This window comes from Anas acuta, chromosome 2, assembly GCF_963932015.1.
Source record: "Anas acuta chromosome 2, bAnaAcu1.1, whole genome shotgun sequence".
NCBI classification, from domain to species: domain Eukaryota; kingdom Metazoa; phylum Chordata; class Aves; order Anseriformes; family Anatidae; genus Anas; species Anas acuta.
In genome coordinates, this window is record NC_088980.1 from 19261937 (window position 1) to 19398969 (window position 137033).

Here is a 137033-nt window from a genome sequence, read left to right on the forward strand (position 1 = left end):
GCTCCAGACTTCAGATTGCTTTTGTAGCTTCGTGTCCTTCCTTTAGGTGTGCAGTGATGTAGCTCTGCCTGTCTGCACACAGGAGGAATCCAGCTGAGAGCCCATTTTATTATAACTCCAGATGATGTCCAAGAGGATGAAAAACTTGTTTTTCTCAGGTGGTCGGAGAAAAGTCCCAGTAAAGTGGCATTCCTTCCTCTCCCATCTGAATTATGCAGAGGAACTCAAATCGTTTATAAAGCAGTTTCAAAGATGCTTTTAAAAATAAACACGTGAAATGCAAAGAGAGGGAGAGAGAGAAGACAGTCCTGGACTTTTTCACCTTTTCAATTAGTTTTTAATCTCTTAAGAACAGTCATTTAAGTCAGAGTAGTTCAACTGTTATAAAGCAGCTGCTCGAGCATTGTAAATTAAACGGCGAGTTTACCAAACATTCCCATTGCATGACTGCACCAGCATAAACACAAAGTCGGGATTTTAAAAACACTTGGGGGGGAAAGGTTAGACCTAAAATAATGATTCATGACCTCATGATAAATGGAGCCGATGGCAAAATTTGAACAGATTTTGTTCACAGTAAATCATGCCTGATATAAAAAGATGTATAAATACGGGGAGATGGTCCAACTGCAGCTCACATCTCAGGGTGAAAGGCAGGTTTCACACCCTTGCTGTCAGACAGGACGAGGTACGGCAGGCATAGCTGTATCTTCTGTGATGACAGCTTCTTAAAATACATTTTCATTTTCTCCACTTTAACCAAGGGAATTACCACAAGAAAATGAATTAAGGTCAGCTACGCATTAATCACATCAGTAAACAGTAATAACACTTAGCACTCATACCAGTTTTCAACCTCAGAGCACTGCTGAAGCCTCCCGCAACACCCTGGGACACACTGAGGAGGACGAAATGGAGAGGGAGGAGGAAAAAGAGGAGGAGATAGAAGAGAGGGATCCATACTTCCCCTCATCCCCATGGGTACATGCTGTCAGAACAGACTGATGTATCCTTCAGCTCCATCGCCCTGCCTGTGATGGTACTCAAGGAGCACAGGACGATGCCTTGAACCCTGAGAAGACCCCCACTGCCAAATGTCACTGCCTCTGGGGTGCTCCAAGCCCTCGGGGGGCCTGCCAGTGAATTCTCCCCCAGCCACTGCAGATGCTTTACAGGGGTGAGTCTTGAGAAAGCAAAAACAAAAATTGCAACAATCACGTCTATTAACTACGCTTGCAAACGTGCATGTGTGTGTATATGGGGAGGGGTTACATAAACATCAGAGCAGCCTACAAATGGGAGCTGTTCCTTCCAAATTATATACATTGCTTGAGTCATACAAAATCAACTTCTTTCAACTCTGTAAACTCCCTTCTCTCTTTGCTCTTATTCACTCCAGTATATCCATCATTTTTGATCCTCTACTGATTTCCATTGTTGGGGCTCATTTTCTGTGACTTGAGAACCTGAAATTACACTATATATCTTTGTAGCTCATTGAACTAGCCAGCATTTATTTTAATTTAGCAAGGAAACATTTGGCTGGGTGTGACCAAATAAATATTGTGTCTAAAGCAACACAAATATACTTTGCACAAGGCTATAAACCTGTCTCGGAGCTCTAATGATATTGCAAGTCAATGAAGCTTCAGTGCTCTCATTAACATGATTCCATCAGGCCTCTATGCTGCATATTATTAATTTTTAACAATAGACTGTAATATAACTATAGCACCGTGGGAGTAACAAGAGCCAAATCTTGGTACTAATCTGACCTTTTAGATTGATAATAGCCTTAACACTGACCTAATATTGAAAGGTGAACGTGCACAGCGGACATCAGACCTAATTATAGGACAACAGTGGTAAAACACACCATTAGGCTGTAGCAACAAAGACAAAACTTTCCTCGGGGAGCAAAGGGCACGGATCTTGTCACAAGGTCATGAGGAGTCCTATCACCTATCTTGACACCAAAATAATCAAGAGCTTTGATTTAGAGGAAGACATTAGCATACTTTTCCCCACCCTAAAATGTTGGGTTTGTGTTAGAAGGAACAAAACGTAGAAGAACCCAGGCTGAAGCAGGTGTCTGTCCTTTAACTCAGCTTGGAGACAGGAATTAGCAGGAACAAGTGTATTTTTATGGAGAAAAAGCAAGCTATCAAAATCTCTTGGAAATCCGTTAGGATGATGGCATTAATACCGCCGCACTGTTCCTCTCCCCAGCCTGCTGATGCATCACAGTGAACACAACTGGTTCCTACTCCAGCCAACAGGCTAGATGGCCCTCAGCGCTGTGCTGAGCACGCAGCCAGCCTCACCATCGGACCTCTGCGGGACAGGGGACACGAACAACTTAGAAACCTTTAACCTGAGTAAGTGTAACTTCTTGTGAAAGGTAACACGTCAAAATAACTTGGTTTAAAAGGCATTATACTCACCAAATCATGCTTTAGCATTGCTTGTATGTATTTTCTAATCCAGTCTTTTTTGCAGGATCTAGAAGTACAGTACAGCGGTAATAACGTAATTAGTATTTTCACTAGCTAAATTATAGAGCTGACTGCAGAATGCAGCACAGTAATATCAATATTAACAGTTAAGTATTATACAAAAATGACATCAACAGCTTTAGTACAGCCATGAGAGACATTGTAATTTCCTCTTTCTCTAAGATTCCTTCAAATTGTGTCAGATGAGGAAACTCACAGAATCCACTGGTTTTTAGTGCAACTCAAATTCTAAAAAATTACCATCTCAAAGATATCTTAGGCAAATTTCTGAAGGTTCTTAAACAATACAACTAATACGTTTGGTAAGGAATAAGGAATTTAAGTCCTGCTGCATTGACCTCTTCCATGAATGTGATATTTCCAGTACTCAGGTAAGTTAACAATGAAATAAAACAGATTCTCCACAGAGAAGATGGTAATACACAGGGAGATGTAATGCTTATCCAAGACCATAAAAGCAGTCCAATGCCAGCACAAGAAGCAGAATCATTGGATTTGCAATCTAGTGCTGCTCCTTATTTTTTTTCCTACCCTGGTCCTAAAACTCTAGCAATCAAGATACACCAAGCAGCCATTAAGGAAGACACATCAAGGAAGCATACTTCCAGAGATCCCTCACTTGAACGGATTATATTCAACCACCTCTTCGTGCCCAGAAATCAGTAAACTCCAGTTTACACCACAAGCTGTGGACTGCTCCATGGCATCCTCCATGCCTGTAACTCCCTTCTGGTCAAGCTAATTCACAGCCCCCAGCTGAGGATCTACCCACACACCATCAGCTTCCTAATTACAGTAACTTTATGCTTTACTTCACAAAATGGGATTCGTTTGTTCTTTCACCGATTCCATTCAGCTCCTTCAACACTTTGTTCATTTGTTTGTTAAGATGCAGATCTCCAGCAGATTGATCACTTCAGATGAGACAAAGCAATGCCTTGGTAAACCCCTCTGGAAATGCAGAACATATTATATGCACAAGAGTAGAACTCCTTGAATTTCCCCCTTTCAGATCCTCTTGGTTTCCAGTCATTCATATAAAGAATGAAGCTTTTGTAGGCCGGTTAATCCATCCACTGAATGAAATATGGTGAAGTTTTACACATCCACATGTTCTTTCAAGGCTGTAGTTTACATCTGTAGATATAATAATAGATGTAGTAATGTAGACAAAAATCATAGCTTGGGCCCCCAGAGAAAGCCTTTAAAGACTTGGGTTCAAAAGTCTCCATACTGCAGTCAAAGCAACTGGCAAAATGATTTAAGGGCTGTCTCTGCTTACATTCACTTCTGCCAAAGCACTGGCTTAATTTTCTTTGTGTGTCTTAATAAGCCACCTCTGTGAGAAGGATTCTTACTTGAAATCATTGTATGTCTCTAAGCTCAGAAGGAGAAAGTCAGGCACTGTTGAGTGGTATGCCGAGACAAACATTCAGAGGTGGTGTCGGGCTCAGCTGCAAAATGAGCCTACTCTTCATCTTCTCTAGCATCACAGTCACGAACTAGCATGAAAACAGCATTTACACAATGAATTAAAATGCAAATCTACATTTTATTCTATGAAATTGAGACAAATGGTACACACTTGAAGCTTGCCAGAGTAGCAATTACAAACATTAATATAGTTTTAGATGACGAGTTAAGTCAAACAAGAGGGCAGAACGGAAACACCATACATTGGAGCCTGTGAAATAGTACAGGGGAAAAAAAAAAAAAAAAAAAAAAAAAAAAAAAAAGGCAACTCTTGCCCTAGTAAAGTAAAGTAAACCTAAAATACAAATTAGTGATAATTCTGTTGCAAAGGCCTAGATCTGCCTTGTGCAGATGTGCACCACTAGATAAGTTTCCAGCCACAGGGTGTACAATGCAGGGCAGCAGCCTGCCAGCAGAGGAGAGCTGAGGGCTTCTCCAAGTATGCGGGAGAGGACTTTGCACTGCCACAGCCTAATGAGATGTGGCATCATCCAGGAGGGAGACCCGCAACAAGAGGCCAAACAGCTCTACCAGCCTAGGACAGAACTGCGCAACTGGTGTAAAGATGTACTTACGCTAGATCTGATTGAGATTGCACCCTGCAAAATCAAATCACTTTGAAGGTTTGCCTTGTGCAATCATTTCCTTTGTCAGCAATCAGTAAAAGGCTGCAAAAAAAACTGTGGACAAATGGTTTAGGCATTGAAATTTAACCCTGTGGAATCACTACAGTGTAGCACCTTTGTCAGGAGACTGAAGCCTCTTGGCTCTCTCCACACAGAACACATACATTAGCACTGTGTGTTGTGGCTGTGCTCCCAAAAATAAAACACAGCTACAGCACACAGCTAAATGCCTATCCTGCCTCCCATCTGCCCTGCAACTACAGGATTTCTGTTCTATTAGGGAAAATAAGGGCTTCAGATCCTTCAAGACTCTCTGGGAGCCCTTGCAGTACATTTTCTCTCAGAGATTGTACAACATTTCATTTTTAAATATCCATAATGCATTTTGCAAATAATGCAAAATCTATTGAGTATTACAATGATTTTCTTAATAGACCTGATGTTTTTCCACCGGTGTTGTAACATCAATAACGTCAAAATATAAAAACCAAAAAGGAAAAGGCACATGGTTAGTCAATTCTAAGACTTCTCCTTCTGGTGTAGGCTAAGGCAAGAACCCAGGTGGTGTGGTTTTATACATCAGCAGTCATGAGACCAACGTTTTCCATCTCAGCTGTGTGCCATACAGCCAGCAACTGGGCATCCCCTGCCTCTCAGACGAGTCTGAGAGCACCAAGTGCCTCAGACCAGTGGTATAGCCCTCTGTAGAACTAAACCTTAGCACAAGATAGCCCATCAATGGTTTTGTGAACTGTTGAAAAATATGCTGACAAGAAGAAAATAGTCATTTGGAATTTGGCAGGGAAAACCCACTCTAAATCATTTCCAACTGCAGTAAGCCTCTGCTCTCTTTTTTACAAGTAATAGAAGAGACTATCCCTGTTTTATAAACTCATTCAGTTAATATGTTTAAGAAAGTAGACAAGTTTCTCCTGCAGGGGTTTTCAAGTATTGTATTCCCTTGCAGCTGCCAGCATTTCAACATCCCATTCCAGAAACGCTGCATATTGCTCTTTGGGAAAAAAGAAAAAAAAATAGAAACTGCTGCAAACTAAGAAGCGAAAAATGGTTAGCAGAACAAAAAATAGTAAGTGACAATTACCTATTACTTGATGAATACTAAAGCGTTGTACGATGCTCCCTGCTGCTACAGTACACCAAAAGAGCATGAAAAATATAATAGTTTTTTCACTCTACAAAAGAGGGCACAAATATTTCCTGGATGTTCTAACATCTAACAGTTCATACCTCCAATAACGTCCTCGTCTACGTGATCTGTAAGCTTCAGTTCCAAGTGTGTTTCTACTCAATTCTGCAGCAGTTTCATCACTTGAAGAATAAGTACTGAGCAGTCTTAGTGCACCAAATCAGTGGGACTCCAGTATCCTCAGGTTTTCTCTGAATGAGCTCAAAGCTTTGCTAACAGTATTCCCACAGCCAAGCAATTCTCCTCTCTTCCTGAGTTGCCCAAGCACTGCTGACCCAAATGGGGCAGAACCTCATAGGGTCCTTCTCTCCCTTTGTACCCAGGGAAGCTCCGAGTTCACTCTGTCCCTTCCAAGACGAACAATGACACAAACACCAAACAATGTATTGTGCCACCCCTCCAAGTAATCCTGCCTTAATTATGAGGACTTCTGCAGTAGGTGTACTATCTAGCATGGCCGGACCACCACACTCTTGTAGCATGCAGAACAGAGCCCTTTTATCATCATCAGATTTGATTACCTCTTTATTTAGCAGCTATTAGCATGTTTGGAGATGCAAAATCATATCACTTCACTTTCTGAAAGGTAATGGTAGGAAATATCTCAGTGCAGAATGGATTCCATAATTAGAAAAGACACAAGGGACAACTTTTTTCTCCTGCTCTCAGGCTTGGGAAGCTCTAAACAATATGCAAAGGCAGAAGGGGAAAAAAAATCGATAAAGTACTGAGAAGGATAAAATTTGAATGAGATAATAACAAACCTTTCTTGTGGAAGGAAGAGGAAATGACTGACTCTAAAAAAGCTTTGTGATAAATCATCACCCCTGCATGAAATTCCACTGATATATGCTGCAGTATGTGGTAGTAAAGTTAGATAAAAAAAACAAATAGGAACAAAAACTTAGCAATGATTTTATAAGAAACAAAATACAGCTTGCTGGAAGTGCTGAGCTCTTTCAGTGGTTCAAACAGTAGAAGGAGATTTCAGAATCTAACAAGAGTTTCAACAGCTGTATTTGTATTACAGTCATAAAAGCATAAATGTGAAATACAGCGCTAATAAAAAATTGAAGTTTATAAAACTGGCTGGTAATTTTCCACCCGTTCCAGAAGTATCTCAGAATATCCAGGGGAATAATACCTGAAAGAGAAACATATTGTTTGTGCATTAGACTACAAAGCATGTTCTGTGCTAAGTAATGGAACTATTCATATTTCTATCGATCGGGAAAAAATCCTAGCATTAAACATTGGTCAACAAACTCTACAGTTATTCTCCTAGAGTGATGTAAGTCTGCTTTTCAACTTACATTATCATTTATAACTGGAAGTCAGTTTTTCAAAAAAAGATGTTGGCTTCGTTTGGGGCAGTGGCAAATTTTTAAGAGAGGTTCAGCAGCCACAAGCATCATCTTTATTGGGAAACGTAGATATTAACGTCTATTGAAATTAGGTTCTTTAATAAAAAGGCATGAGTTTATACTGATTCATAGGCTGCCAGAGAAAAATAGCCTACTGCTGTTTGTGAAACATAAGCACACACCCCAAAGCTAATGTGAAGGCTACATCACTGCAAGAGACATTGATTCTGGAACAACAAAAAAATGATCACAGTGACCTTCCGTCTCTGGTGTCAGCTCAATGATGGAGATTATCCAATAGGTTTTCACTAGAGTAGAACTCTATGGTGCCATTATTGTCCTGCTGTCATTCAGTTGGTTTTCCACAATGGACCAACTACATGCTTCCAATATGCAAGCATCATCAAAGCTGCATTTAGTCCTTGTTTTCCATGTTAAGAGTATCTGAAAATTATTATCATGCTATTCTAAAAACATACATCACAGTACATTCTTGGTTTTGCAGGCATATTAAGATGTCACCTCTGAACCCTGGAAGCCTTAACTATAAGGAGAAAGGAACACACTTCTACGTAGTACATGCCTAAAATGTATTCAAGTAAAAATCCCCAATGCTTTCCCATTAAAGAAGGATCCATTTATGTTGAAGATTTTCATTTTCTGAATTATTTCTGCATAATACAACCTTTTAAAGCCTTTTTAAAACTCAATAGTTCTCCAATAGTAAAACTAACTTTTCAATACACTGTTATCATATTCAGTCTGTAAACGGCTTGGAATAACAGTCTCCAAAACAAACCCAGACCTGGAGCCTAGTATAGCAGCTGTGCCTTGGACAGCAGAAACACCACCAGGCAGTAGCACAAAGAGGCAACCAGGAGATGCTCGAAGGGGCCCTCCTTTGTTACATCTCCGCCTCCATAAGTAGGCTTGCTTCATTTACAGAAAAATAAAATAGATGGAACAGGAAAACATTAATTATATCCAGAGAAGTGTAAGCAGAAGTCTTCTTTCCCTTTTAAGTATTGGTACTTGTAGCTGCAGAATGAAGTTTCTTTATGATTTTGCTTTTACCCATTTGACAGCCAGTGGCTTTTCCTTGTGGAGACACACTGGGCTTCATTTTGCATGACTGTCTGTAGCAGCTATTAGCTAAAGAACTCTGTTGCCGTAATTAAAATTGATGATGCAGATTTTCAGAGCCTGTAGAGGGAGTGCATGAGTACAACATCCTTTTGATGTGTTGATGGAGTGAAGGACTGGTAAATGGATCTAGAATCTAGGAGGGCATTTACCTCCTTATTACAATTTAGGATGGTGACATTTTGACTGTAAGCTATTTAATAGTGTTTCTGTATTCATTAAGGGCAAAGTTCAACTTGGTGCAGACAGCTGGTGCATGGTCCTTTTATATAACACTTAAGCCTCATGATGAGGCTGGGGGAGGAAGGGCAGCTGTGGGCAGAGCAACTGCACCCTCTGTATATCAGAGGAAGTTTCAAAGGAGCCTCTGAATACACTAGTTCAGACAGGCGCTTAAGGAAGTCAAGGATGTAACCAAAGATTCACCAATACCTGAGAAATCCACAGATAAGTTACCAAGATAAACTAAACTTGCTCTAGACATTCATAACTATGAGTGGCTGTGCTGAAGCCTCAGGGTTCATCTGGGTAGCGTAGGACTAGCTTTTCATCTCCGTTTCCTGCAACAGCCTGATTATTTGGGCTTTATTTACAAACAAAGAAATTTATTCCCCAAAACAATCAGAAAATAGGAAGCGTTCAAAAGTATGTATCTAAAATCTGTGGTTACCACTGGGGCATTTAACCAAACGTTACATTGTTTGATTAAAAACAAAAGTCATGTAGAAGTTCAGTTTTTTAAATCCTCACTTTGTATTGCTACTGTGAAAAACATCTAAAAGTATGGATTTTTTTTTAGATTTCATTTTCCCTACCTTACTATTTCCTCTGGAAAGCAATTGTTAATAGTGTTGATATACTCCTGAAGAAGTGACCCGGGTTCTGCTTTTATTTCTTGAACCTTTTTAAGTCCACCAGTTGTTACAAAGAGACGACGTGCTTTACTGTCATGTGGTAACACCTACACACAGAAAAGTACATAAAAAGAATATATTATTTTAAAGGAATCTCTGTGCTACTGGGCTCAAATATTGCTTATCTGTTTTTAATTCAGAGAACAGTTAAAGTGGAACACATCAGAGATATATCTGTAATGACTACTGTATTTTAACACACAGGTATACAGCAAAAATAATAAACCAACCTTTTATTGTTATAATGTAATTTAACATGTACTTTAATACGTAACATATATACAAATTCTGATTTGAACATTTATTGCTCCATAAGTAATATTTCTTGAATTATCCCTACAGAGACAATATGATTGTGGAGATTAAACAGATAATAAAAACAGAATACTAACATGGAATAACAACAGCATCTGTTCCACTTAAACCAAGTTATTCAGGTCTTTTATGTCAATTCCCACAGTTTAATTGTAGAGCAGAATTTTATATCATCATAATGATCTAGTATAGATTATTGCGTGAAAACAATACTGAGAATTGTTGCAAGTGAACAATGCAGCCTTGAAGCATTACACGCTACTATTAAATTCCTGGATATTAAAATCCTACAACACACTGTGTAGCCATGGAAGCCTTTTACACACATACACACACAAAGCAAAAATGTTAAGTTTCTGCAGCCAAAGGGGATGAGAAGCAGAAATGATCAGACAATACATTCTGCACTCCCTGAGTGATGCCAATATGCAGTTTTTTTCCAGAGGACGAAAGGGAGAGAGGTGGGGGCTGGGCCAGGCAATGGAGAATGACAGCATGTAGTCCATAGGCCCACAGGGCTGCAATAATATTAAAAAAAAAAAAAAAAAAAAAGATAATGCAAGATGTCAGCTGCATCTACAACAAAAACAGATGGGTTTAAAGCCAACCCTGAGAGCTACATACTATGGGGCTATGGGGGCAAAAGCATTTTGTAAGCCTTCACCCTGGTTGGACAAATCGAGCCATAAATTTGACTGTGTGTCAGTGTAAAACAAGAGCCTTGAAGGAGGAAGGGATTACCTAAAAGGATGGAGGAAAAGAAGGATGAAATTTCTGTCACGCATATGGGCAAACAGCCTTCATTTCTCTGGTCCCTCTAGGCTGCACAAAATCAACAGACAGGTGAGGAAAAACAAGGAGAGCATAGAGACTTCTCTCTACTGTGTTCCAGAGAAGTGTCGGGAACAACTGTGGTCGTTTCATTCTGGGAACTAAACAGACAGCTGTTTCCACATACCTCCCTCAAGAACTGCCAAGGAGGAACTAGCAAGGAGACAGGATATGGCCCTTTCCCTGCCTTCTTCCTCCACACCGTGACTCCCAGGCAGGATAGACAGCAGAAAAGTTTCTTGGAAGAGGCTCTAAAGACAGACAACACCTCTGAGACAGGCTCTCCCCACCCCAAGTCCAAACTGAGACAGCACAGAATTGTAAAGACCCTGGAAAGGGCAACGCTAAAATGAAACAGTCCAGCAGTGAAAACACATAGCATCCCACCCTGAAGCACAGCTCAGAAATAAGGCTTTTACTGAGCTATAAATAAGCCAACAAAACTAATACATCTCAGGTTTAAAAATAGGAAATTCCTAAATTATGCTACAGGACTGAAGAAAAAAAAAAAAAGGCAGAAAAGCTTTTAGTGCAAAGAACTTAATTTTAAATGTATACTTTAGAATAACAAATGCTTGACAAGTACATTTTAATACAATATATAAGAAGAAAAAATAAACAAAACATCAGCTGATATAAAGGATACAAAATCACCTCGACAGCAAACAACACTCAAATGTATATAGACTGCGTAACCAATTACTACACACCCAACTCTTTGATAGTTCTAGTTAGCACACAAAAGCCAAAGACACCGCATTCTGAGCAAATCTCCAATCTGCACTACAAACAGCAGTACTTCCAGATCTGTGATGAGAAGAATTGATTACCAATCAAGAGTTTTACTCGGCCATTTCCAGAAAGCACACCTCACCAAGAGAATCTGGTACCCCTGCAAATAGATCGCACTGCATATACTGCATTATACTCCAAGCAGATTAAACTGCACAGACGAAAAGTCTATAGTTAAGCAGGATCCCCAATTGCTAGTAAGCATAACTAGAAGTCTCCTGTTTATTTAGGAATTACTTAAATAATTTGAAATGTTTTGATTAAACAGTATTGCTCTTTACATGCTGTGCTCAAATCAATGATGTAATGAACAATAAACAGTTACAATTTTGACAGGCGAGAAAAGATGTAGAACTTTCTTAATTGAGACTGAAAATTAACGAGGACGGAAACGATGAAGTCTTTGCACTCTAGGTTACTGTAAAACATCCAACTTAAGCAACTCCTGTCCTGTACAGAGAGCTTGTACTTTGTCTAAAACAGATATAACTGGGATTTATGTGATGCATTGGCTCAGTGAAAGTATTTGTACATGAGTTAGTATTTCACTTAATCTCAAGAGGCAAAGAAGAAAAGAACCACCTTGCTTATAAGCAATAGTTTCCTCACTGTCTTAGGATGAATTATAGCAGGTTCCAGATAAAACAGCATCCAGTTTTATCAGACAACAAAGCACGACACTTCAAACTGCTTCTGCGAGGGATGCTTAAGGATCCTAGAAAACTAAGACTTTTACAGATGCCCCACCTTTGGAATGATAGGTTTCTTGCTAAATGGAAACGAATGCATTAGTCATCAAGCAGAGCCTTTTCTTACCTTGCTAAACTGCCCAACAATGTGTTTCATAATATTGGGAGGGGCATCCTGCAGCAATGGTTCAAGTGCTGGAAGATATGTGCATTTCTGAAGTATGTTCTTTAATGCTCTTTTAGTCTATTGAAATGCAAAATAAAATTACTATAGTAAGACATCAATGAAAACAACAAGAATTCATGTTACATATCCCTGAAGTCTGACCAAATTGATTCTTTGTTAGAGTGACCTGATGGACATCATACTTTTTATTCTGAAAATACTCTTACAGAATTCTGATCAATTTTCTACTTAGATTTATTAAACCTCAAACCTACAGTGCATCATATTTTTATTATGCTATCTACAGTCAAAGTAATGGCAATTTTACTTTGGCTACAACAGAACCAGGAGTAGATCCTTTAAGTAAATTGAAGTACTGTAATATAATAATAAAGCTAAATCAAAACACAGTTTAAAAGATTGTATTTTAGAAGTCACTTATTAGGAGAATCTGCTGGTGTGGGATAGCAAGGCGCACGACTATCCAGGCGGAAAGGGAAAGAGAGACAGTGGAACAGTTGTATGTCAGTGCCTAGTTTCTGAAAACAGACTCAATGCTGGCTACGAGAAGCAGTAATGACCTCATTGCGTAGGACTGTACGTACAGCTAATTTGGCCTTGATATTTTTGTAAGCACTGAAAATTACAATGCAAAATTGTCTTCTTCTTTTATAGATCTGGAATTCATTATACTTTGGTGGACTGTAAAGAGGCACAGTACAACCTGGGAGACCATATCCTGTCATATAATACTTAAAACTACATTTTACCCAAGTTCAGCCCTATTAGCTGCCACAGAGGGAAGGCCCTACATTACAACTTTTATGGGTATACACAGTTCTGATCTAAAGTAGGAAAAAAATGAGGGACTATACTGCTCTGGTTGTACCAAATGATTTGGCAGGCACCGCAAGAACACCCATTAAGACCAACCAGTCCTAAAAAATGCCACACAGCCTTCAGACACCCTCCACACAAATCCACAACTCATTGAATACCAATAAAAGCATTTACCATTTAACAGTTTTTAAGCAGTTATACTTGTTGGTTACAATAAATATGTCATACTGCAGATACTGTGAATATACTTGCTTTCAGTTGAAGATCTTCTGAACTGTGTGTGTCCATATACATAGAAAGCAGTGTGGGTAGGACATTTGCTACTGCAACAGCACGTGCATGTTCAGGAGTATGTCTTCCAACCTGTCCCAAGGCCCAAGCAGCAGCTGCCTTAAGATGATCTTCTTGTTCTTCTACCAAGCAGGTACACAGTGGTGGTATTCCCTGTAGCATTAACCAAAAGCACAACCTTTACAAATCTACACCAAGAAAGGACAACTAAACTGGTAGATTGATTGTAAAAAGAAACATGTTCTCTCTTCTTCTAAAATAAGCTATAAAGAGAACACTTGCTAGTGTTGTCATATTTTGCCATCAGCATGACTAGCAAGAATTTTGAAGAAATCTTTACAAATCTGGTTAAACAAAAGGAAACAGATTCAATATTCTAAGTCAGATGGAGCTAACACACAAACTTTAAGGGATGAAAGGAATACATCACATAATTCAGGCTGTACTAACAGTAAAGGTTTCATTCTGTTAGACTGAAAATAAAAGAGTTGTAGTGCTTATGAATCTATGACAGCAGTTTAAGAGCAGAACGGCTCAATCATTCAGTCATTTAACTTTCTTTTAGTCACAGCACTACATTTCACCTCATAAACCTCTTCTTGAGTTCAGTAGTTCATGCTTGATGTATCTGATAACTTCCAGAAAGGCTTCAGCTCTTGACATGAAGACATCAAGAGATGGAGAATAGCTCACTCGCATCCAGCTGTTACTGAAGTTCTTCTGGTTCAGGGTCACGATCTTTTTCCTTTCTCCACAGGATTATGGAGATACTCAGTAGCCACTATTTTATGTCCAGGATAGTTCAACAGGTATCATTTCACGCTATTTTAGGTGAGGCAAGGCTACTAAATCCTTAACTAGATCTTTTTTTCCCATTCCCTTGATCATTTTTATTCTTTCCTGTACTCCCTTCATATTTTTTTCCAAGATCCTTCTCAAATACAGACAACAGGACTATATGCACTAGAACTAGTGGAAAAAAAAATGTTAATCTGCAATGTTTTATCTTCCACTTTTTATTACTGCAAAGGACTGAAGTGCTTTTTTTTTTTTTTTTTTGACACAGCACTGCAGAAGACCACGATGAAGTGTTTGTCCAGTAACACACAGTCACTTTTAAAAATTCATCCTTTCCAGGAGACAATAGAGCAGTATGGAACTATAACTTTATGTCACAACATCTTAGATGTGTTATTTTCAAATGGTCCCAGTTTACCAAGCCCTGTCTTCAGCACTATGCACCACTCAATAAAACTCAGTTTCCCCGAAGCAATATTTATTTATTTTTTGGCTTTGGGTTTATTCAGGTTTCTTTTGGGGATCATTCATTAAAACATTTCATGAGATTTTGAAGATCCCTACAAAACCTCTCAGTGCATTCCCATTCCGTTATGGTAGCAATCAAATCATTACTACGCTTCAAAAATTTATCACTTAGGTGCTTCCTCATGAACTTAAACCTGCATTTGTCATGCTTAACTTCAAGCACTTAACAGCAGAAGAATATTTGCTCTAGGTATGACTGACAAGGGTGAGACATGGGCACATCCACAGAAGATGGACCTCCAGAGAGAGCAAGCCAGAAACATCTGCCTCTTCAGTTTTCAAATGCAAAAGAGAATTGTTTGATCATTCATTACCTCCTCTGTGCACTTACTGATGTTATGTTGTAGCAAGTTCCATTTTCTAACATACATTCCTACCAGAAGACAGTTCTGATCCTGTTTTTATTGCTTAGCTGTTTCCTTTTAAATCACAGAATCATAGAATGATTTGGGTTGGAAGGAGCCTTAAAGACCAGACCAGGTTGCCCAAAGCCCCATCCAGCCTGGCCTTGAACACTTCCAGGGATGGGGCATCCACAGCTTCTCTGGGCAATCTGTTCCAGTGCCTCACCATCTTCTCAGTAAAGAATTTCTTCCTAATGTCTGATCTAAATCTACTCTCTTTTAGTTTAAAATTGCTATCCCTCATGCTATCACTGCTTCCCCATCTTTTCTGTAGGTCCCCTCTAAGTACTGGAAGGCTGCTATATCGGAGCCTTTTCTTCTTCAGGCTGAACAGCCCCAGCTCTCTCAGCCTGTCTTCATAGGAGAGGTGCTCCAGCCCTCTGATTGTCCTCATGGCTCTCCTTTGGACCTGCTCTAACAGGTCCGTGCCTTCCTCATGCTGGGGTCTCCAGAGCTGAACACAGTACTCAAGGTGGGGTCTCACAAGAGTAGAGCAGAGAGGGAGAATCACCTCCCTCAGCCTGCTGGTGTGAAAATGGGCCAACAACACTCAGTGAAATTAATCCCTTCCTCCTAATGTCATTAGTTAACATTATTACTTCAGACACTAATTTCAGCTATTGCAGATATTGCAAATGACCCTTCTGCATCTCCCTTCTATCTCATTGCCTCGCAAAACTTATTTAAATCTGAAAACGAATAGCTTATCTCATTTGAAATACCACTTGCACAGCTGAATCAAACCATACTACATTTCAGAAACTGAGGTCTCTGCAAATCCGCAGACTTCTGTTGCAAGACTACTCTAGCAGTACTAGCACAGTCATGCTAGTGCAATAAAGAATGTGCCATAAAACATTCTTGTTTCAAAAAGGGTTTTGATGTAGCCACAAATATTCATTTTAAGAGGAAACAGACCATAGAAATTCACTGACTTATTTTTTTTGTACTCGTTCAATTGCAACACAGAAAAATCCTGTAGTGGAATACACTGTATGTTAATCCAAGACATTTCATAAAAGGTTCAACTTCGTAAGGACCACCTTTGATCAGGTTACCACTATTTCAGACATTGCAAGCCACAATATTACAAGAAAGTACATTAATCAACAGCAAGTGTATAATTGTCACAACACGTGTGCTCTGCCTATGTTAATTTGTATCTCTTACTCAGAATACCACTGAAGAATTATAGAAAGAAGGCAAAGTGATAGCTAACCTTGGAGACAATCACTGCCATTGACAGGTTCTCGGAATGAGCTGCTACATAACCAAGCATCATGATGCCAGGCAGTCTGACAGTCCCTCTGCAGCTGCCAATACAATCAATCACAGCAGCAACTCCACCTGCATTTACTATAAACTGTGAAAGCTGCAAAGATAAACGGAACAGATTAGATACCGTGAAGTATCAACAGGCATAAAGCACCACATTATAAAAGTCTTTACATGTATTGCTCCTGACTTACAAAATAAAGCTGGAATAAGACTGACATATCATGCTGATTGTCGAGCACTGAGTGAAGCATAAAGTTCTCAAGAATTAAACTGTTTTACTACCCTGATTTTGATTGATTTTACTGTAAGGAAATCAAGATTCTGAATTCTTGATGCTGTATAGGGTGGGATGACATATTCTCAGCTCCACTATTATACACCAAAGATTCATCCAAGTGACAACCTAATACCCAAATGACCTTAAGACACACCTACTCCAAGCCAACAAATTTCTGTGCAAGAACAGAGGGGAAATCCCACTCCTCCTCTCACTTGCACTTTATAGATAACCTCTGCAGCATAAGAGCCCTTGTGGATTCCCCGACTTGGGCACAAAGCCAAAGACAACTGTCACAGCTGCACAAAACCAACTTGGACTACACCATTCTGCCATGTTATGGTACTATAAAGGATGTGTCCAGGGAGCACCCTTAACGGGCAATGGTGTTTGCCCCTGAATGCCAAATGATATAGCCTTGCTTATAAATGAAAATCATGTGCATAATCTGTGATGCTTGCTGTGGATATTAAGCTATGCAGCATATTTCTTTCCAAGTGGTATCACTTCTCACATCACTTGAGGGACAGCAGTAGAGTATATATGGTATCAACAATGCACAGAAATTAACATAATTTCATATTACGGTTATTTCCTTCTACATTGTTGTGTCTATCACATTTTTTCCAAAGACTCCAAAGCAAAAGAAACACCTTCTCAGAAGTTGCATTTAAATGAACAAAAATTGAAGGTATGTGGATTTCCAATCCGATTGATTTCTGTTAACATGAAATCCACTGTTGCCTCTGAGCCTTTAAAGGGGATTGTTTATTCATGAAGCAACTACATGAAATTTAAACTTATTATTTAGGAAAAACTGTTCACATGACTGCCAACCGCAGCCAGCAATAACCAAGCCCTGTGTCTGGGCAGAGCCACGTGCACTTAAATGCACAGAGCTGCTGCACAGATGCAATCCCTGGTGCTGTGAGCCCCAGGCCCTACTTCAACACCCCCAGATCCTGGCCTTCACATGAATTTTACAGCATATAGAGATAGAAAGCAGAGATCCAAAAGCCACAATGTTTGCCTGACAGACACAGCTGACACCTCTAGAAATAACGTTTGTCAGTCTATCTCTGCTGCAATGTGTTTTGCTTCAAGAGAGTTGCTCAGGGATACACAGAGCTTTCTAAAGTTAAACATCAGTTGTGACTTTCCACTGGGAGTCACTAAGATACCTCCCATGGCTCTTTCCGAGTGCAGCTAGAACGGCCAATTCCCTTGCATGAAGGATCCTGTGCTAGCAGCTCCTCTGCCTTAGCCTGGAGTCCTGTGAGTATGGCCTCTAACTCCCAACTCCAGTGCCTGCCTTTGATTATTTCTTCAATTCTCTGAGAAAGTGAAGTTTCATCAATCATGAGGTGCAGAGAGAAAGTAGGAAATGTAGAAAAACAAGACTGCAACCTTTAATAAACAACAGCTACAACACAAGCAGGCTGAAGAAACAGCAGCACAATATTCTTGATAAAACAATTCTCAATTGTTAAGTTAGTATCACGACGGCTGTGTTCACCACTAGCGTGCTCCACAAATCTACTCTTTATATTTCATTCCACAGTCATATTTGGAGCCTTTTAACTGATTCTATGATCTGACAAATTAATATAATTGTTTGTTTTTCCTATTCATTCTGCATTTGCTTTGCTAAACCTCCCCATCCTCCTATATCTATTATTGGCAAAAAGAATGTAAATGGTGACACTCAGATCACAAACACAAGCTAGTATAAGCAATCATTATCAGTTTAATAATAAATAAGGGAATTTTTGAACTTCATTGTTATTGGAAAAAATAATTAAAATGTGATACCAGCAACCCCAAAAGATTTTTTTAGAAGGACACACACCATCTATTATTGTTACAGCATGTTCTTGTCATTCGTAAGCTGCTATCATGACTTCTCTGAGGCTTTACTCATGATATTTTTAATATCTGACAGTACTGTCAGCCTAAAACTGCCTCTTTGTGCTGCTATCTTATGGAATGAAATAGTCAGGTATACTCCATGTGATTCCCAATTTTCTTAAGCCAATTCATATTCAATACACATCTCATAATATCAGCAAGCATTTCCATATTTTTCCAATGAATATGCCAAACAGCCATTTGCCCTCTCTTTCGAAAAGCAAATGACAGAATAATCCTGTATTTTATTTAAAGTGTAAAATCTAATGATATGACCTTGCATTTGCATTTTCAAGGTTTTACCTCAGGCGTATGCTTTGCTATCTCTCTAATTAAAGTTGCACCATTTTTCTTGACATATTCATCTGAGTCCTTCAGGCATGTGAGCACAACTGGGAAAATCTCTGCTTCAACCACCAACTCTGCAAGATCCACTGAATGCTTTGCTATTTGGCTTAGCGCTGACAGCACCTGACGCTAGTAAATAAAAATTGTTATAAAATCAATAGTATACAAACAGCCTGCAACACACACTCCTCCTGCACACAAAAATCTATTGCATCAAGGAAAACAAAGCAAGATAGAGAAAACAATTACAGCTATTTTACAATTCACTGAATCAATTCATGCACGAATATAATGGCAGAGAACATTTGCTGGTTCCTGAATAAAAGTTTCTTCTTTGTTTCATGTCATTCAAACTGCTACACAACAAAAAAGAAAAAATATATACACCATTTAAAACTATAATTTAAAAATTAGTGACATCTACAGAAAGTATTTTTATTTGTATAAGTTTGGTCTGTCAGACTTCAAATAATTTTTATCTATGCTTGAAGTACTGTTTTTAATGTTGTTTCTGTTAGAGTAAAACAAGAAAGATATATTAAGGAAATCTTTTGTCAGTTGAACTTGCGATGAAGTCTTCAACAAGAGCTATTCGGATAGCACATTATAAAATACAATAATACATTCAATATTAACTGCTTTATGGTATAATCTTAAGCATGCAAAACCTTTTTTGTAACTGAACTGTGCATTAAAAGTATCTGCTAGACGATGTTAAACTAAAAGGACAGGGTGTCATACATCAGACTGCATTCTTCACATGATACTATATAATTTCCCCTCCCCCCCAAAAAATACCATTCACTTTAAAGATTTGTTTAGCTGATCCTCACTGAGCAGCAGTTTTCTTATCCAGTAGCTAGATCAGTGAACACGTTCAGAACTCCGTCACTATGTAGTTACATCTTGTTAACACCCAAAACAAGAGCTTTCTAAATAAATATGCACATCAGTGTCATTGATTCAATATCAAGTAATGACTGGTGAAATGGAGATTAAAAAAATAATTTTTAAATGTACCTTCAGTTTAGCATCAGGGTTCAGGATCATCTGAGCTAAGTGAGCGATAGCTCCTGCATCCACTACTGTCTGTGCTAACTCTGGAGAATGCTTTGAAATATCACTGAGAGTTGAAGCAGCAATCCTTTTCAAAGCAATTTCTGGCTCCTGGATACAGAGCACTAAAAGAGGAACAGCTCCTGCATCCACCACAGCTTGTGACAGTTCTGTAGGTCCAAGGAAAGTAATTAAGTGAGTATGGGTGACTGACCCTTGTGCAAGCCATTTTTCACCCTGACAGATACAGCAAAGGAAAAAGGGGAGGGTGTAGCTCACTGTCTCGACATCTGCATTTCAAATCAGCCCTCCTGGTTTCATAAACCGTGTGGACCAATCCAAAACTGAAAAGAATGCAGGTCAATAGATGGACCCCCATTTACATGCACACATTTGAGGTAGATTAGGCTGAAATGGTTTGTTATTCTGTTTTCTTTTTCTTTTTTTTTTTTTCCTTTTTTTTTTTTTTAAAGTAAGCAGATGTCAGCTGTTTAAACCCTGGCTATTCTACACTGATCAATAGGAAAGCATTTTATGCATGGCTAACAACAACACAGAAAGCCAAAGTACCAAAATTTTACCAACCACCTAATTAGAGAGCATTTTACCCTCTTTAAATGATAAGCAGATATTAGCATAGATCAAATGCCAAAACCAGAAATACAAAAAAACATACACAAAAGATTTATCTTACATAAAAGACCGGAAAAACTGAACTCACCTATCAAAATTAGGTTTTGCTACCATACACAGGAAAATACGGAATTTATATTTCAATGACATGAAAATTTTATCACACCCAATTAGATAAATTAGAAATATCATCAGTGAGATATTGTGTGTCTGAGATTAGTACAATATCCTTAACTAACTGCACCTTAAATAAAAAGACAAAAAAAAAAAAATCTGAGCATATGATTAGCTGACATGAGCAAAAATTACACTATTAGAAATTCATTAGCTCTGTCCATATATGCGGCATTAATCACAGTCCTAAAATAAGAATTATTGGATACCACAAGCAAAATTTATAGTATAACAAAGCTGCGCTTTTTTAAAATAGTGTTGAAAAAGTAGTAAAAATCATGGGGAATTCAATAATCTATTAGGTCTTAGTTCAGTTTTGCTACACCTTATTATGCATATCCATTATTATCTTTAACATTTATCTTGACTTACAGTACCATGGCAACATATAGCTGTCGTATTTCAAGACTCTAACTTAGCTTTTGATTTATAGTCCATCCATAAAGAGATTTTCATACTAAGAAAAATATAGCATACTTCATTAAATATACATAGACTAATACAGTTTTTCATGAAATCTGTAAGTCGCGTTATCATTAGGTTGTTAGCATCCAAATAATTTTTCTGACCAAATTTGTTTTCAATTAACGAATTATAGTCACGCACTGCAATACGTTTGATCTTTCATATATTTACACTGTATGCTATTTGACATGATACAGAATTTCAAGCAAAGTATAAAAATATTACTTCAAAAATATATGTAGTCAATAAACTAATAAATAAACTAATACAAAAATTAACCATTCAAATAACTATTTGGCTAAAAGTGTAAAGTACGCACCCTCCAAATACACATCACACGATTTAAACAAAATCTTGCCAAATGGTCAATCTGCAATTTTACAGAATTAAAATGAAATGTACCTGAAGCATGTATGAAAACAAATCAGAAAATGAGCTAAACAATATAAGTGGTATAAACTACATTCAGCTTCCCATTAAAAAAAAAAAAAAAAGATTTCTTCAAATTCTTCTTTCTTCAATTTCTTCTGTACACTGACCAAGAGAAATACGTCATGAACTACTGACCAAAGGTCTTGATTAATCTGGTCGTGCCTCAGTTACTGACCCAATGTCTCAGAAGCAACTTCAGAGCAACAATCTCAATTGCCTACACTCTGCTGAGAAGATGCTAATATCATGATGAAAATAATGCCAAGAGGTACAGGATGGTACTAGAAGAAGGTGTTTCTGTGATGCCTTATGAGCTGAAATTATGAAGTCCAAGTAGGGAGGGAAAGAGCAATACTTTAAGGTCACAACAATGCCCAGCCATAGAAATAAAAGTTCTTTTAGAAGAGCAAACTAAATCTGATTCAATTTAGATCAGCTCTTGCTGTTAGAAGCCTGATATCATTTAAATACTGATGGTTACTGTTGGTCATGGTTAATTAAACGGTTGTTCTTCCACTGGTGTTTATAAGGTTCCTGGCTAATAACTTACCACATGTAGGGCTGCACCATGTGTCAGAAGACAGTCAAGTAGTAAACAGACTGTTAGAAAACCGGGAAAGCCGATGCAGGGACAAAAGAAATTATGCATCTTCCCATCACTTCTCCCCCACAGTCTCTGCCCAAAACTACGATTTTAAGTAGTAATTATTGTATGATAACTGCAATTATTTTTCTCAAAACAAATCTTAATTAACTTTCCCACCTGGTAGAACAACTTTAATTCAGACTATGTATCTATTGTTATTTACAAAATTTTGCTTCGTAATTAAAGAACACGGAGAGATGTGAAAAGAATTCTGAAGAAGAGCTAAAGGAGAAAAACAGACATTTTTAAAAACAAATATTCAGCCAAAGAAATTCAATGAGATGGAACAGAATCACCAAACAAAATACAAAAAGACTTTTCTTAACAATGTTCCAAGACAGCATTACCAGAGTAAAGACAAGACCAAGAGTTGATAAGAAGGAAAAAGCAGCAAAAAAATAAACAAAATAATTTACAAACACCGTCTAAAACCACAGCAAGTGGGCTCAAACCCATGGCTTGAAACTGCAGTTATGGGCATGGACCAAAAGACCCATCTAACTACATGGTGATAAAGTTGGACATCTCCCTATATGAGGGAAAGTAGGAAGTGTGATTCCACATACACTCAGAGACAAGAGAATTTGGTCTCAAAACCCACCATAGATAAGTTGCTTCTGTCCAGAACTATGAGGAGAATTTTAGCAGAGGAAGATATGGCAGACAGGAAGACATGCTGACATGGAGGTACTAAGGAAGACCTATAAAGAAAGACATTGGAGTTTAAGATGTCACCATTTCACCTAAAAGTTTCACTAGGGTTGTACTGATTCGTCTCAATATAAAAGTGGTCAGCAGGGACTGAGAAATTAATTCAAAGTAAGTTGAGGCCTAGTCATGAGCTTATGTGATCAGGAAGAGCTGCAAGTGAATGAAGAGGAGTCAATAAGCCCCTGACTACATACCCTCTGAAATCAATGGAAAGTCTTATAGGATTGATCTGGGGGTAAAAAAAAAAAAAAAAAAATCCATACTCACATTAACAAGTTAGCAATAATAGTACAGATTAAAAAAAGATGAGGCAGAAAAATGAATATGAGGAAGTGAATATGCATGGTAGTCCCCAGGGCAGGCAAACCAGCCAGGAACAAATGCCATATCCACAGCGGAAAACAGCAGCAAAACCTTCTTTGCTTGGAAACAAAGGCATGTTTCAATGTGGAGCAGTGTTCTCAAACAGACCGTGTTGTGGTGGAAGGTGTAGCCACGGGAAATGACAAGTTTTGAGTAAAACAACCACTAATACTGCATTTTTCTGAAGACCCTGTGATTGTGTGATGGCCACACAGGAAGAGTAAGTCCACAAGCAGCCAAAAGGCTGCACTTCAGGGTCACTGATTTATACAGACCATTACAACCACAGTACTGATGATTGCACTGAAAATGGTGGAAGAAGTTCAAATCAGATGGATGGTGGTCATAAATTACAGGGTAAACCTAGATCCTGGAATAAAACAGAATTACTACCAAAGGCACGTCACTGAAGATGTGAACAACTTAGTAGCTGACCCTGCTTTAAGCAGCAAGCTTGACTAGAGCGTTACCAAAGGTCTGTTCCAAGCTGAACTACCCTACGATCCTGTGGGCAGCACAGCACTTCAAAAATGCATTTAACTCCTCTCTCAGCAATATGCTCGAGCATAAATAGCGTTGTTTGGTTTTGTTTTCCTATCAGTTTACCAAATGCTGAAGCAGGTAAGAGAACATTAATAAATTCTATGTCTTACGCTTTTATGTCGGCAAAGCAAGTAGAAAGCTAAGTGATACACATTTCTCTCAAACAGGAGAATCTTGCATTTTCAATCTAACTGCATATGGTATAAGTAAAAATTTATAGCATGCTTTTCATGGACTTGATAGTATTTTGATGGTATTTGGAACACTTCTCTTCTTTCCAAACACAAGTATACAGTAGAAATGTCAACTGGCAAGATTAGAGCACAGCAAAAATAGAGTACGCTGATCCATATACCTTGGAGTAAAATCAGCATCTGAAATTCAGCTCAAGGGGATCTTCAAGAAAGAGCAGAACTGCAAGAGCCGTTGCTAAGTTTTGGAAACTGATCCAGCAGGATTTCTGGTGTCTTGGAATCTCATGAGATATCTGTCTTGACCTAAAATCTAACACGCCTTCTGGAGACATCTGTTTACAGAAGAACTGTGTTTTAAGTGATAGATAGTGATAAATGGTAAGATAGAAAGGAACTTGACAACCAGGGAAAAAATCATCACAGACGAAGAGTCCTGATTTCTCAAAATCTTTTTACAGGAGCATGCACTGCAGTTCCTAGAGAGCAGCATTACCAGGTCACGGACAGGATTTCTGATAAAAAAATGAGAATCCCTCCCACAGCAGAGCAGTTACCACCTAATGCTGGGAGCATTTGCTTGCACTCTGGGAGACAGAGGTTCACATCCTGCCTAAGACAGATCAGGACTTTAATCCATCTCCCACATCCCAGACATATGCCCTAATCATGGAACTATTCTTTCTGAGGGGCAAATAAGCCTCCCTCCTCCACGGTCTTTTCAGGAAGTTAAACAAAAAACAAATCTTGTCTTAATGTTATCCCCACGGGAATAGAAACAATTTCTGAAACTGAAAAACTACCTGTGGGTGGGGAAAACCATTTATCAGTCTGCTCTATTTTTAGAGTTTAAGCTATAATATGTGTTCACAGTTAATGACAGAAAATCATAACTGCCAAACTTTATCAACATAGGCATCTGAGTCTAATCCAGAGTTTCTTAACAGTAAACACCAGATGTTGATAAGACCAGGACCACCTATTGTTGTATCCCATCTCCAACAATATTATTTTGCAAAGCCATGCTCATAGCAGAAGAACCATACCATGCACAGAATGATCTTAGAATCAAATCATTTAAGTTAAAAAAGACCTCTAAGATCATCTAGTTCAACCTTTCACCTAGCACTGACAAGTCAATAACTCCTCTACTTTCAGTAATCATTATTTTAAAGACTTCTTGCAACTGTGTTATAGAAGGTAAATCCCCCAGTTGGCTGCGACTGGGGAACAAGAACTTTTTTTTTCTTTTTTTTTTTTTTTTTTTTTAAAACTGATTACATCAAACAATCTGTCCTTGTCCTTATTCTTGAGCTTGGTAGCACTTGCAATTTCAACCTAATTTCTGAAAACGCTGTTCTTATTGGTGGCATAAATTGACATGGGACATACATTAATTCATTGTCAGTGAATAAATAATTCATAACTATGGAATAAAAAATTGTATAAGAAGTTTGCTCTATTCAACACCTCCACACCATCTCCATCTTTGCAGACAATGCCATCACAGAGTGAACTGGATCACCCTGAAGATCAGCCAGCATTCATGCAATGAATAGCACAAAGGGCAATTGAGGTGAGTCAATATTGATTTACTGACATAACAAAACTACAGAAATGTTTACGTTAAGAGTAACACAGACACACACTCTGACTACATACATTTATACAAAGGAACACTTTCAAATGACACTTAAGAAAATATGTTTCAGATGAAAGCAACATTTATTTTCAGGGATTCAGACCCAATAACCAAAAGATAAAAGCTCCTTAGCAGACAGAGGTGCACCAAAAATGAATGTGTTCCCTGGTGAAAAGCAGCCCATTCCCAAAATGCTGATAACTTTGGAGTCTGTCCCAGAAAGTTAACCATCTCTCTAAATGGGAAGAGGAAATCCCCCATACCTTCTGCAGTCCAGCACTCCACACTGATTAAAAATAAAATAAAAAAATAAAAGAAAGAAATAAAAGAATAATTTCCAAATTCAGTGTATGTGCATTTTAGAACCAAAACAACACAAATTAATGTTGTGATCCTAGAATTATTTTAACTTTCAGCAATACGAACGCAAGCCGTTTCTTCCATCCTTTCCATGCACCAGTTTCTTCTCTCAGTTCTTTGATTCATAGTTCAAAACTTTTACTCGAACTATATAAATAGCCGGTAAAAGAATTATTGACCACGTGGATCAGTGTTTAAATAGGAACATGACACTGCCAGTGAGTTATATAACTGCTTGCAAGACAGCAGCGAACTGCTCAATATCAGATTCCTAGGATCTATTCCTGACTCTCAAAGAAGAGTGCGGTCTACTGGCTAATGATAATATATGTAGTCACTGTGATGAATTTAGCACGTTTATCCTGCGGGCAGTGCTGTCCGATGGATGAAACTTGGTTTGTCCTAGGCTTCTGCTTTTTACTATGTATATAAAATAAGAACTAATGGTGAGCAAAATAAACTTTGTTCCATAGTAACAGTTATATAATACATATAAGTTCTGAAATTTCTTCACAAAGGAGAATAAAGCAGAATGCTATTTCCTGGTCACAAATCCAATCCATCTCTTCTTAGAGCACCTCCCACGGATCAGGGCACTGTGGATGTCAGATATGCCAGCTTCCCACATAAGGTAGCGTTGACGGATTTGTAATGTTAGAGCAGGTGTTTATTCCAAATTTAAAATTTTATAACAGTACAGAAGAAGCATCTTGCTGTAATTTATGAACATCACAATAATACAAAGTACTACAACTCTCACGTGAGATTAAAGACAACACACGTGTAACCTGTTACCTGAATTGTGTCGGGCAATATACCCGAGTGCCCAAGCTGCAGCTTCTTTGACTCCAGGGTCAAAATCTTCCAGGCAAATCGCAAGTGATTCCAGTGCTCCACACTGAACTACTGCCTGAGCTAGCTGTGGAGAATGTTTACCAACTGCTCTTAGCACAAATGCAGCTGCTTTCTTGTAAAAACGCTATACAAATAAGAAAAAGAAAAAAAAATGTTTTTAATAAAATTAAGTAGTTTATAGCATAACAGAGCACCTATGTGCATAAATTAGACTTTTTAATAGCAGCAATATCTCATACAGATCCAAATCAGGACCACCAGACATCACGCAAACAATGAACATACAGTCCTTTGAGTCAGCTTATGATCTAAAATTTGCAGTAAGTGTATAAACAAACAGAAAAAATGAGAGGGCTAAGAGGATATGGAGAAAAGATAATAGCCTAGATAAGTCTGTTTATTTAAGTGAGCAGTGAGTGATAAGAGCTGCAAAAACAATAGCTCTTAACATATTTAGCCAGCTTATATAGGTTATGTAGGGCAAGCTTCTAAAATAATTCTACCCGTCTGCAACATCCACAAGGCTTCACAACTTGTAATGTATATCGTACCCTCATAACGTCTCTATGAAAAAACATTGTTTACATTCACAAATGGGAAACAGACACAGAGAATAAGATCCAGCATAAAGTTTCAGGATCCAAACCCCAAATTGCCTAAGTACTGCCTAGGATCCTGAAAAGTCAGCCAAGCAAACACCTAGCCCTGGATGATTCTCAGTTTTGACCAGCAAGCTGCAGCTCTACTGCACGTGTCTGGAACTGAGGCACTTTCAACAGGACTAAGCAGCTTGGTGACTCTGTAACGAGTTCAAGCAAAATCCAAGCTATTGTCTCAGATCTTCTACCCATCCGCCTCAGTGCTGGAGCAGGTACATGTTTTGAGCATCTTTACAGTGTATGATGCGGCACACATCGTGGGGTTCCATGTAAACTGCATCTTCCCTCGTAAGTCACATTTCGCAGTCTCCTTCCACAGTTTGATAGCTATCATCGGGATGTGGAAGTTGAAGGTTACATTTCTTCCCCTCCTTTCAGTTTCAAAATTCAGAGGCCAGTTAAATCACTTCTGCCAGAAACAACTGACCACTGAGGTTCCTAATGCCTTCTTTACATCTGTTTACATCTGGAGACTTGCTAATGTGACACCCATCTACAAGAAGCATCATAAGGAGGACCCAGGGAACTACAGGCCTGTCAGCCTGACCTCGGTGCCAGGAAAGGCAATAGAACAGGTCATTTTGAACGCAATCATGAAATGCAGGACCAGGGAGGTGGTCATCCTCCTGTACTCTGCTCTGGTGAGGCTGCACCTCATTTGCTGTGTTCAGCTTTGAGCCCCTCACTAGAAGGACATCAAGGCCCTGGAGCGTGTCCAGAGAAGGGCTACAAAGCTGGTGAAGGGCCTAGAGCACAAGTCCTGTGAGGAGCAGCTGAGGGAACTGGGGGTGTTTAGTCTGGAGAAGAGGAGGCTCAGGGGAGACCTCATTGCTCTCTACAGCTACCTGAAAGGAAGCTGTGGGGAGCTGGGGGTCAGCCTCTTCTTGCAGATAACCAGTGGTAGGACTAGAGAGAATGGTCTCAAGCTGTGCCAGGAAAGGTTCAGGTTGGAAATCAGGAGACATTTCTTCTCCGAAAGAGCAGTCAGGCATTGGAACAGGTTGCCCAAGGAAGTGGTGGAGTCACCGGACCTGGGGGTGTATTCAAGGAAAGGTTGGATGTGGTGCTTAGGGACATGGTTTAGTGGTGATAGGAGTGGGAGGGTGATAGCTGGGCCATATGATCTTGGAGGTCTTTTCCTATGATTCTATGATCTGCACCAGGAAAAAGCTCACCTCCCTCTTGAAGTTATTGTGCAGCAACGAGCACAAGACTCACTGGGACACAAATAACCTACTGCCATGTCTGCATGCCCAGTGTGCTCTGTGGCTTGACAGTTGGTATATTGGCACTATGACTAGCACCGAAGGGCTCCTTCTCCATCCATCAGCTTGGTTTTAATCTCATTCCAAGCTGCTTGACTCCCCTGCTCTGTACAAGGAGCCTGTGCAGGTAACTGGAACATAAAACAGTGCAAACCCCATATCCCTTCTGAATGAAATTCATAGAAACAAAGAGCCAGGTGATTTTTTTTTTTTTTTTTTTTTTTTGCATCTTGCAAGGTGTCCAAGCACCTTTGAAAAATCTCACCCTGAAGCACTATGGTATGGCAGTAGGGGACCATCTGCACAGCTCTGCATGTAAGGAAAATGGACCCTGGCCCATTCCTTGGCACTGAAGGAAAGCAATATCACACACCAGGTACATGCACCTCAGGTTCTCTTCCCTCAAAGCACAAGGGCCCCATCCATACAACTGAGAGCTGTCTCTGTCCTGCACTACTCCCTAAACCATATCCATGCCCTGTTGAGCAGTTTGATGGTTAGCATTGGCCAAAACTCATTGTGTTAGCATTTAAAGAGCGCCGTCATCTTCCAGTGTTTAAGTGCACGCCCTTGTCCTGCTCAGTTTACCAGTGCCAATAAAATACTTTAATGCCAAAAATCCAGACTTCTAAGTTAAGACCTACAAGTAGATACCAATGAACATAATTTAGGAGCAAGACTTTAAACATCATTTAGGGGAACAGAGGTTTAGGGAAACTGTACAGACACAAGTGGACAATTCCCTAGCTCGTTTGTTACCGTAAGTTTTGCTGAACTCAATGGAACTATAATAATTTACGCCAGTCTATGTCTGTGCAAATATGGGTATGTTATTTCTGTTAAGTAATTATGCTTCTGGCAAAGGAAAACACTTATTTGTTTCTATTGTTATTCAAAACACATTTATTTACAAACAGACCGTATTCACAAGCCCAGTTAGAACACACTGTAAAACTATTTTGCTCGGTTTAATTGACAAAACATTGAGCTGGGATGTAACCCTGTAACTGTTCTCCATAAATCAGTAGAATTAGTATTTATTGTGTGCTCAAAGAATCTGCTCCTTAAATATAGATGTTGATACACAAAGAGTGAGGGGAATGGAAATGTATCTTTTTCCTTTTTTTTTTTTTTTTGCCTATGGGAAGTACAAACTGCATGCATTGCTAAACTCTGCATGAACTGGATAATGAGTTTCCTTCACTTGCCCTCAGTCACCAAGGCATAGTAGGCTTTCCATGACCTCACACTAATCTTGCTGCTGCCCCAAGTGATTCTGAATTACAGCCATCTCACAGATGTAGGGACAGCACTGGCAGTAACATGGAAGAGATAAATCAGGGTACTCAAGCTAATTTAGTGAGTGCTTTGAATTGTAACAGGGGGGTGGTTTCCAAATTAAAAAAAAAAAAAAAAAAAAAGAGGATAAGGAGTTCTGTTCCCCTCCTTCCCTTAAAAAAATACAAATAATTAACCGAAGTGGTTATAAATTTGTCTACCTAAAACCTTAGTTTTCTTTCCATACGATACCAGTATCTTGACATCAAGGTTTCTCTTTTTAATTTTTTTTTGATTAATTTTATAGGCATAAAATGAGATGAGATATGCAAAAAAAAAAAAAAATACGAGTATTTACATTTACAGTTTCCTCAAAAGACTGAAAAAAATATATATATATATAGTTTTCCCAACTACATTTTAATTGAAATCCTAATTCTCCTAAGTCTAATAAAACAATATTGCAACTTAAGTGTGGCTGTGGTATCAATACACTTCACTCTCAGCTGTCTCTTCCTTTTTCCAGTCATTAGGAATAAAAAATGGAATATATGCAAGAATTGAAGAAAAATGGCAAGAACAGAGGAAGAGAGACCGTGAGATCTGTAATTGTTGCTACACTTTTTTGTTGTTTTTAATAACCATAAAGACCAAAACCTTTAGCGTGTTCTCCTGTATCAGTGGTTTGATATTTCTCACACTACAGATTTCCAAATGGCTGTGTTTGGAGATAAAAAATGAACTTCTGTAATGAAATATTTAGTATGTATTTTACAAGTGTTTAGTATTATTGACAAATCCTAGTCAATTATCACTATAGCTTTCAAATTGTCTCCATTTTGAAGAGGGACCTTTAATAAAATATCACTCAACATTTTAAAGCCATACCAATGCCATGAGTGTATATCTTATAAAGCACTAGGAGGTAAGATGATATTTTAAAGTCAAACTTATTTAAAGTCAAATTTATGTATACAATACACATGAATCTCTTAGGAGTTCAAACATGCATGCTGTCTCTGACTTCCATTCATTTATTGCTATATTAGGAATAACAGCAGATAGCTGATACAGAAAGATTTCTCTTTCCCTGTGCAACAGTTAAAAAAAATGATTACTTAAGAAAACAATGATGCCTTACATTCTGCTCAGACAATGAACACACGAGCTGTGGAAGAATGTCTCCCTTCACGACTGCCTCTGCCAGGTCATCGTTATAATTGGCAAGTCTCCCGAGAGCCAAAGCAGCAGTCTGTTGAATAGTTGGGACCACGTCCAGCAAAAGAGGTCTCAGCAAAGACATTACACCTGAGTTACAACAGGAAGAGAAAAGCCCATTCGGTGAGCAGATTTTTTTTTCTAAACATTTATTCTAAACTTTAACTAAACTTCACTCATAAAAACCTATTAAATTACTCTGCCAGGTAATAAGAACTTGCAGGAAATTCAGGTGTTCCACTGAAATGAAGTTGGCACTCGGATAGCACTGTGGACGCATAGCAATGTTTCTGCCCGTTTTTCATCGGTACAAAACTCCTCTGAAATATAAAAAGATTTACGTGTAGAAATAAGGTATACTCAAACATAAATAAAATACGTGTTAAAATATACACAGGAAAATAAGGTATACTCAAATATATATAAAATACAAGTGCTAATGAAGCCTGCACAGGAAAGTCCACCTGGAGGTGAGCTACCACCGGTGTGTCACTCGTTCAGCCCGCCAGCAGAACCCCCACGTTGACTTACACCAAATTACATTCCATCTATACAAGCCACGGCTGAGCTGGGGACCAATAGCTGTAATATAGTAGACTCCAGATAGTAGAGTTAAATGGTTGTTGGTTTGGTGTTTGTTTTTGTTTTTTAAATCACGTTACTATTTATGATGTGTTTTTACTGCAGTCCGCAGTGCATCAGCTAAATATGAAGGAATCTGGAAGTCCATTCTCCGAGGGCATATTCCAGTATCTACACATGCTGTTGAAATTATAGATGAGGTAAGCAGCAACGTGTTAGCAGTCGTAGCCCAAGAAAGTGCTTACACGAATAAACATTTCACTAAAAATAGGAAATGGCAGCAGTAAACTTTGCATTCTTGCAATAGGAGGGAGGAGATCACGGGGCAGGACCTCCAGGAGTCAGTGCGGGGACACGTGCCTTTCGGTACTCCTCTGTGATCTGGGAGAGGGCACGAACAGTGAGGTGAGACTGTACGCTGGTAATCCAAAGTGATTCAAGGTGGTATCAGTGAGGGAAACTATGAAACTAGGGACTGAATGACTGGACAATAAAACGTCAAGTTAAATTAAACTTATATGGGAAAGCCAACCCTAATGTCCCATACACAGCGATGGACCCCAAACAGGAAAAAAAAAAAAAAAACAAAAAAAAACACTATACATACAGAAGTATATAGGGTATTCAGTATTATGTAGGAATGAAGAGATGCCAAAACAGAGCCCATCACTAAGCTATTGTATAAATCCATTCTGCATTTAATTCCCTTCCCTAGAGGAGAGCTGGAAAAGGTTCAATAAAAAGCAACAAGGATGACCAAAGATGAGCACTCTGTACATGGAAGCTACTCCTACAGTTAAACTCTGCTGTAGGGATATAAGCAAGATACGTGTGGTTACGTAAAGATCATCATTTGTAAGGTGACAAATGCTAAAGGGAACATTGCTTGTGTCGCAGTGCTGTGAAAGCAGGGTCCCTCTAACAGCCAGATGCAGGAATTAATACTTCTGAGCTTCATAGCTCAACCAGAAAGCAATGCTCTCTGGGGCTGCAGAAGTGCTATACCAGGACACCAACACCAGAGCTGCAGTTAAAACTTTCCGTATGAGCTGCCTCCGTTCTTTGCTCTTTCCACTACATTTGTTTGAGTCAGATAAAAATTACCTAGCTTAGCATGGAAGAGGGCCAAACAAAGGTCTCTTGGTGCAACAGTCCCACAACAGTAGGATCGCTGCCTAATGGCAGATGGCACTAAGATGTTGAACTGAGAAGGAAAAGCTTAGAGCAAGGAAGATAGTTGAAAGGGATGGAAGTTATTCATGCCCAGAGCATACTTCTGTATAGAAGGGCACCCTTAAAAAAAGACCCCAAAAAAGTAATTGAGCAGCAGGGCAATTCTCACGGGGAACATTCATGTTAAGTTATAACCAAATTACTCCCAGCAAGAAGAAAACCTAATAATCCACTGCTGGCTTTAAGAAAGAGATAGGGAGAGCAGGAGAGACAAGGAACCATGGAGGCCACGCTGATCGATGAGTTTGTTTTGGGAAGGTCAGCACCACAACCAGAAGCTGCCCAGCCATGGTGGGTGCAGCCGTCAGGATGTTAACAAGACAAAACACCACAGGTCTTATGGGGACACACAAGAAAAGGGAAATGAAATTGTGATGTCTTAATAACGCTACAGGAACACCAAAAATGGCCCTGCAGCAATTAATTCAACACGTACATGTAGAGACTATGGAAATAGGTCTGTGGTTTCACTGGTACCTGCTCACTCCTTCCTGTCAACACCAGTGGTACCTGAAAGAGGCCTCCTGGGCAGCAGCAGACAAAGGTGGCTCCTCCAGTGTTGTAAGACCAATGTGACTACATTCAGCACTTTGCAGGAAGCACTGTTTAGGATTGTGACCTTTGTGTTGATACCTTCTCACAAACTCTTCCAAATGGCAGGTATGGCCTCAATAGTAAGTTACACTTCATATTAAAATGGACTAAGAACATCATAGGACAAATTAAAAGTTAAAAAAAAAAAGACAGAAAAGTGTGCAATATTTGCCATCACCATATATCATCTACAGTGAGGTAACCTTCTAAAAGTCACCTGCATCCCGTACAGGAAAGTATTTTCTTGTCCTTCCCTCTAACATAAGCTCCTTGGTCAAACACCTGCTGAAATTCCAACAGGAGCTCATGCTGCTCCAGCTCTTTGCACTGTTCCTGCTTTACTGAAAAGCCTCCAGTCCGGAGGCTTGGACTGACATTTGCATTTGTCGTACATTTGAGCCCTTAAGGTGAGATGATACAAAACCAAGATTTTCTTTTTGATATCAATAAAGCTTGATTAAAAAAAAAAAAAAAAAGAGACTGAAGAGCCTATTAGAAGTGGTTGGGAAAGAAGGGACACCTCAGCATGTAGTGAGTGTTCTGCCCCTAAAAAAAAGCCAAGGTGGCACACCAAGGCGGGCTCAAAATTCAGTGAAATTTAAACAGACCAGAATGAATGTACAGCAGGGGAACCCACGAGCTAGCTCCAGACAACATGATGTGTTTCTAGCCTGCACAGCATGCCTAAACACTGCAAAACGTAAAACCCCATGCAAGAAAGTTCACACGTACATGAGCTTTGAGTTTTTTCTAAATAGGAGATTTCTCTGATTTGTATTTTCAAGATGAGCTAATTCAGACTTCACTTTTAGAACATGCTAAAAAGCCTTCAGCCTGAAAATGCTTCCAAGCAGCATCGCCTCGCCATGCCCAGCACCAATCATTTCATTGTGGTACAAAGCACGTAAAGCTTGATGATGACATTTCAGATGACAAACTATTTCAGCTGATGCAACTGAAGGTGAGGGAAGAGTTGAAAAGTGAAAGATGAAAGTGGAAGTTACTGCTGGAAGAAAATACACAAAATGCTAAAGCAAGGCTGATAGAGCAGTGAACGGATGAAAAAGATTTAGAAAGGAAGAGAAACTGTACTGATTCTCAAGGACAATGTATTTTCCCCAAAGTGATGTCTGAATGAAAGAAAGGACAGTGAACAAGTAATCATTATGACAGGAGCTTTGGTGGAACAAGAAAAAGAAAAATCAATTCTTGTTGCTGTACAAGCCATACATTGACATCAAATTAACTGAGAATTGAGAGAATCATATAGACCTAGATTATGCCTGGGCACTGAGCATAATTAAAAGCTTCTACCTCCACTTCTCACATTCTCTGCAACCAATTCCTTTCTCTGCATCACGATGATATCCATCAGCTCAATCTGACTCCTCAGCAAGACAGACTGCTTGAGCAGTTTTCATTTCATTCATGATTTTCATTTATTTCATTTTCATATTTACATCCTCAGTAAACAGAGTATTTCTCCCTACAGCGCTTAGAAGAAGAGTTAATTCCAAGAGATGGGGTCTCCATTTAAACACCTACAGAAAGCAAAGATGACCTTTCCTTCTACAGCTTTTGAAGACAGCGCTGGAAAGGATCAACCCGCCCAAAAGAAGGAAGCTTTCCTGCCCTACGCCCAACCAGCTGCTCTCACCTGAGACAGCTGCTGCATTCGGTGAGCTCATTTTGACTGCCCTGTGAAGAGCAAAGTCTAACTTTCTTCTCCAAAGAAGTCCAAGCCAGCATTCCTGTCAGCATTTTCAGGTAAAATAGGTAAGAAACATCCAACAGCTTCCTCTGATGTAGAGCCATACAGAGCAGCGACAGCAGCATAATGCTGCACAAAATTTTAGGAGAACTCTTTGGTTATCGTAAACGAGCCTCTCGTGACAGAAGTAGGAAATCCATTAAGTCTAATTCAAAGGCAGCAACACAAAGTAAACTACAAAATAAGACGTTTAGACCATTAGACAAGATTTGTTTTGGAAGAGTTCCCACGAGCAACTCAGAAACAGGGTAACAAAGAATTCCTGCCAAATATTCTCTCTTGCATCACGCAACCTTGACTGACCTCAGGCAAGGACGATTCCCCTTTCCATCCTCAGTTTCCCACTCAGAATTGTTTCAAAGAATGACACACTTAGCAGCTGAATCACCCTTAGCACACTTCTCAAGTGGAGCTGTTGTGCCCAGGCCTGATGCACTTTCTTTTAGCAAGCAAGCGCTGGCTGCTGCCTCTCTGGGGGGAGAAAAAAAAGAAAAAAGCATGCTCAAGGCAGCAGCAGATCCCAAGTTTTTTCATTCCAAGTTTCTGTAGCCAAACAGTCATCACTCTGGAAACAGTAGACTTTGGTTATTTTGGCTTTTTTTTTTTTTTTTTTGGGGGGGGGGGAGGGGTAAGGGAAGGGGGGTGGAAATACCTGAAAGTCAGGCAGAAGCCATGAAGCCACCTACTCTCCTTCCCTACTTCCTGCAGAGCCTGCATGAAACCTGAAGTCAGGGACTTCAGAAACTTGAAACAAGTCAGAGTAACATCACTCTGAGTCCCAAATTCTCTCTTTTTTTTGCACCTGAAGATGGCCACCTCTACCCCGTTCTCCTTCCTCAAAAACAGTATTTATTTCCATTTTAAAATGCAAATGTACAAAAAAAAAAAATCTACATTGCTATTATCTCCTGACATACTCTTATCTTGAAGATGCTGACCTTCAAGTTGTACATTCTCTGAGCTAACACTAATGCTCCAACACTCATTGTACCACCTTGTTTTCAGGACTCCTGACGTTGATTCAGATGATTCGACAAGGAAATGAAGCGCAAGCTTATTTCTGTCTCACCCCAGCACCAATCCCTTCCTAGAAATAGCAAAGTTTAAGCTGGGGACTTGAAAGAAAGCTTCCCAGAACGGTGAGAAAGAGCTTTCGTACTCACTCATCTTGGCACAGTCCCTTCCATGGCCCATGCATGATGCACATCTCAAGCACCGACTCCTCCAGCATGACTCGCCCTGAGAAAGGACCTGTCTTTGCACAACAAAACTGCAGTCCTTCAGATATCAAAGGGGACACGAATACAGTTGGGTAACAGAGACTCTGGGTAACCGAGTAATTCGTCAAGCAGTTGCCAGATGGTGGAGCATGACGCAGGTTGGGTGCAGCAGCCGGGCTGGAGAACTCTGAAGGAACAAGCAGCAGTAAGTCTCTCCTCCTTAAAAGCTAATTTGGCTGTTCCGGCATTGATGGACCAGAACTAATCCTGTTTCAAGAGGGCTGTTGCTGAAAATACTGCTCAAAGAGCTAGCAAGTGGTCACCACACAGTTCTTCACAGCCACACCGAAGCCAAGGTGGTCGCAAGGAGCTGCTGCTTCTTGATTGCCATCCGTGAAGAAGTTGCCAACAAATTCTCTCACTGAATTTCCTACCTGCAAGTCTCCTTTGAACAGGCCGGAAGCATAGGATGGGGGGAATCCCGCAGCAGTTGAGCTTTTAGTTGACTGACTTACAGCAAAAGGCAGTCCCCCGGCCTCAGAAACATTTACTTTCTCCTCCTTTGTCATCTCTCTGGTACTTTCCCTCACCAGGCACAACCGCACTGCCAGGCTTTGGGGAACGCCACTCTCCTCACTTGGCCCGTTACAACTCCAAAGTCCGCCTTCTGCCTTCTTCCCCACGCTGCATGCTTCTACTTCCCCACCCACTATGCTTCTATTTCTCCTCTCACTAAAGCTCAAGAAAGCTTTTACCCCCCCCCAAAAAAAAAAACAACAAGGAGGATAAGTGCATCCTTCACAACACAGGGTGCTTGAGCCCAAGCATTGGAACTGGCTATATGGGGGCAGTGGAGCCCACCCATGCATATCCACTTATAAAAATAAAAGCTTCTAAAACAACTCCAAGGCTTGGGAACACAGCATTTAAAACCTGGGACCAGTGGAGGAGCTCTGGGGCTGGGCGAGAACTAACCTGCACGGCATGGCCCTTCAGCTGCAAAGGGACGAGACCACGAAGAAGGAGGAAGCCTGCCATGCCACAAGGGTTTGAGGTGGCGTCCATCATCACACTGACACTCTGGAACTTGTCTCGCTGAGCTCTGGAGACTGACCAGCAAGTAAGTAAGGCCAAGGAACAGAGAACTGGAAGAAATCTGCTCGAGGTGTTAAAACGAAACCCTGGCAGAAATGAGAAGCACTCCCAGGTGTGCAGGGTGCCAGCACACGCAGTCCCAGGACAACACCACGCAGGCTGCTAGACCACACAGCTTCCAGTTTCTTCGTCCATATCCCAAACTTGTTTTTCTCTTCCTTCCCCAGCTGTTACTCTGAAGAGTGTGATCAGCCCCAAGAAAGGCTGACTTTGAGCTACTTTAAGAGTCAAACTCAAAGTGGCTGAACTAAAACTGTTTCTTAATCCCAATCACATCCTCAAACACAAACATTAAAAGCAATGACCCCAGCACCACCAGCTGTAACACAAAAATTAATAAATAAATATTTAATTTTTACTACAGGAGAACATAAAAATGAATATCCAGAAGTCATGCAAGTCTTATTTCGATGCATTTATTAATACTGAATCATGCTGCACTTCCCAAGTCAGATGAAGGAAGCAGACAGAGACTCTCGGTGACTACCAGTCGCAGAAACATCCTGGAACCAGCTCAGATTTTCTCCTAAGCTTTCTACAAAACCGAAAGCTGCCTGAATCTCAGTGCAAGAAAGAGGGCTCAAGCTCACCTGCCGCTCTAAGTAAAAACAGTTGGTTTCTAGTAGAGGATACGGGGCTTGATGACGCATTACAGTACCAAACACCATGGGCTGTAGCTGCCAGAGGGATAGATTTGCTTCTAAAGAACATGTTTACAGCTGCTACTGTCACAGCAGCTTCTCCCATCAGTCAGGTGTCCTCCAGAAATGAGACTTGATAAATGAAGCATCTGTCATTGTTCGGAGCTTACATTTACTAAACAGAAGAGGTTTAGGAGTTTGGGATTTTTTTTTCCACACATCCGTTAATTAAGGATTCAAAACAAAAATCTTGCAGTCATTATTCATAGAGGTATTTAATCAGAAGGAACAACCTTAACAAAAACATAGCAGCACGAAGCGAGAGCTGTTTGAAAACAAACAGGAACGAAAAAGGAATTTCTCTGATCATTCCTTGCATTTCCCCGTCACAAGCAAGCTGCTGAGCTCCCAGGAACAAAACCTCCTGGACATTCTTGTACAGGCAGAGCCAGTGCTTTGGAAGCGTGCCAGGGAGCCCAGGGCCAGCCTGTGGTTCCCTGGTTACAGCCACCTCTGGGGTGTGAGTGCAAAGGCAGCTCCAGAGCTTGGTTAGACAGAGCAGCCTCAGAAGAGAGGCACTGGAAGGAGGTGGTTTTCCACTTGGCTCCCTCCCCACTAGCATCCCCCGCAGATTATATGGAGGGCACACCACAGGAATGGTGCCACAACATTTCTCAACAGCCAAACCAGTAGGAGAAACTTTCACCCCCACCCTGGCCACTTGCTCCCTCTGATGCTGCCTCCTCATCTGCAACAGCAGCACCGTGCCTGCTTTCATGCCATGGAAGCAGGGCTTGCAGCGTAGTGACGAATCATTTTTTAAACATACTTCCATCTTGCACAGTGTCAGCTTCATGTCCAAAGAAACCTCCGAGCAGAACGGGATGATCTCAAACTACTACTTAAAAGATATGAAGTATTTACCAAAATTACTTCTCAAATAGAAGCAAATGCTTTATTCCTTGAGCACTGATATTTCACAGTCTCCAGCCTGAAGTTTGGCTACCCAGGAATATAAACCAAGGCCAGTAACACAAGAATACACTTCAACACATTTTGAGGGCTTAATTTGGTTCGAATTCAAGTCGCTGAAATCTTGCCTTCTGCTTCAGCTGGGAAAAGGCTGAACCCCAACAGCCTCTGAGATCCAACAGGAGAACCCCACCAAGCGCTCCCGACTCCTGAAGCTAATGGAAAATGACAGCAGGCAAAGACTTTCTGCATCTTCTTAAAACAGCCGTCTCCCTAAGGAATAATTAACTTTCTTTGCCAGAATATGAAATCAGCCCCCCAGTCCTATTACGTATGGATTTATACGGAGATGCATGTGTAGACAGACATCTTTCCTTCTCAAACCACTGCTACAGAGCTCGCTGGACCAAGACCACAAAAGGCATGCCAGTTATCCTGCTAGACATAGCAATGCCTCTAAATATTTGCATTAGTCATTTTTAAAGCACTTAATTGCGTTTCGTTTAGAGGGAGGTTTTGAAACCTGTTTCTAGCACATCCCAAAAAGGTCAAAACCAACAGTTATGATTTTAATTATATCATCATAACTAAGTTTAAAAGCTTAGGTTGGGGGAACAAGGTAAAATATTTGTGGGCCTCAGCCACTCAAATTAATTGCTATAGGAAACCCTACATTTGCAGACTTTCCCCTCTTTTCTACCATCTGAAAATCTAGTCAAAACCCATAGGGAAGCAGCTCAGCACCGGACTGCTGCTCACCATCCTTCTTGGCTCACAAAGGCACATTTCCACATCATGACCCCAGAGCCTGATCCTTGCAAAGTGAACTCCCAGACCAGCACTGGCTGTGCACGGAATAGTTTCAGGCCTCAGAACGATTATTTCCTCTGCACAAGCAACACATCGGTTCTAAAGCAAAGCTACCCACCAGACTGCATCAGACAATTATTTTAAGATCATGAAATACAACGGAAGTAAAATTAGCTTGACACTTTGATTGCTCTCTTAAAATAGAAGTTTTCTGCCGTTTTTAAAACACCAAACTGTACGAACTGTGCCTGAATGGGACCTCTGTCTGCGAACAGACAAAACCCACAACTGTAAATGGCCACAGAGGGACCTCTTCTTACAAATACGATGCAATCTGTTCCTACAGCCAAGATGTCGCTTTGGTAAATGAGGATGATTTGTATAAATTAAAGCAGTGGCATTATCTCACTGAAAGATTCAAACAAAACCGAGAAGCAGCACCAGGCAATCCAAAAGGCCTGGCGGCAGCGTGTCACTCCCATAACCCACGCAAATGTTTCCTTACCAAAGTACGCAAGCGATCGATTTTCAGCAGAACTATTTTAACAGAGAGCTGCAATCACAACACCCGAAACCCGAAAGTATTTACACGACTGCTTTTCTTTTTCTGGTTGTTTGTTTGTCTCTCGGGCTAGACCGAGAGCTTCGCAAGCGCTGGGAGGCAGGCACTGAAAACAAAATCGGGACGAAGCAAAACACCATCAGTTCGTGGACACCATATGGCAAAGCGACTACGGATTTACAGCGCTCTGTCTCGGTGCCTGGCAGGTGATTAACTTCGGAGCACCTCTTTGTCCTCGGTTAAGCTCAGGGACCTGGGGGAAGCGGAGCGGGGCTGCCAGCAGCACGGCACAGCCGCTGTCCCGCAGCATCCCCGGCTCGGCAGAAGCGAGCCCGTGCCGAGCCGAGCCGAGCAGCCCGGCCGGCGAGGAGCACGCAGGAATCTCTGAACAACTCCCAGGGGCAGCACTATCACGCACGGAACACCACGGAAACCCCTCGGAGGGGCTGGGATAGAGGGAACCGGAGGGGAAGCCGGAGGAGAAGCGGGGCTGCGGGCACGCCCGGGGGGGGACCCGGGGTCAGCCCCTCACGGCCCGCGGGGGTCGGGCCCCCACAGCCCCCCACAGCCCCTCACGGCCCCCCACAGCCCCCCACAGCCCCCCAGGGACCCCCACAGCCCCCCAGGGACCCCCACAGCCTCCCACAGCCCCTCACGGCCCCCCAGGTACCTGCGCTCCTCAGGCTCTCGGCGTTGTGGGGCCTGGCGGACAGCTCGGCCACCGCCTGCACGAACTGCGTCCGGGCGCGCTGGTACTGCTCGAACACTGCGGGGGGCAGCGCCGGGTGAGCGGCTGAGCCCCGTGTCCCCATCCCGGTGTCCCCGCGTCCCCGCGTCCCCGGCCCGGCCCTACCTTGCAGCACCTGCCGCTGGCTCATGGCGGAGGCCCCGCGGGCGCGCAGGGCCGCGCTGTGTACCCGTCTCCATGGCAACCGGGCGGAAGCCGCGCGGCTGAGGGGTGGGCGTGGCTTCAGCGCCGCCGCCCGTGACGTCAGCGCGCCCGCCCCGCCCCGCTCCGAGCCGGTCCTGGGCGGGGGGGGGAGAGAGAGGGGGGAGCCCCATAGGGGGAGGGGGTTGGGGTAATGGGGGGTGGGATGGGATGGGGGTGGGATGGGGATGGGATAGGGTTTGGGATGGGGATGGGGATGGGAATGGGAATGGGATGGGGATGGGATGAGATGGGGGTGGTACAGGGTTTGGGATAGGGGAAATTGGGATATTGAGAAAAGGATGGGGATGGGATGGGGATGGGATAAGGTTTGGGATGGGGATGGGATGGGATGAGAACAGGATGGGGGTGGGATAATGAAGGGGATGGGATTGGGATGGGAATGGGATAAGGTTTGGGATGGGGATGGGGGTGGGATAGGGTTTGGGATAGGGATAGGATTGGGATGGGGAAGGGATGGGGATGGGATGGGGATGGGATAGGATGGGGGTGGGAGTGGGAATGGGATGAGGATAGGATTAGGGTGGGGATATTGATGGAATGGGGATGGGGATAGGATGGGGATAGGATGGGATGAGGATGGGATGAGGATGGGGGTGGGTATAGGATGGGGAATGGGATTAGGATGGGAATGGGATTGGGATTGAAATTAGGAGGGGAATGGGAACGGGGATAGGATGGTGATGGGATGGGGATAGGATGAGATGGGGACAGGGATAGGACGGGAATGGAATGGGACGGGATGGGGATGGGATGGGGATGGGATGCGGACAGGGTTAGTGTGGGGTCAGATGGGATGGGATGAGCAAGGGGAAGGGCAGCACCCGCGGGACCCCATCGCCCTCCCGCCGGGGGACAAAACGTAAGAAAAGTGTAAAAGGGGAGGCACCACCGCGCTGCGGAGCCTTTTTTATTTCCCCCCCCCCCCCCCCACGCCGTCGCTGCGGTTCCCCGGGGGATCCCCGCAGCCGCTGCGGCCCACGCGGGACTCGGGGCCCGGCGTGGGGCCGCGCAGCCCCCGCACCCCCCCGTGGGCTGCAGTGGGGGGGCTGCGGGACGGGAAGGGCTCGACCCCGCGCCCCCCCACGCCGAGGAGCCCGCGGGACCCCGGGGAGGGACGTTGGGGACACGCGTGGGCACCGCCCGACCCCGCGGGGGGAGCCCCCGGCCGGGCACAGCCGCTGCTTGCGGGAAAACCCACCACGGCAGCACTTAGATTTTGATTTTTATTTTCTTTTTTTCTATATATATATTTTTTTTTTGGCTCAGAGGCGGCTCATTCCGCCGCAGCGCCCAGGCGCAGGCTTCCAATTCCCGCACGCCGCTGCGGGTTCGCCACCGGGTATCAGCCCCGCGGCCAGAGCACGGGGACAGCTCCGGGCGGATTTAACCCTGCAGCCCCTCCGAGCAACCGATGAGGACGGCGAGGCGGAAAAAATGAGACGCCGGCTCTGGGGAGGAGGATGGGGACGGGCTCCGCACCCCGCTCCGCTCTCTTTTGCGGGCGATCCCAGGGCGCTGGGTGCTGGTAAAGCAAGAGCCCGGGGAGCCCCGCTCCCCAGCCGGCTGCTCCGAGGGGAACCGAGAGGCAGGACTCAAAGCAAAATGTCCCTTTTTGTACCCACCCCCTGCCTCGCAGCGTCCTCCTGATTTCACGGGCTGGAATTTTGTTGTGCAGAGCTGCGAATCGCCCGAACCTGCCGCCTCGCCCTGCGCGGAGACATTATTTGACAGGCAGGGCAAAGTTTGGGCTTAAAGCCGAAAGGGAGTCATGACTTCAGCCGCGTCGTAAAACTTTGCAGAAGTCTGAGAAATCGGTCCGCTTTGCGTAAATAATCCCCATTTTTGCTCAGCTGAAAAAAAAAAAAAAAAAAAAAAAAGAGTGAAGAAGGTTGTACACCGAAATGAGCCACGTGTTTCCAGGAGGATTTAATGCGAAAAAAAAATCACCCTTTGAGCAAACAAACAAAAAAGGCGATGCGGTGCTCTTCTCAAATAAATGAGACAAATTAAATCAGATCGGGGAGAAGGTCGTTTGTCACAGAAAATATTTTGGGAAATTATCACCATGTGTACTTGAGAGGGGAACAGCTGTTAAACACATTTCTTTATACTTATTTCTGTTCTTAAGTTAAATAAAAAAAAATAAAATAAAATAAATAAACAAACGGTGATGAATTGCTTCCAGAGTTTAGGAAAAAAAAAAAAAAAAAAAAAAAACAGATGTGTCGATTTCAGATAAATTGATTTATCTGCCTAATTAAGTCCGATGCTCGGGTAAGCGGAGCAAGCACACGCACCCGGAGCACCTCCAAAACTCGCTGCGACATTTCGTTGCTTGATACCGGGAGGCTGCTCGCGTGGTTAATAATAATAATGAGGGATAAACACCATGCAAATGCGGTCTACGGAAATGTCACCTCTTCTCGAAAAAAAAAAAAAAAAAAAAAAAAAAAAAAAGTACCGAGGACGGAAAATCATTGATGGAAATGACGTAGTGGGGAGAGCGCACTGCACGCTGCTGGGGTGCTCAGCAGCAGCAGAGCCGCATCCTTCGGCCGGTCGTGTTCCTCCACACGTCGGCTTAAAAAACAAACAGGAGGGCAGGGGATCGGGGAACAGTTATCCAAATAAACGTGGGCTCGCTCGCTGCTGGGCGCGCTTTAATCCCAGCCTTTGGTTCGCTGGGAAATGCGGCCAATATTACCCATGCGGGGAAAAATATTTCTCCCAACGCCGGGGAAGGGCAGAGCTATTCACGGGGGTTCTGGGGGCTTAGGGTCTCCCCAAAGGCTTGCTGAGCCGCGAAGCAACAAGTGTCTGGGCCCCACTCGTGGGAGAGGCCGGCCCCCACGCGAGTCTGCCGAGGCGCTGCGGGGCACGTCGGGGGCTGGAGCAGCGCCCGCAGCCCCCCGACGGCCTCTTTATTTCCCGAAAAGAGGGATTTCACCGCTTTTCCACCGCGAGAGCATGAAGGGGTAGGCTTGACACTGAGGGGCGAGGGGTCCCCGACCCTCCCCTGGCTCACCCCCCGTCTTGGCGGCTGTGGGACCCCCCCCGCGCCCGCTATGCCCCGACGGGACGTCCGCCGGGTGCCGCTGGGGAAACGCCGGGCGAAGCGTTTGGGCGTGCTGCTGCTGCTGCTGGAGGCTCTCAGCACGGGGCCGGGGGTGGTAAAAGTGAGGGTTTCAGCCCCCGCTCGCCCGCCTGTGTGTGCTCGGTGGGAAGGCAGCGCGCCCGCCCCTCGGGTTTCCCCCGGGGCTCCGAGGTCGGAGCGCTGGGCTTTCGGAAAGCGGGGGGGCGAGGGGTTACGCGTGGAAAGGTTCTCGAGTGGAGGGGATGTACGATGATCAAGTGCTCCCACGAAGGCGTGCTGAGCTCGGGGTGTCGTCCTGAGCACCTACGGATAAGAGGGGTAGACCCCAGTCTGAGATATAAAGGTAAAATATTCGAATCGCTGGGCTGGATGGCTTCATTTGCCGGTTCAGGGTTGGCTTTGCCACCGCTGGGCTTTAGCGTGGCCGCGGGGTCCCCTCCCTGCTCCCCGCACGGTGCCTTCGGGTCCCGCTGTGCTGCGGGGACCCCGCTCCGGGCTTCGGGCAGCGGCGTTCATTTGCGGGACCTTCCTAGCGAGCAAACTAGTTCTGGGGGGGCAAGGCAGAGACGTCGGGGCTCTTCAGACCCGCTAGAGAAGGGAATTCTCCTTTTTATTCACCGAAGAGGACGATGCTGGCACTGGAGCTGGCATTTGCCCCGGCGCGGGTTTGGCTGGTGGGGATCAGCGCGTCGCCACCGCGCTGGGCAAAGGCAGGAGAAAAAATCGTAAAGGGAGAAAGAAACTGGGAAAGGACAAAAATATTTCGGGTTGGCTTGCAGGATGGGACCAGGAAATATCAGCTGGTTGGGGCTGAGCCTTTTTTTACCACACGCAGATGGTTGCACCTCTGGTTTCCTGCGGAACCGCCGGCGCTTGTGCAGTACCATTAAAGAAAAAAAAAAAAAAAAAAGAGAGAGAGAGAGAAAAAAAAATAACAAATATTTTTGGGACGGTCCAAAACTGAAAGCCGGAGCTTAATTTATTCTGGGCAGCTGAAAGGAACGAGGTCTTCCTTTGTGTCTGTTGCTCCGGGGGAGGGTGCGCTCTGGCTCGGCGCTGGGCGCTGCCCGCATCTCCATAGGCAGCAAGGCGAGCGCTGCACCCACCCGTGCCGCTGGCAGCTCCCAACAATGCGCCCAGACAATGCGAGCCGAGCCGAGCCGAGCCGAGCCGAGCTGAAGGAGGGGAGGGGAGGTTGGATTTGGCAAACCCCAGTTCGCCCGCCCCGTCCTCCTTGCCCCGTCCTCGCCCGGGAGGGAGCGCGGAGCCTCCCGGCTGCATCCCGAGCCGCGGCCGGAGGTGTAAGGAGAGGCACCGGCAGCAGGAAAGGCTGCGAATCGCTGTCGTGTGGTTGCTATTAGCAACAAATCAGCTGAACAGCCTGCAAACCCCGAGCACCTAGCGCCGAGGTGGCGACGGGAGCCTGCGGCCGGGGAGGCCGCCGGGGCTGGGGAGGCCGCCGGGGCCGGGAGCCTCCCCGCGGGGAGCGGCGGGGCCGAGGGGGGGCTCCGCAGAGCCCCGGTTCTCCGGCGGAGGGGAAAGGCAACCCGCTAAAAAGAGACAAAATGGCAGCCTCGTAGCCATCCATCCCTCTCGGCGCCAGCCTCGCCTCTGCCGGCCCTCGCCGCTGCCAGCGAGGCCTCGGGGCGCGGCGGTCCCCGGGGCTCCGGCCGCGGCCGCTCTCCCTCCGCCCCGGTGCGGCCAGCCGGGGTGCCCCGCAGCCGTCCCGCAGCGGGGGAGGCGGCCCCGCCGCTTTGCGGGTCCCCGCTCCGCGCCCCGCGCAGCCCGGCTGCGGCCCGACGGCTGCCGGCAGCGCAGGACGCGCGCAGGTTCCGTGGCCCCGCACCCTGCCCGTGCCAAGGCAGCGCCTCGCAGCACCCTTCTGCCTTAATTTGTACTGTGTTTTGTTTTTTTTTGCCCCGCATTTCCTAGACGAGTTTTTGGGGTTGAGTATGAGGGGCTGTCCGCGGTGTTTTCTTCTCTTGCTGTGTCCTTTATTTTCTTTCCCGATTTTTCCTTTTGATATTATCATTTTTTATTTTTTCCATTTTTATTTTTTCCATTCTTATTTTTCCATTCTTATTTTTTTCCATTCTTGTTTTCTCCATTCTTATTTTTTTCCATTCTTATTTTTTCCATCCTTTTTTTTTTTTTTTTTTTTTCCCCTACGTCCACCCCTTTCCGGCAGCCTCGGGACGGCACGACGCCGTCTCCTCCGCCCCCCCCCCCCCCCCCCCCCACACACACACTCCCAGCTCCTCGTCGAGGCGGCACCGCTGGAGCATCCCCGGCACATGCCGAGGGAGGAGCGAGAAACGCCCGTGCGGGCAGAGCCGCCCGGGAGCTCCGCGTTCAGCCCCGGCTCCCGGGGCGGCGTCTCCCGGCCTCGACCTCCCTCACCGAGGGGGCGGCCGTCGGGGGTCCCGGTTAGCCGGGAAGCGGCCCCCCGCCGCCGGAGAGGCCCGACCCGGCCGCTCCCGGTGCGCATCCCCCGCCGCCCCGGCGCTGGGCTGAAGCACGCAGCCCTTTGTCTCCGCGACACCGAGCTGCGTGCCGCGAGGATGCCAGCGCCAAATGACCGCCGAGCCCCCCCCCGGGAAGCCCCCGGAGCCCCGCGGCTCCCGGAGGAGGGCTGGCACCGGCCGGCCTCGGGGCGACGCGGGGCAGGACGGCGGCACGGGACCCGCAAAGCCCGGCCGGGGCGCTCCGCCTGGCGGCACGGCCCCGGCTCCGGGAGCCGCGGGGGTCCCGGGGGGGGTCCCGGGGGGGTCCCGGCGCCGCTCCCGTCCGAACCGGGCGGCGGGCGGGGAAGTTCCGCGGGCTCCAGGCGGGAGCTGCGCAGGCGCAAGATGGCCTCTGCCCGGGCGGCGGCGCGGGGGGCGGCCGGGGGGGCCCGGGGGGCCCGATCCGCGGCGGGGCGGAGCGGCGGGGGGGGGTCCCCGGCGAGCTCCCCCCGCTCCGGGCAGCCTCGTCCCGGCGGGGCGGAGCGGGGCGCTGCGCGGTGGCTCGGCGGCTTTGCGCGCAAGTTGCGCGGCCGCGGGGCTCGGAGGCAGCGCGCAGCCCCCGGGAGGTGCCCGCAGCCTCCTCCTGCCCTGGGGCTGCGGGGCCGGGCTGGGGCTCCCCGGGGGCCGCGCGTCCTTCCCGTGCGGCTGCTCCTTCTGTAATTAGCGCGGGGTAATTAGCGCCGATATCCCGTCCCCGAAAGCGCAGGGGCCGAGGGTTTGTCCCGCTCCGCCAGGGTTCTGCTTTTGTCCCGGCGGGGAGCGGGGCGCGGGGCTCGGGGAGCTCCCCGCAGGCACAAAGCCGGCCCCGGAGCAGGGCAGCAGCTCGGGGCCGGGCAGCCCGAAGGCTTTCCCATCCTAGGAGGTAGGCAGAAAAGATGAAAAAAAATAAAATAAAAAAGAAACTGTTTAGAGTAAAATAAAGGAAATCCGTTTCGAGGACCCAGAGGAGAAGCGAGAACGTTAAAAATTAACAGCGGAAACAGGAAACACTTCGCTGGGTAAACACGGGCTCCCAATTTCGCCGTATGAAAGCCGGGAGGGCGCAAGGTGCTCGCCGGCACCGCGGCCACCCGCGCCCCGGCGCGGTACCTGCCTGCGGCCTCCCGAGCGGGGCCGGGCCGGGAAGCGGGGCCGAGGCGGGGAGAGCCCCGGTCCTCGCGAACCGCTGTGGTGGCAAAGATCGGAACTGCAGGAGCTGCCGAGCGCCGGGAGCCGAGCCGTCCGCCAGAGATGCGGAGAGGGGAATAGCAGGGCTCCCCGCCGCCGGGGAGACGGGACGGGAGAGCCGGGGGCGAGGTGAAGGAGAAAAGGATGCTCGGGGAGGGTCGGGGGGAAGGACGGGGTCCTCGCCCCGGTGTCAGCCCCCCATCCCCGGCAGGACGCGTTTCGGCAGCGCTTTGGCCGTCCCATGCGGAGCGGGCGATGTCCTGGGCGGAGGAGGGCGGCCAGCGGCACGGCCTCGACGGCTGCGGGGGAAAGGGGAGGAAAACGGTTTTCCGCCTGGAAGGACGCCTGCCGCTTTCTTTGTCCCTTCCCTCGGGCTTCCGAGCCCCCATTCATTAGCAAAGAAGAAAAAAAAAATAAAAAAGAAAGAAAGAACAAAAAAAAAAGAAAGAAACGGGGGAGGACTTCTCAAGCCGAGGTTGCCCGCAGCTCCCCCGGGGCCGGCCGGGCCCCCCGGCAGCAGGGCAGGAGCAGCCCCCTCCCCGCCCGCATTTTCGGGCACATCGGCCCGGTACCGGCCTGCTCCGTACAGGTCTCTCCGAGCCACAACTTGGTGCTCCGGGACTAACGGCTCGGCGGAGCGAGCTCCTCATGCTCCTCCTCTTTCTCTCTTGCAGAATTTTGTGTGCCTCCCTCCCGTTCCTGCCCGTCTTCTGCTAAAGCCTGGGAGCTCCTTGCGCTCCTTCTCCCTCTCCTTCCCGGGGCAGCACCGCCGGGAGCGCTGCCCCCGATCCGGCCGGGGCTGCAGGCAGCCGGAGCCGGCAGGAAATTTTGGATGGGCGACCACGGAAAAACCTCGCTTTGCAGCGGGCACGCACCGCGCCTGCCCCTGCGTTTGTCCAGCCGGACTGTGGAACAGGCTCCTAAAAACGCAGCACACTTCGGCTTCCATCCCAAATCCCAGCAAACGCAATGTCGGGTGGCGAAAAGATCCCTCTTGCAAGTGGATAGCCGGGATTTCTTTGCAAACAGCGGGGACTGACAGGCATTTCTTAAAAATCCCGTTCTCTGTATAGCTGCGATGGGAAAGGCGGTGGAAGCGGGGAGGCTGGTGCCGCAGCTCCGCCAGCACAGCATCCTCAGCCCGCCGGGCATCGCCTCCCGGACCTGCCCGGCACCGCAGTGCCAGCTGCCCAGGGCCGGCAGCACACCCAAAATTACTTTCACAGGGTGCCACGAGCATCCTCGGCGGCTTCTGCAGCCCGGCAGGGAGATAGCGGAGACGTTTGTTGTTTTTCCAGGCGGACCGGGAGAAGACGAAAGAGCTGCAAGAGCTTAATAAACCTCGGAGGGGATCAGCCACCTCCTGCTTCAGCGCCTTGTGCTGCGCGGACACCTCGCAAAGAGCAGAAGAAGTTGCGTTTAAAGGCTCCAAGGGATGGTTTTCAGCCCTTCAGAGCAGTGTGCGAGCGCACAGCCCTTCGGCTTGGGCTCGGTGTCGGGCTCGGTGCGAATTAAGTCAAAGAGCACCGAGAAATTAACTCCTGGGGTTGAGGATTCACGCCAAGACACACACCCGGGCGCACGGAGAGGAAGCTTTGCATTGAAACGTCTTTGGTCGCAGGGTGCTTTGAGGAGGAAGGCAGAGCACTACGGGCAGAGCACGGGGTTTGCCAGCACAGAAATGATGGGAAAAATGCCCTCTGAGCTTCGCCAGGGGCTAAACTCGGGCACAAAGGACGCGAAACGTGGGGCTGGCTGGAAAGCGAGGACACCCCCTTCACTCGGAGTAATCCGAGGTCAAATAAAGAACAGCAAACGTTTCCTAGGTCGGCACCCAAAACAAATCGAGGCGATTTCTAGGCAATTTTGTTGCTGTTATTTTCGTACGGTGCTGTTCTGTCCATTAAAAATCTTTTTATGCCCCCAGAAAGAGTGGCACTGAGAACGTTTCCCCTGTAACATCACATTATCAACACAGCTCGTTTGCTATTTTTCAATGAATTATCCCTTTTATTTGTTTATTTCTTTGATCAACTATAAATGAAAGTTATTCGTGTATATAAAACTGAAGTTTTTACTGTTGAAATTGAACTGTACATGTTTACTACAGGAAAAAATATCAACTCTTGTTTAACAAGACATTATACATCAATAAGCAATAACCTTGTGGAGGATTTGCAATCACCTGGTCTATAAAAACAAGCAGGACAAATAACAGCAATTTATATGCAAAAGTAATGATTTAATGACTATAAGCAAGACAAAGCAATAGAATTGTGCTTCTTTTGCAGACTGGAGACAATGAAATGTTTAACTACAATTTTCCCGTACAAACATGAAACAATATCCATATAGAATAAACACCCTCACAAATGTATAACTGATGGGTGATGAACACACACGAAGTTCGACCAAAGCAAAGCACAAACTGAAAAGTGTTCTGGGCTGTTCATATTTTATGTCGGAAAAGTTCCTTCTGCTGAAAAAAAATAATACCCTTAGAAGCCTCTAATAAAATGCACCTATTTGCAGGCCATTAAAGAGGAGGCATTCTCCACAATTTATTGGAAATATTAAAGTACCTGTTAAATTTTAATGAAGTTAGTACTGTACCATATACATATATATTAAAACAAATTTAGACAAAATGCCTTCACCCAGCAATTTGCTGGTTCCTTAAAATTTATACCAAATAGTTTATGGCTTCTATAATGATTCCATGTGCTTTTAAAAACACAATCCCACCACTCCAAATAATAAAAAGGTAATCAAACAGGTCAATTACTTTCATCTCCCTTAACTTTTTTTTTTTTCTTCACTGCATCACTTCAACAACATTTGGTAAAGTTAAAATATACCACTTGAAAAAAAAAAAAAAAAAAGACAAAGGCAGTAAAATGCTTTTAAGATTGCCAATTGCCCCCAGGTTATCAGAGACTCGAATGTGCTTCCCCAATACTGTAGCTTTCACACGCAAAGTGTTTCTCGCAGTATGAGCAAAGCTCAAACAGGCGGCATCTGCAAGGGTCGAACCAGTTTCGAAATTTAACAACCATATCATGAGTGCATGAAACACAATATTTTCTTTATAGTATTTATAAATATATCATACAATACTGTTTCCTGTTATGTCATATACCAATATGGCATTGTACAATAAGCATAATGCCATCTGATTCTTACAAAAGCGAATCATTTAAACAAGTCAGTAAATAAAACGGTAATACCCGCTTTTAGGCATACAGATTGTAAAACTGAAGTTTACTTTTCTTTTGATCGGTTCTGCGCAGCAACAGAGAATTAAAGATGCAACATAAGAATCAAAATGGCTAATACGCAAAAATTGTTATTCACAGTGACATGGCTACATATATGCATTATTCTATGCATATTCTTTCCGTTTCGTTGGATTTCAAGATGAAAAAGCACTTGCTTTCTACAGGTTCACAAAACAGCATAATAACAATAACAATTGAAGAGAACGCGATGGAGGAGTTAGTCTGGATTAACAAACTACTTCCCAGGGGTTTTATATCAACTTCGGGAGACTCCCGGGTCCAGATGACGGGGACGGAAACAACTCCACATCATTCAGAACACATGAAGGTGTCGCTCCTGTTTGCTTCCCAGTCCTTCGAAAACAATTTACATTTCAATCTTGCGTCGCAATTAACGTCCACAGCGAATGTCACCTAGTCCGCCTTTTATAGCCAAGTTCAGTGTCACTACAAAAGAAAGCAGTTTGGACGATAGTCACATGGATTAGCATCTATAAAGCTGTAATGGCATGGAGAGATCTATAGAAAGGAGGGGCGGGGGCGGTAGTCTCGTGGGCCCGTCAACCGGACGAAGTGGCCGAGGAGCCGTTTATCGAGGTTTTCCGCGCTCTGTTGGTGAAGGAGGACTGGTGGTTACTGCTGGGGCTGCTGCTGGTGCCGTTCATGGTGCTGGAGATGTGCGGGAACTGGGGATGGGGAGACTGGACCGGCGTGCTGGGGCTGGGCAAACAGGAGGAGGTGGAGGGGATGCCTCCTGCTGGGCTGCTCGCCTTATCGCTCCCAGAGTCACTTTCTAGCTCCCCGCTGTTATTCAAGCCTTCCCTCTGGTGACCGATCTTCATTCTCTTGCAAGTGGGTCGCACTCTGTACTTGAGGGGCAGAGGGCCGTTCTGCAAGGCAAAGAGAAGCCCCCGTCAGCGCCCTGCCCTGCCCGGCCACCACTGGGCACCCGCCAGCCAAGGTTGGGCTGCTAATTACCCGTCTCCAGGTGTAGATGTAGGCGATGTCCATTAGGGTGTAGTAGTCCTTCAAAGGCTCCTCTTCGTACATCACATCGATCTGCTCGAGACATTTAACCTTGCGTTAGCGAGCCGCTACGCTGCCCCCGAGGTGACCGTAGCCCCCAAACCCTTTTAAAAAACGCCTCGCCAGAAATGGAGCTGGGGATTTTTGCATACATTAAATGCGTTTGCAATGAGCTATGGAGCAATCTCTCGATACCTCGATATTTACATAAAAATTCAGGGTGTCACCAAACTCTGCCCTGAGATACTGTAAAATAATGCTCTTAATCCCACCAACGTGTTGCAAACGCCCCGTTGTTAGCATTTGCTGGAAGTGACCAGAAATCTAAACCAAGAGGAGCGTTAACCAGCGTTAGCGGGGTTCCAACAGCAAGACTGATTAAACAAAAAGAAAACCCACTGGGTACCTGGAAAGTGTTAGGAATATCCATTTTACTCCGCAGGAACTTTCTTAGATGCATCACTGTCATTGCTGCTGGGCAGCGTAAGTATCTTTTGTCATTCACCTAATGACATAATAAAGGAAATCAGTCAACTGAGAACAAGCAATTACATCCCCCAAAGCTGCATTCTAACATCTTATGCGATATTTAAAAAAATGCGTGTTATTGAATTCTGAACCTTACGGTAACGGCTTCTACTGTTCTAAGGAACAATAGAAATAAGTGGTACCTTGCGGTTCCAGGGAAAGTAATTAAAAATGCAACTAATTTTATACATGAAGATTTGCATCTCATCCTGAATCCCTGTTAAGCATGCGTATGCGTTACACACTGATTTTTTTTAAATAACCAATAAATAATTTATTGCAGAATGACAAAAAAAAATAGGTTCAACTTTAAATGCAACGCTCCAGGTATTTTTTATTTTTAAGAGCTGGTTGCATACATGGTTGTATGGAGCTGTTCTACCTCTTCTCTCCCTACTACCGCAGCAGGAGGTGTGCTCCTCTCAGTCCGGACACAAATCTCTATCTATTTTTCTCAGCTACAAACCCGCTCAAAAGATACTGGTGTGCGTGTCACGTTTCCTCTGGAGCAAAGGAAAGTTATTTACCTCTTCCTTTGATTTTTCTTTCTCCTTGTTTCCTTTTCGTTCCAGTCTGGGAGAAGAAATGAAACAATTACAACAAATAGTAAATATAGCTGCTATCAGTCAGGTAAACATAAAATATTGCCATTCAGGAACTTGCCTATTCTGGTCAAAGAATTCAATGGATAAGCTTATTATCTCGTCGTCTGTTATAATTCTTTTGTCTTCGTCAGCCACTTCTCCCCTGTCTTCATTAGAGCCATTGGCAGCTGCGCAGAAATTTCCACAATAATTTACATTTTGAAATTCAAATCAGGAAGAATGGCAATTCTCAGCAACAAGAAAAAAAAAAAACTCCACAGCAAGATTATGAATTAAATCTACCAAAGTGCTAAAACAATGAACGCCCATTACTCTGAATTTACATCTTAAAATTCTATCGAGGCACCACTTAATTTGTAAGGTAAAAAGGAAACAGGGAGGCATCTAGGTCAATGCTACAGCGATTTAAGTTGTGAACGAGAAGCGTTTACCATCAGCCGACGGATGAGCAGCATAAAAATCCCTTCTTCTTTTCATTTCATCTAGGTGGAAAAGCACACATTTTTGTCTTTTAGTACGTGCCCTGTAACTGCTGGCAGTGAGACAGGGCAGCAGTTCTGGTTTGGGGTTTTCTACTCTTGAGAAAAAAAAAAACACACTCGTTTAACTACTTACTTTTGAAAAGGCCTGGCACTAGCTTGTATACAATATCTTGGAGAGTTTTATCTGACCTGAAAAAAAAAAACAACCACCATAAAATTAAGCAGATGAAGCAATATTTTAATCCGAGTGGCAGCTCCTCATTTATAATCTTTCACAACAATGAGGCATCTCCTGCAAAGCGGGAGGCTAGTCATAAAAAGTTAACTTACAAGACCTTATAATCAAGCTAACACTCTTCTAAAGGCTGCTATAAACCAACACCCGAGTGATCTGCGGCACAACAATTGAAAAATAATTCTCTCAGGCTGGAGGAAGGCCCTGAAAACTACCAGTCCTCCAAATGAAGGGGGAGAACGGGAAAAAAAAAGCAACAGCGAGAAGAAAATATTCCTGAACCGAGAAGCCTGCTCTCGAGGCTTTCGACTTTCAGCCTGAAAAGCTGGAGCAGCATTTTATTTTATTTTTTACATGGCTTTGCTGGATGGCCAGACTGAAGCACGTCCGTGAGAAATGGAAAGTGGGGATAAAAACTGTCGGATCGGTATCCATGAGAATGGGGGGAGAGGGAGAAGGCATTGTGGCAGCGGTTCGCCTATGCAAAAAAAAAAAAAAAAAAAAAGACCCAACAGCAACTTTCTGCCTCGCATCCAGCGAAATCTTCAATTTCCATCAATGACAAAACTCCAAAGAGAGAGCCTACGCGCAAGTTAGCTCGGAAATTGACAGCTCCTTTCAGATTGAAATGGCACACCGAGAGATAACATCAGCACAATCGCCGCTGGCCTCCCCAGCCGGGGGAAAACCAGAGGAGCGCGGCACACCTCGCCCCCCGCTCCTACCTTATGTTCAAAAGCGGCCGGGTTTTGTGAACTTGGACATCGCAAATGGGGCAGTACTTGCTCGTCTCCAAGTAACGCACGATACACGTCTTGCAGACTGCAAGGCAAACACGGGGAGCCTTTTAGCCAGAGGTGGAGGTGCCGGCGGAGCATGCATAGAGCGAGGTGCGATCTTCTCAGCTATGCAAGCCCCGCAGATCGTCCATCGGCAGGAGCGCGCTGCTTAAGCTCGACAAATACCCAAATAAGCCGCGATTAACATGAAAAGGGGACGCTCGGAGTCCATATACTCGGACTTTAACAAAGAGAGCAGCAGGGCCGGCGGCGGGAGGAAGCCGCTCGCGGCGGGGCCGGCCGGGGGGCGGCTGTCCCGGGGCTGTCCCGGGGCTGTCCCGGGGCTGTCCCCGTCCCCGAGCCGTCCCGGGGCCGTCCCGGGGCAGGGGCTCGCCGGGCGCCCGGTGCTACTCACACGAGTGGAGGCACTCGATGATGGTCGTCGCGTCGATGAAGTACCCGCCGCACAGCACGCACATCAGATGGGGGTTCAGCTCCGTGATTTTGATCCTGGTGGTCCGGTGCATTTTGCCGGCGGAGCGGGCGGCTCTGCAAGACACGCGAGCGGCCGGCGGGCCGGGTGAGCGGGGCCGAGCGCCGCGTCCCGGCGCCGGGGCCCCGAGCCCGGCATCCCCCGGTGGCGGCGGCGGAGGAGGCGGCGGCGAGCCCGGGTCCCGGGGCGGCTCCGTGCGGCTCGGGGCCGGGCTGGGCGCAGCCCCGCGGAGGCGCGGCCGCGGCGGCCCCCGCGCCGCTCGCTCCCCGCCGGGCACCGGGCTCTCGGCGGGGCCGGGCGGCGGCTCTCGGCGCGGCGGGGAGCCCGGGGGGGGCCGGCCGGGCACCGGGCTGCCGGCGAGCAGCACAAAGGGGAACCGGCGCCTCCCGGTGCGGCTGCCCTGGCATTTCCGGAGAGCGGGGAGGGGCGGCGGGAGGGGGGGGGTGGGGGGAAGGAGGGACCGAGATTGGTGAGGGGGGGGTAGGGGGGGGGCACACAGACGGGGGGGACACGCACCTCGGAGCGGGGTCCGGGCGGCGGGGCCGGCCCGACAGGGGGGTCCGGGCGGCTGCCGCTGCCGCTCGGTGCCGATCCGGATCTGCTCCGCTCTCCGAGGGGGTTGCTATAGCAACTTACACTTACACTTGGCATCCTGCCACCGCTGGGAACACACGAGAGCCGGGCGGGGGGGCGGCTCGAAGGGGGGGGGGGGTGGGGAGGGAAGGGGGGCCGGGCCGGGCCGGGCCGGGCCCGGGGGGGGTGGGACACGGGGCCCCGGGGGGCTGCCCGGGGGGGCGGGGGAGCCCCGAGGGTTTGGGAGCCCGGTGGCGAGGGGATGGTGGTGTGGGGGGGTGAGGAGGGCATGCAGGGGGAGGTGAGGATTTGGGGACGCGGGGGGGGGGGGGGGCGTGCCGGGGGGTGCCGGGTTGCGGGGTCTGAGCCCGGCGGAGGCGAGAGCGGGAGGCTCCTCCCGAGCCTCGGCCATTTCGGCTCCTCGCAGGGGCCTCTCTCCACGTCGACTCGGGGCGAGGAGCTGGGCTCGGATCGCTCCGCTCCCCCCCGCCGCTCCCTCCTCCCCCCGCGCCGCCCCGCCGCGCTCCCGGGCCCCCCGCACCGCCCGCGGGGTGCTGAGCCCGCTCCGCGCCGCGCCGCCGGGGTCCCGCCGCCCCCCGGTCCCCTTCCCTTCGGTCTCCCCTTCCTCCCCCTCCGCCCCAGCTCTCGCTCTCTCTTTCTTTCCTTCCTTTCCTCCCCCCCCTTCTTTTGAGGCTCATTTGAAAAGCCTCCCGCGGACGAAGCGAGAGCGGTGCAAAGTTTTGCAAGAGGTGGAAAGTGATTTGCAGCACCCGGGGCAAGGTGCTCGGGTGGGAGGCAACGCACGGCTCCGGATCCTTAAAATTAAAATAAAATAAAAATTAAAAAAATAAAAATTAAATAAAATAAATAAATAAAATAAAACCGCCTCCTTTTCAGTCATAAAGCACACCAAGGGAAGGGAGAAAAAAAAAAAAAAAAAAGCTCAAACCGACTTTAAACGGTACATTAGTGACAACATGCAAAGGACCATGTGACCAAATCATTCCTAAAGCTAAATCAACACCTTGTCAACACAATGCAGCGACAAGAGTGAAAAACAAATGTCATTTTCACAGTCTGAGCGCCATAAACCCCCATCGGATGCAGTGGCACCAGCGTTACATGCACACGTACTATTCAAAAATGAGAGGGAATAAGAGCTAGAGGGGAAAGTACACAGCGGGAAAATACCCTATCAGCCACGTCAGTTGCAGAGCGAATTATTTTCTGTCAGCCAGATCCTGAAAAATGCGAGGTACCCGTGTTAGCGAGCTGCATGCTGCTCGTTTTCCCGTGCCGGCTCTCCCAGCACAGCGGCTCGGCTGCCTGTCCCCCCTGTCGCCGAGCCGCAGCCCCCAGCCGCCTCTTGCGAGCTGGGGCAGCCTCCAGCCGCGAGGCTCTCCCCAGCTGCTCGCAAACTTCGATGCTGGGCAGCGCAGGCAGCCCCACAGCCCCAGCTCTGCAAACGCTTTGAATTTCGGCCAGCCCGCCCAGGACAGGGGTAGGGTATTTCCCGAGGAGTGCACACACAGCGCCAACGAGCGACCTTAGCAAGGAAACTTCTGCTGCTGCTGCTCCAGGAGAAGCTCGGGACGAGCCGCAGAGCAGGCTCCCCCAAACCCAAAGCGGAGCGAGCGGGCGAAGAGAAAAACCGAGTGCGAAAAGCCCCGAGCGACGGCAGGTCCCCAAAGCTGCTGCTGGCACCGGGCAGGAGAGCGAGCCCCCCGCTTTTTGGGGCTGTGCTGCCGCTGCCACGGTCCCTGGCCCCCCCTGCACCCCCGGCCGGCGGCTCGCCCCCCTCCAGCACGGGCAGAGCCGGGGCTCCGGCCCCCGGCCCCCCGAGGGAGCCGAGGCAGCGGCTGCGGGGTGCCCCCGGGTCCCCGCCTGCCCCGGGCTGTTCGTCCGAGCCAACACCTCGGAGCTGACAAATCCCCGAAGTCCAAAACCCGTCGGTGAGCGGGGTCAGGCGAGCCGGCTGCTAGAAATCCTTCCCCGCCAGCCCTGCCTTTCTGGGACAAACCTTGCAGGACACCGACGCGTTTATTTCACGCGAGCCTAGCCCCTGCCCAAGCGGAGGAGGATTAAATCCAACCGTGAAACCCGTTTTTGTCCAAGCGACCCCCTAAACGCGGGTTCTTTATCGCCGGGAGTTGGAGTTATCTTTGCCATCAGAGACTTTCCCCGGCCAGCAGCAGCGGGCAGGGATCCCCTCGCCGCCAGCCGCCCCAGCAGGCACACGGACACGCGTGTAAATCCCTGCGTGGGGGCCACAGCAACCCGCCGCGTTTCTCTCCAGCAGCCCGAGCTCAAGATTTGGGGAGGAGGGAGACCCTTTCAGTATTTTTTTTTTTTTTTTCCCCCTGCTCGTGGTGATAAGACGACGAGTACCGACACTTCACACAGTCAATACAAACAGCCTCTTAGCCAGGACAATACTTATTTACACATTGACACATGGGACAACCAGACGTAAAATATCGGAAGATAATGCTTGCTGGAAGTAAACACTGCCAGCCGACTGGTTATTTAGAGGCCTTAAACGGGCTGTGTCAAAATGAGGAAAAACAGAAGTGCATTCTCCTGCTGAGGATCAGCTACATTATTAAAAATCCATAAACGCAATAAACTATCAAAGCTCGCCTGACAGGTCTCTGACAGAAAATACACCCGCAAAAAAATAAAAATAAAAAATAAATAGAAACATCACTGGGACAGGTCTGTGCACTTGGTACCTATCTCCACTCGGGAAAGTCTCTCCTCATCAGGGAAGAAGCTGTCATGCCACATCCTCACCTACTATCAGCCAGAGCCACTTCTACTGAGAAGTCTGTTACTGCTCTCTCACGTAAGAATGCCCCCATGTGTTTTTTAAGGAGGGACGGTGCTCCTTTCAAAGGAGGCATAGGTAGCTCAAATATCCTCGCCCAGCACGCTGCGGCCAGGAAAAGACCTGAATATTGGCAACAGAGTGCACAAGGACCTCAGCCCCTTCAATAACCTCCCTGCAACTACGTGAACTCCACAGTCGGTCCCCTTAAAAAATGCACGAAAATGTTAATTTGGCATTCATTAAGGGATCAGGTAGGTCATCGCTTCGTATCTCTGGCAAACTGCACCAAAAGTGCGTCTCGGTTTCCAGGACGTGCTGCAAATGGGCAGTCTCGGTAGTTTGCCCGGACTGCACTTCCAGAACCTGCTCGGTCTTTGGGACGGTCCCATCAAACAGGCTGCCCTGAGCACTACAGACCACGCAAAAAAAATTAAATAAATAAATTCCAAAAAATCCATTTAATGCCCAGCTTGCAAACAGGCACACGCGCCCAGGTTTTCCTGAACTTTTTGGAGAGTGGAGGAGCGAATCAAAGTTTCTAGCTGCTGAAAAGTGACTCTCTCCCTTTTCCAGAAACGCGTGTTTTTGGCTTATTTTTACCTGTTTACTCGCAAATATTTACAGCAAACAGGCGGAAACACCCCGCGTTATACACTGCCAAGGCCAGACAATCGCAAACACATCCGCAAGCAACTTTCCAGCGCTGCCCACAGCCTGCACGAGGATCCCACTCGTGACACCTTTCAGACCTGACAAAGGATTCCACGTTCACGTACCCTTCCCGGGCTCAGGAGGAAAAAGGAAAAAAAATAAAAATCCCCAAGGCAGGAAAGAAATCCGAAAACCCCTCTCCGTCCCACGGGCACATCACCTTTGCTCCAAAGGCTCTAGCAAAGCGCACACCCCAGTCCCCACAGCTCGCAGCCAAACTGCTCCCTTTGGCAAATTCAAAATTCAAAAAAAAATACAAATAAAAGTTGTTCCCCGGTCCTGGTCGCCCCCTCCCCGCCTCTCCCAGCGGGGACACCCCCCCAAACTTTCGCATTTGAAGCACAAATGTAAGAGGAGACACTGGGAACAACTGGGAACCGCCATCTTACGAGCCATCCAATTTCCCCCAAGTACTTGTCCAAGTTAAGTTAATAACATTTTCTGCTGGGCGCCCCGGAGCCTACCAACCCCTCCAGGAGGATCGCTACCCCCCGGCGGCTCCGTCTCTATAAAATGGGGGCGTTATCTGACATTTTGGGCTCCCCCGGACGCCTTTCTTTCGGGGAGGACTGAAATCACTTGACCCAGGCAGCTCCAGATTTCACGACCGTCCCTGTTTAATCAAAATCTGCCTTTAAACAAAGGGCGCTCAGGCCGGGCTGGCAGCAGGGTCTGCAAATATAAATATTCTCCTCGGGGGCCATGTGCCCAGAAACGTTTTCGGGGGCACCTGGGGGAAGAAAGGAACTAAAATTTGCCAATGTGGGTGCGCAGCGAAAGCGAGTGCACGGGCTGCTGCTGCTGCTGCGTGTCTAGATGTGTGCGTGTGTGGCTGGAGCAGCCTGTCAGCGCTTTTCCCAGCCGGAGAGCCGGGGGGACACCTAGGCTCCCCTTTGCAGCCCCCAAACCGGCCGAAAACCGCCGCCGAGCCCCCGCCGCCCCCCGCCGTCGGTGAGGAGACACCTCGCTGCATACATACCCGGAGGAAGGAGCCGGCGGGGGACGATCGGAGCGGCCAAAAAAGACAATGAAAGTTAAAAGTCGTTCAGCAGAAAATGAATGTGAGCCAAGCGGCCATCTTGAAATGAACTGCAGACGCTGTCAATTGCAATAAGCTTATTGCTGCTGCCGCCGCCGCTGCGCTCCGCTCATGTTAGTTACAAAACGCCCGGGTTTTTTCCTCCAAGCTTCCACCGACCCTTCGGGCTCCCTCTCGCTCCCTCCGAGCCTGCCTTTTCGGCTGGCTCAGGCGCCGGGAGCGCAAAGTCTCGCTAATCCGGATGGGTCCTCTCTCCACCAGCCCATTGTCTCTCCCTCTTCCCCCCGCTCTGCCTCTCGCTTTCGCTCTCTCTCTCTCTCTCCTCTCCCTCTCTTTTTTTTTTTTTTTTTGTCCTCCTTTTTTTTTTTTTTTTTTATTATTATTATTTCATAGTTGGTGGCGAGGGGAGGGAGGAGGAGGAGGAGGAGGAGGAGGAGGAGGAGGAGGAGAAGGGAGGGGGGGGGGGGAGAGAACGGGGGAGGGCGGGAGGGTGGAGGAGGGAAAAATGCAAGGCTGAAGGCACACACTGCAAACTGACACCGGCCCCAAAATGGCTCGGAGTTCGCCCGCCCCGCCAGCGTCACGTGGGGCTCCTCATTCCTTAAGGGTGGCCTGGGAATTAGCGGCCGTGCCGCCGGAGCCCGGCAGCCTCCCCGTGACCCAATCCCGCAACCTCCTCCTCCTCCTCCTCCTCCTCCTCTTCTCCCTCCTCCTCCTCCTCGCCCTCCCCCTCCTCCTCCTCCTCCTCCCCCCCTCCCTCCCGCCGCCCCCTCCCCTCCCCCCCGGCCCTACACGCGCGCCGCCGCCGCCTCCTTTTCGCCGCCGCCTCCCCGCCCCGCCACGGCACGGCTCGGCACGGCACGGCACGGACCGAACCCCGCCCCGGACCCGCACCCCCCGCCCCCCCGGGCCCCCCCCCGGCTCCCCACGCAACGCCCCCGATTCCTCCTTTTTTCTCCCCCCCCCCCCCCCCCCGGCTCCTCTCCCTTTCATCCCCTCCGCTCCCCCACGCTCACGCGTGACCCCACGCCCCCCCCCCACATCCACGCCCGGAGCCCCCCCCCCCGCCCCCCCACGCACTTGTTGCTCCCGCCCCGTCCCGCCCCGCGTGGGGACGCGTGGCCGCCGCCCGCCCCGTCGGGGCCCGCAGCCCCCTCGGAGGGGCCGGGGAGCGGCGGGGGGGGGGTCGGAGCCGCCGCCTCCCGCAGCCCGGAGCTGGGGACACGTCGGGGACACGCGGAGGAGCGGGGCCGGCCCGGTGCCGTCGGGCGGGGAGCGCCCCGTGGGGGCGGCCGGGGCCCCCCGACGTGCTTCCCCCGCCGGCAGGTGCTCGGGCCCGGCCACCTCGGGGCGGCGGAGAGCAGGGGACGAAAGGACGAGCCCCCCCCCTCTCCCCCCCCCCGCCCCTCCCCGAGCCGTTCGAGCCGGCGCCGTCGAGCGGGAGCCGCCGCCGGGGCTCCTCCGCTGCGGCGGGCGGGCTGCGGGGCGAGCCGGCCCCCAAAAAATTGAACCAGGGCCCCCTCCGCCTCCCGAGCCGCAGCCCGACCTTTAATCCCGGCCGGGATGCGAGATCGGCCCCGGTTAAAGCACGCAGCGAGTCCCCAGCGCCCCGTGGGGCCGGGGCCGTGCACAGCCCCGCTGCTGGGGACGCCCGATCCCCCCCCCCCCCGAAAAAAAAGGAATAGGAGCGAATAAACTTTATTAGAAACCAAAGAAATAGAGGCACAGGGAAAGGGGAGGAATGCTTGGAAGACGGCAGTTGAGTGGACGTTTAACTCCAGGCGTGATCTTCCAAAAAAACAAGCGAGGAATAGCAACTGCGGTCGTAAGAACAGTTATTTCCCTTAATTCTCGTCCAGGAGATCATTAAAAAAGCTTCAGAGCACGAGATGTAAATGGAGATGAAAGACATTTGTCCTTCAGAAGACGCTTTTAGGAATCAGTACGTGAGCTCAGCAGGCTGGCTCCTTCCTTCAGTCACATCTGAGTCGCTCTTTCTAGACTCTTTGCAGCATCTTTTAGTTTTCCCACTAAATCCTGAGAGACGGAATACCAGCTTAGAATAAACATTTTTAAAAGGTCAGCTAGCAGGAGAACAGAATATTCTTTTTGCACACAGAGGGAAGGGAGACCAGCATCCTATACCACAAAGAATTGTTGCAGTTGACGAACAATGCCAGCAAGTAATTAAATAAATTCCTTTTTTTTTATATATATATATATATATACTGTTGTAAAAAAGTAAGAAAAGTTGGAACTGAAGGAAAATGCCTTTTATCATATATGATCTCCTAAAATATATCACTACTTTTTAACGTGCAGATTTTATTGGTATGGTTACAATGGCTGGTGCTAAGAGGCGCTAGGAGCTTTTGAGCACTATATACATTTCTAAAATCCTGAAAATATTTTGAGTGTAATTTTGTGCTGGGACCATTCTCCAGTCAACGTACGCCAGGCTTAAGTCAGTCAGTGAACCAATTTAAAATACTCTCTAGCATGTCAAAGACAACTTTGGAGGCACACGTGAACCAAACGGCAGCATAAACCTGAAGTTTTAATATCTTGCCTTCTCTGCCCCAGCCCCTCTTCCCACTCTCCCCCAGTTTGCTCACTTTCAAGCACTACAATACCTCCATTGTTCAGTTACACATTTAAATCGCTAAACAAAGATCAACGTTTGTTTCACTAGGTTTCTGACGTGCCATTAACGCCACTGAAGAGGCTCCAGCTCGTTCTCTATTTTCATTCGTGACATATTTCAGCCAGTGAACCGCTTTCCTTAATCATTTCCCCAACCCGCTGGAAATCAGTTTGAGAAAAATGATGCATCCCCTCCCAAATATACGCATTGGTTATGAAAACAGACCAAATATTTACGCACACATGGAAACAACACATGCAACCAAAATCAGCTACTGTACAGCTTCAATTGAGAAGACAGCAAGACCACATCCAGGTAATTTTGTCAGAAGTTTCCCCCCACCCTCCCAGTTCAGGATTTTTATTTTATTTTTTATTATTTTTATTTTTTGAGCATAGTTTCTATCACTTAATTATGATTGACAAGGTGTTAAAAACATTTACATCCACAACCGGAGCCAAGCATAAAAACAATGAGGAGGGAAAAAAGTACCTGCAATTGCTCCATCGTGCAACTAAAACTAACATCTGGGTGCGATCCTGAATCACTCTGAGGGAAAGAAAAGAAAAAAAAAAGACACACACCAACAAAAGACAATTTTATTAAAAAATGACAAGGAATTGCATTTTTTCCTCTGAGGGTGAGAGCAGTACCGTACCTCCACGTTTAAGGTCACCAAATAGGAAGGCTGGTAAGTTTTATGAAGTTGGTTGGTCTAAATTAAAAACAAAGAGCATTGAAAAAAGTCAGGTCTCAGCACTGGAACAGGCTAAAGAAACACGTTGATGCTTTGCGATTACCTTGATCTGATATTCCAAGCGCCAAGACACATCAGTTATATGGAGGGGAGATCTGCCTATGCTGAAAGACACAACAGTAACAAGTTCCCTAAGCTAAAAGGAAAAGTGAATTTTCTAAAGCTGCCCATCAATAAAGCCAACAAGTTTCTCAAGATACTTTTAATGCTCCTTCAAAAGTTCAAAAAGTTACTTAAAAGTAGAATACTGAAAGGAGGAAGGAAAGTTTCAACAGCTGTTTTCTAAGGGCTGTTAAAAATGTAAAAAAAATTAAAATAAATAATATATTTTTTAAAATCAATATTTTTTACTTAATCAGGTGAAATATGCATGGATGTTTTCCAGGAGAGTTTCAAAGTAGCTTTAATGGGCACTGATTCACCTACCTTCCCAACAGGATTTCCAAGGCATCCTTGTTTTTCTGAAGGAAAAAAAAAAAAAGAGAAAGAGAGGGGGAGAGAAAGGAAAATATATTTGGAAGCTTCAAACAAATTGCTGCAGGAGAAGGAGAAGACCAATACGTTCAAATCGGATTCAAAACCTGATATTCGGTGCAAAACTGCTCGATTCTCTCTTTCTCCAATTTACAGTCTTCCAGGCACGTGCTGCGGGGAAGCAGAACTTCTCATCAGCCCTCTGCTAGCCCCGGCTCGGCCGTGAGCCAGGGCAGCAATGGGGTGGCCGCAGGGCGCTGCTGGTACCTGATGGCAGCCACGTCGGCTCTCTGCTTTGCTGCCTCCAGAATGCACATCGCAGCTGCGGCGTGGCAGTGCTTTAACACCGCCGGGTCGATATCTTGCAGGTCTGGATCGTCTACAACAAACGCCCCGCTGAGGAGGGCAACGCCGAGCCCGCAAACTTCGCCCGGGGTCGGGGACCGGCTTGGGGATGAGGTCGGGACGAAGGGGAAGGGAAGAAGGGGAAGGGACGGGGGATGCTACGGACCCCGCGGTGCGTCCCGGCGCTGCTCCTAACTCTCCACCCCATTAAAAATGATAGGAAAACAAAAATAATAAAGCGAGGAGAAGCTGGGTTTCCTCTGCACGCCCCGCTCGCGGTTCCCCGGGGCGGCTGCGGGTTAAAGGCAGGCTCGCAGCCGGGGCACCGCCGCCCCCCTCCGGCCCGGCGGGGAGCAGGGTGCGGGGAGCAGGGTGCGGGGAGCAGGGTGCGGGGTGCCGGCGGGGCTCCGCCGCTTTGCATCCTGCCGGCGGGGCGGCCCCGTGCAGCGGCACCCGCGGGCGAGGGTCCGGCGGCGGTGCCGCTGTGCTCGCACCTCTGTGCACGCACCCGCGGCGCTGCACGCGTGCACACCCCCGCCTGCATGCACACGCGGCTATATGCATGCAGGCGGTCCTATATAGACGCACGCCCCTATATGTGCATGCACCCGGTCCTATATGCACACAGTTCTACGTGCCCGCAAGCAAACCTATATATGTGCATAACCCTATGCTCGTGCATACCCCTATATACATGCACACCCCTATGTGCATGCACGCAGTCCTATATGTCCGCACACAAACCTATATGCATGCATAATCTTATATTTATGCACAACCCTATACCCATGCACATGTATGTGCATACAGACCCCTATATGGATGTACACAGTCCTATATGCACACTGTTATATGCGCTCATGTGAGCCTATATGCATGCATACCCCTATATTCATGTATACCCCTATGTGCATGCACACCTCTATGTGCACACACACCTATATGTGAGCATACCCCTATATTCATACATACCCCTATATTCATGCATACCCCTATAAGTATGCACACAGACCCCTGTATGCACACAGACAAGCCTATATGCGTGCAATACCCCTATATTCATGCATGCCCTGTAAGCATGCGCACAGCCCCATATACACACAGACCTATATGCACATGCAAGCCTATATCCTTGCACACCCCTCTATGCATTCACACCCCTATATGCACGCACCCCTATATGCACGCACCCCCCTATACCCCTACATGCACACCCCCCCCTATATTTACACACCCCCCCGTACACGCACACCCTTAACACCGAGCACCGCAGCCCCACGCAGGACCCCCCCCCACCCTCCCCAACCCCCTTTGCACACCGCATCCCCCCCACCTCCCGCAGGTGGCCCCCTTAACACCCCCCCCCCCCAAATCCCCTATTACAACCCGATCTCTCTCCCCTCCTCCCCGCGCTCACCCAGGCCGCCGGGGGGCTGCAGGAGGCCGCGGAAGGCGGCGCGCAGCAGCGCGGTGTAGGCGGCCCGGGGGAGGCGGCGGGGGTCGCCCAGCAGCCGCCACCCGCCCTGCGCGGCCGCCGACAGCTCCATTGTGCCGCCGTGACCTTCGACACGCGCCACGTGACGCGCGGCAGCTGATCACCGGCGGCGGCGGGGGCGGCGGGGCGGAGCCGGCCGGGACCGGGGACCGGGAGCGGGGGGCGCGGGCGGGCGGGCGGAGGCGCCGCCGGGGCGAGGGCTCCGCGGTACCGCGGAGCCCTCGCCCCGGCGGCGCCTCCGCCCGCCCGCCCGCGCCCTTCCCGGCCTCGTCACCCCGAGGAAGGCGCCCCCCGGGCCTTCCCTCGGCTGCTTCCGAAGCCTGTGAATATTCAGGATTTTCCCCCCTCAGTCGCCTCTTTCTTGATGTTCTGAGGAGAAAATCCTAACCGGGGCCGGCGAAACGGCCCGCGGCACCCAGCTCTGAACGGGCTGAGCCGCCAACGCGTAACCCCAGCCTGCCCTCGACAAATTTACTGTGGTGTTTCTGAAGCGAAAAATCCCAAATCTCAGTCTGAAAGCAATGCAAGCACTGACAGGGACGCTAACGCACAACCGAGCCTTCCCTCCACAAACCTTTATTGTAATATTTCCGAAGTGGAAATTCAGCACCAAAATCTCCTCATATGTTTATATTTTTAAGAGTAGAAGCTAAAGGCCCCCGCCTGCTTGGTGATTTTAACATAACATCTACATACTGACAGCAAGCTAGTCCTTTCCACATTACAGATACATTTCAGACAACGCAGCCTTTCCACGCTGCACACACATTTCAGACAACACAAAGTGTAAAAATGACCAGCTGCCAATTATCACCAAATACATAACATAAATTCATGTAAAAAAAGCAGTTTTTCCTCTACATTTGCAATGCTTCTTGTCTGAGATAGGATTTGGTGAGGAGAGTAAGTCAGATGCACTAGCACATGTGTAAATGTAGTGTAAATGTAGTGCAACATGTAAAGCATATCCCGTGCATACCCCTATATATTGTCATACCCTCATGTTTTATCATAACCTAATTTAAAATTGGTGAGCATCCCCTGCTCTTTGGGTCAGCTTCTGACCTGTGCCGCGATCCCTTTGTATTTTGACACCCCTGCCAGAGGAGTGGACCTCGTGCTAGGAGAGAGCTTTGAATACCCAAATTTCATTTCTCCTGACCTATTCCAGGCGATTGACTGGATTTAATTGAAGAGCTGTTAGGAATTTTGTATCCACATCTGTACCTGTCACTAATTGTAGACCGTCATCTAAGAGCTCAGCCAAGGTTTTGAAGCCAGTTAAAGTTTTGTTCCAGTGAGAACAGTAAAATTGTATTTTATCACATCTAGCCACATCACATTTTACATGCATTTAAATGTGTTTTCTCTTTGTGATATTAATCCACTTCTTTTCTCTAAATCAGCTGTCTGCCTGTCACATACGTTTCGTCCTCAGTACTGATGCAGGACACGAGCAATCAGGTTGCTGGCACTTCTCCGCTCACTAGGTAAAATCATGCATTGCTAAACTTAGGTCTCAACTATGCACAAACTGAGGTAAAAATAATAAAAGTCTACTGCCTGCAGGATCCGGCCCTTAATTTTGACACACCGTGTAAGCTCAGTGTCAGGTCTCCCGGCAGCACGAAGAACGACTGCGTACATTTTTGGTGTATGATCTGATGTGATAGCACTGGTCCGATGCTTTGGCATACAAATGAACACCACTGAATTGATGAACGCTGAGCTTCAGAGCTCTGCCTGACAGAATTCCTGCTGATTTGCATTTTGCCAGAAACTAAAAGGCATGACAACAGCAAGGTGGGCTGGCAAAATCAGGCTTTCTCTGTCTTGTGGTATGGTTGTCAAATATAGACACGATACATAAGAAAAGGCATAAAATGGAGGAGAAGAAAAACCATAAAATGGAGGAGAGGACAAAGCTCTGAGCTGTAGATTTACAAAGGTGCAGAGACCACAGCTATGGAAAAGGATTGTCATAAAAAAACTGTTAGCAATGTACACATATGGCATGGTTACATGCTACAGAAATCTATTCTTCAACATCCTCTTATCATTTATAGCATATTGAAATATATAAATCAAAATCTATCTTTTACAGGCAAAACAACTGTTAAGGATTCATCACAAGATTATACAGCCGTGTCAGTCCTTTAATTAATTTTAATCACTAAATTTGTGTTCTCAATTCCCCTGCCCAGCCTCTCAGCCTGACCTTTATTTTTCCTCTCTCTCTCTTTTTTTTTTTTTTTCTTTCACCCCAAAAAGGACAGAAGATGGATTCACAGGCTGTCAAACTGGTATCAGATTTTACTGCCTGTGCATAGTGTTTACATGTTTTAAAACCCCGCTCATCATAATTTCCAAGAGGAGGAAGCCAACATGTATATCAAATAAGGAAACTACAAAGGAAATGCATTAATATTTGATTATTAATTAATCAGTGAAACTACCTCAGTCCATGTGAGCTAGTCTTTTTTACAGCTTGTTCTTTGTTACTTAAAACAAAATAATGCAACTGATCAAAATGAGGGGAAATCATTTTGCATGTCATGTGCACTAATTCATAAAATTTAAGAGTTGGTGTAAGTATTGCTGAAAACTCTCAGAGTAGCATTTTTTTCTGTTTATTCTTTTTCACGGAGTGAGAAAACAGTAACTTAAGGTGATATTTCTACTGTCAATTTTAGTCAAATTATTACTGACTTTAGAGTTTCATCCGCAGAGTAATGGGCTGCCTCTAGAATCTCTCTTTTAAGTTAGTAGTGAGCCTACTAATTATAACTTAAATATTTTGCTGGGGAAAAAAAGTGTTTGAAGCAGATAAGAACATTAAATAATTTGTGACTATTTACTACTAAGTGTGATTTTGCATGGATTAATTTCTGAAAGAAAAAAATGACATTCATGTTTCATTCGCTGATATTATCATAGCATGAAAGAAAGGGAGCATGCATACTCAAAAAGGCCCAGAAAAATGTCCCCTGTGCAAATGGTAGAGAAGTGCAATATAGCAAATAAAATACTGCCTTGAACAAAGCTGTAACGTGGGTTATTTAGTTGGTACAATTCTTGTAGACAGTCCTCATAGCTGGTGAAAGCACAGTGCTTCACATCTATTTGCAAAAATATTTGATACCCTCAAGTTTTTCTTGTATGTATTAATTCCAATAAATGCCTTGTTTGGGTAAGGACAAGGACTATTCAATAAAACCTACTTTGTTTGCTCACAAATAGTTCTGATTAGCAGATCAGGAAATTAACTTTTGAATTATATATGTGAAAGCACTTGATTTATTTTAGTAAGGTAAAACCTGTAGTAGCTGAATATAGTTTTGATCAGGAGTTTAATATTTCTTATTCTAAGTTTAATCTGAAAAAAATGTTTTCACTCTTAGGTACTGGTTTTGAATTTAACTGACGTTAATTTAGGTAAAAAATAAAACAAAACAACCAGGACTTATCTGTTTACCTTTTGATTTGCTTCATTCTGACTTGTTTCTGTCTTCTGTTTGTCAAAACTTAAAATCTTCCTGCATTCCCCTTGTATGTGAAAAGAGCCATATAGTCTTAGTCTGTAAAAAAAAAATGTTAAGAAAAACTTAACAGACAGCTTTCACATTTAAATTTTATTCCCTTTTAAATTATACACGTTTAAGCTATTTATGTTACAATCCCTATTTAAGTACTCAGGAACAGAGACAAAACAGAGAAGTTTTATTTGTTTAAAACATCATAGCTGCTCAGATTTCGAAAGACAGAGAAAAAATCTTGCGTATTATAAAAGTCCCCTTATTTTACTAAAATATTTATCAAAACAAACTCTTAGAAATGCATTTCTTTTTATATTTTATATGTTAAAAAAAGCACAGGGAGAATTTGCGCATGTCCATGTGTAAGATCACACCGAAAATGAATAATAAAATGATGTAATGATTTGGACATGTAAGCAGGCATTATTGTGATGTACTGGACAACACATCCTCCAGGATAGCAGCTTTATTCTTTTATGGATAGTTCACAGTAGTATGCACAGTTCAGAGTCGTACTAATTAAGGGGAATTACTGCATTTACTGAGTTTTCAGTCATGCTCTTTCTCTCACAGAGAAATAAAGCTCTGTAGTTCAGATTGTTTGCTCTTTCTTAAGACAAAACTCTAGTGTCTTGGACTAAATTCAGGGAGATTTATAAACGAGGCCTACACGAAGGTGCTCACCTTTAATGTTAAATGAAGAAATACAAAAAGATTCCCGTTGCTTTAGGGAACTGTTAGCATGATTCCACGTCTATTCCTGTGTCGCAGATGAAAGTAGTTTTGTCATACTCACAAAAACGCTAGGAAATGTTTTTTAATGTTTGTATTGGTACTCTGTCTCAGTAAACAACAGTTATTAGCAGTAGATTTTAAACTGACATTTTTGCTTCCTTTCAAATCATCTGACATAATCTGCAGACGCTTCAAAGTTGTGCCTACTGTTCCTGCTGCTCAAGCAGCACTCAGATGTCACACACTGCACTGCAAGTACTTTACTTTTAGCCTCATTTTTTAGATTTATCGAGGAACATATAGCCTGCGTGTGCTTTTCAACAGCAAACTAAATGCATTTGGAATTTGTCAATGTTTTAAGTAAGACTTTTTTACGTGTTTATGCACTTGGTGGTGAGATTGCAGCCTCGCTATTGGAAGCCTGTAAGGAGGATATTATGCTCTATTGTCAAGAAGCATTCACAGTCTGTCACATTAGTGCTAGAGATGTGTATAGAAGAGTAATTATTATAAGCTGACATCCAGCAAATGTAAGTAAAAATAGATAAACCTCAAAGGAAAATGAAGCTGTACAGTTTAGGTACTATTTGTCTCCAGATGTTCAATGTCAGGGCACTAAAATGTTGTTTACCATAGTTGGGGAAATAATTTCGTGTTTATATAACAAACAAATGTGTTTTTCTTGTAGCTCTGCATTTAGTTAGCTTCTTATCAAGGTAGGTAATATAAAAATACAAACAATGAGTTATCAGTAATCAACTCTTTAAAGAGATGCATAGCATAACACTTCTAATTCTATTTTTATGGTTCAGCAGTATCAAGTCGCAAAAGATTTTAAAACAACTAATATGATGGGCCATTTTCATTAAAAAAAAAAAAAAAAAAGAGAGAAAAAAAAAAGGAACATATTACAGTGAGAGCAAGCACTAGGCAGTATTATTTTTCTAGAATTAATCTTGCTGTTTCTTGAAAATGTTTGATTCTGATCATAAAGCATGGCTCGCATGCCAGGATGATAGATGCCTTGAAAGAAGCTTTGATAAATAAAATCCTGCAGACCTTGGCATTCACAGTTCCCTTTTGGCAATAGTGAGGAATGGCTGAGTAATATTTAGGAAATGGAGTTATTTAAGATGGTTTATTGCATCTAAAGATGTTAGGGCTAGATCTGCAGCTAGTGTAAATCAGCATATCTCCATTCGTGTTACGTACATTGCTTTGTGTCAGCAGAGAATCTGGCCCATATCCATTATCTAGAGGGAATATCAACTACTACAAAGCATACTTATCTAACCGAAAGCAAACGTAGTCTGCGTAGCTCATTGATGTTGCTTGTAACACTTGTGTTAACCTTTATAACGTGATAAAAATCTGGCACGGTTACGTAGGGTTACAAATTATTTTGGTTTGATAATATCAACAATTATAAATGAGCATTTATCACTTTTAATACTGCTTCAAATTACATTGATAAAGGCTTTGCTCAATATTGATGAGAGGAGTAGTAATCCAGGACCTTTCTGTTGCTCTAATTAACATTACTGGCAGCAGAATTAGGCCTCTCCTCTGAAGCAGATTTGTCTGTCAAAGTAGTATGTAGGTTTTTGTTTTTTTGTTTTTAATGCAGTACATTTTTTGTGATATCTTTCGGTGAACATATTTCATATCTAGTGATGAACACATTTTACAGAGCCACGAATTTTAGTTGGGCATTTGCATTCATACAAGTGTGTCATTCAACCCAGTAAAATCACTGAGAGTTCAGTTCAGATACAGGCACCTGCAGAGTCCAAGATCCAAGTTTTAGTTTAAAATATTGCCCTGTGAAAAGCAGAACAACACAACAAACACTGCTTTGTTCTTCATTTGTTTGATTCAGTTAATGAAAGAGGAATTTTAGTAATTATTTGAACTTTGAGTGGTAAACAGTGGATCCAAGTTACTGCCTATAACGTTGTACCCATCAAATCTTTCCAGCAACTGTTCCAACAGTAACTTAATGGCAGATCTGAGCACTGAAATAAATGGCATTTTACACATGCTGAATAGCCTGAACAGACCACATTTATTTCAGATTGTAGGAATAGTTTTGATATACAAATACAATCGCAGATTCTGCCCAATTTTAAATGGTAAATGATGTTTTGGTCGATATGAGAAAACAAAGAGGAATGCTTTGGTGACCCTAAATGTATTATATTGTTAACACCGCTGAAAACTACTAGTGTCCATGTACTGTCTGTTTCATGCAAGATTTATTTGTTGTGAGAGAAAGCCCTGATGGTTGGTTAGTGAATTAGGTCAATAAGCAGTAGGATAGTGATAGGGGAGATTCTATTGCTCTTGGGGATTTAGGCTTCCTAGCACGACATTTAAATCAATAGGAATCATCAGCTACCCTAATCTGCCCATACCAAATAGTGCTGGGCCTGAGGTGGTGGAGAAAAATTGGAAGAGACCCTGGGAAATGGCTTTTTTTTTTTTTCCCTGAGATAATTAATGGCATGCGCTGTGTAGATAATTATGAAAATATTTTATCCATGTTTGCTGTATGCAGAATTTTATTGAAAATACTATGTATTTCTACAGGTAACACTAATTATGATCACCGTCACTTATTATTCATGCACTCGTAGAACTATTCAACTGCTTTTGCAAACGCATCAGTAAACTGTCAAAATGTATGCTAGAAAGTGGCACAAGGTAAGAAATTCCCATTACAGCATGAACAAAAGTGTTAAGATCCTGGCTTGCAATTGCTGGTATTAGCTAAGGTAATACAATGTTGATGTAGTTAAAATAATAACAGAAAGACAGAGTTAAATTTACAAAGCCATGTAGAACTAGTGTCAAGAAATGAGAGAAGCCTACAGACTTTTTCCTCAGTAATCGTTCAAATCACAAACCCAGAATTAAATAAGCGCATCAATGAAATGCAAAGATACATTGCTTTCACATCCTAGATTTTCACTGAGAACACAGAAATTTGAAGTGAATGTGTACTGCCACAGCAGCACTTAGAAAGCTGAGAAACAACGTTCTTACAGACAACAACAATTTCTTTGATTTACTAATAGCAGTCAAATACCATTTAACTTTTCTCAATTTGTATTTGTCAATTTACTATGTTAAATCATGAATAATAATTTTTATATCTATGCTAACCATTTCAAATTACATTTAAATAGGGCATTGTGGATACCTCCATACCTCCTCTTGCCTTATGCTTATTATAAAACACAGGTGAACCCGTTCTTTGTTTAAAAGGCTGTATAAATTAAAAGGAACTTTAAAAAAATAAAAATAAAAAAGAAGACTTTATCTTGGACCACCACGCAAAATAACACTCCCCTTCAACTGCACTGGAAGCTCACACAGGAGCTTGTTAGCCTCAGAGAGCTACGTAAGCTTGTTAACAGGCATGCACTGACGGTGTTGTTCTGATTTTGTCAGCCTGCCTGCAGCACTGAGATGTGAGGTGTATCTGTTCAGTCCAGTGTTGCTGCCATTGCACCACTTCTGCAGAGATAAAGTTCCACCAAGGCTGATTCGGAACTACTACGGTGGGGAGCAAGCAACAAATTTCAAAATTTGATCCATCAGTTCTTGGCTGTCAAAGCCCATGCCCATCTGTTCGCATGGCAAGCAGCCCACTCGCAAGTTATCCGGACCTTTCCCCTAAGACATAAGTGGCAAGAGCAGTTTAGTTAATCTGTGCAACAATGCGAACAATCTTTCATTTTTTTTTAATTTTTATTTCTTTTTTTTTTTTTTTTTTTTTTTTCCTGCAGGAAGTGTGGTCCAGCATCTCGGAGAACTGGGCAGAATTCCCCTCCTTTCACTTCATTGTATTTTTGCCATATATATCGGTAGAAATAGTTGAGTGAAGGAGGAAAGAAAATCAGGGGCTTACTGGTGCGGGCTGCTGCCAAAAAGACAGGTTGTATTGGAACAGGTGCTTTGAAAATCTGTGAAAGCCAGCTGAAAGGTGTCAAAATGCGTATAACATGAACCAACAGTTCATAGATATTTTGTGTGAATGGAGGCTTGTAGCAGAAGAGTTCAGAAGGGACACTCCGTGGAAAAAAATCTGCCTTAGGAACAGACGACTGGTTTAATAGACATACCCTCGGTTGCTCACTCACAACGTGTGTGATGCTCTTGTGCAGGATGAAAGACAAAGGGAAAAAAAAAAAAAAAAGAAAAAGGTTTCCTCTTGTTACATTTATATCCTTCATTGTCTTGGAATTGTCAAACCAGGAAAGAAAGAGATGATAATCTGTTCCTCAAATATGTTCAGCTGATCATCCAGCCTAAAAATAAAAGCCGATCAATTGAAGCTCCATAAGCTGCATTTTGGTGAGTGATTAACTGCAAAGTGCACACAGGTAAAAGAAAGAAGAATGCGTGATCCTTTTTATAGTACCGGTCAAACTAATGCCTGTGAGCCACACTTGTCCCTTGACCTTGTTAAATGTGGCCCACGTGTTGGAGGGAGTACAAGCAACTTTTCCGACACATTCCCTTCCCACATGTTTTTCCTGCAGTGAGCTACTGTAGATAGCTCTAAAACACATGGGAGTACAAGTGGCTTCCCCATGTGTATTTTAAACCTAACAGAGCTACAGCAGTCAAAACCACATGGGGATAGAAAAGGAGCATCGGCAAAAAAAAAAAGCTTTTCCACTATTTGTGCTCGTGTTCTTCATGTGCTCAGGGAACACATGGGAGAGCAAGGAACAAAAAAAAGGCAAGGGAGAGCAAGAGAAGAAAGGAAGAGGAAGAAAGAAGCAGGCAGAAGCAAAGAAAAAGGAACAAAGCAAGATGGCATAGGAAAAAAAAAAAAAAAAAGGAGAAAAGGCAAGGGAGAAAGAAGGCATTGCAAGGGAAGGACAGGACTTGACAGGAAAAAAAATCATACAGAAAATAATGTAATTTCTTGAAAAGGTAAAATCAAATGTGCCCATGTTTTTCATTTCATTTCAGCTTTTGAGATAGTTTGTGTGCGTGTTTAGTTTTAACAAATGTAGGAAGAGGCATGTTTTGCACATTCCTCGATGTCATCCCTCCTTTCGTTTTGTCTCCCGATCCTGCATCTTTGTTCCTGCTTCTGCTTTCTGTCTCCTTCTGTCTCCCGCTTACCCCTCCCCTTTTTCTCTTCTCTGTCTCTCGCAGGCAGTGACTGAGATGTAGCATATTATTGCATTAACAGGGCCATTTTTTTTCCCCGAACTTGCCTTAAAAATGGAGTGCCAGTGAGTACGCTGTTATTCTTTCAGCCTTTTTTTCCAAGAAGCTTTAGTTGAGACAGCCTGAAGTCATCAACATAAACCTAAGTGAGCATATGGGTGAAATGTGACTTTTGCTCCATGCTAGTCATGGGATATGGTCATAGCCTTGATTTCAAGGAGCTTTAGAAGAAATCGGTGCTGAGAAAGTTTTCACTGTCATTGGCGAAGCCGAGGAGGAACAAATAAACCACCTCCCATCTTCCTCTCTCACACTCGCAGACACCTGTGTGTGCCCACAGCTTCTCCTCTGGATCCCCCTGGAAGCACCGGTTACCCACCCTGTGAACTGTCACTGGCAAAGAGACTTTGTTTTTCCATGTTGCACAGCAAATCCGAATACATTCACAGGAATACACAAGTATCGTGTTACCTAAAATTACACATGGGCTGTAATTTGGATTGGAATAAAAATTGCATAGCTTTGAAACACATTTTTCTTCTATTATTGTTTGATAGATTTTTGTTCATCTCAGATTTTTTTCTTTGATTTTGGGATGAAGATAATACTCTGTTTTGGCATTGGGTTTAGATTTTTATCTTTAAGAGCAAAGGAAGACTCTAAAGCCTGTTGGTACTCTGTTTTCTTTTTCCCCAATCTTTCCTTTGGTTCCAAGTCTTATGCTTTTTTTTTTTTTTTTTTTTTTTTTTTTGTTGTTGTTGTTGTTGTTGTTGTTGTTGTTTTTGACCCTTTTTAGTTTTGTGTCAGGGTCTCAAGGTTTCCAAACTAAAGCCAGGAGCTCAGGAGGATGAACAGCTTTCAGGAAACGGTCAACAGCTCTCAGGGTGCAATTCTAAAGGTCATTTGTTATCACATCTGTTCCTGTCAAGGCATCCTCTCTGAGGCAAAGCCCATCTGAGAGCTTGGAAGCCCTGGGAGGTTCTCCGGTAGGATTTTTCTCTCATGCTGTATGATGAAGACTAAAAAGAGTGCACTCATCTGTGGATTCTTCCAGTGTCAGGGAAAACTGTCAGAAACCTTTTTCCTGTGCCCTGTTTCACTGTGACCTTCATTTCCCAGCCACCTTCTTGATTCTAAGTGCAAAAAACATCTCAAAAGCATAGGAAGATAGGTTTGATTTTCCCCACATCTCTTGGAGCAGGGTAAAACCGAAGACCATCATTGGGCACAAAGTCCAAGCCACTTCTTGAATGTGGCTACGAAGAACAGGAGTCAGAGGAGAAAGGAACAGCTCTGGGGCTGAGTATCCTGCTTGTTTCGCTATGCTGGAAGTCCCCAGTGCTATCAGCTGTTCATGCCATGGAAGTTACGGAGCTGATTAGGCTGGGCAGGTCGTGGTGGTCAGGAGCAGAGGTAGGGCCCTTCGTCGTGCTTCCCACCATCTGCTCACATCGTGAGAGTCACAGCGACGTATCCTCCTGGAGAAATGCCAGGAGAGTCTTGCCTATAGAAATGAAGTCAAACATGCATTTTATGTTGGCGATCTAATTTAATTACATATAATTACCGTAGTATAAATTATTGTTGCATTGTGGTCCTTCAGAAGAAAAAAAGACAAACAACAAAAATTAGGCAGAATTTAGCATACTCTGTCCTGGACCCAGAAGAGTGTTACCTAGTATGTTTTTTATATTGTCTGTGAGCATGGTAAAAAACACGATTAACATAAAGTGATTTGTCATATCAAGTAAATAATATGTCTTTTAAAATGTAAGTACGTACCCGAGTACTTGTTTATCTAATCTATTATTTACAAGACAATGTATTAGACTAATGTTATGGGCCAAAATATCACAAGCTATAACAAGCTGGTAGAGCCCTGTTGGGATCTATGTAGCTGTGCCAATTGTAGCAGCGAATAACTTCGTTTTGCATTGCTATATATTTAATGAATAGACTGTTTTAATTAACCAAGCTCTAACACGCCTCTGTTCATATCTTGGAAAATAAATTTTATGTAATTTAAAGAAAGTGAACATAGTGCAGCTGAAAGCAGAAAGCATTTTACAGCATAAATAAATCCAGACAAATTTTTTATACTTGTTAAGATTTCAGTTCATCATTAATGTCCGTAGTGCTCTATAAAGGCAAAAAGATTTAGGTGGAGGTAGTGTTTTGTGGAAGATGCTTTTGCCCTTTTCTGCAAAGAAGAGGTGTTGCAGAACCGTTCCATACTGTATTTTACATGGCAGACAGAGGATAAAAAATGATGAATTCTGCATCTGTCACAATTCTGTGTCTGTCACTCAAAGAAAATTCCCCTTTGCCTTTTTAGGAAAGTTGCTGAAGAATGATGGGATGTGGCTGATAACAATAACCCGTACTTAGGCAACCAGAAGATTGTGACAACATTAGATAGAGTAAGGGAATGCAGACTTAAAATCAAAACATCTGTTATGGTAACTTTAACTTACCCTATTATTCCTGGAGGTTGCAGTGTCATAACTCACATTCCTGTATCGTCTTGCCATAAGAATATGCATATAGCCTTGAAATTCCATGCTAACTTTAAATTAATTTGCTTTAGACCTCATATCATAAAATTATTATTACCAAAGCATGACAGTTCATTTTTAGATACTAATAGCACAAGTAAGTGATCTTTTACTTGATAGATTGCAAAATGTGTTGTATTTTATCCCTGATTATAAGAATAATTTGATTTGCCTCAGCATAGCTATTAAATAGTTACAGAGAGATTGATTGTAGTGGTATGAAGGATTTCACCATTAATGGTTTTATGGGAGAGATGCAGAATATAAACAGATTTCATGGCTCTTCCTAGCCAGAATATCTGAGTTTATACCCTTCCTTCCCTGCAGCCCTTACATACTAGTTTGCCCTGAAAATTTCTGTCAAAATAGAGATTTATTTGATTTTCCAGTGCTTCATATCACAACATGTTGTTGTATCACCCGCACTACACCAATGAGGACTTTGGTCATGGTTGCATGAATTACAGGGGACAAGTGCCCAGAATAAAATACCATAATGAATGAAAAGGAGTGCAGTAAGTGATAAGCCTGATCCTGCCATGTGAGGGATTTCAGTCAAAAGATTTCACCCTGTTAATTTCAGAGAGGATCAGTCCCATCATATGTACTAGTAAATGCCAATATTATTTCCGATTCCACCTCTCTCCTACCAGTCACTCTTCTAATTATGAGCAGGACCCAGTTCTGATAACTTATAGCTGCTGCATAGCTCGAATTCAGGAGTGTATGCAGTATCTGTGCTTGGGCTGCCAAATCACATTGCATGTCCTCTGTTCACTCTGACTGCTAGAATAACTTATTATGATACTGGACTTCCAAAGAATATATTAACTTCCTGACTCTCTATAGTAATACCATACAGCTGGTTCAAATAAACATTCCAAGCCAGTGCATTTTTCATCTTGAAAAAAAAAAAACACGGTAATCCCAAAGAACTTTTGTATTTATTCAGTGCTTACTGTCATTGCCTTTGACATTGAGCACAAAATTAATAGTTTAAAAAATGGGAGTTACTCTCTAGGCCTTTGCACTGATTCTCTCTTGTTGTTCTTCATTTATTTTGTTGACCATTGCAGTTAAAAAGAGAGGAGAAACTGCTCATGGTATTAATTTTCTTGAGTTATTGCACTATTCTGTCTCACTAAAACTTTAATGTTCTTTTTTATACTTTGAATAAAATGTGACCTTTTATCTAAGGCAGAATCCATATAAAGAATTCAAGTTCCTCTTGACTTTACCTTACTCATCTAAAATGGTATTGACATTGATACAAAAACATAACCAGGTAACTATGTTATATGCATTAAACTTTTGCATACAATAAAAAATGTTACATTTTTTTATCATTTTCCTTGTCGGTTAATTTATTCATATTGCTTATACAAAAAGGGTTGCTGAAACATTAAGAGTGAGACCCTTAGGCAAAATAATCATGTAAATCATGGGTATTTTGGCTGTGTAATGGCTGAAGGCTTGATTATATTTGATCACACTTTTTGTGGCTATACTACCGTACATATGCTGAGTTTTGGCTTAAAAGACAGTACACATGATTTAACAAAGAAAGATTTTGCTTCAAACACTGCTCATCAGTAACATACTAATTTCCACCAGAGAAAATGAGATACCACACCGTAAAGGTTTTCTATTTTTATTTAATACTGCCATTTATAAAGTAATTTACTAATGAAAATTATTAAATGCTCCAGGTTGGATTATTTTAGTCTATGCCATAATTATGGAAAATCTTGTAGAATTATGGAAATCATGGAAAACGCTGTGCATGTTCATACATTTGTGAGTTTCATTTTAATCTCCTGAGCTAATTCTGAAAAAAAAAAATAATCCAACAAGCTGTGGAACACCCAGAGTTAGTGAAATATGCATGATACCCATTTATAAGAGGGTTTCTAAAGTTTCTAAAATGTGAGAGATGTAAATTGTGTCCCTGATTTCAGTGCAAACAGGAGTAGATGATACTTTTTTCATGATTATATCATGCGTAAAGAAGGCAAATGTGTATGCAAGAGTTAGAATAATGTATACATGCATTTTGTATGTTTTGTTAGAGCCAGTGAATAAGTGGACTGTATGGATATAGATCTGTTTTTGATTAAGACAGATTATTCTGGTGACCTGTTACAAGATTATTTTACATAAACAGAGTTATCATTGACAAGTGTAGAATCATTCTGTTTAAAGTGCTTTCTGAAAAGTATACGCATCCGTGAAAAATGCTAACTTATCACTGGAATTAGAGGTTAGATGACTTTTTTTTTTTTCTTTCTTTATTCTGCCTTTGCATCAGGGAAAACTATTTTGAGTGTTACTTGTTCAAATAGTCATAGAAATTTGCTTTTAATAGAGATCTGTTCTTTACAATTTACAGAATTGTAAAGAAGGTAAATCAATCTATAGCTTTATGACTGGAAGTGAGGGAGTATTGTGAAATTGCAGTATTAGGCAAAGTACATAGGAACATTCTGAACCCCCAAATGCTATATTAAGGTCACACACGTTTTAAATTAGGAGTCTCTGTTCTCACTCATAAATGTCTCAAACTTTCAGCTTCTGATCTGAAACTTTTGGAGGTTGAATATTGTAACAGTAGCCACTGGAATTAGTAGATACTGACCCTTGTGACACATGACAGGGTATATATAACTGTATCCCTGACCAGGTTCATGTAACTGGAGCAAAGAAATTAAGGCTAGTTTCTCACTAGCTGCATGCTAGAACTTTACTATAAAGATAACAATGACTGGTTTTGAGTTAGTCTATCGATATAAAATACATTAATAAAAATAACATTAAATTTAAATATTTTTCTCCCCATTCACATGACACCTGTCATATTGTATTAAAAAGCATGAGGAAAGCAAAACATAGCTCAGCCTCGCTGCCTTCAAATTTGTGGTTCTTACCATTGAATGCCTGAACAGATAACTTTTATGTTTTCAGTTTAGATTGTAAAAAATTTTTGTGTTCTTTCTTTGTTGTTCTTCTTTTGTTCTTTCTAACAGCAAGACAAGTAACATGACAAGCACTGAGCATTTATTTATGTGGAGCATTCAAGTAAATGGAGAGTTATAAATATGTATGTTTGATGATAATACATAGCCATGACAAAGATATTGCTGTATATATATATTTTGAAATGACCACACAGAATAGAAATATAGAAATAGAAAAGTCTGTATTTTAAAGAAATGATGGTTAAAATATCACTCTTTAAAAAAAAAAAAAAAGTGCTACTATTTACATAAATATTCAAGAATATAAACATGGATTTTAGTCTCAGGTAGAAAAGCTCATCTTGAAATTTTGGAGACAGATGTCCTTGTCTCTCCCTGTCCCCCAATATCCATTTTCTGCAAAGCTCTTTTAAATGTGAGAGAGGATAGAGTTTCGCAACAGTTTATTGCTAGATTTACAATGCTGGCAACAAAGTAATTTTCAAAAAGTGGGATAGACTTCTCCCAGGAATTGATCTCTCGTTGGGTTAATGGATTATATGGGTCAAACTGTGACAAGCCCATGCACAGTAATGCTGCTGCAAATGTACATGAGATGCAGTCTCTTAGGAGACTGCCTCTGGGAGCCTAGTACCCCTACCCTCTGGGTAACATCTCCAACCGAGCAAGAATAACACAGAGTCGTGCTCATGCCTCCACGTTTGTACAAAAGTAGGAAGAACAGTCAATGTCTCCCTGATGGCAATGTAAGTCAGCTATGTCCCTATTCGGGCTTGATTAGGGAAATCTGTAATTCTCCAACCTTGTTTGAAACAATGACCATCAAGGATACTATTCAGCATGTAGAAGGTTAACTGTTTAGCTGGGCATTAATATTAGTGATTGGACTTTATGATACTTTCTTCTTTACATAGAACTTCAACTGAAACCAGCAGGATGTAAAACTGACATTTTGTGTTTCAGATGGACATATTATTTTAAATAATTTCTGGAAGACCTGTGTGATAGTGAAATATGAAAATAGCAGCTAAAATGGTTTGGTGCATCAAACTGTGTTTGTTTGTTTGTTTGTTTGTTTGTTTTTCTCTGCTGACTGCAGTCAGATCAGCGTATCCCACAACTTGTACCATACCACCTACCTGGTTTGCAAAACCTTGCTGCCCCGGGCAGCTTGATCCTGCTGCCAGTGACACCAGTGGCAAAACCCTTTTTGTCTTTGGCAGGAGGAAGGATCAGGCTGTCTGCTGTCTGCAGCACAGAGGTTCAGCAGCTCCTTCTTGTCATTTCTGTTGTACAGCCATTTGTTTCCTCTTCTTTGCCTCAAAAGCACCGTTGTGCAGTATTGAAATGAAAGCAGAATATGAAAAGAACATAAGAAAAAAAATTAAAAATAACATTAAAAAAAAATTAAATACTTTAACAGTTGAAGGATTACAGCTGCTAATTTTGGCATGTCCTTTTGGTTAATCATTGCTTTTGAAGTTGCCCTGGTCTTAGGTCAAGATAATTTTGAGCTACTTGGCGACAACCAGGTTTTGCTGTACACACAAATCAATGTCTTTCAGTAAGAAAGATACACAGAAATGGTATATCACACCTGTGGGGTATATATAAGCACATATATGCATGCATTTCACGTCACTAATCGGTGGTTTTGGTGCAGCAGCAGCAGTACGAACTGGACGGCTCTGCATCCCTCAGAGGCTCCCGATAGCTGCCACCATTTCCTCTTGGTGGCCTCTTGAGGCCTGCCTGCTTGCTCAGGACCATGATGGCAGCAGGGCTGCCACACGAGGCTGCTGGTCACCCCAAGGGGCCAGTGCAGAGAAGGTACAGGAGAAGAGGCCGCCTGCCATCGCCTCTCCTGGAGGGCCAAGGGCCAGGAGGTCATCGAAGTGCAGCCGCACGCAACGTGGCGGCTGTGAGGTGCCAGGGTGAAGGCTGAGTGGGAAGTGGGAGAAAATGAGTAGAGGGGGGGAAAAGAAGCTGATCCTGAGGAAGGAGGTGGGTATGAGGTGGACGGAAGGTGATGTTGGGACAGAAGGCACCGCACAGTGCCTGGGGAGGAAGGAGAGGGACCCGGTCAGCGCGGCGCTGCCACCGTGTAGGGGCCAGCAGCTCTCTTGTGAGCCCCAGCCTTCATCTGTAGCTTTGTGTTGCTGGAGCCAAAGTCTGTGAAATTCAAGCCTTTCGCCATTCCTCCTGCTTAAGCAGTTTTGCGGGTAATTATTTTAAGAACGATTACGCAAGATGTTACCTCAGGCAAATCATATAAAAATACGAGTACAGTGCTTTATCATCAAATTTCAAGTTGGTAGGAAGTTTTAAAGTCTGTAGCTGCCTGGAATTCGTGGGGTTCACTGTTTGTGCATGATACACACTGGTGGAAAATGTAAGGTAATCCCATACAGAAAGAAATGTGATTGGATCCTGTTTGCTTTCAAATAATTACATTTACTTACATCAGTTTAACCTCCATGTAAAATGTCATGTATATGTCAGCTAGACTAATGCATTAAAAAGTAAGTCTCTATGGGAAGTGTTTCAAATAAGCAATTTGTTTTGCTTGCAATTAATGCATTTTTACATAAAGTACAAGTTATAAATAAAAACAAACTAACAGTGAGTGGTAGTTTGCTGCTGTCATTCCAGTAATGGACAGTTGGGTAATTACAGCCCATCAAAGAATGGCTGCACCGCTGATTATTATCTTTTAAGAATTTACCAGCCTTTCATCATTCAAAAGAAACTTGCACTGAAGACTTTAAATATATACTACTAATAAAATAAACCTATTACATGGTATGATGGCTACTATTTACAGCTCACACAGGAGAAGAAGTCATCTTTCCTTTGTTGCTTTGTGTGGTACAGAATGCCACATTGTGAAATCAGTAACCAGATCTCATTTAGCTCTGTGTATCTGTGTCTGTACTCAGGGCTTCTCTCTACAGCTACCTAAGCAGCTTTACTAAGATGGGAAGCTTTGGGGCTGATTTGGACTGTATATAGCTCTGGGGAAAGTTACTCGAGTGTTCGTAGGGCCACATCCTTAAAAAGTCAGGAAATTCCTGTGTCCAAACCCTGCATGCAAACCTTTATGCATTTGAACTGGAAATGAAATATACCAGTGTGGAAGATGTTGGCAGTAGTTGTATCTGCTCTGAGAGATGTATACATGCAATTTCAAACATGTTTTTATATAACACTTCATATTTATTTCACATGTTGTTAAGCTTTGTTATTTAAAAATCTTTATTAATAGTATTTTGATACATATGTCCAGAATTTAATTTTCAAAACTAAACAAGTTGCTAGACAGGAAAGTATTTTTCACAGCTGTAATTCTCCACTTATTTAATATCAAAATCAACAAAGCATGTTTTATAAAGAAAAGTGTCTAGGCAGTACATTACCATGATAATTTTATTTAAAAAACTGGGCTTAGGATAGACATGTATGCCCCTTCTGATAGAGCTAAACCCAAATTTAATACTTTCTAGTCTGTGATCTGAGTATTAGTTAGAATTAACAATTGCATCATAATATTGCAGAATGTGTTTATGCACGTAGTGGTGCTGGAGACGAACATTTTTGTCTTTGGGCAGGAATTGGAACATTCAGTGTAATGCTAATTGTAATATGCTTCCGTCAGAAGCACTGCAGAGCTCTCGGATCTTGTCAGGACGTTGGATTCAGCATTATGGTGCTCATCTGCGTATGAAGCCTCTACAGATAGCAGACACGCTGTCTCCAGTAAGGATGCATCCAATACCTAAACTGATCTATATGGTTTGTCCACCCCTTTATCTTGTGTTTAGAAAGAGCCAGTCCTGTGGCTCTCATTCAGAATACTTACATAAGATTGAATTATTCATCTGAGTAGGATTTCCAGGCTGGGATCATAAACCTCTGTAAACAGAACACTGAAATTGTAAATAATACAAAACAAATGCTAAATATTGTACTCTGCAGTTGTTTTCATTGAGACAAATGCTAATAATTATTAAGGCATGTCAAAACTATAGGGATATATTGGCTTATAGGAAAGGTCAGTTGCAGTCCGTGGTTATTTTTAATTCATTGGATTGTTTTCAGCAGGCAAATCTTTATGTAGGATAATCTCTTGCCCATTTTCTGCAAAACATCCCTAAATTCATCATACATGAAAACAGAGCTGGAGGAAGAGGAAATGAACAATTTTCCAATTTATGCAATTTAAGAGAAATATTGGGGGAGGTGTCTTTAATGACTACTGGCTGTATGAAATACAAATGATCTCTACCTACCAAGCTGCAAAAGCCAATAGGCAGATGATAGAAGATGGCAGAAACGCTGCTTTTAAAGGGTTCTGTAGTCTTGTGAGACTAGTTTTATTATAAATCTGCATGTGTGTTATTGAACTGGACTCTGTGATCTGTAAAAGACCATAGGCATAATTTTTGTTGTTAATTTAATCATTAATTTTCATATTCTTTAGCTCAATATTTTTGGCATAATGTTTTAACAAGCTTAAAAATTGTATGTTAAAAACACAACAGATTTTCAGAAAATGAGCTATTTCAAAGTTGCTTGACAATTTAATCAAGAAGCAACCGATTTTAACAGTACAGTTCTGTTGATTATTCCAATTAAAAAAAAAAAAAAAAAGAAAAAGAAAATTTCCAGGTGCTGTGATAGACTCATGTGCACCTGTTTATTTTCTAGTGTTCTATGGATAAATTGCAAGGAAGGAAAAGATTAAATCCCTGAGAATCTGCAAATGTCAATTGCATGAATGGATAAGGAAAGCAATTGTTAGAAAGCTCTGAGTGTTAGCAGAGTACTGAAAAGCCTAGTTGATGTTGTAACAGCAAGAGTAGGAAGGTCTGTAAGAATTAAAAAAAAAGCTGTGTGTGATCACGTGTTTTCCGTATTTTGTATTTACACGTAGGTAGTTCCTTGTGGAAACTGAGCAGATGTACAGTGTATTAACATGTAGCATGAGGGGGGGCGGGCTGGGGGGGGGGAGAGAGAAAAAGTTAATGATACCGCAATTACTGCCAGGCTGTATGAAAAACTGAAAATGCTGGATCATGTTCCTTTGAAAATACATAGTTGGAACATGTTGTAATGCAGGATGATCAGGAGTCTGCAGGAGCATTCGGGATATGGTGCTGTTTCTATTAATATACTTTTTTTTTTTCTTAAAGTAGAATTTCATATATATATAACAATTACTTGGAAGTAGTAAATAATTATGACACAAACCTCAGGAAATCTAGAGAGGCTTTTATGTAATGAAAGACAAGTGAGAAAAGAGAAGGGGTGAGGACTAATTTTAGTCCTTTCAGGCCCAGAGGGTTCCTGGGCAGGTGAAGCGATGAGTTTTTACATGTTGTGTGACTGCTTAGGGCCCTACATAACAGCCTCGAGGAGGAAGACTTCAGTATTGTCAGAGTATGCTGTTGTGCATAGCGTTTTTTTGTTTGTTTTTTTTTTTTTTTTTCCCTGGGAGTATTGTTCTGCATGAGAGCTGCAGTGTCCCGTGCAGCAGCAGAGATGTCTGAAGGGATGAGCCCTTCCCACAGGGATGGCACTTCCAGGTAAATGTTCTGGGTGCTAGAGCCAGGTGCTGAGGGCTGGATTTTGACCAAAATGTATTAAATTTCAGAGGTGTGACCTCTTCCATTTCTGCTTATTAACTACTGTATATGATTATTTAGGGGCAAATTGTTCTCATTTTTTTCAAACAAATGGTTCTCATGGAGTTAGTGAATTGCATGTGTGTGGAAAGGGAGACAGATTTAGCTTGTGTGTGTCTCTGAAATACTTTATAATATAGTCTTATAATAACTATTAATAAATTCCCTCTCTAATTCTCTGAAGTCCCTTTTGGGAAGAACAACCACAAGACAAGATTGTGGCTCCTCATAACACCCTTGGGGCTGTCCTACTTTTTAAGGACTGGCTTAGCTTTGTTAAATGTCTGAGCGACTGGTTTTGTACATTATATTTGTACTTTTAGGTGCATATCATTTTTTTGTTTTATGTGTGATTTCCTTGGCACATGATGCTATAGGGAATTATGATAAAGTGCAATCATCCGTCCGGTTTTCTTCCTGTAGCCATATTATGTATTAAACTCTCAGGCCCCATCGTGTTCTGCAGGAGATTATCCAAGAAATGATAAATCCTCGGTAGGAGCCATCAAAGCATCATTGCCAGTTTGCAGCCGCTAAGAAGACCCTCACATCTCTTTCACTGTCACTGCATTATTGATTAGCCTGCAAAATACTGAAGCTGTATTGATTGCAAATATTTAGGGATGAAAAAAGAAACATTGTCCTCGAAGGTATTCGCAGCCCTCTCTTCTCTGTTAAAGAGAGCTTTTTTTCCTCTTGTATTTCTCTGGCTGTCTCGTAGCTATTGTATGCTGCAAGCTGATGTGTTCATCTGAGGGTACTGGCGAGATGGGCAAATGGCTGCCTCACCCTGCTGGGGCCAGCAGTCGCCAAAAAAATGAGAGACAAGGAAAGGAAGGAGAGTGTTTAGGTAACGATTGACTGGTTTGCACACACACAGACTTGGACAGCAAATAAAATCAGTTTCCTATTTATGTTTGAATAAATTTGTATTTAAAATTTATCTCAGTGGCCCTGGTAATCGAGGCCATAAGCGCTGAAACAGTCCTACATAACCTGCTAAAACCTCAGCACATTCTGCCTCAATATTCACGGATTCTCCTAGTTCAGTTATAGAAAAACTCTGTGCAAAAGAGCTAGGACACAGACCTGATAAAAATCTTAGTTTATTGATCCATTTGGGTGAAATCTGAAAAGGGACTTTACAAGTAAATACCGGTGAAGTACTCAGCAAAGTAATTCACTGTAAATTCAGCAAGTCTCTTCTTGCTGTCCCTTCTCCAAGAAGTCCCTGTCTAGTGACACTGGCACACGCAGGTGGTTTCTCCTGGTTAGTGTACAGTTAGTTCGCTGCCTGGTACTCAAGCTGAAATCATTAACATGTGTCTTGGGTGTTACCTGAATGAAAGGCGAGTTCACGGGTTATTATTGCCCATTTTTTCTCTTTGCTCCTGCACTTCCCTGTTTCGATTACAAATCCCCCTCCAGGCACAAAGCAAGCTGGACACCTACAGTGCAGCTAAAGAGTTATTTGTTCCCTAGGTGGACACTAATGAATGACTGCAGTGCTGCCCTGAGTGAGGGGGTCCCCACTATTAAAAGTTTAATAGAAAGATCTGAGAAGCTGGGAGCCAAGAGGAGGAGGAGGGGACAAGGAGCTGTGAGTAACTCGGTAAGTGCCTTCTCTGTTCCTTTGCTGCAGCGGAGATTATACCATCTATTAGGACAGGAGCAACTGGAGAGAGGTCAGTTCCCTCTGCTTTCTCCTTTTGCCTTCAATCTCACCACAAGCTGTTGAAACTGCAAAAATACGTCAGTTCCTTTCCACTGTAAAATCTTGGAAAGCAGCAGGAATATGGCCCATCTGAAAAAGGAGCTAATTCAGATTTCCTTTCACTTTTCTGATTTCTTACCCTTTTGTTTCCCTCCTCTCCTCTTTGTTCTCTTATTTCTTCTCTAATCCCCCTCTCTCTCCTTTTTCATCTTTTATTCTCCATACTGTTATCTTTCTCTACCTTGTATTTTTCAAGACTTAGTGTTAGTGTAGGTGCATGTAATTTGAGGGCTTAAAGGTTCTTTTACATTTCTTAATGGTTCTCTCTATAAATATCCCAATGTCCACACAGATTCCTGTCCATGCTAAGTGATGATAAAGTTTCATAGAACAGTGGAGATGCTCATTGTCCCTTACTTTAACTGGGGCAAATATAACTATCCTCAATTTTTCTCGCTCCCACTGAATTGCAGGGGAGTGAGACCTAGTTTTAGTTTTACTTTTAGTTTTTGATCTAGTCCCCATTACTGTAGTGCCTGTCCATGCCCAAGACCATATGAAGAAGAAGGATTGATTGTAATCAGAGGGGGAAAAAGATGCATCCTTTAGTTTTTCTCTGTTGTATATTACCAAGAACATTATGAATGTCTCTTACATAATCCTTATAAGAAACAAAATAAGTCTCTTGTATGCCATTCCTATTATAATTCCAAGAAAGAGGGTTTTTTTTTTGTTTGTTTTTGTTTTTTTTTTTTTTTTTATTGCAGGTTCAGGCCACCAAAATGTTTGGGATCCTGGGGTACTGAAGGGTGCTACTTGCGTTGCAAGGGGCAGCCAGAGAGCGATGACAGGAGCAGCTGCCTTGTGCTCGAGGTGTGTGAGAGGGTTAGAGTTGTGCTGCAGTGCACCAGAACCATGGGGGTTGAAGTTTGTTTTCATGGTGGGATATCATCACCTCCCACCTCCTCTAATTTGGCTATGGAGTTCTAGGATCAGAAACCTCTGCTAACCTTTTGATAGCTGGTAATAAATGTAATCGGAGGAACTGAAATACAGTGTGTGAAGCTGTGGACCCCAAGTGTCATCTTTCATACAGGTCTTATAAGGCAACGCAAGAACGTTTTGAGCCTGTAAAAGCATCCGGAAAAGAGCACTGATACCTGAACTTGATGCTTGATCTCTCTGAAACAGTCCAATGAAGAAAAGGCCTCCAGAAACGGTGTTTCCTATCCAGCCTGTCAGAACAGGTTTCTTGAGATTGCTGTCTGGCAGAACATGCCGGATTCTTGTTTGGAAATATCTGGAGTGGATCCACAAAGCTCACTTGGGTTTTCCTTTCTCACTGCCTTTTCTTCCCTCCTTCCGAACATCGGTCTTCTGATTGAATTACAGCATTGGGACAGATGTAAAGCTGGTCAGCTTTACTCGTAGAGTAACTTCTGGAGCTGAGTTAGATATCTTCTGGTGAGAATATTTCAGAGGATGCATTTTCCTAAGCATTGCGAGGATACAATATCTGTGCTCTTCTGATTTTTTTAAACAAACTGCAGTTTTAAGTCTGCTCTAAAATTTGTCCCTTTTTTTTTTTTTCTTAAATTTAACCCATTTAAGAATATATGTGATAACATGATAGCAATCAGATTGCATTTGAAGTCAAGATATTCTTTAATGTTACTCTGAATACAATTGCTCTTCTGAACTGAGGCCTGTGTTTGGAACTTAAATCTGAGTCCTGGACTTGAGAAAATACAAAAATAAATTGTTCCTGAGAACACAGACTGGCAAATCCTGAGCTTCCCTCTGTCTTCCATAGACACAACAATAAAGGTCAATTGCATGAGACTCGTTCATATTTTCTTGATATTCATTATTATTTTAAGAACACTTCAGTGTTCTTACAAGGCACAAGGACTGGAAGTTTCTCCTTTTCTTACCATGATAAAAAGAAGTGCTTGAGAGAAATAAGTGCTGCGGGAGAAGCATCATTATTACACTCCTTGGTGTTGTGCTCACTTCTTATGTAAAGTAAAGCAAAAATTTCTTTTCACTTTTCTTAAAGTGCTACCTTAATATTAAGGGTTTTATACTTGTTGGTGGAAGCTGTTAAACTGACTGCCGTAATGATCGTGTTCTTTTCAGTAGTCACTCAGAGCAGAGAGATTGGAGGGAATTGCAATGCAAAACTCCCCTTAGAGCATGTCAGGTGAAATCTGAAGATCACTTCTGATTGTATCCCTCTCTATTTGGTTTTGGGCTTTTTTGCCACAGCTGCAGACTATATTCCAAATTACTGATAATAATGACAAGCTGCTCTGCAGTCTCGTCACAAGCTGTACTGAAACAACCTTCAGTCTCTCCTAAACATGACTGCAACTCTACTTTTCATGATCTGGAACCTGGTGGTCTGTGCTGATCCCTTTTGGTAAACATGGCAATGGTTGGGAGGGCAGCTGACTTTTAGGTTAACTAACTCTGCAGTTAGCTACAGCCCAAGATTTCTGGATTTTCTCATCTAGTCACAGCCTTCTCTTGTGTGGCTTGTATAGTAAGAGAAGCCAGAGCTAAGTGAACTGGAGAGGTCAGTAAAATACTATTGTTCAGTCCTGTTCTTTGCTTATAAGTTAATTTGTTCTTATTTGCATAGATGTCCTTTCAGTTGTTACACTTCTGCTTTTACTAACAGGCCAAAGAATAGAAGTGTTTAGGAATAAGAAGTTAATAAAATCTTATAAAATGAGACAAATCTGAAACAGAAACAAAAAAAAAACAGTGAATCTGTAAACAAATGACCGATGAAAAACACCTCTAATTGCATTTTATTTGAAGAATAAAAGAACACAAGACTTAGAGCTGGTTAAGAGAAGCTATCTGTACCCGCTTCTTTTGAATCCTTTTTCAGGAATAATATTTTTCATGGCTTGATGCTTACAGCCACACAAGAAAATAAACTTTCATCATGCAAATCTAATTCTTTGCTTTTAATAATTTTAATAGCAAAATTGAGTTATGTTCATTATCTGTTTAATGTGCTAGTTCTAGTGAGGACTAAAATTATAGGTTTCAGAGGAAGACGTAGAAAACCTTTTGGTGGCAAGCAGTACATTCACAGACCGCAGTTACAAAATAAGCAATCAGAAATACATTTGGGCAGAAACGGAGTACTGCTCTGAAACTCCTAGTGACTAGGAATTTTTGTAGTTTCAGGCGAGTTTTAAAGAGCTGACAAATACTTTACAAAAATGACGCGTAGAGCCATAAATAATGTAGGCACGTGGGTTTGTTGGGGGTAAACTGTGCTTTCCTGTGAGAAATTGTAGAAACAGTAGTTACGAGCTATTCTGTGATGTAAGTGGGAAAATTCTTTTATTTCTGATATATCATACTGAATTGATTTTTTAGGAACTGTTCTGGGTGAATAATAGGCTTGTTTTTCTGGATAGAGGGTGAGTATACTGTATATATTAAGTGTTTATAACACTTAAAGAGAGCCTACTTTCTCTCTTTATATCCTGTATTAGCTTTCTCAGACACTCAGGAACCAAAGCCTGGATCTGAAGAAGGTCATGGATGTCGTAGCAATGAACTTGTTAGTTCATGGATCCCAAAATAACCATAAAATGTTATAAAATATATAAATCTGTAGTTTTATTGTTATTATATTTAATAACATTGTATAATATTTTCATATGTTTATATGTAATATGTTTATGTTCATATGTAGTACATCTATGTTTTTACAGAACTATGTAATAAAATATAATCCATAATCAGTGAATCCAACAATGATATTTAAATTCTCTATATTACATATTGGAAAAAAAAAAAAAGCAACTGCAAATATGATCCATATGAAACAGCTTACCAAGAAAGAGATCTGTCTAGAAATGAACCATAAAACACTGATAGCGAGGAAGGTTCATCTGACATAGCGTCCCTTTCTGGTTTTTGACCAACTTAAACAGTACTTGGCATCTTCCCTGCTTCTGAAGATACAGTCAGAAACCTTCTCTGAAGTGTAGACATCTAATTATTTCCATTTACAGAGATGAGTAACGTTGCTCTCTGACACAATGCCTCACTGGTTAGAGCTTTAGCAGTCATTGAAAGTCATCCATGCCCAGATCTTTTGCTGATCTGCAGCTTTCAACCAAACAGATAACGCTGGTTATTTTAATTTTTACCTTGTAAAATTTAAAATGAAAGCCTCCACGAATGCAGACAAGAAAGGTGCCAAATGGCCCTGTAGCCTGACCTGCTGCACTCATCCTGTCCCTGTGGGCTGAATGGACAGCCTCAGATGTCTAATGCCTGTGCCTATGTTCCTCTCAAACACCTGAAAGCTGGAGCCTGTGCTCAGTATCAGCACATCTAACTGCCTTTTTAGCTCTACCCTCTAGACAGATTTTGCAAATAGCCAAGCTGACATGTGTTATGACTATGGGGCTACTCATATGTATAGAGTAAAATGTTCTGGGCCCCAAACCCAGATGAAATGTTCATCAGCACTGTCTGTGGGTCAGGCCTTTGTTCAGCATGTTATGTTGCTGTTTCCAGTAAATATCCCTCTGTTTCTGCATAAAAGCAGCTTGGTGTATTTCATAGGACCGTCCTTTTGTCTTCGTGCACAGACAAAATAGAATATATTATATTTTATACCTTGTCTTTGTCCACTGGGTTTCAAAAGTTGGTAAGGTACCACCAATATACAGTAGAGCAGTTCTGTGCTAATTCCTTGCTGTAGCTCTTTCTGAAGTATCAAACGAACTGAAAAGGCTGAGGTGCGGGCAGTAAGTGCTCAGCTGGAAGTTCCTCAGTGGGCTGAGAAGTGATGTCTAAACGGTGCCAAAGACCAAGGTGGTGTACAAAATAGGAAAGCTGTGGTAACATGCTCTTGCTCCTGCTGGTGAAGGCTCTTCAGTCTGGGGACTAAGCTGGGACTTCTTGGACTTGAGTGGGCAGAAGCCATATCTGCAGTGGGTGTCAGCTGGGAACCAGTTAGCACCCATCCTTGCCTGGTGTGCACCGTGCACCTGCCTGACTCCAGAGGGTTTCAGAGGACAGAAATGCCATCGTGTAGATCTTCACAGAGCCACAAGGAGAAAATGAAGCAATGGGTATTGAAGGACTTCAAAGGGCTTCAGGCGGTCTGTGAAAGAATAAGGGGAAAACATTTGCTCAGGTTTGAACGTGAAAGCTTTTTGTATGTGATAAAGCCACAGGTGTGGAGTTATTATAAGGTAATGTGGGAAGTGGATTTTGATAAAATAGTAATGGGAATGTTGTCTGCACTGTTTTCAGTCGCCTGGAGAGGTAAATATAACTTACCCGTGTAGGTGCAGGAAGATGCTGCCTTTTTAAACAACGGTTCCCTGCAATCCCTTAACACTACCTTTACATATATTACTGGGGCAATTTGCAGCGATGTTTGGGAGCTACATTTTGACTTGCCCGTGCAGCAGATGAGTTAGTGAGAGCCACGGAGAGACTGTTCCCACTCGGCTTCGGGATTTCCCAGGCAGAGGGATCCTGCGAGCAGCGCGGCCGGGCGCTGCCCATCACCCCCTCCGCCAAACCGCCTTAGCGCGGGAGTCTCTGTGGCGCAATCGGTTAGCGCGTTCGGCTGTTAACCGAAAGGTTGGTGGTTCGAGCCCACCCAGGGACGGAGGCCGCTCATTTTGGCGAGCCCCCCTGCCCCGGCCGCCCCCCGTCGTTTTGTGTGTGTGTGTGTGCGGCCGTGCGCCGGGCGGGGAGAGGAGGCGAGATCAGCGCCGGGGGCCGCCGAGCAGGGGGGGCCCCCGCCGGGGAGAGGGGGAGCGCAGCGCCAGCCCCAGCTGCGGCAGGCGGCGGAGCGGGGCGGCTGTGCCCGCAGGCTGCCCCCGAGCACCCCCCGGCAGGCTCCAGCCCCGGGCACGGCTGCCCGGGCGCTGCGGGGATGGGGTGCTGGGGGCTTTGCGCATCACGCCCCGGGTACCCGAGCAGCGGTGGTTTTGTTCTCCGCGTCCTGCCGGGCGGAGGTAAAACGGTGGGGAGAAACCTGCCGTGCTGAGCCGTGCTGAGCCGTGCCGAGCCGTGCCGAGCCGTGACGGCGATGCTGGCAGGCCCTGCCACTGCTGGCACAACGCCGCTGCCCCTCCGTGCTCGCCCTGCCCTGCCCGAAGCCTTCCTCCGCTGCGCTTTGCATCAATGAGCGCTGAGAGCAATCAGGCGCCCAAACGGATCAATGAGAGGCTGGCACCTCCGCCGGCGCCCAGCCCGTGAGCGGATTCAAGCGAGCATCTCAGCCGGGTGAAATCCGGCCGCCCTCCAGCCCTGCCTGCTATTTACAGTGCGCGGGAAACCCGAATTCGTATGAAAAATCCCTCCTGCCCCAGCGAAGTTGTATTTCACCGCTCTTTCCTTTTCAGCTCGCCTGTTTTAAATAAAGGATGCAGCCCTCTAAAAGGTCAGCCCGTGCCATTGATTTACCATCGATGACAAGATACGGCCCTCGCCAGCCAAGCTACCGCGGGAAAGACATTTATTTAGAAACAGCGGAGAATCTTTTTAAAGCAAGAAACCCCAAATCGTCGGTGCGCTGTGTGTGCAGCGGACTTTTTGCCGTCGCCCGGCTCCTTCCCGTTCCCTGCGGCACCGAGCAGCGGGTTGGGGTCGCCGGCTGCGGGACCCCCTGCTCCCGGGCGGCATCACAGCCCCGCAGCATCTCCTGCAGCTCGGGGGGATTTTATTTTCACCAGAGCCGTTCGGGCAGTCTCATTTCTCGACATCCCCGCGTTGTCTGCAGCAAGATTGGAGGGGCAGCGTTGGCTGAAGGGCTCAAGCCGGGTGAGGGGGACAGGGGATGGAAATTTTAAGCCCCGCGCCCGCCTGCCTGGAGTGCGGGCATTACAAGCGTCCTGCGACCGGCGGCACAGAAATTGCCGGTGCCGGTGGGAAGCGGCTCCAGGAGCCCAAAGTCACCGAAGCCGGGCTCGGGGGCACTTAGGGCAGCAGCGCCTCGTCCCATCTGCCCGCGGTCAGGGCTGCGGGGAACGGGCAAGTCGGTGCTTTTGAGGAAGAAGGCAGGGAATCGGAGCGTTGCGCGAAGTCAAAAAAAAATAATAATAAAATAAAAAAAACGAGAGGTCGCCGGAGCTTTCGGTTATCAGCCACAAGTCAGCTTGCACCGGCTGTGTAAGGCGCACGACCCCCTGCTCCTGGCCGATCCTCCTGGGTACCCGCAGGAAAAACTCCAGGGCACCGACACCCGCGCCGTGCTGAGCCGAGCCGAGCCGAGCCGTGCTGCCCCCGGTCCCCCCCGCCCCGCCCCGCAGCTGCTCAGTGGCGGCCCCGCAGGGAGCCGCGGGGCCTGCTCCGGAGCTCAGGTGGTCCTGGGGGGGCTCCGCTGGGGCTGTCCCGTGCGGGGCCGCCGTGCCGAGCCGCGCCGAGCCGTGCCGAGCCGTGCCGAGCCGCGCCGAGCCGTGCTATGCGCTGCCGAGAAGCGCTGAGCCGTGCTACGCCGTGCCGAGCCGAGCCGTGCTGCTCCGAGCCGTGTCAAGCCGTGCCGAGCCCTGCCGAGCCGAGCCGTGCTGTGCCGAGCCGAGCCGAGCCGTGCCGCCGGGGAGAGCCCCCCAAAAGCCACCGAGCCGCGTCCCCAGGGTGGCGTCGACGTCCCGACTGGGAAGCGGGCAGCTTTGGGGGAAAGCCCTTTGAACTCCTGCCAGCCTTTAATGCCTCGAAGGGCGGGCGAGGTGTGGAGTAAAATATTGCCGGCGTCGAGAAAAAGACGGGGCTCTGGAATATCTGCGAGCAGGAAAAGCGTGGAGCTCCCCGAAAGGGTGCACAAACCAGCCATCTTGAATATTTTAATCTCTGGCAAGTGTTTCTTTGGAACAAAATGGATGTTGGAGGGAAGCAGCACAGTGAATATCGCTGTAGCCTTCCATTTCTCACACCATCCCTCTCGCAGCATTCAGCTGGCACGAAGCGATGAAGCTGGAGGGAACGCCACAGCCTCTCCTCGGCGTGCAATGCTCATAAATAATCGCGGTATGAGCACCGCGGGCTGGAAATTTAGTACCTCTCTAAGCGATGGTGCTTTTTTTACCCGCGATTTATATTGATTTGTGGGCATCAATATAAGTCACATGTAAAGCTGTAAAATCACTTTCAGAGCTCATTCGACATAAACAAACAATTGGTCTGCATTCACCAAGAATACATTTGCAAAGACTTTTTTATCCTGATTTTTTTGTATCCTTTTTTTTTTTTTTTTATCATACACTACATCTCTACTGTCACTGAAGTCAAAGGAGGTGTTCCCTCTGATCGCCCTGGAAATTGCATCAGGCCCTGGGCTGAGAGTTTGTTGCATATTCGTGATATGAACAAATTATTCTAAGGATTCATTGTTTGGCCATAAAAATCACTCTAGGCTGAAATTAGGCTTAGAAAGTCCCCAGGATTTTTTTCCACTTTAACTAAAATGGATTAACAGCTGTCCCCCCCTTTTTTTTTTCTTTTTTTTTTCCTTCCAAAACTGATGGTGAAAACAAATACGACATGCTGATTCAGATGCTTTTTGTTTCCATAAAACTACAAAATTGCTTTATTATTATTATTACTATTATTATTTTTCTTTCCTAAGAATTTTAAGTCCCTGAATGCTGCTTAGGCCTTTCCAAATTAAAAATAAAAATAAAAAATTAAAGGCTAAAAGTGTAGCAGCCGACTGACAGAGGGGTGTGGTGAAAGCAGAGACAATAAGGCAGCGGTTCAGATGCAAGGCTCTGAAAGGCTCCTTCTGAGGGCTTATTTATTTATTTATGCTCTTTTTGCTGTTTGCTTACTTTGGATCTACTCTTTCTGCAGATAAGCTCAGCAGAAACAGCTCGGTTAAAAAGCCAAAGACAGCTAATAAAAATAACGCAGAGGTGGCTGGAGAGCATTGTCTAAAGATTAAAGAATAGGACTGCAGGGCAAAACTACTTGATTTTATTGACTTGCTGATTTGCTTAATGTCAATTTAGGCAAAATTTCCTACCCTGGGTGTTAAGGGTAAGGTTACTGTTAAGACCTGTATTGCTCTTGTTAAAGTTTCTCAATTTTTAAGGCAGTTTTGAAGTTCTGTTACACAGTTCCTGATAATTTCAGTACCTTAATACAGATTTAACTTCTGTATCTGAACATTTTTGCTCTAATTTCTCTGTGCCATATTTTCCCCTGTGGATTGATGCCTTAAAATATATCTAGCATCTGTTTCATAGGCATCCTGATGTTTATACAGCATTTCTTGAGACTATTTGGATCAAAAGGCACCACGAAGTCACACAGCTTACCAGTCTTTTTTTTTTTTTTTTTTTTTTTACAACTGGAGCACATAGGAACCTCAGAAGAACGGTGGTTTTGAAAAGCAGTAAGCAAAATTACTAAAATTTAAATGACATGCTCCATCAGAAGCAAAAATTGCAAACTTGTATTTGTACAAAAATATTGCAGAGACTAGGAACAATAGGCTACAAAAGCAGCTGCTGGCTTCTTAAAGGACATCCTATCCTACAAATGAAAACAGTATTCTGTTAGCTCAAATTGTTAGTGTTATCTACAGAACAGGAACATCTCAACTAGACTGAGTAATACTGGCAATTTAGGGACTGCTATATGGCCCAGGGAGAAAAGTTATATCAAATTAGTTGGAAGCTTAAGGAACTGCATTTAAATGTCACGAACCCCTAGTTTATGTGGAAAAGGTGTGTAGGATGTCAGAGAGGAAACAGGGTGCAAAGAAAGGACTGCAGAGGTAGACCTCTTTGTTCTGTTCATCAGATGTGAAGGACAAAGAAATGTGATTAAAGCAGGTAAAGTTAAAAATGTTTTTTTTTTTTTTTTTTAATGATGACTCAAATGATACATTTTGAAGAGAAACAACAGTATAGTATTATCTCCTGTAAATAATAAACTTCATTTATTATAATAATAATTATAAATTATCTTATTCAAAAAGTTCATTTCCCCTCATACACCTGAAATATTGTTACATGAGACAAACTCAGATACTTTCCTCTGTTCAGTATTATTTTCCCTTATCTTCAACATAACCTTTGGTGACAAAACCTGAGAGCTAGATTGCCCCTTTTCAGGCATGGGTGGACAGGCAGAGAAAGCTGCAGGACTACTTCTATCCACACGTTCCCGAAGGGCAAGGGAAATCTGGCAACTTCCAAATAACTGAGGCCAAAGGGGTTGGTGAGTTTGTATTTTATTCTGAAGGACCAGGGCATTCTCATCATTCTGTTTTCTTGTTCCGCACCAGGCTCTGCAAACAACTGTTAAATGCTTATTAGAGTAGTGCATGTGTCAGTAAGGAATAATTGATTTAACAAGCTGAGCACCATTTGTAAAATAAATAAATAAATAAAAATTAGCATAGTTAAATCGGTTGTATTTTTTAGAAAGTGATTGTAAAGTGATGCAGTGAAATGGCAGAAAAACTGCAGAAATCAGTTTTGGTCTCCTTTTCACAGATTACTTGCAAACATTTCTGGGTTTCTCTGATGTGTGTGTCCTTCAGATTACTTCTCTAAATATTTCTTGTTCTACCTCTTGACTGAGAATAGGCAGTTACAGGTAGCTGCTAGTCAAAACTCAGAGCTTTGGTTTTATTTGGGTGTGTGCTTTATCTGGCTTTGCTTTTTCTTGAATGAAAAAAAAAAAAAAGTATCCTGAAACTCATGAATTATCTTTGCAGATACTCCCCGTAATTTGCTCACTGTCAGCGGAGTGAAAGTGATACGAAAAAGGTCTGTGCCATTAAACACACCGTGCTTGGTACTGTTGGGCCTCCCAGGGCTGGCGGCCTTAGGTACTTCGAATATAAATGAGAGATAAAACTGGTAATTAATGACGTGCAAAGCCCCGAGTTCAGACAAATATTTGCAAAGATGTTTTATTCATTTGGCTTCAGCCTGTAGGAACGAGACCTGCTTTTGACCAGGTCCGAGGGAAGATGAAGAAAACTCGAAGTGCTTTTCCTCTTTCGTTTTCTTTGGGGCAGCGTGAGGCTCCAGGAGCAGAAGGTGGAGCCTCCCCACGCAGCCAGCCTGGCGGGCGTGCAAGCAGCAGTGACTGTCCTTGACTTCTCTATTATGAACGCTTCACTCCCGGTTTGTAACTTGTTCCGTTCTATAATTTCGGTCGTAGCTTCAGAAACAAGGCTCTTCTGTATGCCTAGCCTAAATATTTCCTTCTTTTTCAGTCATAAGATCCAGCAGTTTCTTTTTACCACTGTCACACACTTTAAAATCGCAGATATGCCGGCTGGAAAGGTAATAATTAGGAGTTTATTGTGGAAAGAAGATAAGATTAGCTGCAGTAGAGATTTATTATTAGAAAATGAATAGCCCCATTTTCAAGATTTAAGAGACTTGTACAAATCACCCGCTGGACAGTTTTTTAGTTTCCAGTTCACATTAGTGCTGAAAGAACCATTTGGGGCCTATTAGCCAGCTTTTGGAAAGTTTTCTTGTAGTGGAAAAAACTGTAAGGGATCTGGAAATGAAGACTCATCTGGCCAGTGGATGTTCATAAAATTCGTAATGACTTCAGCAGCCTTCGATGGAGCTGTTGGGGCTGGGCTGGGAGCGGGTGGAAGCCCCTGGGCTGGCCTAGCGGGGACCCAGGACACGCAAGGTGCTGGGCAGCAGGGAGGTGAGGCCTGGGACAGGATCGGAGGTCTCCAAGTCTGGCTGTGGCTGGGCCAACACTGTTTCTTTTAAACATGATGCTGTGTGAGAAATTGCAAGGGAAAATAAAAGAGTATTTCTAACGCAAAGGCATTTTTAGGAGGTTGAATTATGCTTAGGGCACATTGGGTTCTCCTACAAAGGCACTTTACAACTTCATCCAGGCACTTCCATGGAAAGGATATATTCCTCTGAACTAAGTGTTTTCAGTTTAGTTTGGGCTGCTTTGGAGGTTTTCTGTAGCTAAAATCACGGTGCATTTGAAGCTGTGACATTGTTATATATGGAAAAGCTGCTTCAGGGCATTTCTAGAGGCTTTTGCCTCAGTGATGTTACTGTTACATCTGTGTGCCTCTAACTCAGAGTCAGTTCTGTTCACCTCAGGTAACTTGACTTTGGTGGTAATATGTGAGGGACAAATGCACCTCATGGTTGCTTTAACTGCTTGAAAATTGGAGTGATACAAAACCAATACTAATTCATTTTTAAAAGCCCTTTGCAATCACTTGTAGCTTTGTTTATGTGGCGTACCAAGCACGTGATGTTGCAGCCAGGCTAGTGGCTGCTATTGGCAGTGGGGGATTGTGTTGCCCTGTCAAATCCATGCAGCTTCTCCCTGACCATATTTATATCTGTTTTGCTTTAAGGAAATCAGGGGAGGTTATCTTAGTCTCAGGGGCTGAATGGACTGGTCCTGCAGGTGAGCACTGCTGTGATATTTCCTCCAGGAAAAAAGGCGTACTATAGAAAAACTCAGCACATCAGCGTCCTCCCGAGGAAAAATTATTTTGTCACTCAGCCATTAGGCTACCGTGTGCAGGAGCAGTGTGCTGCTCTGCCAGCCCTTTGGGGCATTTCTCTCAGTGCTAGCAGGAGAGCTGCAGACGTGCTGAGACCACAAGATCGATTATAAAGCCGTGTGTGTCCTGGGAACATCTGGAAGGTGAGCTGCTGCAGCATCGATGAGACCAGCGGAGCAGGACATTCTTCGTTATCCTTACCTTTTGGGGAGCTGCAGGACTGATGAACATGCCAGTGAATATGTTTTATTTCTTTACATATTATTGGTAGTATGTTGAATCCTATTCCTTCTCTCCCTCTGACTTTGTTAGGAAAGATGAGCAGGTTTGGGCTGTGCCATTTACTCATCCACAGAGGAACAACGGCTCATGAAATGATAACAGATGATTTCTGGGCTTTGGTGCTCTGGATACTCTGCTGATTTAGACAGTAACTCGAAGTACTCTCCTCAGCCTTTTTGCAGCGTGGACCTAGGTGTCATATTCGTTTGGGATGGTCTTTCTAGGAGTGTGCAGGTGGAGGTGAGCACACAGCAGCTGGGGAAGCAGCGGCTGGGTGGCTTCCCAGGGATGCAGAGTGGTTGCTGAAGACAAGACCTCCAGCCCCTTCAGCCCCAGGGACCCACAGCTCTCAGAGGCAAAACCTGCCAAGACCCAAGCCCTCCATGCAGTGGGCTGCTGAGTCCAAAGAAGAATGAAGCTTTTGTGGCGGTCGCTCCATCAGTGCCACGTCCCTGCTGCGCAGCCAGGTGCTATCCTGTCGGGATCTCAAAACGAAACCACCTCTCCTCTCTGTGGTCCCGTCTCCTTTCTTCGCTGCCTTTCAGGGCGTTTTGAACAGTTTTTGAGCCTGGTCAGGTGATGCAGGCATCCCTGCTGCTCCTGCCCGCTCGCAGCGCCTGTGAATGAGCTCTCCTGGAGCAGCGTTTCCTGCCTGGCAGTGACACGAGAGCTGCCTCGCAAGATGGATTTTCTCACTCTTTCTCTCTCCTGCTCTCTTCATTTCTCCTTAGCCTCTCCGCTGGCTTTTGCTTCCGAGATCCCTGACTCCCTTTGTGCCCCTCTCCCCTTTTTCCTTTCTTTCTTCCATTTTTCCCGTTTCTTGTATTCTCTCTTCACTTATTTTTCTCTCTATTATCTTTCCTGTCCTCCTCTGCATTCTTTCAATCCCAGCAGGGCTGGCGCATACAAATTGACCCCCTCCCAGCCAGTAATGTGATCGAAGCTCTTTGTGGCTCCTGCTATCTCTATGGTAACTATCAGGGGGGTCTCGAGAGTGGTGGTAGACCCAATGCACCGGCCCACATACTGTTGTTCTTGCTGACATTACATACTGACCACATGGGCCCGACTGCTCATTTAAAACTACTTATTATTAAAAAAAATAAATGCTGGTGTCTCAGAGTGCTTAAGTGGGAAAACTGACCACATGCCTGAGCGCAAATAGTTGTTGGGTTCTCAGGGTTTTGAAAATGGTTTCTGCGTTCAGAGCTGCTTTCCTTGGCAGGTCTGTTGTTGTTTTCTAACCATTACAGGGCAGTGCGAGGGCTGTTTTATGGGCTCTGAAAATAAGGGTTACACGGCAAAACTGAGTATCCTCGTTGTGGTTGTAGGCATTGGCAGTGCAGTTGCTGCGTGGTTGTAACCAGCAGCAGGGGCTGCGAGCTTAACAAAGTACAGAACATAGGGCTGTGCATTTTAAATGCTGGGGACACCTCCTTTCCCTGTGCTAGCCCATGTACAGCACACCTCTCAGGTGGCTGCTGTAGTGCAGGTATTAAGAACAACACTGTAGGCAAGCATTATGCTGATAATATGTGTGCTTGTCCACGATTTGGGATTTGTGCAAGCATGAAATGACTGTAGGATCTGACTGAAGGAACCACGGAAGAGCCAGTGGTGTGGACAGAAGAAATGGACCCAGTCTCTTTTGGCTGCCAGGGTTTTCTCAGTCAGCCCTTGAAACCAGTAGGAATGTGAGGAACCAGAGAGACTTCATGAAACCAAAGACTGTGTATATTTTGCCAGATCCACTTGCCCAAGGGAGAAGCCCTAGAACTTTTCAAGAGGTTAAATTCATAGTACAAAATTAATTTCCTCCAAATACTTGTGGAAATTACTCTTTGAGTAGAACATATGATATTAAAACTGTATTTCTTGTCAGGACTGCACTCTTTAAAATCACTGATTTTTATTCTTTGTTTTTGCCCAAAGCAAATTTCTTCTACAATATTTATGTCCAGAAAAAAAGTGATTCTGTTTCTAACTGAATTTGTTAATTCCATTAATAGCATCTGCTTGAAGGCAGGTATAATTAAAATCTATGGTAATTTCTTCTGCAAGATTATCTGACTTTTTTAAAATAAATTTTGTTTCATTCGTCATACAGCTTTGTAGGAATTTCAGTGTAGGAAAATGTTGACTACTATGTAATATCCTAACGTGTATCACTGCCTCACTTAGATTGGGCAGTGTTGGCCAGTCATTTGCACATTTTACTGGCCTTTCTGCTCTTTGAAAAGGTACCACAAAATCCAAGCTGGCCTATTCAAGTCTCTAGATCTCTCAAGCAATAACACGGTGTTGTTGACACGGAATCATCAGTTTGCTCAGATCCTCAAAAAGAATAAACTTCAGAAGATGATCATTAGGCTTTTCAGCTGGCTGTGTTATCCATATTCACAACTTTATTAATTGTTTGGTCCATGTAGATGCATGCAGACTGTGGGTTTTATGTCTACCTACCTTTAATTAAGCAACATATATACATAAACGGCACTTTTTGGTGAAATCCAGTCAGCGGTGAAATGGTTAACACTGTGGGCATTTAAGTGGTCATAATTAACAGTCCATTAAGATGAATGGAGAAAGTTCTCACTTAGCCATGCTATTGTTTAATTCTGTCTGTTTACAGACTCAACGAGACAACAGTGTGTGGCTTGACATGCCCGAGTTTTTGCACCAGGGAAGCTAGGAATCACATTTTAAAATAAATAAAAACCTAAAATAATAATAATAAAGTCTTTGGAAACACATTTGCTACTTAGGGGGATTTCTAGTGTCCCAATTAGTGGAGAAAACCTGCAATTTCATTCTTGTGAAGAAGTGGGTTTGATACTAACTGCTGTGTTGTTTCCCATTGCACAAGTCCACCGAACCAAGGCCTTGCAATACTTCAGCTGCTACCATTTGTACTCCCACAATCATGCAGTGGCAGGACAAGCTCAGCTCTCCTAACCTGTAAAATGCCCCTGATTTGGATGGATGACTGCTTTTGTTTACAGTTTAATATTTTATACAAAATCCTTCCATTAATATAATCAGTATCGATCATTAAAATATGACATAGGCCACAAAATCAACATATCACTCCAAAAAATCACTACCGTAAAAAAACCCTGTGTTTTTTTTTTTTTTTTTTTTTTTAACCTTTCCTTTACCCACCCCAAAGCAGCCAGCACCACAGATGCCCCAGGACCTGCAGCAATGCTCTGGAGCTGCCAACCTTACGCTGCAGAAGAAGCTGGCTTTCTCAGCAAGTTTGAAATCAGGCATCTCGAGAGAGCTGGGACAGGCCCAGCTGGGGATTTCTCTGTTTGAACAAGAAATTTTTTAGTAAAAGTGAGCTAGGGAAACTGTTCGGAGAAGCATATCGTTTTGAAGTAATGCACTGTTCCTTTTTAAAAGGTCTGTATTTTATAGGTACAATTTTTTCCTTGTAAAAGATTGTGAGTGTAATTAATTATAGGCAATAAATTATAAGTGCATTTCTTAGCTCCTGGATGTCTAGCTATATGACAGCGCCAGAAATGAGGTAGTTAAACATACTGATGAGGAATAACACAAGCAGTCATTTTAGCTAGATTTTACCCTTTATATTGGTATCAGAATGCCTAAAAGTAATATAGCAAATATCAGTGTTTCTCTGAAAATGTATTAATTAATAAGTTGAACATAATCTAATGACTCTTTTTTTTTTTCCAGATGTTGTTTTGATCTAAATACAGTAATGTTTGCTAAAAGATAATGTCAACATTAAATTACAGAATCATGTTTCCCTTTATGTTACCCTCTTTCTTATTAGAAATAGCACATTCACAAATAAATATTGTTGTGTGTGCCTTCTAGAGTTTGGATTTCTTGTGCTTTCAATTTAACTCTTAAATTTAAAAAGTGTATTTTTTTTTAATTAATGTTGATGCTCTGAATAAAAAGTCTTGGTGTTAATTTTTCACGCACATGCTAGGTTCAATTTGAATTAGGTCATTTAGTATTAAAAAAAGCACCTGAAAGAACTAGAACAATTCCTAAGGACGTTTTGCAGAAAAAATTACCTTTTGTCATGTTTTCCTGGCAAATCAGATTTACATAAAGGTAAATTGCATAATTTTAAAATAGAGTATTTAAGATTATTTCAGTAAGTTGACTCCTACATATATCTGCTTAGTAGAAATTGTTAATATTTTTAAAACAATGCAACTGAAAGATAGTCCAAATTAACAGGAAGGAGTACTTTATACTGTATGCTCCCAGGAGAACTGTTTTTAAAAATGAAATAATGGACTTTATTGATCAAAAATAGAATCCAAAATAGTATAGAAGAGGTACTTGGAGACTAAAGCTGCATTTGAAGAACAGTGGGATTCTTACTCATTAAACATGAATTAAAATGGTTAAAATGAGTTTTAACATCCTTCTTTATCTCCTTGAGGCACTGTCTTTGGCAGAGTAAAGGCGTGAACTTCAGTAGATACCAATTAAAGACGGTTGGGAGTTGGTATTGAAGACACGAGGCCTCAAGTGCAGACCCATGGACCTGAGTTCCTGGCATTCATGAACCGTGGTTCATGGTTCAGAGGTGAGCTGCAGCTCCCAAGCACACCTCTGCTGACTGCAATGCCCTAAGAGCCTTCAGGTACTTTAAGAAAGGCTACACATAAGATTATTTATGCCAAATTCAGTGCCACTGGTTCCTGGTAGCAGCATGGGTGCTGGAGCAAAGTCGAGGCCGAGGCGCGCAGCAGGCCTCACGTTGTTCGGCAGCCATCACCGGGTGGCAGTGGCTCTGGACAGTCACAGAACAAAAAAAAAATGTAGATGCCAGGATTTCCTGGTGAACTGGCCTGGCATTTGGCTCCCGTGAGGGTAGGGGGGTCTGGCATTGCACAGCTGAAGTGAAGAGGCGACTGATCTTGGTTGCTCAGGCTGCTGTGTAGGGGTAGGTCTGTAAGGGAACTTGCTGCTTTTTCCCTGTCTGGCATTTATTTTTTAAGATTTGTGTCTCCCAGACTATTGGTTTCTGTAATTTATAATCTTTGTGTAGGGGCATCTTGTCAGCAGCTCAAAGGCTGAATGCAACATGAAACTTTTTTTTTTTTTCCCTCAAAGAAAAGGTCATATTTTACCTTTCCTTTTACCTGGTACTCCATTCTTTGTTGATTCATGATTTATATTTGAGATTTATCTTCGAGATGCTTTCATTCATTTCTAATTGCAGTTGCTGCTAGTTTCTGCAGCCGTCTGTATCCTTTTTTCCATCTCCTCGCTTTGTACAGTAACTGAGCACGATACTTTGCTTCCCCCAGAACATAAGCGACTGGTTTCCACAGGCAGGAGCTGACAGCTTGCAGGATGTTTAGTAACTATTCCTCTTGAAAATTAATATAGTCCGTCTTTGTTACAGCTTTAAAGAATCTGCCGTGAGAGCTCCAGGCTTTAAATGATGATGTCAAAATGTCAGAGAGGAAGGTGGCCATATGTGAGGTCATGAGTCTCACTGATGCGTTAAGCCTTGAAAGACAACTGCAGGCTGGAGATGAGCAACTGCGTGCTGTGGGGGAATGCCACACAGGAGGGACACCTTGGGAAGTGGCTCTTCTCCCGGAGATCCTCCTCACTGAACTGGGAGGCAGGTTGCAGGTCGTCATTGTGGGAAGGAGGGAAATAATACATGTTAAATGCATGCTGGCTTTTCTTATGACTTCCAGTAGTCGGTTAAGAGTTACAACCAGATGCCAGTGCCCAGTCAAATCTAAATTTATATTTTAAAACAATCGTATTTTATTAAATTCCTTTGGTAACTATTCTACAAGCCTTTAAACACAGTGTCTGAACTCAAGAAAAAACTGAGTGCTGGCAAATTTTGGAACAGGTTCAGAAAGTGAGTATTTATGAGAATATTATAATATATGTATCCTCGGTACAGGATCTGCATCTTTCTTTCTTTCTTTCTTTCTTTCTTTCTTTCTTTCTTTCTTTCTTTCTTTCTTTCTTTCTTTCTTTCTTTCTTCTCTCTCTCTCTCTCTCTCTCTCTCTCTCTCTCTCTCTCTTTCTTTTTCTCTTTCTCTCTCGCTTTCTCTCTTTCTCTCTCTCTCTCTTACTCTCTCTCCCTTTCTTTCTTTCATCTTTTGTTTTTAACTAAGGTGAAGCATCCCTCCTTATGGCTCATGTTTATCCCTGTTCAATTCTGTAAATGGGAGGAGGGAGGAGAATTTTTATGACTTCTATCCTTATGTGGGACTCAAATTTTTTAAGCTGGAGAGTTGTGCATCTATGGAACAAAGTTGTGGATCTTGATTTATACGAGGATTGCGGTGTTTGTTTTATGAATGTGGTGGATTTTGTCTGCTGTGTATTTTGCATGTGCTGCTGCATACACAGTTAGACCTACTCAGTTTGATGTGATTGTATCAGATACTTGTGGTCTGTTACTGCGTGGTGCAGGTTTACCTTACAGACTTTTTTTTTTTTTCAGAATACAGACAGTAAGTACTGAAAAGCCAAGAGGCTGCTAAAGTGTACTACTGAAGAACGAATACTGCTAAAATGCAACCATACTTTCAGAGAGTAGCCCTATGTGTGTAACAACTGACAAGTGATCACTGATCCTTAGGGCCTGGATGTGGTAAGGGGAAATCTTGTAGTGATTAAGCAGGACTGTGCGGACTGTGCTTGTGCCTCAGAGCCAGCCACACATCTGGATCTATGTTCTCTAAGCATTGTCTTCCATAAGCAGCAATAGATGATGCTAAATGATACTGATACCATTGGTTCAAGTCCTTGCAGGTTTTGTTTTTTTTGTTTTGTTTTTGTTTGTTTGTTTTTAAACAATTATAATAATCTTTAATAATGTTTTGAAGGTAGTGGAGGTCAGTGTATTTTCTGTATGTCAGACATGAAATTCCAATAGTTCATTTTATTACGTGCTATCTAGGAAAGCTTTGGAAAGCTTTGCTGAAAGTGAGTTTAAGGCACTGAAATATTTCTAAGCATGTTTTGCTAGTATCTGTTGTAATAATAAATGAATCATTGTTTTTAAGACTAAGTAGACAATTAACTCTGTTCATGTGATGTTTTTTCATTTTACTGGATATAAGTTCATGTCTCACAGGTTGATACAGTGGGGTTTTAAACTCTTATTTTTTTAAGTAAAGTGGCCATTATTTTCTGCAATGGACAGCTCATGACATGAAATTTGTTAGGGTACCTACATGTAGGTGTCTGCAGCTACCAAGGGCCTCTGTGTTCTGAGTTCTTCTTAAGGCACAGTGAAGCGTCTGTAAACTTGCTTGAACAATGAAGACCAACCATTTCTCAACAAAGTCACCAGAAGTGGAAGCAAGGCAAGGGTAGCTTTTTGGTGTTGGTATTTTAATTCACTGTATTTTTTTTTAAGTCACCTTTTTCCAAAGGTTTTTGAAATCCCATCTGTTTTATTCATTGAGTAAAGGAAGGAAAAAAATCAGTAACTGGTCCTTGCTGAGCAGGAGGAAAGAAGGTAGCTTCAAACTTTGTGGCATATCTATTTTATGTTTAGATTTGTAATGTGTACCCACATGTGAGAGAAAGTCAATTTGAAATATGTGGCGATTGTAAATGTATCACCTACTCTGCAAGATTTACTGATGGGGTATTTGGATCTTTTCCTAAAGCACTTGCTATGGAAATTTCTGAGGAATTGATGCCATACTATTTACTAGCTGTATGGTTTGGCATGGGGCTCTCTACCGGCAGTGCCAAGTGGCTGGTCTCACCTTGAAAAGTTGTGATCCACGCGAGGCCTTGGGCTTTGAAAATTGTTTGTCTTTGCAGGCAGGTTCTGGAGGAAGATCAGAGCTGCAATTAATCTATTTACAGTTAACGCTTACGCGTGGCTTACTCAGGAAAAACACTACACTTAAAAACAAAAAAAGATGGAAAAGCCGTAGAACAAATGACTGAATAGAGCAAGCCTGGTTTTAATTAACTGCAAAATTGGTTGCAAATGTTTTCAAAAACTTTTAGCGTTAACAGGTTTGTAAGTTGCTCTTTTGGAAGCTCTCTGCAAGTGGCACAGCTCTCCAGAGAGTGTGCGAGTGGTGGAGATGCTGCACTTGCAGCTGCAACCCATGAAGCTGGGTGCCCCCTGGGAAAGAAACCTCTTCCAGGAAAGAGCAGCGTCTGGGACTGTGTCTGGTGGTTGCCTGAACAGAAGAGTTTAGCTTTAAGTATGTGAGTGTGGTTTATCTCTTATTTGCTGCTTCTTTTGCTGTGAAAATCCAAGTCATTCGGTATTTCCTCACCATGAGACGCTTCCTCAGTTTGAGTCACCCTGGGGCCCAAAACAGCATTCCTGACCCCACTGTGGCCTCTCCCTCCTGCACATCACTTAATAAGATGTGCTTTAGCATCCACCTAGGGCTTTATCTCACACAAATACGTTAGCAGCCTTTCTACAGGGGTGCACTGTGCGTGGAGACTCAAAGGAAACAGAGAGGGTTGAGGTAGCTGAGGGAGGCACATGCTATCAAGGGTTGCTGTTGCAGGCATTGGACAAAAGCTTTTCCACGGCACTGGAATGACTGGTTAATTTTAATAATTGATCTCCAGTTCTTTGCTGCAACTCAAAGAGGTGACATAGTGAAGGAAAAGGTGTTGGGAATTCCAGGGCACTCAGTGTTACAGACTACATTAGTTTATTACAGATAAACATTCAAAACTCTCCGCCAACCCTAAATGTTTAAATAGCTGAGATTGGCAAGTAATTACTAGAAATACAGGGTATATTTGCCAGTTTAGGCTGCAAATCGGATTTCTGATCATGTCCAACATAAATGGATGATTGATTCCTGTATGGAGCCAGAAGTTGGACTTGGTGATCCTTGTGGGACCCTTCCAGCTTGGGATAATCTTTTCTGTTCTGTTCTATGAATATCAAAAATATTTTTGGGACAGAATCCTGTCCAAGCTGAGGTGGTTTTTTGAGAGTAATAGGAATTGAATGTATTTTAAAAAATAATATTTATTATATTGCGGAGCACTATTAAGCACTACATTTTTGTGAAAAGCTCCAACATTTATTTAGAAAAACAAAAACCCTCTAAAAAAAAAAACACACACACACACACACAAAAAAAACCAAAAAACAAAAAACGTGGCTTTGAAAAATGTTTTAATAATGAAGCTGAGCAAATCATTTTAAAAATAATTTACTCTGTGAATGTAAATAATGTAATAATTGATCTCAGCCCACAAGAGTCATAAATTTTTCAATTTCTTTAATTAATATCTATATTTGAATTATCTGGTTAAAACGTTTGATACTTGTCTGGAGTAGCTCTTGGTCGGAGTTGCCGTAGCAATAACAAACACTGTTCCAGCTCTTTGACAGAGGAGTGTGCAGGCGTATCACAGGAGATTTTTACATGTGTGGATTTAAAATCTTTCCCACGTGTGAATGTTTGCAATGTTTGTGCATGATTCGTTCAGCACTGCTCAGTTGTGAATGCAGCCGTCACGTTTTGCTTGCTAAGTCAGCAGGCTTTTCTCAGCAGCTCTGGTTAACACTTTTTCTCGTTGACTTTCGCTGGTGATAGATTGCTGCCAGGTTGCATACTGGTTCTCTCAAACCCTCCGGTACTGAGAGCTGCCAAAACGATTTTGCCTGTTGTTAGCGTGACTCCGGGAATTCACCTCCCACAGCCTGCATGATCCCCAGGCAGGTACTAATTTGATTACTGGGATGCCCACGTAGCCTTTTAAAGCTAGCAGTTAATGCTGAACCCACGAGCCCTGGGTGCAAACCTTTCCGTGGTGAGTGAGGTGAAATCCTCCCCAGGCAGTTTGGTGTTTGACTTATGTCTCGAGCATAAGCACTTATATTCTTTGATAACTCATCTTGTAGGAGGTTTGTGCAAGTAAAAAAGTGCTAAACTGGATCTTTTGTTTCTGCCTTCATTCCTCTCATTTGTCAAACCAACCTAGTGTAACGTGTACGTGCATGTGCGTGCAGTTCTCCTGGTAGGCGCTTCAGTTCGGGAAACTTCTGCTGGCCTAACAAAGTAGGAACATTTACAGGACTCATCAGGAGTAAGTAATAATTTTAATGGAGCAGTTAATTAGCTCTGCTCTTTTCAGACAGGAACATTAGAATTTAATGAGAATTGCTAATTTCATAAAGCATGGAAATATATTGCCCCAAGCAAAATATGGTAAAACACGTTATCACAAATAGCATTTTTAAATGACCGTAGTGACATTTTCTCACATTGTCAGATGATCTATAGTGTTTGTATGTAGTAACCCCAGGTAAAGTATATATTTGGCTCATGTTATAGGGTATAGTACTGTTTTAAGATACAATTTTCAAAGGCTTTGTTGTTGGGGAATAGGAATACAAACTTAAATACAGTGTTGTAAATGTGATTCAGTATCACTGTGAGCTTTTCTTTGACCATTTAAAAAACAAAACTACTGATCACCTTGAAGCATCATGTAAGAGCAACAGAATTTCTTTGACATGGGCTATAACAGTCTTTTGTGTCAGATCTATCGCACTACTTCTCTGAGTAAAATAAGCACATTACCTGTTTGAGAATAAGATGCCATAAATAAGGACAGACAATGTTTATCAAACAAATACATTTGGGGCTATTTTAGTTTGACATCATAGGACAACATTCCTAACATAACAAGCAACATACAAACATTTCATTTAAGGGGAATTTTTCTTTAGTATTTTATGTAAACACTTATCTGCAGTTTCTGTGTCTAAGCTATTGTTCACAGTATAAAAGGAAACCATTTCTCGTTTCCAGATTCGGGGCTGGTTTAAATTGGCCCGGTTTCCACTGACCTCCACGGGGTTGTACCAACATCCAGGAGTGGAGGGTGGGACCCCAAATCTGTAATGAGCGTTCTAGAGGTCTTGGAAGAGAGGAGAGGAAATTCTTTCTGCTTTAAGTGTGCAATGCTATTACATATATTACAAGTGGTGATTGTTCATTACAGAGTCCTTGCTTTTGTGTCTGAATATATATGTGACATTATTGTATTCTTTGCAAATTAAAATAGTTGATCAAGAAAACTGAAAAGATAATATGAATATTGGTGATATGGATATTATGAACTGACATGAATATTATGATTGTGAATATTATGAAATAGCTTTCTGAATGTGGCCTGGGTTTGCATGCTGAACAAACATAGCATGAAATAGAGGCAGCCAAAAAAGTTGATTCTGATCCCTCATCCCCGCAGTGCAATGCAGCATGTATAGTCCAACAGAATTAAATAAGCATAAAGCTGGTGTAACAGGGCAGAGATTCAGGCTTGCATAGTTTCTGACCTTATTCCTGAAAGAGTTATAGCCTGGATTAAACATGTCAGAGTGAGTAAGGGCCAAAACAGAGCTTTCCTGCCACCGAGGCTGGGCTGTAGTACCCTATCATTAGATCACTGTAAGCAGGGAGATCTGAATTCCTCCTGTTGCAGCAATGCTAGCCAAATACAGAAAGATCAAACCGTTCAACTTTTCATGACAGTCCAACCCCTTTCATTTCTTGAAAGTGCAGAGCAGTAAAATGAACCGTTCTTTCTTGCTGGCTCTTCTGAGCAAAAAATAGCAAGATAAAACCCTGGCTCAGACTTCAAACACACAATACATCTCCCACCACAGATGTGGAAGAAAACTACTCACGAGATTTTTCTTTTTCTGTACAAATTTGCATTAAAAAAAAAAAAAAAGTAATAATCATTGCAGACTTTCAACAGTCATAATAATATATGTAATAGATGTATTAGTAATTAGCAATATATACATAGGTAGGCTGAAAACTGTGCAGGAGATGACTAACTGGAGGGAACATGCCAAGTGTTGGCCATCCAAACATGCAACAAAAAGTATGCTACTTCTCCCCCCAAAAAAATAATTAACTTATAATAATTAACACTAAGGGGGATTTTTTTTTTCACCCTCTTTTTCATCTCTCAAGCATGATGACTTTTGTTACAGTAAAGATTTTTATGCATTGCAGCAGCAGTGGGGCACGAGGAATCAGAAATCAAGAGCTGCTGTGTCCATATAACAAAAGACATCTCTCCCAGGAAGCCGACAACTACAGGAGTGTAGGAGAGGGGCAGAACGAGCAGGGAAGGCATTGCAACAGCACCAATTATTGCATATGGCTATGAAGAGTCAGATTTGAGCTTTACTGGGTGATTTCTGAGAGGTGAGTTGAGCAGACACGGGATGTGACACGACTGCCACAGTTCCATGGTCTGACTCCAGCTGTGCTGCCTGCCCTGGAGCACGTGCTGGAGGTGGCCCAGGTTCAACCATGATGGTTGTTTTCAGGTCCTGCTCTGCAGGAATTTTCCCTTGGTCTCCCTGAAGAACTGGGAAGGTGAGGAAAGAAGGAGAGGTTGTGCCTGGTTGCTTCATTTCTACCTGCTTTGCAGGGGTTAGTGCCATAAATGACTGCGGCATTCCCTGCAGGAGGACAAGTGGTGGCAAACACTCTGTGCCTTCTGCCTTCCTCTGCACGTGCAGGTAGCAGGCAGCCTTACCCTGCTCCTCCTGCCCGTCCTGCAGGAGCTCTCCACCAAGGAAATCGTTTGGGTTTTCTGCTTGAGGTTTGACTTACACCAGTCTCCATCCTCATAGGGGTCGGGGCTATGATGAACAATCATTTTTCCCTCACATCTTTTTTTATTTTCTCTTCACAATAACATATAAAAAGTGAATGGAGATAATGGCTTTTTGTTTGGTATAACCCAGACCCTTTATATTATTTCAATGTTGGTTTCGAATTTAATTAGAGAGCAATTGGCATGAGCAGTTGTGCACTTCATCATCGTCATATCATACAATCTCAAGCCTAACTACTTAATCCCATAAGATGATTAGCACCTTATTGCTGTATTTTATTAAATATTTATGCCAAAGTTTTCTTTTCAGCATTTGCAAATCCTTTCAGTCAATTAACAGCAAAATGTAAAGCTTTCAATTTGGTGAGAGCTACCGTAATTATATTTACTTTGCAGTTTATTACCATACGTTTAAAATGTTTGTGTGTTTGTATTACACCTAAAAACTTCATTAAAAGAACATTAAAGCTGCAAAGTGTCGTATTCTGGAATTAGGAAGCGATGGAAGTATATTTTCCTTTGCAACTTTAAAACTCTTTAGGGAAATCAGAACCGCTTATGAGCTGTCAAGGCTCAGTGTACAGCGTGAGGAGAGGCAGGCGCCTCCAGGAGGGATGTGAACCAATGCATGTGATGGTCGTGGAGCCATCTAGCCTCGTAAATCAGGGGTGCCAGAAACAGGGTACGTCTCTCCAGCAGTGAAGCACCTGCCTGTGCTCAGAAAGGAGCTTCCTCAGTTTGTGTGGGATATGTAGGCAGCAATTAGCAGCCGTGCTGCGTTAAGCTCCTTCCCCCAAGGGAGAGAGAGACACCAGGAGAGTCTCTGAGATGAGGGTATATTAAGAGGAAAACTCCACAGTTCTGTACTGCAGTGACATTTCTATTTATTTCACAGACAGTGAAACATCCTGGCTGCTGCAAAGCTGCTTACACATTTTACATGGGATCATAATTCGATAATGTAGCTGTTTTTCTAGGAGTAAGAACTGGAATTGTGGGCTCCCCACCTCAGCCATCACATCCACCGCTATGAATGGACACATGCTCTTGCTCACTCTCTTGGTGCATCTTCACTTTGTGTAATTGCAGCACACCTCCAAAATAAAGGGGCAAAATGCTGTAAATGGATTTGCCCTGTAGGTGGGCGCATGAATGTCCTTCGGTCTATGGAGAAATAGCCTGAATCTGCTGTTCCTGTGCAAGTCCTCAATCATGAAACCATTCTGTGCAAGGAGTTACTGCTGTGAACAGCAGCCGGAATTGGATCTAACTAAAGTTTCTGGGACTGGGACTTATTTAAATAACTGAGAATTTGTGCACTGCTTTTAAATGATGTTTTCATGAGCTCATAAATCCCATTCAACAATATTGTCAAACTGCTATTTTATGTGATGCCCCCTACATAATAGTAGGTGATGCATTGATTTTTACTTCAGTGTGTTGCAACCAAAACTTCTGGTTGAGTTCTTCAGCCGCTGTGGATTCATGTAGCTCTGCTGGCTTTAGAGGAGATGCGATGCTTTACACCAGTTAAAGGGAAGGTCTCTCTTCCTAAGGTCATTTCCTTGGGTCTTTTTAATGTGGTATACTTCTGTCGTTTCATTTTTCATTCTTTTATCAAGAACCTTAAATGCTTCCCTATAAACATTAAAAAATCCACTTGTATCTTTGGCATCAAATATAACAATAGAACTTGTTTTTACATCTCTCCATGGTACAATATAGAGGCATTGCCAAAAGCTATCCACTATCATTACAAACATGGGAATGGAAGACATATATAAACATAGAAGTGTAACCTCTTTCTCCAATAAGATTTTATAATAGCAACAGTGAACTTGACCCAGTGCATTTCCTGTAGGGATAAGGTGACCCGCAGGGGTTAATGGCCCGTGGCTTTGCCTTGGGCTATCATCTCACCCAGCCAGTGATTAATCCTGGAGAAATGCCCTTTGCTCCCGTCATTATCCCTTAAATGGAGCCTTTAGAATTCAAAATAATTTTGGATTGGAATTTACCACTGCCCTGCACTCCTTTCACTGCAAGGAACTTTACTGTAACTGCATGTCACACTTGCATAAATAACCTTCAGAGAGAAGGAAAAAAAAAAAAAAAAAAAAAAGGAAGAAGAAAAAAAAAAGAAGATTAAAGGACTGGCCCAGAGAAAGGGAATAAAACTCCAGTGCACGCTACAACTGCCAACAATATTCCAATGGCAAGATGATGCAATAACTGGGGGATAAAAGTGCTGCAGGGAGTGGAGGGATTGGAAAATACTAAAATATTTGCAGCATGTAAGTATTTTCCTACACAAGCATCGACTGTGGTATATATATTATGGGTTTTTTGTTTGTTTGTTTACTTAGCTGGTTTTCAGGCTTTTATTTTCATAAACTTATGATGGAAAAGTCCCTGCACTGGAAGCTCACAGTCTGAAAAGCTGTTTTAGGGACTGGGTTATTCCCTTAGATGGACAGAGTGAAGAAAAACCTGAGAATGTTGAGGTAGCATTCTGATTATTCAAAACCAGAAAGTTCATCTTTTTCAGCTCATCTGCTGCATTCTCCTGCAGGTCCATCACCTGCAAATTGTATCCGTGAGCATAGCATCTCAGGTATTTTTAGGGCCTATTTCTTTTATATTATTCCTGAGAAGGCAGAAAAATCTGTTTTGGTATGGCAATCTGCAATCTCAGGTACTTCTTTAGTCCCTTCTTACACCATCTGATGTAGGTTTCACCTGCCCATACTGAGATAAACATGTCTAGTACACAAGGCCATAGAAGCAGTTAAATTTACCTGTTGACTTTTATGTTTTAATATTGAAAGCCAGGACTGGAGAACCAGTTTAAGGTAATGTCTCTGGAAGCCAGCCCCATCTGCTGAACACTGTCACTTTGTGGTGCTTGTCTGCCAGAAGCTGTGGCACAAAGGGACGTGGCTTAGTGATGGGACTCGGTAGGCCAGGTTGATGGTTGGACTTACTGATCTTGAAGGTCTTTTCTGACCTAGATGATTCTGTGATTACAACATAGAGAACCTTATATGCAGATATTATGGTCTTCTTTTATGATTTTCCAATGAGGAAACCCAAATCGAGGCTTTCATGAAAACTAAGGCTCTGTACAGTGCCAGAGTTCCCTTCAGGTGGTGCCAGGAGTGGTTTCTGATACGTATAGGTGATGGTGTAGCTCTTCTCTAAACCGTTATCTCACTTGCTTACTGAGGAGGCACAGACCTGTAAATATTTTTGTTTGTTTGTTTGTTTTTAATTAATCCAGCCTTTGCCTTCTGCAGTGGCCAGAAAAACCCACAGCTACTGCTTCGTGCTGCTGCGGGGCCTCCTGGCAGCAGTGCCCAGAGAGAATCCGGATCCTGCACCTGGAGACCACACTCAGGGGTCCTTTGCTCCCTCCGTTGCCTCTGCACCGTTCCCTTGTCAGACCTGGCATTAGGGCACATAATCAGGCCGTGCTTCTTTGGCTTGCCATTCTTAGAATCATCAACTCACAGAGTCATTCAAGTTGGAAAAGGCCTCTAAGATCACCTAGTCCAACCTTTAATAGAGTACTAAAGCCCACCACTAAACCATGTTACTAAGTTCTGCATCTACATGTTTCTTGAAGACCTCCAGGGATGGTGACCCAACCACTTCCCTGGGCAGCCTATTCCAATGTCACACAACCCTTGCAGTAATGAAATTTCTCCTAATATCCAACCTAACCCTCTCCTGGTGCAACTTGAGGCCATTCCCCTCGTCCTGTCACTTGGTGCTTGGGAAAAGAGCCCAACTCCCACCTCACCTCCTCTAAGGTAACTGTGAAATACAAGGAGGTCTCCCCCGAGCCTCCTTTTCTACTAAACACCCCCAGTTCCCTCAGCCACTCCTCATAATACTTCCTTTCCAGACCCTTCACCACCTTCGTAGGCCTTCTTTCCTAACAGCTGCCTCAACAATCTCTCTTGTGCCTCGCCCTCCAGTGATGGTGTATCACTTAAATGCTGAACTGGTTGGAGGACGTGTCAGGTTGTGCACAGATGCAGCACCTCTTGGGATACTCGTGGGGAGCTGTATCAACCCTGTGGACCCTGGAGCCATCTCTGTCTCACCCACCCCCTCATGTTCTGAAACATTTTCCCCATGCTTTCCCCTCAAATTTTCTCCATATTCCAAAATTGGGCTAACATCAGGAGTGTATTTTTGTAGCCTATTAGCTCAGCATTGTTTATAAATATGTACTAATAAATGAAAAAGAATCATTTAAAACAACATTGGGGGGGGCGGGGGAGGAGGAAGTGAGTATCGTAATTTATTTATTTTTTTAATAAAAAGGTTTACCTTCCTGATCATTTTTCATAAGGAATGTAAGCATTATATACTGCTGGTGTTCAATTATCAATACTTATCAATAGCTCTGATGCCTATAAGATTTTTTTTTTAAGAAGTCTGCTTCTCGTGTATGAGCAGGCTGCTTATCAGCTTACAAGACTCCTGGTGCATTCTTTAGCAAAACCAGGTGTCAGAGTGGATGTTTACATGTGTGTGTAAGCATGTGTGTATGAAAAGAGGAGTGCATGTCTAATTCTGGCAGTCATTTCAGTTCTGGAAATCAGAAGGAAAAAAAAACAAAAGCTTACAGTTAATTTTTTTTTAAATGTTGCAGCTGCTAGGAAAAAAAAAAAAAAAAAGGAATTCTGTCTGAAAATGCGAGTTCTGATTCTGTTTTACTGGGAAGCAGAAACAGTCATAAATTGTATCATGTTTACAAGCACCTGTACAAAGTGTTGCCACATGTGTAAAACCTAAGGGCACAGAGGACCGCTGCAATAGCTCGGACATCCATCATCCATCCTGCACTGCTTTGCTGGAGGAAGTAGGTGTCCTGGTCCTCCTGTGGGGCTGGAAGTCTGAGGCAGGACCAGTGTTACTGCTGTCGCTGTAATCCAGGATTATCAAAATTGGATTTATCTCGTGTTGTTTGCTCAAAGACAATGAAATTCCTAGTTGGTCTCATGTCTTTCTCCTTTACCAGCAGCTAGGAGAGAGCGTTTAAAACAAACGTATGCCTGAAAATAATTTATTTTGAGTTGTGCTAAATTCTCCCAACTGTTTTCATTTTAACATCAGCTTTAGAGCTGTGTTTCATTCTGTGTGTGGACAGAATCTGGCACCATGGAAACCGAAACCTGAACGAGACCTCTAAATTTTATTAGAGTATAAATAATGGTAGTAATTTGATGGGGCTCCTTGTGTAGCAGAACAACAGAGTGGGGTTGGTTTACAGCATCTTACCATGCCTTGTCTGTACAGCTAGCATTGCAGATTGCTTTTCCACGTCTTGCCTCCTGCCCATAAGAAGGTCATAAATGCCCACCTTAATCACTGGCTACGGCTAAAATAAAACAATTTCATCCCTGTGTAGGGCGACAACTTCAAGAGCCTGAAAGAGTGGGAAATATGTTCCTGTTAAGGTGTAGCTGAGGCTGGGACTTGGTAATAGAGGCTGGGACAGAGACCTGCTCTCAGGCACGTTGATTTGTAAAGAGAGCAAAGCCAGTGGCTGGTTCCGCAGTACTCCTCTCCTGGGGCATCGGAGAGGCTGGGACTCATCTAAAATTCCTTTTATCCAAAATCAGGGCAGACGGGAATAAAAAAGACAAGTTCTTAAAACTTGAAGACAGAAACCGTTCTGACAGTGTTATTTATTTATTTATTTATTTTTAACAAGGTATTGTTTCCAGCCAGGTATTTTTTAACAAGGTATTGCTTCTGTAGGTTGGAGTTCACAAAATGCAGAGGTGGTACATGGGTACCGTGGTGCATGGGTGGCTGTGGCGCTTCCTCCGTTTCTCGTCTCCTCTCACAAAGAATTCAAACGCCAAATATTACTTAGAGGAATATAAAATGAAGAACTTCATTGTTCTGAGTAATATTTTGCCCTTTTGCTTCCAACGCTTTAACAGATCATCATGACCTTTCTTTTTTCTTTTTTTTTTTTTTCTAAGGGGAGGCACTGGGAGATGTATTGCCTTTGCAGGCAGAACCAAACTGACTGCTGCTTAAATCAGCTGGCAGACGTTTCCCTGTGGCTAAGTAATGTCTGTGTCCATTCGCTGGTACAGAGGTCCTCACGCACAGCAGAGGGGGGTGAGACCTAGAGAAGCTGTGCATGAGAGATCCCTCCAGTGCTCCGGCAGGGCTGGTGACCGTGGGTATTCCCCAGACAACTTTTGCAGCAGCAGAGGAGCAAATGGCCTGCTGGAGTAATTCTTGTTTGCAGAGATTTTAGTGCAGCTGTCAAGTAAGGGCAGCGGAGCCAGGATTGTTCCACAGAGACCTGTGGCATTGTGGCCGTGATGCAGCCATATATCATCGGGCTCTGTCACTCCCAAAGTGCAGCCCCTCACATGATAACACAGAGCACGGCTGCTCCTTTACTGGCTTACTCCCTGGTTAATCAGTTTGTTCAGGTTTTGAATGCTGTATTCAAGCATATTTTTAACAATGAAAAGCTCTCTGTGTTAAAAGAAAGGTCCTACGTATGTGAGTCACATTCTTTTCCCTCCAATCATCTCAGTTTTTGTGTCACTTGATTTGTAGTAGCTGTGGCTCATTATGAGAAGTATTTGTCAGTGTGGACGCTGAGGCACGCACAGCTCTACATGTGAAATTTAATTACGGGCATGGGAATTTCCTGTCCGTTCCCTCGAAATATTGTTGCTTAAAACTTGATAGACTGAAGGTTTTGCAAATTGGAGGAGAGAACCATGAAGGAAGATAGACAGAGGAATAGACAGAGGGGTCCAGAGATGTCTGATGTCTGGGGATTGAAGAAAAAAGCCAGGTTCCCTTACGAGCAGTGAATGACCTTGGAGCTATTGGAACAGAGAGAAAAGAGGACACCCTAAAGGCGCAGGGGGATGTGTGATGGAGCCTGATGACAGACAGTGAGGGATGGGTCCTTGACGAGAGAAAAAAAAGGCAGTGGAGGAAGAAATGTTAGGGCTGGAGGGAGTCTTCTGGCCAAGGAAGGTTTAAATCTGAGATCGCCAGCACAGGGTGCACTTGCTGGTATTACAGTGTAGGGTACTCTGAAACACAACAGGATAAAACAGGCATAATTTTTATTTCATAGGTTTGCTCTATGTATCTGTCCTACAGTCACAAACACTTGGGACAATGCCAGTGGCAAGGTTTTGCTGTGTGTGCCTTAGCTGAAGATGTAGCTTAGCTAAGGGAGACAGAGCTGCATTCCTGGCTCCCACATCTCACAAAAAGCGTTTGACCCAGTCCCAGCTGCGTGGCACAGGGCTGAGCCCTGGTTATTACTGCACTGCCTGCCCGAGGAGAGCAGCTTCGCCTGCTGTCAGGGAAAGCTGCCTGCCAGGAACCTCCCTCCCTGCCTGTACAGGGGTGCAGTTTGTATGTCAGTGCTTGAGGGGAGGATTATGCACAGTGCAGAGATCTTCCCTTACAGGTGGATGAGTGGTATACTCATTGCTGCACTGGGATTTTGTTAGGAGGCAACGATACCAAGCATTTCCTAAGTATTCAGGAGCTCTGACTGCTGAATCCCATCACGGTACAGAACCATGCTTCATCTTTAAGACTCCCTTCTAAGAAAGAAAAAGTAGTTTGTAGCCCCAGTTTGGATTACTGTACCATGACCACCATTTCTGTCAGTGCAGTTCACAAGCTACCCAGCACATTTTTTCTCTCCCTCCTTCCTCAGGAGCAGAGCCCTGGACCTCAGCTCCATGCTGGCCACCATGGGTTTTCCCCTCAGAGCTTTTCACCTCTGAACCTTCAGCAGCTTTCAGCTGTGTGTCGTTATCTTTGTGAGGGAGCTGCTGTTACTTGTGGTGCAGCTACAAGGAGCTGGATATTGAGCCTCAAAATGCAGGCGGGCTGTAGAGAGTTGCTGCCTTGTCTCCCTCAGTCTGCAGATGGTGTGAAAATAGTGACCTTTCATCTTAGCAGAATGCTAAAATCTGAAACTTAATTATGACAGCTGCAATTGTATTAGCAATTTCAGTACCTGAGCATTTTAGCAAAACATTCAAACAAGGAGCTTTTACAAGCTCTATTTGCTTATCGGTTCTCTCTGTGTCATAATGACCTCCAGTTCAGGAGATAATTTTCAGCTTTCACCCCGTTAACCGCTGATGTCATTTTCAGCTGTAAATATTCATTGGCATTTAGGAAACGTAAAATGTAGGTAAATACATTTAATTTCATATTGAAAAAATCCAGAGTTTTCCTTTGTTGATTATATTGTTAATTTTCCTGGATAGGATGGTAGACATCTCGTCCCTTGTTTCAGACAGTGGAGGAGGTGTGCTGGGTCAGCAGTGGTTCTTCCTGAAGGCATCCCCTGGAGCACATCTCTAGGTGAGGAAACCAACACACAGAAACTTAAGAGTTATATTGTTTAGAATCAGAGAGAACTGGCTTTGACGTTAAAGTTTGCTTTTCTATTTGAAAACCATCCTTGATTTATCATTTTATTTACGATCAAATTCACAACCAGAAGTCTAAGCATTATTTCTGGAGGAAGTACAATGTGAAGTGTTTGCAACAGGAGTTGATAGTATACCCAGCTGATGGATGGAAATAAATTCAATTCTGTTTTTTTTTGTTTGGTTGGTTTTTTTTTGTTTGTTTGTTTGTTTGTTTTTTCCATGCTATCAGCCACTGGACAGTAGGATAAAAATATAAAAACTGGCTATCAATCTTATTTGCAACTTATTTTAACTTAACTAACCATAGTCTCCATTGTTTGGTGCTGGAGTCGCGCAGTCTGCCAATGCACAGACAATGTCACAGTCCTGAAGTAATACCCTTCTGTTTATAGCACACTTACAGAACAATTGTTAGGTAATGAAAACTTGAAAAGCCTGAGTGTGAGATAAAATACTGCAAATACTTCATTTATGCTTATCTCAATAGAATCCAAAAAAGCAAAGGTTTATTTCAGATTGGTATCAAGTTTTGAAAGCATCTCTATGAACTTAGTTGTAGTCTAAGATCTCTCACACTTTTAAGGAGAGTGAGAAAGGCACATCACAAGAGAGAGAAACTGAGGAAGAAGACTCTAGGACTTAACAGAGAAGAGGAAGGAAGAGCAGCTCACTGTAGATTGCAATGGCTACTTGAGTGGGGATGGGGTCAGAGGAGAGACAAAGAGAGACCGGGAAGAATAAAACATTTAACCATTATTTGTCCAAGGAATAATGCTGGGATTAAATCTATTACTGTTAGTGAGATTCTGACAGATTTATAAGCATCAAACCAAATCAACTGACTTGCTATCAGCTGTGACTATACATACATGTAATATGCTTCTCCTACTAAATTGGCAAAAGGAAATAAAAAACAAATGGTTTGTACATAAAGAACAAAATTTTATGTTGATTCACCATATGTCCATTGCCACCTCAGAGAAAGAAAGATCTGAAGAGCATAAACATGCAAAAAATCTTGGCCAGATTCTGCATTTTTGGTATTTCCTAGCAGTTCCACAAGTGTACAGCACCCTCTTACAGCAGAGCTGATTCAGCCCTCAGTTGCATTGGTGTCGATGCAGAATTCCACCACTGACATGCAGGAGGGTAGCAGGGAGGAGAACACAGACCATTTGTGGGTGGCTTTTTCTTTTGAGAACATGTGATTTACAAGGAGAAAGGAAAGTCAGCTTGTTGATACTCATTCAACTACAATACTTCTTCCAGGGAATATGCTTAGGCTGTAGACTTTGGGGGTCGGGACTGTCTTTTCATTCTGCCTTACTGCCAGGTGGCCTTGGTGTCTGAACAGGATTTCTGGTTGTGCTAATAATAAATAATCTTAAAATATTAGAGTAATTCTTGGGTTGGAGGTGACAAAGAGGTGCAAAATGCAAGCCAGCCATTTATAAAAACCCAGCCTAGGCTGGCCCATCCTTTTTAGTGCTGTAAGCCAAATGTCAGCGTTGGGGCACCTCTGTAAGCTGATCTCTGCAGCTCCATCAGAGCGGCGTTCTCCTCCGACACAGGTGGGCTGACAGTTTACAGAGTAAGTGTTTGGGCATGTGGAGGTGCTTGGGGAGGTAGTATGCCAGATGACACAGTCCTGGCAGCCAAATCTGACTCATGAGCTGCTGCTTTGATCTGGCCTTTTCATTGCACTCATGAGAGCTGCTCCATTTTTTTCAAGCGTTGATAAATTTCTCATTTTCCCCTGTATTTGCGTAACTTGTGTAATCGGTATGAAGTGACTTGAGGTCTCTGTAAGTATTCCATAATCCGTGCTTGGGAGTTGTGTCATGTTGATTAGGTGTGATTGTTTAGGATCATGCGATTAAGGTTTTGTTTATGTTCCTTGGCTGAATGGGAATTCAGACAAGGCAGAAGCATAAATGCCAACAGCACTGTCTTCCTGCCCACTCTGTTAGAAGAAACACCACATTTTCATGTGGAATCTTTTAAAATGGTCTCTGATTATTTGCAAAAGGGCTGTGACTTGTTTTCACTTTCCACATTAGTGCAACTAATAGTGCAACTTTGAACTACAATAAAGGGCTGCATTTAAAACTCAGTAGACAAGGTTTCAGTATAAACAGGTAGTGGGATATTAATTACAAGTCAGTATGAATGAAGTAGGTGTCAGTCATATACTGCAGGCAATCACTTAGAGAATTGCACAGACACGTAGCACTCAATTGTGTGTTTGCTATACTGAAAGAACAAGACCACAGTTGAGCTACAGTCTGTGTTAGCACAAGACATGCAATAGACTGATACATGCATGTATAAAAACTGTATCGTGTTGCAAAAATTATGTTCCTATTTAAAAAAAGAAAAAAGGTATTAATGGGCTTGGAATTTGCAGAGCTCTGAAAGCTGCGTGAAGTTTGGAAACATAGCAGTAAACTGTAAGGCTGAATACAGACCCTTTTTTTAAATACAAAGTGATGAAAGGCTAAAAAAGGAGCAAGAAGAGAACCTTATAAAGGGGGGCACATAATTCATTTCAAAGCACATGTAGAAAACTGACTATTAGTCTGAACAAGCCAGGAAAAGCATGACCACACACAAGGTTCAAAGACAGGATGAGCCACCTTCACTCAGAAGGCATGGAAAAAACCTTAGCAATACCTTTCTCCACTCACGGAAACATCATACCAATTTGCTGTATTCCAACTCTTATATCACAGTCTTCAGTTTAAAGTTGCTGCACCCATTTTCAAAAGCATGTATGGTGCTGTGTGTTGTTTATTTTGGGGTGGGGTGTTACTCTCTGCAGATTGTTCCAACACAGCTTTGATGAGAGCACTAACATAAGACTTTGGGTGAGCACCATGTCTTGAGAAAGAAGCAAGGCCACAAACTCCATAGAGGTAAAAGCATACCTTGCTTCCTCAGCCAAGTGCTTCACAGACTCACAGGATGGTTGAGGTTGGAAGGGACCTCTGGAGGTCCTCTTGCCCAACAGTCCCACCCCTTGCTCAAGCAGGGCATCCCTGAGGATTGATCTCTTCCCTCGACTTGCTGGCAACACTTCTGATGCAGCCCAGGATACCATTGGCCTTCTCGGCAGCCAGGGCATACTGCTGGCCAACTTGGTGACCACCCCAGGTCCTTTCTTCTAGAAGTTCCTGTCAGCCCATTTCTCCATTTTTTTATGATCTGTCTGTCACTTCACCCCATGCCCCTTGCTCAGTGATCCTGTCTGTCACTCCTTCACAGGGCTACAGGTGACTCTTTCCTTCCCCATCACTCAGCTCAAACCCCTTCTAATGAGGCCAGCCATCGTGGTGGTACTAATAGCTCTGCCCCACTAAGTGAGATGGGCTCCATCTCTCCCAAACAGCCACGGATCTGCAAGCAGGGCCCCATGGCCACCCAACCCCAAATCCTGTTGCCAACACCAGTTCCGCAGCAGGTCATTGATTCCTGCTATTGGTGCCCTCCTCCTCACACCCCTTCCCCTCCCTGGCAGGAAGGAGAACCCCTTGATGACTGTTCCCAGAGTTCTGTAGTCGCTGTTGATACCACCCAGGCTTCTCCTGGCAGTACCATTTGTGCCCACATGGAGCAATAGCTAGGGGTGGTAGTCAGAGGGTCGGATGAGCTTTGATGGTCCCTCCACAGCATCCCAGATCTGGGTCCCTGGCACACAGCAGGTCTCTCTAGTTGGTAAGTCCAGATGGCAGGTGGGTGCCCTCTGTTCCCAGCAGCGACTCACCCATTCTGATGGCTCCCCATTTCTTCCTCGTCGGTCATGTGTGGTTTAGGGTTAGATAGAGCAGACCCTTTGCTTGTAGGCACATCTAGAGCCTTTTCAACTCATATGGCAGTGAGCCTGTTTTGTAGATGTAAGCCCCTGGGTGAGGCAGGAGCCTTCCTCTCGGTGTCAGAAGTTACCACTTTCTATCCCTTCCCTTCTCCAGAGGTTTCCCTAACCTTAACAACAGGACTGGCCACTGCCACCTCCTCTCTTGCAGTCAGAGTCTGAGGCTCTTCAAACTGTTGTGCCTCAGAGAAGACCCTGTCTGTCTCCCTTTTATCTCCTCTGATGCTGCACAGCCTGCTCGCTTCCATAAATCCTCCACTCGACAGCACACCTCCTGCAGGGAGAGGCCCCAGGCACTCCTGCAGCCAGGGGCTTGGAGGGCTGCATCTGCCATCCGAAGCTAGGCCGGGGCCAAAGCCTCCACCCTGGCAGGGGTAGTCCAGGACTGTTACAGGGATCTGAATTTGATGAAGGTGTCCTTCCTTCTTTGTGCCCTGCTTCACAAGCTGCTGCATCTGTTGGCTGCCCCTGGGAGCTGCGCTCGGGGCCAGGCGCTTATGTAGGACTCTCCCGAGCAGCAGCTAAAGGGGTGCTTGACCCTCCTTAATCAGAGGGCAGCGGCAATAAAGCCTCCAGGCACCCTGGGACAGGGACAGCTGATCCTGCTCGTTAGAAGCTGTTAGGGTTTCCTTGGGCCCACACACTGGTGTCTGCCCTAATGTGACAGCAGCACGTGCCCCCAAGTTTCTCTGAGGGTTCCCAGGCAATCCTCACCGATCCTGGACCTTGTCTCCAGAAGGTCCAGAAGCTCCCAGAGCCAGCTACACAAACTGTTAGCTGTGCTCTGCCAGCCTTACTTTCATCTTGCCTGGAGAAATGTAAGCAAGCCTGTTTATCACCAGGGCAAGTAAAGAGAAAAGCTTAGTTGTGGTCAAAGGGAGCAATCGGATAACACATTCTGTGATCTAATAAGACAAGACCTAAGGAAAGATTTACTAATGTACTTGATCTGAAGGGATAACCAAAAATCAGCCTCATAAGAGTATTTTGTTATAAAAAGAAATCACTAATGGAATCAGATAATTCTTTGATGTTGTTACAAGCCTTTTCAAAGACTGCACAGACAGCCCTGATCCCTGAACACGCTTGAAAGTGAGGAACAATACTTTTTCTACAGTTCCAGTTTTCTATCCCCTTTAAAAAGGGAATCCCTTTAACATAAAAGTTGCTTTTACACAGTCACTAAGCCTGGCGTACAGTTCATTTTCCTACTACATATGTTTGACATCTGTAAGAAATATTGTTGTACATGTTTTGAATATACAGCCCACCACTCAAGCCATGCAGAAAATCTGGAGGATATGGCAGACGCTCAAGACATCTGAACAGAACTTTTACTGTTTGAGAGGTACTACACGGAGCTTTAAGCAGAATGATCCTGATTAGCTAGGGACAAAAAAAAAAAAAAAAAAAAAAAAAAAAAAAGATAAAGTATTTCTTGTCTTTAACATTTATTGGTGGGCTCATTCAGTGCGTTATAGAGTGGAAGCATTGGGAATGAACAGCAAATGTTTCAGCAATACAATTCCAGCCTCTCAAATGTTTAAATCAGGGAAAAAATCCTTGATTTCTTCCCGTGGTCCAATACCTTAGGAACCATAGGAAATCTTTAATTCCAATTTTCAAATTGTCAGTAATTTTTGTGTTTTCTAGTTTAAAGCAAATGAATCATCCCCTCCCTTTTCTTTTTCCCCTAATAAGCATCAGAAATTCAATCCATTAACTTGTACTGATCTTTTATTTAGATAAATAATGTTTTTCTTTCTTAAAAAGGAACCCAACACTTTCCTGTTTTATTATTTTATTTTTTATTTTTTTTACTGATAAGGGAAAGATAACATAAAACATTTAAAAATTATAAAGACAATATAAAACCAGACAGGACTACCACACAGCTCTGCAGACATCAAATCCCTGAGCAAGACTCTGTCCTGGCCTCAGAGCAGATTACAGCTGCAGTATTAAAGGCTAGTTCCCAAGGGTCTTTCCTCCCACATAAATTAACTGGAAGGCAGTGCGGGGGGGGGTGAGGAAAGAAGTGGGCACTGACAGTGTTAGGAGATCTGATCTGCTTCTATCTCGATGGAGTAGTTACAGAAGTGCCTGATGATTTAAGCATAAGGCCACAATCCTGTGAGGTGCTGGCCACAATCCTGTAAGAGCAGAGCGAACTTAAGGGCTCTCTGGTCAAGAAACTCAGGCATGGGCTGAATACAGACCAGAGTTCAGTTCTTATGGACAACCTCCAGCTCTCTGCTGGATGCCCCTGTCCTCAGATACATCATTAATGCTCCCACCTATGAGACCTGTCTGGCCCTCAGCCTCTCACTACGAAGTCTGCTGGCTGGTGGACTTAGTGTTGGTTTTCCCCCTCTCTTTTCTGGAGATTATCTCTGGGAGTTGTGCTGGCTCTCCAGAAGGTGTGAATCTGTAGCATGGAGGAGATGAAGTCTCTGTCACCAGCAGGATAAATGTGGTAGGTGAATAAAAACATGAACTCTTATTGTGACGGATACAGTTTTCATAAAATGTCTGGCCATTGTGAATGTAAAACCAAAAAAATGAATTGGTTTCCCAAATTGCCCAGGGCCTGAAACCATTCTATTGGAGTATGAGACATGTATTTCACGTTTTGCGGATTTTCAGGAGATCAGCTAGTAAGACACATCCCATCTTATGCTGATTTACCTTTAAAGTGAAACCTAGTAGAGTCGTGCCTCCTCTCACCACCCCAGAGCAGTTCTGGCAATGCTTTCAAAACAGTGTGTGTTAGAAGAGATAGAAAAGCATACTGACTGCAAAACCCAGGTTTGTCCCTGCCAAAATACAGCATGGATACAACTGGAGTAAGCAAAGGCAAACTGAGGTGACGGTTTGCAGGCATCTGGTCTTTGCCATTTGGCTCAGCACGTCTCAGTCTGGATGCAGCCGCGGTTACTGAACTCTGTGGATGGAGCCAGGAGGACTGCGTTCAGCTGGTGTGGAAGCACCGTATCAGCCCTGCTGGTGGCTTTTTTTTTTTCACTTTTCTGCTCTAATGCTGCCCATGCCAATTTCCTCTATAAGAACGAGGAAGAGGAGGCACAGAAACTGTTAGCAAAACGGCACAGATGCCCCATACTTTTCAGTTTCCATGCCAGACATAATATTTTTCAGATGAGGTGCCTGTTTTTACAGGTGAACTGTATTGATTCGTCTGCTTTGGGAAAGTTCTTTTAGGCAGCTAACAAAGGAGGCTGTTAATTACAAAGAGGTAGTTCTATAATTGAAATTATGTGTCACTTTTTGTGAAGTGTGTTCAAACAAGAAAAAATAGGAGACATCTAAGTACTTATTCATGCAGTTTCTGTTATGTTAGAAAATAACTGGAAAATGTCAGCAGCATTATTTGAGGAGAAAAGGTTGGCCAGTCCCAACATCCTAGTTGATGTTCTCTCTCACAGTAGAATGTGTACATATACCCACAGCTGCTCAAGATTTAAGGATGACGGATGATTTGTTGCTTTTAAATGTGCATTATAACCAGGATGAGACAAACAGGAGGGCACTGGACACTGAAGCCTGAACCCCAACAGTCACGTAACTGTTCTCGCAGCGAAAATCTTCCAATGCGTTTCTTTATAGGCAAGGACATTTCTCGACAGTCTGGGTCTGTGTTTGTGAGGTCTCGTGTGGTCATTGGTGTGGATGCTGGTGGCTCATTGAAGCAAAGTCCTGTGGCTGGGATGAATGCAGTGCAGGACACGATGGTGTTGATCCTCTCTGTGGTGACTCTGGCACCATCTCCCTGCATGGTGTTGGGCAGCCCTATGCTGAGGGTTCAGCCTCGCACGCAAGGTATAATCTGAGGTCTCTCCACAGCTTGTTTTTAAGGCCAGGGTGCACTTTGCAGGGTGTAGGTGAGAACTGCCTTTTCTCAATCAATTCCCAGCTCAGTTAATTACAAACTTCCAATCTAATAGTGCCCTGTGGAGTAGCAGTCATATACAGAGATGTCCTCCTAGACCATGAGGAGGTGGCTTTGCTCACTATGTCCCTGAGGCCGTGGGGAGACAGATCTGGGAGGTGGGAGGTTTGTAGCACAGAGCAAAAAAAGAGTAAAGAGGAAAGAAAGGTGAAAGGTGGCAAGGAAGCACGGATCAGCTCAACATCTGCACTCATGCAGTGGGCTGGGCTCTCCAGTGCATTTTGCCAGCTGCTATAAAACGCAGCATTACATTTTCTTTGTTGTTTATTTTTTTTAAAGTAGGTTCTAATTATTTATCATGTTCTTGATAGATTCGAAAGTGGCGATGTTATAAAAGCTCTGGAACGAGTCATTGAATTAAAATGAGCCAGCTGTTTCGGGCTCTCCTGGCCTCCCAAGAACAGGCCGGTGCTGAAGCGTGGTGCTTGTCACTGGCGCCGCCCCAAACAGCTTGCATTAGAGCTTGGCCCGAGTGCGGAAAGGCCCTGCTATTTGAGTTTAATTGAGAAACGTTGAGTCACCGTTCAGTTTGTAAAGCTTCTTAATTAGTAAAAGGTTGGGACAGAGAGTACAGTATGGCTGTTATTGCTGAGCAAGGCCCGAGCTTGGAAGCAGCCATGGAGAAGGCCGGTGCTTGTGCTCCTGTCCCTTGTGGTGACCAGCTCCCTCCTGCCCCACCGGCTTCCCCGCGAGCTGTGGGCACACAAAAATCAGCATCTGCTCAGCACTAACACCCATCAAGCTAAACATTCAACTCCTATTTGCACTCTCATAAGAGCAGATGCCTGCTGGTATCTTGGTCTTTTAAGGCTGCTGACAGACCGTCGCAGTCAGATAGGCCTAATGCCAGGTGAAATCCAGAGCAATTCCATCTTCCATCAGTGTAAAGCCACCGTAGGAAAATTATAAATCAGACCCAGTGTGGAAAATTGTAGTGGAAAGTTTAAAGAGGTCGTAAGTCTTGTTCAAGTTCCACATGAGATGGGGAGGTTTTGTTACGTACCTTGTGTCTGGCTGCTTGGAGCACTGAAGCTGTCTTAGAAGCTATCTAAGGGTTGCCTTACTTTAGCATCTTTCACCGAACACTTTTCTTCCTCTCAGTGAACTACAAAATAACATTTGAAACTGAGTTTTCAAACCTTTTGCCTCAGCCTAATTTGGAGCAGCTTAGACATGTAGGATGTCAGCATGCTCTAAATTTTACTGCAAGCTGTTTTGGCCTTTACCTTGACCAGGACTGAAGGGAAAAAAAAAATAGAACTAAGACTGGGATTCAGTATTTTCAATGGTTTATTAATCTACCAAAGGAAATTTTGGGACAACAGAAGTCATTTGCAAGCATGAGGTGAATTTGAAAAATAGTTTTGGAAAGGACTACAATTAAAAAAAAAAAAAAAAAAAAGTTTGGCATTGCCTAAACCAGATGTTTTGTATTTTCAAACTAGATTCACTGGCACACCTGAGTGCAACTCACACAGTTAGGGAAGAGGACGTCTGTTGCAGGGCAACAAACTACTTGCAAGCTGAAGTCCATGTCTAGGACTGTTCTCTGAACTGGGAGATCAGGTCAAATTCTTCATCTGCTCAAATGAGAATAAGGATTTGAGGCCAATTCGTCTCCCTGTTGGAGATATAAGAGTGCAAAAGGAAAACAAAGTGTTTTGTTAGACTTGTTTTTAATTGATTAAAAACCAGCTTGACATCAGCTCTGGACTGTTGTTGTTTTTTTTTTTTTCCAAATCCAGACAAAAATGATTTACCTGTCCCTGCTTGGAGCAGCATTTCTGTGCAGCACTCTTTAGCTGAGCCGAGCACAGGCACAGCTTACAGGAGGGTATGTCCTGAGGTATGAAGGGCCATGAGCGTGGATGATGGAATTACCATATATTCTTGTTCTTGATTTGGAATTATGGTAAACATTTATCTACTAATGCAAATCAGATTCAATCTATGAAGATTGATTTCCATATAATTTGACCTTGTCTACTAAGTCTTCTTGACCAGATGAATTACAGGGACTTTGCACTGATTTATTTCTGCTTATGCATAAAGTACCATGTGTTTGTTCGTTTATTATGCTTAGCACATCAGACTCTGCAAGATTATATTGTTTGAAAATTAAATTTCATACATTCATTTTTTAACATAGACTTTTCTTCAGCTGTTTGACTTCCTATAGCCCTGTTCTCCAACCTGAAGTAAATCCATAAAAAATAAATGACTTTATTTTCTGACTTTTGGATGTCTAAAAATAATCCCAGAAGTGTCATTGATCTGTGCATATTCATGCTATGACAGAAGAAAAAGACAAAACAATATAATGTTATTTGAAACATTTTATCCTAACTTGTGTCCCCAGATACTAACATGACACAACTGTTGTTATGTGACGTGTCACTACAGGGCAAATATGCCATTATTATATTACCTTATCCTTATTCAGTATTCTTTAACATGTTTTGATTCCTATTAGTGTCTACACTGACTCCATCCCAAATTCAGAAGTTCATGTAAGGCTGAATCCAAAGTTGCTGACGTAAATGACTCCCTTTCATTTTAACAGCCTGTGTATTAGGCTCATGATGCCTACAGTGTCTTAAGTTCTTGTATAAATGTTAAACCATAACTTTGTCTTAACAGAACTATTAAGATAACTGAGGGGGAGATAATTATGATTGTAATTACTCTTCTTTTATTATTATCTTATATTTCAGTTGAAGTAACCTCATGTTGCTACTTTCTTTTGATTACCACGGTTCATTCTTTTCCTTACATTAGATTATTATTTTTTTTAAATATCATATACTTATTTAATCAACTGGCCCTTTTAGAACAGTTATGATTGTAGTAAAACTGTTTCAACACTGACATCTTCAGCATCTCCCTTGATACCTCTTTGCATCTATTTCAACAAATTGCAGGCTATTTATCATTATTAATTGTTTACAGTCTTTCAAGCAGTCCATGATTTATCTCAAATTATTTAATGTAGACCCCTCATTTTTTAAAATATGAAGCTGAGTTATGTCATTTTGCCAATTATCTAAGTAAAGAGAGAGTGGGGTTATTCTGCTCATTGAAAAACAGTTGTATTTTAGCAACTGTGTGGTAGTACAATAGATACAGCCTCATCTAGTCATGTACATCTTTCCAAGCAAGTAACAATAAAAACTTCTTTGTTATGTGATACATGACTATATATGTTTGTATATATATATCTACAAAAACACACATACATATATATGGTTTCACATTTGCTTCTATTTTTTTAATAAAATTTTAGCTGCATTGGAGTTAAGATGTTTTGGGATTCTCCACATATATGGCTGTATTTGTAGGGCCTTAATTCTGCAAAATATTTAAGAATGTGACAGTGTGGAATTACACTGATGTCAGAAGAATTAATGTGCCTGAAAAGAAGCACTTACAATCTTTAAGTAAGTTTGAGCTTCGAGAACCTGAAGATGAATCAATTCTAAAATAATGATGGATATTTTTCTGGTAATAAAAGTGTGAATATTTAAATGGTGGATATCTGTTACTGACTTACTGATGACAGAAGCAAGCATTCAGTCCTGTAACAAAACTCTTTTTATTTTTTATGATGATAGAGATCTAATTTCTAGCCCTTTAACTACTCATATTTTGAGACTGAATAGTATACATCAGTACTTCAGACATGTATGATTTCAGCGGAAAAAAAAATCCACATTTGAGAGGAAAAAATATTTTCCAGGAAACAGGCTGATAAAAATTAAATAGCAGGTGTTTGAAACTGCTCAGTTGTTTAGAAAGTCAGAATTTGCTGAAAAGAAAGGAATTTGTACCCAAAGAGCAGGCACAATATTAAAAATTCATGAAAAACTGAAAAAAAAATCACATATGATATATTGTGGAACCATGTGATAAAATCAATTTCACGGCGAATCATGCAGCTTTGCAGTTGAGTGTTGATAACTCATGGTTCTGCTGAGAGTGTTGGAATATTTAGTATTTTATTTTAAAGCCCCAACTCTTAAATTCATATGATTACAGTGGGAATTCCAACTTTAATTAAATTGAAGTAAGTCCCTGCCTGGAGAACAGAGCTACAAGACATGTTCATGTATGCTCTAAAGACCTAGAAATCAAAAGACAAATAAAAGCAACCTGTAAATTTTTGTTTGTGTAGACTTTTATGACTATTAGATTGTAAATAAATTTTATTTGTTTCGTCTGGAGACTGCTTTATTCAAAATGAGTAACAATCTACAATACTGAGCTAAAGATGGGAACACGATGAAATGAGACAACAGCAGTCTTTAATTTAATACAGGATTGCAAAGTGACAAACTTTATCTTGGTAAACTAAAGCACTAGCAATAAAGGTTAATGAGGTAAGAGCAAAAAAGTAATCTACCTTACTGCCAGTGAAAAGACCCACCCAACTGCACCTTGTATCCGAAATGCCATCAACATTCATAATCAGCTGTGTGTAAAGAACTCAATAAATGATGAATCAACAGACAAACCATTTATCTTTCCCCACTGTTATTTTCAGATAATAAACCCAATGACTTTCTCAAAGAACAAGAAGGTTTTGTTCCAAGAATTACCACAAATGTATTCCTTTGAAACTCTGGGATGTCCTTTCAGCATTCACTCTGGTCAATTCTGGGGACCATACTGGTATATTACACACATAAAAATAACAACAGCATTACAGAGCTTGCAGAATCCAGTACTTCAAAATCTAAAAGTGCCACAATCAAGGTTTTGTGTAACTCCAGTGTTTTATGAACTCAAATCTAATTTTTGACTGACACAGTTGGTAAATCTTAGCACTTGTACCTAATGTTGGAGATTGGTCTTTCTATTTAAGTCCTGAAGAAGGATTTGTCCAAAATCCTTTTAACTTGATTTCATAAAAGATACTATGCATGACTGAAAATCTTGCTTCACAAGCATTACTGATACATAGTTTTTAATCAGTGATATATGTTATCTCTTTTATAGATCAACCATGAGTTCAGACACTTTTCTTCACATAGCTCTTCATCGATTATCAGTGTGTTCCCTACAGGCTAAAGGCAAGTGGTCTCTAAATCCAGTCCCTCCTGCCTCCCCCTTGCTCCCTCTCCTCATTTTGTCATCACTTTCTGCTCCCTGATTTCTTGTCCAGCCAGTCCCAGTTTCACCAGTCACTTTGTAAAGATCTGTTCTGTTCCCAGGCTGGCTCTGTCCACCCGGACCCAAGTGGCTCCTTCCTCAGGCAGCTTCTGTGAAAGCAGTGCAAGTCACTGGCAACACAGAAATTTCATGTTCCTTTTTTCTCTGCATGTTAAGAACAAGTATTACTGGGAAAGCTCAAATTCTGCTGCATATATTTGGTTGGAAAAAGATGCTATATGGAACAATTTAGTAACATAGGAGACTGGAAGCACAGGAGAATACTCTGTGGTGCAGGGGGTGGCACTTGCTTATTTGTAGGCACACAGGAGCTGGAGGTAGGTGGAGCGTACTCTGCTAGCAAAGTGAATGATGTTGAAAAGATATTTTTTATGAGCCTTTTAAAACAGAAATAATAACTAATCTTCACGTACTCATAGCTTTCTGAAAATTTACGTTCCTGAATGCTTTGTCATTTGGCTACAGAAAGCTCTGCATAAGTTAAAAATAAAGTCAGCAAATAGTACCTGATGTAAAAACCACAAAGATAGTTCCATCTTCTATAGATATTTATTTATTCAAAGAGAAGATCACGGGAATATGTTCTTAACACAGAACAGTGTTTTCCCCTATTCCCACTGAAAATGAAACTGTTCTCATATTTAAAAAAAATAGTAAACCTAATGAGGAAGATAGTTCAACATAGATGCTTAAAGGTTAGCAAAGCTACCAGTAGTTGAAAATGGAGCTTCACGATGGGTAGTTACAGTAACAGATTATGGTAATTGAGAAGAACAGGGATCAAAAAATAGCAGGCATTATTTCCATGAGTGATTCATTCCTCCCTTAGATATTTCAGTTGCTTTGTCATTTAGGATTATCGGGTTTTGGAGATCAGTTCAATTCCTAGATGCAGAGCTTCATGAAATGCAAATGCAAATGAAATCCTAAACCATGCTGTCTAAAGAAAGTCTCCTTCCCGGGCTGCTCCCCCCTCTTCATCATCCCCAGACCTCCAGTTCT

At 43.6% G+C, this 137033-nt stretch overlaps 2 protein-coding genes and 1 non-coding gene across 10 annotated transcripts; 1 reads left to right on the forward strand and 2 right to left on the reverse strand.

Annotated features, from left to right (window-relative positions):
- Nucleotides 1-4048: 4048 nt before the first annotated feature.
- SPAG6 (sperm associated antigen 6) lies at nt 4049-41717 on the reverse strand. 5 transcript variants are annotated; one of them, XM_068673751.1, is made up of 12 exons: nt 41593-41618; nt 41410-41505; nt 31398-31519; nt 31123-31289; nt 26720-26903; nt 19729-19934; nt 18664-18837; nt 16117-16269; nt 13129-13320; nt 11998-12114; nt 9145-9290; nt 4049-6966 (listed from the first exon to the last, which is right to left on the reverse strand). In XM_068673751.1, exons 3-12 carry the CDS (start codon nt 31477-31479, stop codon nt 6900-6902), a joined length of 1488 nt encoding a protein of 495 aa, XP_068529852.1. In that variant the 5' UTR covers nt 31480-31519; nt 41410-41505; nt 41593-41618; the 3' UTR covers nt 4049-6899. The 5 variants fall into 5 exon arrangements, with proteins under 5 accessions (XP_068529852.1, XP_068529856.1, XP_068529851.1 ...); XM_068673755.1 differs by having other exon boundaries at nt 31421-31519; nt 41593-41615; XM_068673750.1 differs by lacking the exon at nt 31398-31519 and having other exon boundaries at nt 41593-41717.
- Nucleotides 41718-50677: 8960 nt separating this feature from the next.
- BMI1 (BMI1 proto-oncogene, polycomb ring finger) lies at nt 50678-66894 on the reverse strand. Of its 4 annotated transcripts, XM_068673759.1 has the most exons (14): nt 66673-66894; nt 65178-65289; nt 65018-65081; nt 64863-64897; nt 64151-64228; nt 55805-55938; nt 55336-55432; nt 54509-54564; nt 54325-54375; nt 53952-54060; nt 53816-53861; nt 53167-53265; nt 52713-52793; nt 50678-52624 (listed from the first exon to the last, which is right to left on the reverse strand). In XM_068673759.1, the coding sequence occupies exons 1-14, from the start codon at nt 66800-66802 to the stop codon at nt 52295-52297; spliced, it is 1422 nt and encodes a 473-aa protein (XP_068529860.1). In that variant the 5' UTR covers nt 66803-66894; the 3' UTR covers nt 50678-52294. The 4 variants fall into 4 exon arrangements, with proteins under 4 accessions (XP_068529860.1, XP_068529857.1, XP_068529858.1 ...); XM_068673756.1 differs by lacking the exons at nt 64151-64228; nt 64863-64897; nt 65018-65081; nt 65178-65289; nt 66673-66894 and adding an exon at nt 60976-61771; XM_068673757.1 differs by lacking the exons at nt 64151-64228; nt 64863-64897; nt 65018-65081; nt 65178-65289; nt 66673-66894 and adding an exon at nt 56399-56537.
- Nucleotides 66895-94727: 27833 nt separating this feature from the next.
- TRNAN-GUU (transfer RNA asparagine (anticodon GUU)) lies at nt 94728-94801 on the forward strand. Its single transcript has one exon. It is a non-coding gene; the product is annotated as a tRNA-Asn (tRNA).
- The last annotated feature ends 42232 nt before the right edge of the window (nt 94802-137033 follow it).

Coding starts and splice junctions, on each gene's coding strand:
- SPAG6 (XM_068673750.1), bottom strand. CDS start 41,617: ATGAGCCAGCGGCAGGTGCTGCAAG. Junction 41,506..41,592: donor CCAGCGGCAGGTGCTGCAAG/GTAGGGCCGGGC, acceptor TGCCCCCCGCAG/TGTTCGAGCAGTACCAGCGC. Junction 13,321..16,116: donor TGGCAGTGATTGTCTCCAAG/GTTAGCTATCAC, acceptor TTAATGCTACAG/GGAATACCACCACTGTGTAC.
- BMI1 (XM_068673759.1), bottom strand. CDS start 66,802: ATGGAGCTGTCGGCGGCCGCGCAGGGCGGGTGGCGGCTGCTGGGCGAC. Junction 64,898..65,017: donor AGTTTTGCACCGAATATCAG/GTTTTGAATCCG, acceptor TTTTTCCTTCAG/AAAAACAAGGATGCCTTGGA. Junction 54,565..55,335: donor CGGCCGCTTTTGAACATAAG/GTAGGAGCGGGG, acceptor TTTTTTTTTCAG/GTCAGATAAAACTCTCCAAG.